The sequence below is a fragment of the Amphiura filiformis genome, unplaced genomic scaffold (assembly GCF_039555335.1).
Source record: "Amphiura filiformis unplaced genomic scaffold, Afil_fr2py scaffold_50, whole genome shotgun sequence".
Taxonomy (NCBI): Eukaryota; Metazoa; Echinodermata; class Ophiuroidea; order Amphilepidida; family Amphiuridae; genus Amphiura; species Amphiura filiformis.
In genome coordinates, this window is record NW_027305514.1 from 123,845 (window position 1) to 268,023 (window position 144,179).

At 36.2% G+C, this 144,179-nt stretch overlaps 4 protein-coding genes and 1 long non-coding RNA gene across 5 annotated transcripts; all 5 read right to left on the reverse strand.

Moving 5' to 3' along the window:
* Window positions 1-4,452: 4,452 nt before the first annotated feature.
* On the reverse strand, window positions 4,453-6,306 carry LOC140144341 (lactosylceramide 1,3-N-acetyl-beta-D-glucosaminyltransferase B-like). Its single transcript, XM_072166166.1, has 2 exons — window positions 4,763-6,306; window positions 4,453-4,732 (listed from the first exon to the last, which is right to left on the reverse strand). Exons 1-2 carry the CDS (start codon window positions 5,728-5,730, stop codon window positions 4,582-4,584), a joined length of 1,119 nt encoding a protein of 372 aa, XP_072022267.1. The 5' UTR covers window positions 5,731-6,306; the 3' UTR covers window positions 4,453-4,581.
* Window positions 6,307-10,637: 4,331 nt separating this feature from the next.
* Window positions 10,638-21,168, reverse strand: LOC140144342 (uncharacterized). Its single transcript, XM_072166167.1, has 7 exons — window positions 20,208-21,168; window positions 18,716-18,784; window positions 17,382-17,677; window positions 15,577-15,693; window positions 13,016-13,203; window positions 11,919-12,143; window positions 10,638-11,298 (listed from the first exon to the last, which is right to left on the reverse strand). The coding sequence occupies exons 1-7, from the start codon at window positions 21,166-21,168 to the stop codon at window positions 11,151-11,153; spliced, it is 2,004 nt and encodes a 667-aa protein (XP_072022268.1). The 3' UTR covers window positions 10,638-11,150.
* Window positions 21,169-28,749: 7,581 nt separating this feature from the next.
* LOC140144343 (beta-1,4-galactosyltransferase 5-like) lies at window positions 28,750-61,410 on the reverse strand. The gene is made up of 8 exons (XM_072166168.1): window positions 60,916-61,410; window positions 60,497-60,506; window positions 36,097-36,168; window positions 35,154-35,449; window positions 33,689-33,805; window positions 31,090-31,277; window positions 30,348-30,572; window positions 28,750-28,906 (listed from the first exon to the last, which is right to left on the reverse strand). The coding sequence occupies exons 1-8, from the start codon at window positions 61,408-61,410 to the stop codon at window positions 28,750-28,752; spliced, it is 1,560 nt and encodes a 519-aa protein (XP_072022269.1).
* A 20,795-nt stretch (window positions 61,411-82,205) lies between these two features.
* On the reverse strand, window positions 82,206-118,725 carry LOC140144344 (beta-2 adrenergic receptor-like). The gene is made up of 2 exons (XM_072166169.1): window positions 118,406-118,725; window positions 82,206-83,340 (listed from the first exon to the last, which is right to left on the reverse strand). The coding sequence occupies exon 2, from the start codon at window positions 83,313-83,315 to the stop codon at window positions 82,206-82,208; it is 1,110 nt and encodes a 369-aa protein (XP_072022270.1). The 5' UTR covers window positions 83,316-83,340; window positions 118,406-118,725.
* Window positions 118,726-131,711: 12,986 nt separating this feature from the next.
* Window positions 131,712-139,498, reverse strand: LOC140144356 (uncharacterized). The gene is made up of 3 exons (XR_011857867.1): window positions 139,427-139,498; window positions 137,682-137,741; window positions 131,712-131,775 (listed from the first exon to the last, which is right to left on the reverse strand). It is a non-coding gene; the product is annotated as an uncharacterized lncRNA (long non-coding RNA).
* Window positions 139,499-144,179: the final 4,681 nt, after the last annotated feature.

Genomic DNA, 144,179 nt, shown 5'->3' on the forward strand with positions numbered 1-144,179 from the left:
CAGCGATAGGGTGTTCATGCCGAAGTCGAGAAAATAATCCATTGAATTGAGTGTTGATATTTCGAATAAAATCAACGTTATCACATAATAAAGTTACTTGGAATCCGGACACTACAGAAACGCTTGGTGCTATAACATATTGACTGATCGCTGTGCATTGAACAAGCATAACAACTGACACAGATACGGAATTGATTTCGCGGGGATGCCATTAAATCAAACGTGATTTCGATTTTTATCGATTTAATGACCGTATTTGACATGTATGACATGAAAAACATGTATATTACTGTTTATCGCTATATATATCGCAACTGTCAACAACATGGCTCAATTATATTGGATATCAAAATACATAATTGACATTTTCAAGTGGTTGTAAAATAACATTCATTCGGCCTGAGCAATTTCATTACATTTTTCGTGAACAAACACACTGAAAATGGATCAAAATTTCGGCGAATTACAAATGAATAATTACTCGTACGAAAATGCCATCAACGAGTCCATCGAAAATAATACGTCAGTTTATGTCCCTTATGACATCCCAGACTGTCCGGCAAAGAGCTCATTAATAATACTGTATGATTTGCCAGAGTATATCATCGAAGGTGTCTTTATGTACACGCCGACGGATAAGGTAATGATAAGCACGGTGTTACCGATTTTACAGTCATCGGGTTGTTGACAAATTTTGCTTTTCTGCTGACCGTAGTTCGAGTCCGTGAAATGCGGACATTGACAAACTTTTATCTTACAAACCTAGCTTGCGCCGATCTGATGTTCATAATCGCCGCAGGTTTCAACATCTTTTATAAATATATATGGAACTCGGAGCTTGATCGGGGTGATCCATGGAAAAGTGCGACGGAATGTGTAATTACATATACATCGCCTTCTATCCCATTCTTTGCATCCACATTGCTGGTTACCTTAATTGGCATAGAGCGATTTCTTGCTATTTGCTTTCCGTTGAAACACAGGATGGTGAACAACAAATCCCGCGCGATTAAATTGGTCATAGTAACGTGGGTTACAGCTTTTGCATTAGGATGTGTTGTAGCACCAGGTGCGGGAAAACACGAACTGTTGTGCGTTATTTGGCCTGAAAAATACCAATATCGCTTACCGACAATTGTAAACTTTTGCAGTCCAGTCTCGTATGAATATCTTGACATTGCGAATAGCTGTCAGTTTGCACCATTCATCGTGGCTCTTGTTCTCAACACTGTATTATACGCTTTGATCATTCGCCGTCTGAGCATGAGAGAGATGAGTAAAACAGGAGATGGTAATGCTAACCAACAGTCTCAGGCACAAAAGGTGCGTAATTCGGTAGCTCGTATGTTGGTCATCAATGGCATAGCTTTCTTTCTATGTCTGATACCATTCCAATTCATACAAATTTACTACGTTTTGGCCCGTAATTTTCAAATATCTTTGGATGACAACTATATGTACATAGTTCAATGGGTTGGTAAATGTTTAAACGTCTTAAATTCGGCCATTAATCCTCTTATTTACAGCGCATGCAACGCGCGATACCGGCAAGCATTCTTTACTGCTATTGGATGCAGCGCGAAAAAGCTACGCCAGTCAACAGAACGGAGTACAGGGGCGAGAAATACGACGACAACAAATACAAAATTGTAAATAGACGATTGTATATTAGTTATGTTATTTAAAAATGTAAATAAGAAAATAATTATGTAAAAATACCAGGATAATATTTCTGGATAAAGAAGTAAATATGTTATAAGATTATGCTTGTAAGCTTAAGGACTATTGAAATATATACATGATATAAGAGGCTCAATTTAATAGATTCTAACCTAATCTGTAGAAAGTATCTATAAATGTAGAAAGTAAACAGGTGCATGTATAGAGGCCCTGCATGTGACGTAGTTCGCCGCAATCATGGCTGAATGTGAATGTACTCTATCTGTTCAGTAGAAGCGTGCTAATATCTCTAACACACACCCCACACCCCACACACTCACTGATGACGTCAAGTGATTGACAGTATGACGCCATAGGATGTTTCGATGTTACGGCGTGGGAAACCTTGAACTAATGTACGGTCTTTGGCCTGAAAAATAATAATATCGCTTACCGGTAATTGAAAACTTTGCACTCTAGTGTCGTGTGAATATCTTGACATTTCCAGTATCTATCAGTTCGCACCATTTTCTTGATCTCAAACTGTACCTCGGCTGTATTGTACGTTTTGTTCGATTATTCGCCGTCTCAGCAAACGAGGCATGAGTAAAACAGGAGATGGTAACACTAAGCAACAATATCTGGCCAGAACTGCCCAAGGAATACGCCAGGAACAGTGGCATAGCCAAGTTTTTCCAGGGGGCAACTTGTAAATGTACCGATGGAAATATTTAGAATCTAAATAGTGGTTGGGTGGTTGGGTGGGGAGTGGGGGTGGCAGAGCATTGTTTGAAATGTCGCAACATAAAAATGAGAAAAGGACTTCAATATCGCAACGTAAACAGGCAAAAATGGAAGAGTCACATCCAAAATTGCAAATATTTTGAGCAACATACTTTTTTTTCACCCTGCACAAACAGAATAAACACTTGTCCATTTGTTAACCAAGGCCCGTGTTTACAGACGGCCTTAGATGAACCATTATCACCTGTTAAATAAATTGCACAAATAAATGGATTATTTGATTATAGTATTCTTTAATTTATTCAATTATTTATTAATTATGATCTTCTGATGTGGCGTTGTCTTTTTAAAGTGGATTTGTCGTAGGAATAGTATGTCATGTTAAAATTGTAATATTGTCATCTTTGTTACTCCTATTTCGCACTGACTTTCAGCCTTAACATTGATTGATTCGCCTGTGATATGTTATCAAAAGCAGGATTATGTTGGTGTATAAACAACGAACCCTATACTAAAGCTTTCACTGTGTTGACACGACTATGTACAATAATATTCCTCAACGAAATTTAAAAAAAACAAACCCATTTAACATGAACAAATCACAATTTACACTTTATTTATTATTGGATATGACTAATGAGTGTAAAAGTGGAAAATGGTGAATTGGTAATTTTTGGCTATCGAGCTTTACATTCTTCTTATGCCTACATTTGCTGTTCTAGTCTGTGTTTTACTTGTTTCCTCACACCAAGCTGCTCTATTTCTTTTCACATACATGTTAATAAAGTCACCTTCATAACTACTTATTCTTGTCGTACATGTAATTTAATGTATAAAGCATTGTTATCTAAATGTTTATATTCATATCTTTTCAGTTGATTAAAAAGTCAATAAATAACACTTAATAATTCTTAGTAATTCTTTATTCTTGTCTTCTTTACCAAATATGCAGTCAATCATAATAAATAACCCTTTTGGGAAAAACAATTCTGAAGAGTTAAGGGATCTGATATCGACGTTTTCACGTATTTTATGTGGGAGCTGAGTACACCAATATCGAATTGCATTCTGAATACGAAGAATGTCCTTCTGATATCAAATAATTTTGATTTTTTGAAATTCGCGATCTACTACAAATGTTATGACAGATTATTAAAATTTGGTATTTTTTAAATTTTTGACATTTAACAGTCCTCGAAGTAAACTTTATAAATCTAATGATTAAAACGCTTAAAAATCTTATATTCTATTGCGTTGAAACCTTCCATCATTCTTTTGACTACGTTTAAAATCTCCACAAAGCCTGCATTATTTCACATTTCAGGTGGGATGTCTGTAATTGAGGTTGGATTGAGTGAAATTGGATTCGTCTATCATATAACATGGATTTCCATTGAAATATCAACTACCCTGATTCCAGAAAAATACAGCACTATTTATTTATTTATTTATTTATTTATTTATTTATTTATTTATTTATTTATTTATTTATTTATGTATTTATTTATTTAAAACCAAACCACAAAATAACTATAAAAAACCAATACTAAAAATACACACATTCCCACCCCACCCACAAAACCTAGAATTAAATTTTAAGTAGATTAGAATGCAGGGTATGCATCCTGTGTGAGTGAGAGGGGGTGTTTGTGGGGGTGTATGCGTGTGAGATGTGCAGTGGATGCATGGGGGTGTGCGGGTGAGATGTGTGTGGGGGTGCTTGGGTGTTTGTATGCATGTATGGGGGCATATGTGCTGGTCAATGCTCATTTTGATATTTGTCGTCATTTCTCGTATTTATTATTTTGATGTTGTTGACTTTGTATGTAAATTTGTTGCAATTCGGTTTTTAATACTGTGATGACAATTTATGAATAAACCTTTTTTTGGCAGAGCGAGGGGTGCAAAATAATACTAAAATTCCTAATACAAATTGAACAGGAGCATTAGCTCTATAATATTATGTTATCAATCCTAACATGATGCAGTGTCATTTACATAAATATTCCACATCTCAAATACATGACGCAAATTTTGAAATCCATGCATTGTCAAAACGCCTCCAACACGTAAAAAACACGTATCTATCTTACCCCATTTTCGAAGTTTAAAGCCCCTATCAAGTTTAAAACCTTTATTATGTAGCAATGTCACGCCTAGTTTTTCCCCTACGATACTTTAATATCCATCACCCACAGCTATAAGTGTAGTGTTCAATGCTTGCTGATATAAATCTGGAATTATGTCTGTGGTCAGGACATAGCTGCCTCCTGAATGATACGGAGGATACACTTCTCCTTTTAAATCTGTTTCAGACACATAAATACCGCTTCAAACGTCTATCTTTGTTATTTCTTCTATCCGTTGTTTATAAGTTATCTGTCCTAGGCATGACTTCTGGATCATTTTATCCTTAGCATTCAAAACACTTATAATTTTCATCAACTCATAGAAGAATACAAATACGTCATCGTCGCCTTTATAGTAATATTTTGCATGACGACAGTTCTCGGAAACCCACTTCCAGCCAGTGATTAATTTTGAAGTTAAATTTCTGAAAGAGTCGCTAAAGCTACCCTGAATTATATCAGTATAGTTTGCATTCTCAATATCTATCTTATGTTGGCTTTTCATATCTTTTGTTAGTCCTAATACAAACAAAAGTTTGATTCTTTCACCCATGATTACTTTTTGTGATCCCCATGTGTTTCGAATAGCAACCCGTCTGTCAAAGTTTTGTGTACCTGAATGTATCAGCGCTATAAAGTAAAGATCCCTAGGCTGGCCAGCTCTGTTGTAACAAGCGCCTGGATGATCATGTACAAGTGTAGTGACTTGCCGAAAGTATTTCTCATTCAAAAGAAGTTTCTGTGTACTCGGATGATGTTTGGCGCAAGATTGAATTGCCGAAGCATTTTTAAAAATTGATTTAGGTCGAAAGGTGATTATATTTGGTACACTACAAAAGTCTGCCTTAAGTTCATTCCCCATAAAGCCATATCTGTGTATCATTGTCCAATTGTAACGCTTCGCGATAATAGCAATGAAGATATCTGGAAAAGGTATTAAAGTCATATTCCAGGAAGCCTGGAAAATACGTTCGGTTGCTTTCCTCGTAAGAACAAACCCAGCTTCTGACGAACAGAGTGGGCCATATGAAATGTTAGAAGATACGGTGATAAGCTTCCCTTGTAGCATTTCAGCGCTTTTAGGTTTCTCTTCGAGAAGCAGTCCAAGGAGCCGATTGTAAGACACAAAAAGTTTGTCATCGCCGAAGAAAATAGACTTTGCGTGGGAGCTCTTAGAGTGTAACCATGTGACACCCATCAGGAATTTTAAAGTTGAATTCAAAGTAGTGTCAAGAAAGTTTCCTTGAATGATATCCCGATATGGCTTTCAAGTTGTACCATGTCCTGTATCGTCTTGACATTTTCACCTTCCGTAGTGGGTAGTCCAAATACAAAAACTAAGCAGACGTTCGAAGTCACATGCCCAGTTCCTTCAGTGTTCAGAGCATTACGAACAGCCATTCTGGATTCAAATGATTCTGGTGATGAAGCAATTACTGACACCAAAACCATCGTGCTTTTTGTACACAGCGGTAACGGTATTACTTCATCTAAAGTCTGTGAGAAAAGACCCTTATTCACGCTATGGAAACTCTTATTACGCTTTGACAGTGGATCTGAAATCGTGCGCTGAGTTTTGATGCCAAATGTAGTTGTCGTCAAAATTAACCCGATGTAAAATTCGAAAATTCTTAATATGGCGATAGCTGCAATCATGATAAGTACAATTTTGGCAAATCGTTTTCTTCTCAACATGTTGACATTAAGGGACGAAGATACAGTCCTAAATAAATGAAATCGAACGTCAACACAGAAAGCTGCACACTCAATTATATTAATTGACGAGCCAAGTAGAGATTGTTTTTTCTAAATCAAATACATTCATTTAATACTATTTTGACTGAAGCATGGTGGTGCTACCATCAGCTGTGATTTTGTCAATATTGTAGACCAAGTATGTACAATTAATAACAAACGAATAGCTGTTATATCGATCCTACTATTCTATAACACCTACAATATGAGCGTTATTGATTGCAATCTCACTAAGCGTACTATTGTGCATTTAATTGCTTTAGACACAGAAATGTTTTTATTCTATGTTTAAGATAATATCGATCAATGTAAAATATCATGAAATTAAATATTGCTCGATACATAATATTGTTAAGGGGGTACTACACCCCTGGCCAATTTTGTGCCTGTTTTGCATTTTTCTCAAAAATTATAGCGCAATGGTGACAAGTATGATATGTAATTTATAGGGGCAAGGACTACAACTACTGCACTTACAATTCAGCAACTCAAGGCAAGTAGTTATTGATTTATTGATCAAATATTGGTTTTCCCTCATTTTTGACTGTAACTCCACAACTGTTGTCTGTGCTGAAATAAAATTTCCAGTGCAGTAGTTGTAGTCCTTGCCCCTATAATATACATATTTTACTTTTCACCAATGTGCTATAATTTTTAAGAAAAATGCAAAAATAGAAACAAAATTGGTCAGGGGTGTAGTACCCCCTTAATGGTTAGAATTATAAAATTCTTAATAAAGATAGCTGCAATTGTGAAGTGCAAATTTGGCAAATCGTTTTCCTTTGTTATATTTTGAATATCCTCTTATTTAATCAAATATTTTGAGACAAAGCAAATGAGTTGTGATTATTTTGTTAATTTCATAATTCTTTGTCAATGACGGGAGTGAAGATTATAATCTTGGATTGCAAGTCATTCATGCATATAAAACATGTATCACTTTTGAATGACAAACCGAGGATGTTTACCAACTATATGCATGCCTAACGCAATGCTGTTGATAATTCGATTCATCCCATTGAACTACGTGTTTCGATCCATTGATGTAAAACTACTGCCATTTTGACAATTTAGACTCTTATTCTGTCATTTTTCACCACATATTCTAAGAAAGATATTTAAATTTGTAACAATATTGGGAATAGCTGCTCTAAACTCCAAGAAATTAAGCTTTCAAATTGGGTAAAGTTCTTTTTGGACCATCGGGTCATCAAGGAAACTCATCGCCGACTGATCTCAGTTCATATTCGCGCACGTGCTTAAAGCCATATTATAACATTTCTGTAAAAATAGATTAGTATTTATTTTCCATAAATGTTAGCTTTTACGTAGTAGATAAAGGGTGAGAAACAGACCATTACCATAGATAATCGGTGTCTTGTTGAGGTATGGTGAGCATGTTAGTCGCTCGGAAGGCGAGACCCCGAAGTGGTCGAGCCTTCCGAGCGACTAACATGCGAACCATACCTCAACAAGACACCGATTATCTATGGTAATGGTCTGTTTTGAACCATTTATCTTACCTATACGGCGAGCCAAAATAAACGAATTTGTTGTTATGGTTTATTCATTTTCCAAAAGACAAAAAGAAAAGCTGATATGATTTTCTTGTGTAAGTTTAGCGTTTTTCCAAAATAAAAACACACTGGGACAGCGTAATATTCTCCTCATGTGTCCTGCGTTCGAGTCTATGAGTCTTATTGTAAGTGATTTAATCAAATCAATACAGCATTGATTTCAATCTATTTAACGCGTTAAACGGGAGATTCTATTCAATTCACTCGATAGCCTTATTAATTCTTTATACATATATTCGTAATATTAATAATGAATATGTAAATAGTTCAAAGGTCAAATTAAAAAGTGGGTGTGTTTTACCTAGATATGACGGTAACTCAGTTAACACCATAGAATATATATTTATCTTTAATATACTTATACAACAAATGTCCTGAACAAAATCAACGCATATTCCTGGGTACCCTCCTCGACCTATTTTGGTTGGGGTTAGGCCGCGGATTGTTGTAGTTACTAGTTTTCTACATCTAGTCTTGTGGCCTGTAATGTACTGCATTTTAGGTGCAAAATATCCTTGGTTGAACTTAATTTGTAAGACCTCATGGCTATGTTTTGCTACCTACTTTGTCGGAATCTGCGTTAGTTGGGAAAGGGGGGGGACAAAGGTAGATTAACATCCCCGTCCTAATTATACAGGCTTTAAGAGATATAATACAAACTAATTTGCATTATTCAATAGAGGTGTTCTTGGTGTCATTCAATACACACAAGTATTGTTTACCATCTTCATTTAAATCTAATATGCATAAACTTGCATAATAATTTATGCTGATCGTGTAAAATATGTAAAAGTCAAAATTAGAGCCCTCTCTTGTTTGATCACGTCATAATGTAATTTTAAGTTTGTTGAAATGTCCAAAAATCAAATAATGTGGCCAGTGTTTCTAAATATGAACATGTAAGTCTCTTGTTCAAAATTTATTGACCTGACCAAGATTATCTTGACCTGACCAAGATTATCTTGACCGGGCCAAGATTATCTTGAACTGTCCAGATTATCTTGACCTGTCCACATTACTTGATATAATCAACAGTTGACCAGACTTTGAACAAAAGAAATACAATAGATAATGGAACAAAAGAAGAGGGCTAGACGTATATTGTCAGATATGTCCCCTTTTAATTTTGAGCCGAACAAGTGAGGTAAAGCATAGAAAATTGGAATTTACTACTAGCGCCCATGTATGTTACTCCTGCGGTTGTAATACGGTACGATCCTCGGGTGGGGTGTGTGTGTGTATCCCGCACGCCGTGTAATAATCGAAATTATAAAACGCCGGTTCCATCGTTTTATTCAAAATCTCGGATTTTGACAAAACTACAGCACATAAAAAGGCTTGCTTTTGAGGGCGTTTTTCTCAGCAAATGTTATAGTATGGCTTTAAGTAAAATAGTCCATTGGATGTGAAGTTCACCATGATATTTTAATTGTATAGATTCCAACACATTACGACCCCCCCATTGGAGCAAACATATTACACATTTCAAAATTGAGGCGTTTGGTAAATGGTATACAACATTGGATAAGGGGAGCTGGGACTGTCATGAACTGTGCACGTGTCCCAGCAATTTTGCACTTGATTGTAGGTCACCCAGCTGAAGACCAAAGGTTTTGGTCGTGGTTAGGCCCGTAGCAAGGATTATTATTATTGTTATCTTTCTGGGGAGGGGGTGCTACATTCTAAATGTTGCTTAAAGCCATATTATAACATTTCTGTAAAAATAGATTAGTATTTATTTTCCATAAAATGTCACCTTTTACTGTCAGATACTTAAATAATGTTGAGCCGAACAAGTGAGGTAAAGCATATCAATTGGAATTTACTACTAGCGCCCATGCATGTTACTCCCGTGGTTGCAATACGGTACGATCCTCTGGGTGTGTGTGTGTATGTGTATCCCGCACGCCGTATACTTAGTGTGCATACGTGTTCGACTATTATTTCCATCGTAATAATAAAACGCCGGTTCCATCGTTTTATTAAAAATCTCGGATTTTGACAAAACTACAGCACCTAAAGTCTTGATTTTTGCAGAGGATCTTTATTGACTAAAGTACATTACAATCGTGTAAAAACCAGAATTAAAAAAAAATGAGGGCGTTCTCCTCAGCAAATGTTATAATATGGCTTTAATGTGCTTTTAAAAAATGACTTATTGGGTATACCGTGTGAAGCCCACATCCTTTGGAGCAAGTCGTCACAGCCTTATGGGGACCTGAGCCTCGGACATTTTGTAATCATAGAGATAGTTCAGAACTTGTAACGTCCCACAAGGTTTACACACTTACACATATTTGGTCCCCCTAAAGATAAGAGTGTCCGTAGGGGTGGTGATATGTAAAAAAATGTGTTTTCTACCATCATTTATTGCTTCCATGTGTGAATGCCTCACCATTTTAAAACGTTTTCTTGCCCTTTATAACCCGATATTTTAATGTTATTAAAACGTTTTTTACCTAAACCAAACCCCAACATATAACTTCTTTAAAACGTTTTTAACACATTTTTGTGTTTCCTGGGTAATATTTTTGAATGACCCTCGTATATCTTGATCCAAAAATGTCCTGCAAAAATCACTGTACAGCGAAGTTCACTGTATATTTGAACTTTGCATCCTCTGTGTATAAAACCCTCGCACAGGCAATTTGAAAAATGGTGCTGCTTTCACCAATCACTCAATTTCTAAAGGAGACAGGCTTTTTCTACACTGATCCACAGTTGGCTACCACAGTATTGTCATATGACAACCTTTACAAACGTGTCATATGTGTTGTTTCATAAACCAGATCCCAGCAAGTCGATAGAAGAATATCAATCCCGTGAGGAAGGGGAGCACTTTAACGTACTCAAAATCTCCTTCGTTGTTGCTGTATTAATGGCACATTATTGGTTATACAAAATGAATAGTTCACATGCACCTTTTTTAGACTGCCAACAATTTAGAGAGCCTAAACCACCACTCTCTTAATACAATCTGAAACGAGAACACTATTGCTTCATAATTAATTCTCTCAGTTACTTTTAAAAACCTCATTACATCTACGGGGATTTTCCTACATCATGCAATGTTCACATTTCGCCTTACGAATAAACTAAGATATGGACTATATTCTATCACAGCCTGAAATTTAAGTTCTGAACAATAACTTTAAATCGTACTTCGGTCGTATAACTATTTTTAGCTATTCTTGTCGCTCTTGCTCCAATCGAAATTATGTCTTGTTGTGGTGTCTGGTTTAACACGTGTTGGTTTTTTATTTTTAACTGGATTTCTTTTCTTTTTTTACGGACGAACGTCAACTTTGAGTTTTTGAATATCAACTGAAATGTTTGTGTAGAGAACGCTGAGTGTAATTGTTGGTTTCCGGTACTGAAGATTATTCAAACCGTCAATATGGAGTCGTTTTTTAAAATGTTTCAACAGGTGAACCCTATAACAAAAACAAATAAATTAATTGATTATTTATAGATAAATGAATAAATCAATTAATCAATAATACAAAGAAATGAAATAAAGATAGAAAGAAACAAACTAAGAAAAAAGAAAGAAGGAAGCAAAAAAAAGAAAGAAAGAAAATAACGAAAGAAAACACGATAGAAAGAAAGAAATTAAATTAGGAAAGAAACTAATAATCAATATTGAATCACATCGTATTACAATATCACACCATATTATACTGATGAATCAGCGCACGTCGTCAACAGCGAGCTCCACTGACTGAGTTTTGGGGTATTTTTCACTGGTTTGCTGTCATTTACTCATCAGGCGGTCCACCGTTATCATAAGGACTATGCTAATGATAAATTTTAAAGACTATGACTAAAATCATAGCTATTATACTTTTTCATATATGACGCTAACTAGTTCATCTCGTATATCTACAACACAGCGCTACTAGTAGGGTTCAATTGCCTATTATGGGTGCCCTTGTGTTGTGTGCATACATGTAGTTAATAATAACTGTATGATGTCAGTAGTGAGTCATTAAAAATGTATAATATATAATTCATCTCATGGCTATGCGCTATTAAGGCAGCAATAATATCTTACCGTTCTGGCATGTGCGGAGCACTATGATGATGATGTTTAATACAATTATAGTATCCTGTTGGTCCTTTAGCCCGTGTGATGTCTAGTTTAGCTTCTTTAACGCGCATACGAATCTCATCGTCTTCACCGCCCCAGCCCCAGTAAACATTAGGAAAACCATTAATCTGGAATACTTGACTCCGTGTTAATCCTGTCATACCACCAAATAAAGTTGAATACAAAATACTAAAACATAAAAAACACACATACAAAAAAAAAGATAATAGTTGATGAAGGAAAATTTTATCACAATTTTGTAATTATATTTGTGATAAATATTTGTAGATTACATTTTTGTTCATTCTCTCACCTCGGTATTATCCCAACAATGTTTTTGTGATTGAATTAGGTTAATTTTTTTTGTTTGTTTCAATGGTCAAGCTATGTGTATACTTTTGTGTGTGATCATGACGTTAAAAAACAGTTTGTGAAATTGCGTTTTGTGAAAACTTCAACAGCAAGGGGATAATATTCACGCAAAATTTGCTTGTTTTTATTGGAGCTAGCAGAATAGGATACTTCTGGGAAAAGTATAGCAGGTTTCTAAATACAACATGTCATATGTTATATCTCGTAGCAATGGGGGTAGAGAGGCGGGAGAGGGGAGGGGGCATTGGAAGTGGACAGGGAGGTGCATTGGTGGTAGGAAAGGAGAGGGACAACTCTTTCATGGGACATTCTCTCCCCTTGCTTGACCCTCCCTTGTGGGATACTGGAAGTAGTGATATTTTATGTTTTAGCCCTTTTTTGACCATTTTTGTCAATAACGATTTCCATTTGAGAGTTGCCTCCACATGCCCTCCTTAAAGAAAAATCCCGACAACACCACTGGGGTGGGGGAAAAGGTGAGAGTGTCCAGGCAGGAGTGGAAGTGGGGTATTATAGGAGGGGGTAAAGTTTGAGAGAGCAAGAATAGATGGAGGGGAGAGGGAAGGGAGCCCGGGAAGGGAGAGAATATGGAGACGGGAGTGGAGGTGAAGCGGGAGGGGGTAGAGCAGGAGGGAAAAAATAATGGGTTTGTCAGCAACGACAACGTGCCTAAGATAATTAACGCTTACGTATAATTCCAGCGATCTGCTCCACTCAAGAAATGCCTAGGCATACCGCTACAGCCATAGTAGTTGTAATCACTAAGAGGGACATGATCCACGTCATGAAAAATAAAACAGTCCCATTTGGAGAAATTCAGTGCCTCCAGAAAACCTACGTTCATTAGCATAGCTCGGTTGAAGTTAAGATCGTTTGCCTGTGACAAAAAAACAAAAGGACAAAGAACAATAAAAATGCATATATTGAATATACGTAGATTATGCGATCTTGTATTATGTGCAGAATTTCATAGAAATACCAGCATTTATATATTTTACCAGTGTGCCATTTACACAGTAAAAAATATTTTAAACAACTGTTTAAAATTTTTAAACAACACTGTTTACGCCGGTCACTCTAACAACTTCTGTTTAAAGTTCAAACAACCTTGGGTTGTTTAAACTTTAAACATCCAATTGTTTACAATTTTTAACAATTTTTTAAACAACAGTTTTTAAACATCTGGGTTGTTTAACTTTAGTTGTTTAAATGTACACAGTTGTTTAAAGTATTTTAAACAAGAAATGTTTAAAACAAACAGTTGTTTAAAGCTGTTGTTTAAAACAATTGTTTAAAACATATATAGTTGTTTAAACTTGTTGTTTAAAAGTTTTAACATTTTTGTTCGTTGAAATCAATTTACTTGAGAGAATGGGCAAGAAGAACTAACTGTAAAACATGCACATCGGCCCCATGCATCTGTGCATGAGCAGTGTGAATGTGATACATTCGGAGGTGAGTGTTTGGTTTAAATATTGTTTGATGTGGTTAAGCTTACACTCACACTGTACTTGTCACGGCTGCATACTACTGTACAGCTTGCATCATTTAGCATGTACAAGTACAACACACCCCTGTGTGTTCATATAATACTCTACCACATCAAACAATATTTAAACCAAACACTTACCCCTATATGTATCAATTAGGTCTGGCATTTCCCACTTTTGGAGCAAGTCAATCACACAGTCATCCGCCATGATGATGAATCTGACCCTGATTTCAAGGAAGGAAACCCCTCTTTTGCAAAATTCGATCTTTTTTAAACAACGTTGTTTAAAAGTTCCTTTTTTGGTATTATTCATGAATTAAACACACACTGTTTAAAATTCAAGGACTGTCTTTTAAACAATGTTGTTCAAAGTTATCGTTTTAAACAGCGACATTTTAAACAGTGTTTTTGCTGTGTAGACCTCACGGCACTTTAGACGCACGGAAGTAATTGTTTTGTCAATCTTTCGTCCAAATGAACAAATTGTGAAGGACGAAGGGACCTGTAGGGAATTCTGCACACCATGAATAAAGTTCGGTAAAAAATTGCTTTCTGTAGGTTGCTTAAAAACTAAATGCAAAACTTTGTCTTTTTTCATGTTTTTAAAGACTATTCCTGTTATAATTGGATTTGGGTTTGTTTTGTGCTAAAGGTGCTAGTCCACGTGTATGGCAAGCCAAGGGGGCCAAAAGCGTGGAACAGCTACGCGTAGCTTCTTTCTCGTTACGAGCAGCTGTTTGACCAATCAAAATAGTCAAATTTAATCACGTGGTTGGGTCGTTAGCTGCGCGTAGTATAGTTATAGGTATCCTCTTTCACAATTATTATCTTGTAATTAATTTACGGAATTGGCATAGATAACGAACGGGTAAAGGAGGCCAAATCACAGCACGTGTCAAGAGAACATGTTGCTAATGCCTGGCTAAAATGACACAAAGCATATTTATTTAGTGTTTCCAAGTTTACACCGTGTTTAATAGCAAGTAACTTTATACTCGGGCTGTATTAGCGGTGCAGGGGATATGAAGGTCAAACAACAACAACTACTGATGTAAAGCGCTGTGTAAAGATATTGCAGGGAAAGCGATATCACATGCCACTGTGTAAATATGGAGAGAGTAAAATGGGTCATCAATTTTTTTTCGGAACGGGGGGGGGTTCCTAAATTTACAAAAAGTCGGCGTCAATAAATTGCGGCCCTCACTATTTCGGCATCAAAATGTTATGACCCCCGACACCCACCACCGATACACCGTACCCCCTAGACAGGCTAAAATTGTATTGAAATCAGTCTTTTTGAATACAATAAACACACTATCTGTAGTCATCTTGTGACTCCCTACATTTTGTCATTATCAATTTATGACCCCCTTCCCCTTATTTTTCTTTCCAAAAAAGTATGACCCCCTATATTTGGGATCCCCTTCCGAAGAAAATGATAGCCCCTAAATATAGAACAATCATCATTCTGTTCAGATATTACTTTAATAGCACCTATACCATTTTTTGCTGATATACTACAGATATTTTCATTTACAAAAATTAACAACGTAATATTTGTGAGAGAGGATGTTTACATCAGCTCCACGTGTTTAAAACCGCGAATCTGATTGGTTAATAAGCTGCACGTAACGAGAAAGAAGCTGCGCGTAGCTAGTCCCACGTTCTGAGCCGCTTAGCTTGCCATACACGTGCACACCGTGTATATTAAGAAATCCACAAGTACGTTTGTACGTATTAATAATTATTATTGCTTACCTGTTCGGCAACATAAAATCCAAACTCGAGCTTCTGATGTTGTAACATGGTTGTCAACTCTCGGATAATGATTGGTAGATGAAATGCACGGTCTCTGTATGGAAACACGATGGCCACCTGTGGAATAATCAGTGCAAAACTGTGGCAATTATTATTATTAAACAAGAACTCAAAGAACACATAAGGACTATTCTCTAAATTTCTTAGTTTTTCATTGTACATGCATAATAAAACGTTTTTGTGTGATTCTCTTAAAATCTGACACTTTTCCCAATTTCTGATTACTCAGTAGCACGGTTAAAGCCAAGAAATGACTGCTGATGATATTCGTGGCAACATAATCAATTTATATATTCTCTAATGCTTACATTTAGTTGTGACATTCGTGTCATCATAAAAATAGATCAAAATATTTGAATATGGTGTGTGCATTAATACCGTAATATCACCGTCGTTCTTAGAAATGTACACATGCCTACTGTGTGTTAACTCTCTTCACGCGAGTGTCGACTGCAGACGACAAGTTTTTAAATTCAAACATTTCAGAAATGTAAATTTCATTACCATATTTGGAATCAGCATGAAAAATGCATTAAAATGAGTACAAACAAGCCTAGTATTGATTCAGTGGTTCTTAAGAGAGCTCTTGATATTTTGAGAAAATATTTCAAAACTTGACACTTTTTCCATTGAAGCGCATGGCTAGCACGCAGAGCAGTTCAGTGATTCCATCTTATTTCCAATATTAAGTAATCTTGTTTAAAGTATTTATTAAAACAAAACAGAAGATAAGATCTATGCTAAATCATGAATTAAGAATAATAATCATGATAATTGTGTTAAAACATGACTTTAACATGTTTAAACATGGACCCTTAGTTATAGTTTCATGGTTTAATGATAGGCATGTGTTCTAAACAATAAATTTGTCTGTTACAAAATTATTAAAATAAGATATGAGCACAGGCTTTCGATTTGAATGATGCAACTTTTACCATGTTAAGTTACTGCCCGCGGTTCGTTGTGAGTGGCCTTATTTTCCGTGTTATTTGTCTTCAATTCTTATACACTTGAGAGAGTTCATGCAATCTTATTGATTCTTAGCTGTGTTATACCACACGATATTGCACGGTTCAGCGAGTATTACAGGTAGCTTTGAATCGCCTTTTGATAGATTCTCTTAAGTGTCCCTTGTACACAGTTGCATATTCATATTCGCCTCATTGTTCTATTTAAAATAACGATGTCGCCCGTGCACACCGACATCGCCTGGCTAATAATTACTTTGTTAGCAGAGATACTAAAATAAATACGAAAATCTTTGGATACCGGGTTAGAAAATGATGAATATCTCCTGTAAATGATTTCGTATAAAGAAACCAGATGTGCTTCCTTGCACTAGAATATATATTTTGAACAGATATGATAGTCGTTAGTTTGCGTCTTGAGAACGAAGCTTGCGTCTTGAGTCAAAAACTGACAATAATTCTGATGTATATGTGCCGAATTATATAGCGCAGTGTATAGGCCAATCGTGGAGGTAGTCTAAAAGCATATGACCTACACTAGCGAGGTCAGTCACCGGGCTAATCGGGGCTATTGTCAGTAGCCTTAGTCAGATGTCCTTCGGCCCATTATGCGACTCAAAACTATTAAACAGGTCGATACAAAATGGCCATGCGTGGTGGTGGATTCAACCTACCATGGCGATTTCTGCCATGAAGATATCGGGGCGATGACACTGTGCCCATCAAAATCCATGTATGTCCTCATTTAAACATAGAAACAAAAACAAATGAACCAACCTTCCATCTCGGAAAACACTCCTTTGGTGTCCAAATCCCACCAGGGGTATACACATAATTGTTTATCACCATTCCACTAGATTCTAACACTTTCTTGTAATATTTGTTCCCGCATTGGTCACTACTCGTAAGATAGTTACACGGCACAAAAGTCTTGTTCGAAGAGACACGATTATTGTTGATGAGATGGGTAGTCTTTTCTGCCAGTCGCTTAGCATCCTTGAGTCTGTCTCCAAATAATATTTGTTCAACTTCGTCCAAGGATACCTCGCTTAAATTGAACTTTCTTTCGCGAACTAAAATTAAGGAGATAAGAGTAATAATAATTATGTCATCAGATTTACAGTTCCTAAAATATTGGCACAAGTATTTCTATAACTACGAGTGCCAAGTAAGATGCGAATTCAAATGCTGCAGACTGCTGCATTGGATGCCCTGTTGATTTGTACACTACACACGTTTGATTTCTTTCCTACCGTGGGTTTTCGAACTCCTTTTTTTTTTAAGTAATTATCAACCGGTTTTAACAATTGAAATCTCATTTCATAATTAAGGGGTATTGGTTTTAATTTGACGCAATTGTCTTTTTTAGGATGTAATGAGTACTTTACTTTATTATTTAGATTTTTGTGTGACAAATCCAATAAAATATACTCACTGACTTGAGCTTTCGCCATCCAGGCTGATGGCTTGATCACAAGTGATCTGGTCCACTGCACTCTCACTCCTCGGGATCAAAGTTTGTTTTAGCAGTGGATCAGCGAAATGAGATTTCAAAGCGTCAACATCAGAACAACATAAGTCAGCGATCACAGATCACGTCGCCCAAGAAAATCATGTTATCAATTGGGAGGGGGCCAGCATACTAGACAAAGACTCAAATGCTGTTTCACGAAGAATCCGAGAATCAATTCAGATCCGCAAGAAGGGGCTAATGCAATCAACCGCGATGACGGCTCTTTTCTCTGAGTCACGTATATGATCCACTGCTAAAACAAACTTTGATCCCGAGGAGTGAGAGTGCATCCAAACACCACGGGAAATGCAGTGGACCAGATCACTTGTGATCAAGCCATCAGCCTTGATGGCGAAAGCTCAAGTCAGTGAGTATATTTTATTGGATTTGTCACACAAAAATCTAAATAATTTGATCTACAATCCTACCGATGCATCTGTTTACGGGAGTACTTTACTTGTTTTGCGGTTGTATAACAGTGCTAGCTCGATGTTACTGTTGCTTTTGTTTTATTTCTCTAGCGCAAACTTGTATGTGGGTTTTGTACCAAATCAACGACTATAATAGTGCTTTAACCACAGTTCAATAAAAGACTCACGTAGACCTGGAATGTCGAATTCAGGACAAGCTGACGTGGCATTAAACCATTCAGTCTTTTTTACCATATCTGCAAATTAATAATAAACGTTCAATTTAGATCTCTTAAAAGGGTTTATAAACTAATTTTTCTCTCTTAACATGCTAAAGGGATCGGATAGCAATGTTTGTACAGTAATTTTTTTGGAACATGAGAGCACATCAGACATATCAAATTGCACTCTGAATACAAGGAATGTCTTTCTGATATCAAATAATTTTAAAATAATAAAATACAACTTATAAAGAGGGGGGCGGCCTATCTGCTATGTCCTAGCAGGACATCAGTCAATACACTCTAAAATTTATTTTACTCAACCTGAGTAAAATCTTGATAGTAAAAAGGTCACAGCTCATTTTTTTTGAGTAACTTGACTCAACGAAGGTTGAATAGCAACTTAAAACTGCCTTTGAGTAAGCAGCTTACTCAGTCAAGGAGTAAATACATGACTCAACATTTGTTGAATTAACCTTTACTCAACCTTACTCAATAGTTGAGCTGTGACCTTTTTGCTAAACCCCAGCTAGATAACAGATCATAATACAAGTCTGCCATGCTTTCAACTCGGCTGGACGCACGTGGATCGACAACGCAACGTTGAGCTAGACTTACAATCTGCTTTACTCAACATGATTTTGACGGCTTTGCTCGGGCGAGGGGTTTTACGGAAGTTCGTGTTTTGCATTTTGTTGACTAAATCTTTACTCAACTTCCTACTCAACACGCTTTACTTCCAGCACTGAGTAAAATATTTTTTACAGTGTACGAGACATGCAAGACATTGAATATTAAATGTGAGGATCGCAGAGGATACATGCCTGAGAAAATGTATAATAAATATAGAAGAGAAGCTCAGGCAAACTAGCACTTTAATAAAGGACATGTAATCAGGCGCGTAGCCCGCATTGTCAGTTCGGGGAGACAAACGTCAGTATCGTCCCTACTTTTACTCCCCCTCTCCTCCTTTTCCCTTTCCCTCCCCTTCCTACCCTTTCCCTTCTCTTTCCTCGCTCTTTCTCTTTCTTCCTCTCCTCCCCTTTCTTGTGTCTTTCTCCTTCTCCTCCCCCTTCTTTCTCTCTTTTCTCCCCTTCTTCTCGTCCCTATTTTCCCGCTTCTTCGTCCCCATTTTAGGTGTCCGAGGGGCAGTCTGTCCCCTGCCACCCCGCTTGCTACGCTAATGCATGTAATCATGAGTGCGCGCTGGTTCGAATCCGAACGGTTCTGATTTTTTTTCGCTCCTTTATTAAAGTGCCAATTTGCCTGAACTTCACTTCTTTATTTACAAATACAACTTAAAGCAATAATAAGAACAGTAACATAAAAATATGTTTATCCATTCTATAAGAAAGCAGAGATAAGAGGATTGCGGTCGATCTTTTGATGAAACATGCATTTTTAATTTATAACAATATTTGGTTAATCTATTTATCAATTAACAACGACTTTTCCATACCTTTAGGATGCGTGGCACAAATAGAATGTATCGTATTATTTTTACCAATCACTCTAGGTCGAAAGGTGATTACGTGTGATACAGTGCAAACGTCACTCTTGAGTTCAATATCGCCCATGAAACCATCTCTATCTAATACTGTCCAATTGTAATGCTGTGCAATAGTACCAATAAAGATATCCGGGAAAGGAATTAATGTCATATTCCAAGAAACTTGGAAAATTCTTTCAGTGGCTTTCTTTGTAAGCACAAGCCCAGCTTCCGACGAACAAAACTGATGGTACGACAGATTGAACATTTGCTGTACAGATTTGGGTACATGGGCAAGCTTTCCTTGCAGGATTACGACATTTTCGGGTTTCACTTTACGTAGCAGCACAAGAAGCCGTTCGTAGAACACATGAAGATCATCATCGCCAAAGAAAATGAACTTGGCTTGTGACGCTCTTGAGTGTACCCACTTCACGCTCATAAGAAATTTGAGTGTTGAATTCAAATTAGTGTCAAGAAATTGTCCTTGAATTACATCTTGATATCTTTGGCTTTCCTTCATTACCATTTCTTGTATCATACTTGCATTTTTGCCTTCGGTAGTAGGTAGTCCAAGAACAAACACCAAGCAAACGCTCGATTTCACAGCCTCAGAGACTCTCCCTTCAGCGATGAGAGCTTTCCGAACAGCCATTCTGGAATCAAATGATTCTGGTGATGAAGCAATAACGGATAATACACTCTCTCCTATGCCTGCTCGACACTCTGGTAATGGTATTACAGCATCTAAAGTCTGCGCAAACAGGATATCGTTGACGTTTTGTAGACTTTTAGTGGATTTTTGCAGCGAATCTTTGATACATGCATGTCTCTTGATTACTGTTTCGAGGTAATACCCGACACCCCTTAATATTGCGACAAGCACTACAATAGCAAGCATATTTTTGACAAATTTTGTTTGTCGAGCCATTTTTTAACCAAGTATAAAATATCGAAGAAATTAAATATTCGTGGCTGCAGTACACAAACCTTTTGTTATAATGCATTGACGGTAAAAACACAAAATGGATTTGTATAATTGTTTTCTATTGTTGTATAGTATCGGTGTTCAATAAAACAATATAGACAGTTAAAATCGAAATTATCCACTTGCATAACACCATCAGGTGTGATATCTGTATTTATGAAATGTCCTGCATGCGCTATCGATCTTGTGATTTTATGTATACGCCTGACACAAAAATAACAGAAATTGCCATCACCATGTTGTTACACTATATATTGGATGGGAAAGCAGACAAACGTATTTGAATCCAAATTATTCATTACGTATCATACTGTAATTTTCATCATATATTTTGATGAGGTACACGGTTGTTTGATGTAATGTAAAACTGTGTTGATCATTTTTAAGTAAAGTTGAACAATGGTGGCGCTATTTATCTTAAATCTTGTTTGCATCTTTACAAGGTGTAGACACTTGTATAATGGTATTGGAACATCAGAAAAATTACTAACAAACTATTTGTCATGAAATGTAAGAAATAAGTCATATCATTTGACTAATTTAATTCAAAAATATATGTAACTAGCGCCCTCAATTTGCACACAAACGTACCGTTAATAGAATAAAAATTACCACAAGCAGAAAAAAAAAATACTTTGATGTAGACACGAAAATCTATATTAGAAATAGCTTTAGAATATATGTGTATTTGTGTAATAGCTGTTGGTATTGTCCAGGTCTAGAATTGAACATCATATAATATTTTTCGTAGAAACATTAATAAATGACCACATGTTTAAATGTTTAAAACTTTTTTGTTTTTGGTCACAACGTTATCAAACGAGTGGTGAGACTGGCATGAAGAAGCGGAGCTGCGACCCTGTGCCCAGCTTGGCGTCCTTTTCAGGACGGGCGGCTATAGCCATCGAAGGCATAGGTTTTAAAGAATTTGATTTTCTTTTGTATGCCCTCTATTTTGATGCAAGGATTCCTCTCTTCATTCTGAGCTATATGAGCCGTTTATTTTTTTTATCTTCAGACGCTGATAATTAGTCGTGTTGGGTTTGCCCATTTTCCATTTGAATTTGGGGTTGGAAGATACCTTCCCCTAAATAACAGCTAATAACAGTATTGCGAACCATCAGCATCCATGGTTCGATGTAGAGAGTCTTTCCTATTCAGAGGAGATATTGCAATTACACACCTTATTGCCTTTTAACAATAACCAATGACACTAGCACGTAATTCCAGTCAAGCACCAATCTTTAATCCTATTATTGAAGAGGATAATAAGCTTATACTTATGTATAGCATTAGTAAAACCTTGAAAGTCTTTGTTTGCTTTGGCTAAATCCTGTTCAAGAGAGGACATTCCTGAACCTCGTTCAGTTGGGGATGATTTGAAGTTACCGCCAATTATGACCATTTGATATTTAATACCAGCAATGTGGAAAAAAGAAATAATGTAGTGCCAAAATAATGTACCCTTTTACGGAAGGAGCAAAGTTTAACAAGTTATAACTCCGCTTCTGCAGTACGAATGTCAGCGGCGAATGTCAAGTTATTATTTCCCAGTCTTTAAAAAAAATGCAGGCAGCGGTGGGAATCGATCTCGGTACCTCGCGGTTAAAAAGCACTGTGCAAGACTACTAAGCCAACTAAATATCTGTTGTGCGATTCTTGACATTAATCTTTGATATTGCTTAATGGAACAAATCGCGGAATTAAATTAGTAATGAAAGAAGTATATAGATTCTTATTTAGCGGTCAAATTGGATAAAAGGGGAAATATTTGTCCCTGCTCTAAAGAAAATATAGGTTAGAAAATTTAAATTAAAAATTGAGATTTTATATTTATTTATTTCACGAGGCGGCATTATCACAGACAAAACTCGAGCCTCATCACTAGATGCTGTCATAGCTCAATGGTAGAGCATCAGACTGCTAATGTCAATATCGTTGCAGCTGTCGTTGGTTCGAGTCCTCCTGCCAGCAATGGTGATATTTATGATTTTAATGCTACGCTACAATTTGTTCTAATTTTTTCGTTTACTAATTTATTTATTTATTTATTTATTTATTTATTTATTTATTTATTTTTGCTTATTTATGTAAATAATTTGATATATTTGAAAGAGGTATTTGAGCAATTGAAATTTTGATTTTATAATCCTATGGGGTCATTTTGAACCCCCACCCCGGGCCCCACCCCTCCCAACTTGCCAAACGCACAACACCTATGAGTTTGCATCATACATGTCATCATCATAAACAAAAATTCTATGTAGGGGCCTACACCACATTTCGCCATAATGCATTCTAGAAACGCTTGCTGTTAGAATAAGAAAAATTTTAATGCTAATTTATTGCACATTCTAGGGAAGCGTGGTTACCTTTTTAAAATAACCGAGTGAGAGGGTTTTCAAGAAAATATTTTTCCTGTCAAAACTGAAGCATCCTCTGTATAAAAGAAAATATGAATATTAACTGCACATCATATTATAACGATTCGTGATACCCAATTGTGGCACATTTGATGTCGTTCATGAGGCAGAGAATTTTATTTCAATTATATACACGCCAAAATATTTTTTTAATTGAGCGAGAATGGCGATAGAAAAAACGTTGAAAATTCCATGTATAAATGACATTAGACCCAACAAATGATTACTGTTTCGTTTTTATGGTAATCTAATCTTTTATTTCCTGAAATAAAATTATGGGTCTAATGTGGGTTAATTGTATAATTGATGAAAACATCGACGTGTATAAAAGAAGCTACAAGAAAAATGGTAGGCCACGCCACATTGATAATCTAGGGCCTATGCTTTTAGTATACAGCGAGTTCGTAGCGCACGTGTGAATCAAAATCGATATAGGCCTACTATTGTCCCGACTATTGTGCGTGTATAGCCTCATTTATAAAACACGTAGTTATCAACAATTGAGCGCTATTAATACACATTAATGTTTTTAAACAAATAAAATTCCAAAATATGTTACGTTTTCTGTCTTTGCTTGTCACTTGCTATGTTGAAGTAATGAAGTTGCGATTATATTTTTAAATTTTCATTATGACACCATCAAGCCTGATAGCCGAGCGGTCTAAGGCGCTGGTGTTATGTCAATATCGTATAGGAGTACATTATAGCTGCGAACCCCGCCGGCGCCTGTGACAAAATAAATTCCATTTATTTTTTTAAATTTCATAATTATTATGTTAGGGAAATGTGGCTGGGAGAATGTATGTATGGCGAAGAGTGGTGTGGTAGGGGCATATACCTGACGCCGCGCCGGCAACTAGACTACTATACAAAAAAATAGTATCACATCTTTCCTGCTCAATCAATATAATACTTGCAAATAGATTACTAATCTAATCCTGTAATATAGACCTGTTATATCACCTGTATTTGCATGTAGAGTCTATACATGGTTTGTTATGGTAGGGATTAGTGTCCGATCTCTGTAATGTAATGTAAATGAAGCATATTGATATGCAGGAAGAATCGATCAGGGCGCTATCTATTAGGGAAAGATAAACACTATTCAAAATATCAATAGACAAGAAGAAAGGGATGTAGAGATTTGTAATTGAGTCATGCATGATTAAACAGAAGGTTCTTTCCCAAACCCAAACCAGTTAGCAGCCTGCACAACCGATTCTTTTGTTTGGCAAGGCTCACTCAGTCATTTAATGAGGCAATACAAACGATCGAATTTGGTGTTGAAATGAGCTAAATTTTTAGTTACACCTTTTCGATGTAAAATTAATTTTCTCGGCCAAATGAAAAGCAATCATTTTCATTTTTTTCAGTAAATGTCAGGAAAAATTGTAGTGCTTGATACTGTATTTTTTTTCAAATTCTAGTGTTAAACTTAGGCGTGAAATTTAGTCATTTAGTGTAAGATTTTCGATTTTGATAGGCTTAAACTCTGTCCGCGAGCCTTTTTTGGATCAACCTTTTAGCTTTTCAAAGTAAGATAGTTCGCTAATGAAGGATTTTTCCCAACTTTCTAACGCACATCACCGTGAGCGATATATCATAGTTTTGTCAGAATTTGCGTTTTCATTTCACTATTTTAACTGCCGGCTGACAATTTTTCAAAATCAACGAGTGAAATCTAAGGCTAATACTAGCATTGTGGATCGATATCCCTGGGTTTAATAGGAATACCGGCAGCATGGCTACAGTGTTGCTAGAACTTCAATATAGCAAAGAAATTCCCAGGCCTATAGCGCTCCTACTGATCATGTTTAACCAGAACACTCAATTGGGGATTTGGGCTACCAAATCGCTGGTCGGGCAATTTGCTTTCAATGGAAAATTGACCTGGATAAACAACAAAGGAAATATCGACTATTTCTGTTGGTTGCTCTCGAGATAAAAGTACCGAGTTAGACATTTTCGGAGTATGAAGGGAAAAAGGGTAAAATAAAAACGGAAATTCTAACAAAACTATAATATATAGACCCACACGATGTGCCTTACAGAGGTGGGAAATATCTTTCTTTAGCAAACTATATTAGTTTGAGACGCTAAAAAATGAATTCCGTAAAAAGCTCGCGTGCGAACTGAAGGCCTATAAAAATCAAAAATACCACACTAAAAGACACAATTTGATGCTTAATTTTAACACCAGGATTTGTAAAAAAAATGTATATCCAAGCACTAAGTTTTTAACTGACATTAAAAAAAAAAAAAAAAATATTGCTTTATATTTGACCGAGAAAATTAATTTCATAGCAAAAAGGTGTATCTCTGAATTGTGCTGATTTTAACATGTATCGATCGACTTTCAGCGCGACTAAGCATTTCTAAAGAATCGGTTGTGCAGGCTGCTAACTGAAACGTAATGCGACTTAATTAACATTCGTATGATCCCAGCAAATACAAATTGTCGGGTTCTATGAATGGTATAAAACGCTTTAATAATGTTCCCAAAAGCATTTAAACATAATGTTATTAAGGGATCTGAAATGAGCGTTTTGAGCATTTCGACAGTATTTTTGTGGGACATGAGAGCACATCAGACATATCGAATTGCATTCTGAATACGAAGAATGTCTTTCTGATATGAAATAATTTTTGAAATTCACGATATAATACAAATTTTATGACAAATTATTAAAATTTGATATTTTCACATTTTAATATATAACAGTCCTCGAAGTAAATTTGATAAATCTAATGATATATTCTTAAAGTGTATGTAGCTGGGAGAAAAAGCCGACGATCAATGGAAAATTTTGACCTTTCATATTGGAAATATGGATTTTTCCCCCAAAAGACCTAAATGTTTTTGTGTTTTGGGAACAAATATCTATATCTTCAATACGAAAGGTCAAAATTTTCAATTGATCGTCGGCTTTTCATCCCACCTACATACACTTTAAGTATAAATCATCACAAATTTTACTTCGAGTACTGTTAAATATCAAAAATATCAATTTTTAATCATATGCCATAAAATGTGTATTACATTGCGAATTTCAAAAAATCTAAATTATTTGATGTCAGAAAGACATTCTTCGTATTCAGAATGCAATTCGATATGTCTGGTGTGCTCTAATGTCCCAAAATAAATACTTTCCAAATGTTCATACCCCATCCCTTAAAGAGTCGATAAAATATTTTGCAAAATGCTTCCCAAAAATATTTTACAATAACATTTTGACAATATTTTTAAAATGTATTTGTAGTGTTATCTTTATATATACGTCTAGCCCTCTTCTTTTGTTCCATTATCTATTGTATTTCTTTTGTTAAAAGTCTGGTCAACTGTCGATTATATCAAGTAATGTTCGCATTTAGAAAACACAGGCCACATTATTTGACTTTTTGGACATTTCAACAAACTTAAATTGCATCAAAGTATATTATGAATTGATCAAACTATAGAGGGCTCTAATTTTGAATTTATATATTTTACACGATCAGCATAAATTATTATGCAAGTTTATGCATATTATATTTAAATGAAGATGGTATATTGAATGACACAAGAACACCTCTATTGAATAATGCAAATTAATTTCTATTATGTCTCTTAACTTAAGCCTGCATAATAAGGACGAGGGTGTCAATCTACCTTTGCCCCCCCTCTCCCAACAAAACGCAGATTCCGACAAATTAGGTTACAAAACAAGAGCCATGAGGTCTTACATCAGTTCAACCAAGGATATTTTGTGCACCTAAAATGCAGTACATTACAGGCCACAAGACTAGATGTAGGAAACCTACAACAATCTGCGGCCTAACCCCAACCAATATAGGTCGAGGAGGGTACCCAGGAAAATGCGTTGACAGGCGGATGTGAGTTCATAAGGGCAATGTCGGGGATTGTAGGTCACAATCGATGGGGAGAGATGAGGTCCGACCAGGTCCGACCGAGTCTCCTACACCCCACACAGGTTACGCTCCCTGTGGAGGGGCGGAACCAAACTGGCTGATGTGGAGACAAGGCCAGTCTGATACTCGTCTTTGACCAAGCGCAGATCTGGCTGGTCAGGAAGATATTTAATATCCCGAATTTATAATATGCCTACCAGTTCCATCTATAACCGATTTGCTAGAGAATATTTGTTACCATGTTTAATAAATTCGTATTAATCGTATAATAAAATGTGGCCAAATGTATATTTGTGTACATAGTGTGTGGATCCACTCTTCTACGGACTTGGCTACTAAGCATGTCGGGAAGGATATGGCGGTATGCTGACCTGGGTCAATATGTTCTGGGCAGATGAGGTCCGACCAATTGCCTACGACCTTGTGTGAGATCATGTGTGACAGGCAATTCCCGATAATAATATATAGCAGTTCCCTGGCGTTGATTTGGTTCGGGACATTTATTCTAAACGTATATTAAAGATAAATATATATTCTATGGTGTTAAAAGAGTTGTCTTGGTAAAACCCACCTGGTAATTTGACCTTTGAACTATTTACATATTCATTATTAATATTATGAATTAATGAGGAATTAATAAGGCTCTCGAGTGGGATAGGACCACAAGTGAATTGAATAGAATCCCCCGTAAAATCAATTGAATCAATTCTGTATTGATTTGATTAAATCACTTGCATTTGTCACATAGACTCGAACGCAGGACACATGGAAGGAATAATACACTGTCTCGGGGTGTTTTTATTTTGGGAAAACCCTAAACTTTTACAAGATAATAGTACATCAGCTTTTCCATTTTATCTTTTGGAATCTATTACAACAAATTCGTTTATTTTGGCTCGCCGTATATGTAAGATAAACGGTTCAAAACAGACCATTACCATAAATAATCGGTGTCTTGTTGAGGTATGGTTCGCATGTTAATCGCTCGGAATGGTCTGTTTCTCACCCTTTATCTACTACGTAAAACGTTTTAAAAACGTTTTCATGGCATAACCTGACATTTAGAAAATGTTATTAGAATATTTTGAATAAAACCAAAACATGTTTATAACGTTTTAAGAACATTTTTATGTTTGCTTGGATATATATTGCTTACCAGTAACATGTTGGTTTTATACTAGTATATGGTTTGTTAATTAGAAACAGTCGAGACGCCATCCGTGAGTTGTTGGATATCAACGGAAATGTTTGTGTAGAGAATGTTCAGCATAGTTTTGGGTTTACTGTACCGTAAATTATTCACGCCGTCTATTTTCAATCGTTGCCTAAAAGTCTGTAAGAGGTGAAACCTGTCGGGGAAAAACAAAATATGACCAAATTAACCTCGTATTTGGCCATTTTAGCCTAAAACGTTAAAACAGAGGTCAAAATTCAAACTGCTCAAATGTTGTTGAAAGCTTCTTCAAATCATTCCTCTTGTCATGGCGATCCACAAAAAGTATACTTTTATACCTATCTGTGTCATTCCCTTCTGGAGTTATAAGCAGAAAGGTCAAATGTTACCATTTGACCTCCACAGGGGTCAAAACTATTAAACAATTTTTAAAAAAATTCAAGAAGTTTAAACTGACTTTCAGCACCAAAATTCACTAACCTTGAATTTTCGATGTGTGATACACATCTTCATCAGAAGATGTTGTGATGGACTTGCCCATTTGTTGACCATTGGCGACTTTTGGTCGAATGAGGGCGTTGTATAAGTCGCCAATGGTCAACAAATGGGCAAGTCCATCACAACATCTTAGGACTTCTTCTGATGAACATGTGTGTCACACATCAAAAAATTCAAGGTTAGTGAATTTTGGCACAGAGATCTAACTAATTTTCGATGTGTGACACACATCTTCATCAGAAGATGTTGTAATGGACTTGCCCTTTTGTTGATGGACTTGCCCTTATATTTGAAGTTGGTTTTCTTGAGAAGCAATATCCATCCAAATCAAAACTATGGACACCAAAACAAGCTTCTGTGGCAAATTTCGTTTGGCAGCCGGAATAATATATAACCTTATACAGGGGTCAATAAAGTATAATAGAGAAAAGAAGCCATTTTTATTTAAGAACCGAGTTGAACCTTTTAGGTTTTAAAACATGTCAGATGTTATAAATGATAATATCAATTAGTGACCTTGTGTGAAAAAATCAAGGAATCAGTATTTAGCGTTTTATATTTATGACACATTTTATAGCAATACACAATTTTAATGTTTGTCCAAGAGACACCTAAAATTTGAATGTCAGCCCATAATTATTGCACAGCCCCTTAACATGCCAAACATTTGAAACATCAACACCATAAAGGTGCCGGCATCAGACATTGTTTTCCGGGGTGGGACATTGGGGAGGCAATTGTTTCTTTGTTTATAGGAGGGAATAGGGAGAAAGATCTTTAAATGCGGGAATGTCCCCCTACCGTCCCTTCCCCGTGGCGGCGCCAATGGCTGTAAGATCTTGATTTTAGTTGTTTCCAGTTAAGTTAATACGAACCCAAATCACGAGCAGAGGACCAGCTTGTACATGTATCTCATATATTAGTGCCAATCCGACTTGAAATGTGTGTGGGGTGGGTGTGTGTGTGTGTGAGGGGGGGGGTGGGACCCAGCCAAAATTGGTAAAAAAGAGGCTGAAAAGAACAAAAAATGGCTAATTTTGCCGAAAGGTTGGGGGACACGTCCCCTCCCGGGATTGACGCCCATGATCTCATACAAGTTGTCACGGGAAATCTCTTACCGTTCTTTATTCTTTGGAGCACTATGATGATGATGTTCAATACAATTATAGTATCCTCTAGGACCTTTAACCCGTGTGATGTCTAGTTTAGCTTCTTTAACGCGCATACGAATCTCATCGTCTTCGCCGCCCCAGCCCCAGTAAACATTAGGAAAACCATTAATCTGGAATACTTGACTCCGTGTTAATCCCGTCACGGCACCAAAAAAATTTGCATACAAGATTCTAAAAAAGGGAAACAATAGGAACGACGAACGTAAATGATATTAAAGATCTGAACCATTACGTTCTTTAACCCCAGAAGTCACATTTACATCAAATTATTATTATAATTGTTATTTATCATTTGTTATTTTCATTTATTTCTTCATTTGTACTTAGTATTCATGTATTAGTTATATTTTAAATCCTGGAAGACCACCCTTTACATACATAATGCATATGTGCTCAGTTAGGACACTTGACTGGAAACATTGAACCTGGCAACTGCTAATGGGACATGTCGTGGTTCGGAACAACCACCCGACAAGTATAACCAAGTCAAGTATAATGTATTCATTTAGTTTGTGATTCACTTCAGGGTGGCCGTCAAAGTTTTGTCTCAATATTCCGAAAGACATGCAACATAAAGAAAAATTATATTTTGTTTATAAAGATAGATATTATATATTTCGTTTTCTTCTTATTATTCAAACCTTTCGATTTATATAAATACGATTGAAACAAGCTGGTAAGAACTCACTTATAATTCCAGCGATCTGCTCCACTCAAGAAATGTCTTGGCATACCGCTACAGCCATAGTAGTTGTAATCACTAAGAGGGACATGATCCACGTCATGAAAAATAAAACAGTCCCATTTGGAGAAATTCAACGCCTCTAGAAAGCCTACGTTCATAAGCATAGCTCGGTTGAAGTTGAGATCGTTTGCCTGCAAAAATGCAATTCAATGAAAAAAAGGTATATAAACCAACACTCAAGGACGAAGGCATTTAAAAATACGTATCGCCCTCATCAATTTTTCTCTTTTGCACGGCTTAATTTCCAAAATAGTTTTTATAAATTTATCATGCAGCCAGGGGAATTATGGGACCTAAATGAAGATTCAGTTAACGATGACGCTGATCAGTCCAGATTCCAGTGACATTCGCCTAAGGAAACTAGTTGTCAATTGCAGACATTTGGTAAATGGTTTCATATACAGGAAGTATTGTTGATCAGAATAATTATGCTAAAGATTTATTTCCACCTTTTTAAAGTAAAAGCATCAGTAAAATTAGACAAATTGTTCAATGGATCTGTAACATTATGTAAATTTCACTGATGGATAAAATGCGGTTCGAGCCAGTATGAGTCAAACATAAATCAATATGTTTTGTCGAAAATCGAGGAAAGAGAAAGGTGCGAAAATATTATAGAGGAGAAAAAACACTCAGGCATGGCACCTAATTTTGACCAAGTGCATTACGTAGCCAAACGAGTTTACAACACAAGTATTATTGTATCTAACCACGTGGGAATTAGCCCCCCCCCCTCCCCCGGACATATAGCCCGCTCCATTACTTGATTTTAACATTTAGGCCAGTCAAAATATAAAATCCACCACTTAATGCAACAGAATCCATTTCACAAGCGTCCATCTCACAAATACTGACACAAAAACATATCAAAAGTCCCCGAAAATCCAAATAGTTGAACAGTGCCTAATTTGCATAAATCCAAAATGGCTGGTTATGCGGGATGCAAATTTCAGAGTTAGTCAAATCTTATTTAAAACTATACCAATGTATTATCCCTGTCATAAGTATTTAGAAAAAGTATAGTTCGACCTATCTTATGTATAGTTCTTGAGTTATAGGGGAAAAGTTAAATATCAAAATTTCTGATTTTGATTTAAAAAAAGTGGTCTCAGATTGCTCCACTTGCAAACACATTTGTAGTTTGCCATATCTCAGGTGGTTTGTTACCATGGTAACTTGGTAACCTTCACCCATTTAATGATGTTACTTATGTAACAAAACATCCCAAACAATGCAATTATTCTCATTTTAATTCATTTTTGCCAAAGGAACAATTTGACCGATTGGATGAAAATGGGAGCATTTTTCAATTGCACACACCCGTGGACCCCAAAATTTGACCTTTGATCTTTTTGCTTACAACTCGAGAATTAAATGTCGGTGGCAGGTCTGAATCCTTATGATCAGAGAAATACATTGGTATGTTTTTTAAATAAGATTTTACCAACTTTTAAATACCACCCATGCATAAGAGGCCATTGTGGATTTATTACGTTCTGTTCCACAACCTGTTTTATTGTCTTTCACTGAAATGAATGGTGATTAAATGGATTCTATTGCGATTGGTGGTGGCTTAACCAGTTATTTTTCTTAATTTAACTGGCATAAGTATTGATAGACTTCTGAGAAACAACCAGAATGGTTTCAGAGTGGGAAGAACAACTGTCAGCCACATACTGGCTCTTAGAAGGATAATAGGAGTGAAGGCCAACAAATCTACCAGCTATAATAACATTCATTGACTTCAGAAAAGCATTCGATACTATTCACAGAGGCAAGATGCTACAGATCCTCATAGCCTATGGGATACCAAAACAGATTGTGGATGCAATTGGAAGGACATACAAGAAAACCAGAGCCAAAGTGATCTCCCCTGATGGAGAAACTGAGCTATTTGGCATCCTAGCCGGAGTTCTTCAAGGTGATACCCTTGCTCCCTATCTGTTTGTGATAGTACTCGACTATGCTTTGAGAATGGCTGTAGATGGCAAGGAAGAAACACTCGGATTCCATCTAGAAAGGAGAAAGAGCAGACGAGTTGGGCCAGAAATGGTAACCGACCCGAACTTCGCGGATGACATCGCCCTCCTGTCAGAGGAAAGTAAACAAGATCAGGAACTGCTGCAAATGGTCGAAACATCAGTCGGAAAAGTCGGCTTAAAGATGAATACCACCAAGACAAAGTTTATGTCTTTTAACCAAGATCAGCAGGTTAACATCAGCACAAATAATGGCACAAAGCTAGATGAAGTGAAAGACTTCAAATATCTCGGAGTATGGATGACTAGTACAGAGCACGATGTCAAAACACGAAAGGCAGCGGCTTGGAGAGCATGTAACAGCCTAAACAAGTTCTGGAAGTCTGCTCTACCAAAGAAATTAAAACTAAAAATATAGTTGTAGTGTGTTTTCATACAAAACGTTTTGAAACGATTTCATGACCTTTATATAACCCGACATTTTAATGTTATTAAAACGTCTTTACCTAAACCAAAACCCAAAATATAACTTATTTAAAACGTTTTTGTGTTTGCTGGGTTACCTGTTCAGCCACATAGAATCCAAACTCCAGCTTTTGACGTTTTAACATAGGCGTCAATATTCGAATAATAATTGGTAGATGAAATGGACGGTCTCTGTATGGAATCACGATGGCTACCTGCATGATGAAGAAAATGACGCAGTATTGACGATGAGAGGGAGATATTTAGCATTTTTGAATATTCATGTTGTAGAAACGTTATTGTACAATGTTTTTGGCAAACATTTTTGCTACATGTAAATAGCATTATTTTAGCACGATTTTTCAAAAACGTTATAATGTTATATGGTCCTGCGTCATAAACTTGGGTACCCAAAATGGTACACAGCATGGATTTCAAAACACTGTCTCATGAGTATTCCGTCACTTAGAAGATTCATTTAGGTCAAAATTGAAGCTAATTCATTCTTTATTACTCATGTAAGATGTTGTTTTAATATAATTTGTAATTATTTTTGATGACGTTTGAAATAAAATGTGCCGAGGGTGGTTGTGGATTAGGGGGAGGCGGATTAGGGAGAAGCCCCCAAATCACCGTGAGAAAGGTGGCCAAGTTTTGCTTACAAATAGGGGGCCTACTATATATAAGATCGACAGTGCCGGGGAAGCCTAATTTAGAGGGAGACGAGCATATTTTGTTTCGATTTTAATAGGCGAAAAAAAAAATCAAAAATGAAGGGGAATTTTGCTATGTAAAGGGGAATTTTTGTTGTTGCAGCTTTACCATATTTTGGTCTAAAACATGGTGTTTTCGGGCTAAAAAAAGAACATGCACAGGGTAATTTGTGGGCCATGGGTCCGGGCCCATCGGGCCCTATGGTAAATCTGGCCTTGTGGAGTTCAATATGAAGGACGGTTTCAATATGTTCGATAAAAACAGACATTAATTCTTTGACCCCTAACACCTGGTCAAAGACAGCACATTTACTAACTGTTCTGGGAGCTACGATATGGCTACTCATGTGTTAAAAGAGGAAATGTGGTGACTTTAAAATAGGGAGATAACACCCAAAAAGCTACCACTGCTGCAATGCTATCACATATTTTCCAGCTCTAGGGGTGGATACTTGGCCAAAAATCACTATAAGCATTATTCCCTAATTTGATATAGACCAACCCCACAGGCTGATGGACTAATTCTAACAGAATGTTACTAAACTGTTGACACAAAACACATATTCATGATCTTTATATAACGGTAACCATGGCAACCCGACGTTTAAATGTTATCAAAATGTTTTGAATATAACATTTTGGGTTTACTGGGTAGTAAGACTTTGAGAATTACCCCTTTCTGAATGGGCAATCGGCATTAAGGTCACGGTTTATCATTTCACACTAAAATGGGTTGAAAATACAGTATGGAAATATTAAATTAAAAGTTGGGCAAGCAAATATCGCCCCACCACCCTATAAGAAATTCTACCATCTCCAAGAGGCAAATAAGTATTGCATGGTCATTTACCTTCCATCTCGGTAGACAATCTTTTGGTGTCCATATCCCACCAGGTGTATACATATAATCGTTTATCAACATCCGACTGGATTTTAACACTTCCTTGTAATAGTTGTTCCCACACTGGTCTATACTCGTAGCATGGTCACATGACACAAACGATGTGCTCGCAGAGACTCGAGTTTGGTTGATGAGATTGTTAGTCTTTATTACCAGTCGTTTAACATCATTGAGTCTGTCTCCAAGTAGCATTAGTTCAACTTCGTCTAAAGAGACTTCGCTTAAGTTTACTTTTCTTTCACGAACTGTCAAATTAGAATATGATGTAACGATTAATAGTTTTTAACTCTATAAAATCATCTGAGACTTCAGATAATTTAATTTAATTATAAATAAATAATCAAGACGAACCACTCGAATGAAACATTATTGATGCCATAATATATAGCCAAAAATACGGTATTGTAGAAATTGGAACCCTTGTGTAATGTTAAAGATTTTTTTATAGAAGTGGATGGTCAGAAATAACACCACAGTATTCATAAGTTATACAGTTTTGACCAGAGCGTAGGGAATTTGGATTTCAAAGATCAGTTGCTGGGATTGGATTCTCCTGCCCAAGTAATATTATGCGACAAAGTGCTCAAATTAATTTCACCGATGATATCATGTGATCGTCAGAAGACACATTCATCGTTAACTGCTGTGATTCGGTTCGAATGTTTTTGTTAAGCCTGCTAAGTATAAAAGTTTCGTAATCTATCCCTCCCAAGCTAATCCGGGCCTTGTCACTCAAATTCAGAATTTTTCATTAGGACAGCATTACAAAGCACCCAACGCCTAAGCAAAATCAGTCATCAGGTTTGGAAGTTAACAATGTGAGTTACTCAGTTACAACATATGGTTATTGTTATAAATTTATATATAATACGAGTTATTTGAACATACCCACCTAAATCCGGAATATCGAATTCTGGACAAACTGTATTTAAGCCTTCAGTATGTTCTGTATCGGGTTGCATATCTGTGAAAATACACAAATTAATTATAAACAACACACAAAAAGAAAGTCCGCACCTCTTTGAGGAGTAATAATTTTGGATACACGATATGAGAATGAGAATGTGGTTATCTAGAGATTAATAGGTTACTCAATACAAATTCAGATTAATACCTCGCTTGATACAAATTGATATACCACTTGATACAGATTGGTACCTCACTATGAACATTCAAAGAAGCATCTTATTTTTAGTTATTTTACTACTGTTAGCTCTTAAATTCAGGATGCAATTATTAAGTGTTGAGTACAAAGTGTCATCCACAATTGTGCGATGCTAAATTTATACTTGCTCTATGCCAAGTTGTAATTTCCCAAAGTCACTCATCCCCGTTCATCATACCAAACAATGGTTTGCTCTACACTTCCATTTATACATACTACATTTAGGGCAGTAGTTATAGTGGGGGTCTAGATACTAGTATGTGATATGAATGTATAGCGAACTGAGAAACCTTGCTAGTCTAGATAGGTGATAGGAATGTATAGCGAGCTGAGAAACCTTGGTAGTCTAGATAGGTGATATGAATGTATAGCGAGCTGAGAAACCTTTGTAGTTTATATAGGTGATAGGAATGTATAGCGAGCTGAGAAACCTTGCTAGTCTAGATAGGTGATAGGAGTGTATAGCGAGCTGAGAAACTTTGGTAGTTTAGATAGGTGATAGGAATGTATATCGAATTGAGAAACCTTTATGATAGTCTAGATAGGTGATAGGAATGTATAGCGAACTGAGAAACCTTGGTGGTCTAAATTGGTGATAGGAATGTACAGCGAACTGAGAAACCTTGGTGGTCTAGATAGGTGATAGGAATGTATATAGCGAAATGAAAGACTTCGGTGGTCTAGATAGGTGATAGGAATGTAAAGCGAACTAAAACACCTTTGTAGTCTAGGTAGGTGATAGGAATGTATAGCGAACTGAGAAACCTTGCTAGTCTAGATAGGTGATATGAATGTATAGCGAGCTGAGAAACCTTTGTAGTTTATATAGGTGATAGGAATGTATAGCGAACTGAGAAACCTTGCTAGTCTAGATAGGTGATAGGAATGTATATCGAACTGAGAAACCTTTATGATAGTCTAGATAGGTGATAGGAATGTATAGCGAACTGAGAAACCTTGGTGGTCTAAATAGGTGATAGGAATGTACAGCGAACTGAGAAACCTTGGTGGTCTAGATAGGTGATAGGAATGTATATAGCGAAATGAAAGACTTCGGTGGTCTAGATAGGTGATAGGAATGTATAGCGAACTGAAACACCTTTGTAGTCTAGGTAGGTGATAGGAATGTATAGCTAACTGAGAAACCTTGCTAGTCTAGATAGGTGATAGGAATGTATAGCGAGCTGAGAAACCTTGGTGGTCTAGATAGGTGATATGAATGGATAGCGAACTGAGAAACCTTGCTAGTCTAGATAGGTGATAGGAATGTATAGCGAGCTGAGAAACCTTGGTGGTCTAGATAGGTGATATGAATGGATAGCGAACTGAGAAACCTTGCTAGTCTAGATAGGTGATAGGAATGAATAGCGAGCTGAGAAACCTTTGTAGTTTATATAGGTGATAGGAATGAATAGCAAACTGAGAAACCTTGCTAGTCTAGATAGGTGATAGGAATGTATAGCGAGCTGAAAAACCGTGGTGGTCTAGATATGTGATATGAATGGATAGCGAACTGAGAAACCTTGCTAGTCTAGATAGGTGATAGGAATGTATAGCGAGCTGAAAAACCTTGGTAGTTTATATAGGTGATAGGAATGTATAGCGAACTGAGAAACCTTGCTAGTCTAGATAGGTGATAGGAATGTATAGCGAACTGAGAAACCTTGGTAGTCTAGATAGGTGATATGAATGGATAGCGAGCTGAAAAACCTTGCTAGTCTAGATAGGTGATAGGAATGTACAGCGAACTGAGAAACCTTGGTAGTCTAGATAGGTGATATGAATGGATAGCGAACTGAGAAACCTTGCTAGTCTAGATAGGTGATAGGAATGAATAGCGAGCTGAGAAACCTTTGTAGTTTATATAGGTGATAGGAATGAATAGCAAACTGAGAAACCTTGCTAGTCTAGATAGGTGATAGGAATGTATAGCGAGCTGAAAAACCTTGGTGGCCTAGATAAGTGATAGGAATGTATATAGCGAAATGAAAGACTTCGGTGGTCTAGATAGGTGATAGGAATGTATAGCGAACTGAAACACCTTTGTAGTCTAGGTAGGTGATAGGAATGTATAGCGAACTTAGAAACCTTGGTAGTCTAGATAGGTGATAGGAATGAATAGCGAGCTGAGAAACCTTGGTAGTTTATATAGGTGATAGGAATGTATAGCTAACTGAGAAACCTTGCTAGTCTAGATAGGTGATAGGAATGTATAGCGAGCTGAGAAACCTTGGTGGTCTAGATAGGTGATATGAATGGATAGCGAACTGAGAAACCTTGCTAGTCTAGATAGGTGATATGAATGTATAGCGAGCTGAGAAACCTTTGTAGTTTATATAGGTGATATGAATGTATAGCGAACTAAGAAACCTTGCTAGTCTAGATAGGTGATAGGAATGTATATCGAACTGAGAAACCTTTATGATAGTCTAGATAGGTGATAGGAATGTATAGCGAACTGAGAAACCTTGGTGGTCTAAATAGGTGATAGGAATGTACAGCGAACTGAGAAACCTTGGTGGTCTAGATAGGTGATAGGAATGTATATAGCGAAATGAAAGACTTCGGTGGTCTAGATAGGTGATAGGAATGTATAGCGAACTGAAACACCTTTGTAGTCTAGGTAGGTGATAGGAATGTATAGCTAACTGAGAAACCTTGCTAGTCTAGATAGGTGATAGGAATGTATAGCGAGCTGAGAAACCTTGGTGGTCTAGATAGGTGATATGAATGGATAGCGAACTGAGAAACCTTGCTAGTCTAGATAGGTGATAGGAATGTATAGCGAGCTGAGAAACCTTGGTGGTCTAGATAGGTGATATGAATGGATAGCGAACTGAGAAACCTTGCTAGTCTAGATAGGTGATAGGAATGAATAGCGAGCTGAGAAACCTTTGTAGTTTATATAGGTGATAGGAATGAATAGCAAACTGAGAAACCTTGCTAGTCTAGATAGGTGATAGGAATGTATAGCGAGCTGAAAAACCGTGGTGGTCTAGATATGTGATATGAATGGATAGCGAACTGAGAAACCTTGCTAGTCTAGATAGGTGATAGGAATGTATAGCGAGCTGAAAAACCTTGGTAGTTTATATAGGTGATAGGAATGTATAGCGAACTGAGAAACCTTGCTAGTCTAGATAGGTGATAGGAATGTATAGCGAACTGAGAAACCTTGGTAGTCTAGATAGGTGATATGAATGGATAGCGAGCTGAAAAACCTTGCTAGTCTAGATAGGTGATAGGAATGTACAGCGAACTGAGAAACCTTGGTAGTCTAGATAGGTGATATGAATGGATAGCGAACTGAGAAACCTTGCTAGTCTAGATAGGTGATAGGAATGAATAGCGAGCTGAGAAACCTTTGTAGTTTATATAGGTGATAGGAATGAATAGCAAACTGAGAAACCTTGCTAGTCTAGATAGGTGATAGGAATGTATAGCGAGCTGAAAAACCTTGGTGGTCTAGATAGGTGATATGAATGGATAGCGAACTGAGAAACCTTGCTAGTCTAGATAGGTGATAGGAATGAATAGCAAACTGAGAAACCTTGCTAGTCTAGATAGGTGATAGGAATGTATAGCGAGCTGAAAAACCTTGGTGGTCTAGATATGTGATATGAATGGATAGCGAACTGAGAAACCTTGCTAGTCTAGATAGGTGATAGGAATGTATAGCGAGCTGAGAAACCTTGGTGGTCTAGATAGGTGATATGAATGGATAGCGAACTGAGAAACCTTGGTAGTCTAGATAGGTGATATGAATGGATAGCGAGCTGAGAAACCTTGGTGGTCTAGATAAGTGATAGGAATGTATAGCGAGCTGAGAAACCTTGCTAGTCTAGATAGGTGATAGGAATGTATAGCGAGCTGAGAAACCTTGCTAGTCTAGATAGGTGATAGGAATGTATAGCGAGCTGAGAAACCTTGCTAGTCTAGATAGGTGATAGGAATGTATAGCGAGCTGAGAAACCTTGGTAGTTTAATAAGATGATAAGAATGTATAGCGAACTGAGAAACATTGGTAGTCTAGATAGGTGATATGAATGTATAGCGAACTGAAAGACTTCGGTGGTCTAGATAGGTGATAGGAATGTATAGCGAGCTGAGAAACCTTGGTGGTCTAGATAGGTGATATCAATGTATAGCGAACTGAAAGACTTCGGTGGTCTAGATAGGTCATAGGAATGTATAGCGAACTGAGAAACCGTGGTAGTCTAAATAGGTGATAGGAATGTATATAGCGAACTGAGAAACCTCGGTAGTCTAGATAGGTGATAGGAATGTATAGCGAACTGAGAAACCTTTCTAGTCTAGCTAGGTGATAGGAATGTATAGCGAGCTGAGAAACCTTGGTAGTCTAGATAGGTGATAGGAATGTATAGCGAGCTGAGAAACCTTGGTAGTCTAGATAGGTGATAGGAATGGATAGCGAACTGAAAGACTTTGGTGGTCTAGATAGGTGATAGGAATGTATAGCGAGCTGAGAAACCTTGCTAGTCTAGATAGGTGATAGTAATGTATAGCGAGCTGAGAAACCTTGGTAGTCTAGATAGGTGATAGGAATGGATAGCGAACTGACAGACTTCGGTGGTCTAGATAGGTGATAGGAATGTATAGCGAACTGAGAAACCTTGGTAGTTTATATAGGTGATAGGAATGAATAGCAAACTGAGAAACCTTGCTAGTCTAGATAGGTGATAGGAATGTATAGCGAGCTGAGAAACCTAGTCTAGTGATAGGAATATATAGCGAGCTGAGAAACCTTGCTAGTCTAGATAGGTGATAGGAATGTATAGCGAGCTGAGAAACCTTGGTAGTCTAGATAGGTGATAGGAATGGATAGCGAACTGAAAGACTTCGGTGGTCTAGATAGGTGATAGGAATGTATAGCGAGCTGAGAAACCTTGGTAGTCTAGATAGGTGATAGGAATGTATAGCGAACTGAAAGACTTCGGTGGTTTAGATAGGTGATAGGAATGTATAGCGAACTGAGAAACCTTGGTAGTTTATATAGGTGATAGGAATGAATAGCAAACTGAGAAACCTTGCTAGTCTAGATAGGTGATAGGAATGTATAGCGAGCTGAGAAACCTTGCTAGTCTAGATAGGTGATAGGAATATATAGCGAGCTGAGAAACCTTGCTAGTCTAGATAGGTGATAGGAATGTATAGCGAGCTGAGAAACCTTGGTAGTCTAGATAGGTGATAGGAATGGATAGCGAACTGAAAGACTTCGGTGGTCTAGATAGGTGATAGGAATGTATAGCGAGCTGAGAAACCTTGGTAGTCTAGATAGGTGATAGGAATGGATAGCGAACTGAAAGACTTCGGTGGTTTAGATAGGTGATAAGAATGTATAGCGAACTGAGAAACCTTGCTAGTCTAGATAGGTGATAGGAATGAATAGCAAACTGAGAAACCTTGCTAGTCTAGATAAGTGATAGGAATGTATAGCGAGCTGAAAAACCTTGCTAGTCTAGATAGGTGATAGGAATGTATAGCGAGCTGAAAAACCTTGGTAGTCTAGATAGGTGATAAGAATGTATAGCGAACTGAGAAACCTTGGTAGTTTAAAAAGATGATAAGAATGTATAGCGAACTGAAAGACTTCGGTAGTCTAGATAGGTGATAGGAATGTATAGCGAGCTGAAAAACCTTGCTAGTCTAGATAGGTGATAGGAATGGATAGCAAACTGAAAGACTTCGGTGGTTTAGATAGGTGATAGGAATGTATAGTGAGCTAAGAAACCTTGGTAGTCTAGATAGGTGATAGGAAGGTATACCGAACTGAAAGACTTCGGTGGACTAGGAATGTATATCGAGCTGAGAAACCTCGGTGGTTTAGATAGGTGATAGGAATGTAAACTGCCCTCAAAAAGAAACTTATGATTTTTTCACAAGGTCGTATCTTAAAATCCTGTCGATTTGAAAATGAACCAAAATTGCACTACAGGATTATTTCAATACTCTACTCTAAACACTGGTCAGTAATCAAAAAGTTATGCAACTGACACAACAGCAAAATGCACTGACATGGAACAGCTTCCTGGACCACATTCACAGCCCAATAATTGGCACCCAACACAAGAAATCTGTGAGTAGTGTGGAACTGGAATAGTATGGAACAAGACCTGTTTCTGGAAGAAAGTGTGTGAAAAGCAGAAGCAGCCCGTTCCACAATATTCCACTTACTCTTTGGAAATAATTACCCCTGTAAGGATCTTGTACGCATTCTCACAGATTTCTTTTGCTGGGTGCCAACTATTCGCCTGTGAATGTGGTCGAGGAAGCTGTTCCGTGTCAGTGCATTTTGCTGTTGTGTCAGTAGGACAACTGTTTTGTTACTGACATGTGTTTAGAGTAGAGTAAGTAATCCTGTGTGAAATTTTTGTTCATTTTTATGAACAGATTTTCAAGTTTCTTTTTGAGGCCAGTTTATACAGCGAACTGAAAGACTTCGGTGGTCTAGATAGGTGATAGGAATGTATATCGAACTGAGAAACCTTGGTAGTCTAGATAGGTGATAGGAATGTATAGCCCCGGGTGTATAGCGAGCTGCGAAACTTTGCTAGTCTAGATAGGTGATAGGAATGTATATAGCGAACAGAAACTTGCAGAGCTGCCAACATTTGAATCTTGAAAAAAGGGAGATTTCCTGTTGCAATCAGGGAGATTTGTCAAAATGTGTACATCTTAATGGATGTAACCGTTTCCTTTTCAGGGAGATGACCAAAAATTAAGGGTTCTGAAGATTAACAAGTAGGGAGTCTCCTGCGAAAAGAGGGAGAGTTGGCAGCTCTGGGAAAGACTTCGGTGGTTTAGATAGGTGATAGGAATGTATAGCGAGCTGAAAGACTTCGGTGGTGTAGATAGGTGATAGGAATGTATAGCGAACAGAGAAACCTTGGTAGTCTAGATAGGTGATAGGTATGTATACCAAACTAAGAAACCGTGGTGGTCTAGATAGGTGATAGGAATGTATACCAAACTGAGAAACCGTGGTGGTCTAGATAGGTGATAGGAATTATGTCTTGCGTGAGCTGAACAACGTGAACGTGTCTGTGTTTCTTCTTTTACAAGTTTTACAAGTCTCCTATTTCTATCATATAACATTTTCTGTCCAGCTATAAATGATGTTGTCGCAATGCATGGAAGACGATGCAAAAGATTAGTGGTTTACATAAAATATTTCTAATTTATGAGTTTAAGAGTAAATTGTTCATACCTTTATGATGTGAAGCACATGTTGGAATTACTGTTGTATTTTTAAAGATGGTTCTAGACCGAAATGTGATTACATTGGGTAAACTACAACGGTCACCCTTGACTTCGTCGCTCGTAAAACTATCTCTATGTATTATCGTCCAATTGTAAAGTTGAGCTATGGTACCAATGAAGATATCTGGGAAAGGAACTACAGTCATATTCCAAGATAATTGACATATTTTGTCAATTGCCTTCCTTGTGAGAACAAAGCCAGCTTCTGATGAACAAAATGGTGCATATGACAGTCTGGTAAATCGCTGTAGAGATTCAGACTCTTTGACAAGATTTCCCAGCATCACTTCATCGTGTTTCCTGTCCACTTCTTGTACCAGCAGAAGAAGCCGTTCGTAGAACACATGAAGTTTGTCATCACCGAAAAAAATAAACTAGGACCTTTTGAGTTGATCCACCTTACGCCCATCAGAAATTTTAAAATTGCATTCAAATTAGTATCCGTAAAGTTACCTTGAATAATATCGCGATATCTTTTACTTTCTTGTATCACCATGTCTTGTATTTTACTTGCATTTTTGCTTTCCGTAGTAGGTAGTCCAAGAAGAAACACCAGGCAAACTTTCGATGCCACAGCCTCAGTAATTCTCCCTTCCGCGATTAGAGCTTTCCGTACAGCCTTTCTGGAATCAAACGATTCTGGTGATGAAGTGATAACTGATAATAAACTCTTGTCGTTATCTCTTTGACACTTTGGTAACGTTTGTACTGTATCGAGGGTGTTTGTGAGAAGATCATTATTCACGTATTGAACACTCTTAGTGAAAGTCTTTCGAACCGGAGATGGAGGCTTGAATTTGGTGTTGACAACGGCATAATTAAAATCAAATTTACTTCTGTTTAGAATTGATACGATGGCGAATTCAAAACTTCTAAAGGTTATGAAAAATAACATAACGAGAAGTACGTTTTTGGTCAATTTTTTCCCTCCAGACATTTTGAGGGACAAGTATGGTACTGAATGAACAAACGAATTCAGTAGTTTAGAGAGCTCCGTTTATCTTCACAGGTGACCAAAAATGTAGGAATATTATCTCACAATAAATAATGCATCCAATCAAACTAGACATTATTATAATGCTTATGTGTTTTATATAATATGATACCAGTATACCGGACAGGTATTTATGTTTTAAGTGTTATTTTGGCTGTAGAATATTACAGTTGTTGTTCGGTCCTGCGGTTAAATGTAAGTATATAAACTATCCATAGAAAGGACAATTTTCACACCAACCTCAGACTACTCCCTATTCCAGAAAAATACAGCATTCATTTTTTGGGATTAAAAAAATATCATCAAGTTCTGTCAAATCAATCCTAATCATGCACCGAGTCGTAACTGGAGATAAAAGAAAAAGAGGCAAAAACATGCATTTTCAGCATGTTTTCTGACAATCGAGTCACAAAAATCAAAGACTTGGAACACGTCTAAGCATTCAAAATCTTGAGTATATGCCGAAAATTTGCTCTAATTTTCATTTTTTGTGTGTTACTTTAATTGAATGCAAAAGAATGAAACACGTAGTTTCCAAAAATGAGAATGCATAAACTGAAATTAGTCTTAGTACAAGTATTTGTGCTTGATTGTCACAGCATGCGAAAAGCACCCTAAAAACGCATGCTTTTAGCCCTTATTTCCAAAAAATTGGCCCAATATTAAAATTTGATTTTTATTGCTACTTAGGACTAACTAAAGAATTAGGATTTAGCTATGTTTCATTTGGCAAAACAGGATAATATTTTTAATCGAAAAAATTGAGTGCTGTATTGTTCTGGAATTAGGTAGTATATACTATGAATCAATACTTTAACACAATACCAGCTGCATGTGATTTGTGAATTTGTAAATATTAATTGATCTCTATAGTGGTGTTGTGATAATAATTAGTTAAAGCATACGTTTTTAAATTTATTGTGCCCGCGATATTAACTTCATAGCAACAAGTGCACGCCACTTTTTGGTTTATAATGTCGGCTGTATTAAGGGAAGGGGTATGAACGTTTGGACAGTATTTACTGTGGGACATTAGAGCACATCAGACATATCGAATTGCATTCTGAATACGAAGAATGTCCTTCTGATATCAAATAATTTTGATTTTTGAAATTCGCAATGTAATACACATTTTATGGCAAATCATTAAAATTGATATTTTAGATATTTAACAGTAATCGAAGTAAACTTTTTAAATCTGATGATTTATACTTAAAGTGTATGTAGGTGGGATGAAAAAAGCCGACGATCAATTGAAAATTTTGACAATTAGTATTAAAGATATGTATTTTTTTACAAAAAAAAAAAAAAAAATAGGTCTTTTGGGGAAAAAATCCATATCTTCAATATGAAAGGTCAAAATTTTCAATTGATCGTCGGCTTTTCCTCCCAGCTACATACACTTTAAGAATATATCATTAGATTTATAAAATTTACTTCGAGGACTGTTATATATCAAAAATTTGAAAAATATCAAATTTTAATAATTTGTCATAAAATTTGTATTACATCGTGAATTTCAAAAAATGAAAATTATTTGATATCAGAAAGACATGCTTCGTATTCAGAATGCAATTCGATACGTCTGAGGTGCTCTCATGTCCCACAAAAAATACTGTCGAAACGCTCAAAACGTCCATTCCAGATCCCTTAACATAATGTCTAAATCTTGATTCGGAACTGAAATCTTTATTCTTCGCCGATTACCCGATTCCTTCACCGAGTAAGATCTTCTCTCATAAAGCTTGTTTCGGTTTGAAATTTTTCATTTCAGAACTCTAAAGCTGGGCATGGGGCAGGTGCATTTAATTCTTATGCCGTGATGTTTATATAAGTAGATTATGTTACAGCTTACTAGGACTGCAACTGCAGCAGCAGATCTAGGCCTTGTCATCAGCGCACCTAAGACAGAATATATGACTGAAGTCTATGGTAGTACCATCAACCATGTCACAGACTTCAAGTGTTTGGGTTACAAGATGGGCTCTAGTGTTGGAGACCTAAAAAGAAGAAAAGCACTAGCCTGGGCAGCTTTCTGGAAACTGTAACGCCTTTGGAGAAGCCCGTCCCTGCCAATCGAAACAAAAATCAAGCTGTTTCAGACAACGTGTGTTACTGTCTTTCTGTACGGGTGCGAGTCATGGGTAATTACCAAGGACATGGAAAACAAGATCAATGCATTTGCAACATCTTGCTACAGAGTCATGTTAAACATCAAGCGTGTGGATCGGATTCCAAATGAAACCATCTACAACCTGACCAACACCACTCCACTGGTTGCCAGAGTCAAGATTCATCAACTCAAATTTCTCGGCCATATACTGCGTCTTGAAGATGGCGAGCCTGTGAAAGAATATGCGCTTTATATTCCACCACATGGGAAGAGGAAACCGGGACGGCCGCGCACACTGTACTTACAGTATGCCCAGCACCTCCTGGGAGATACTGAAGGGATGCTGCAGCCAAACAAAATAGTTTCGCTTGCCCAAGATCGCATTAGTTGGAGAAAGCTTGTAGTCGCCTGCTCCGCAGCCGATTGATGATGATGTTACATTATGTGTCAATAATGAATTTAGACCATATTAAAATATCTGAAATCGACTTCACCGCCTTGTTTAAGGAGCCGGTTAACCACTTTTACGCGGTATTTTTTGGAGCCCGAGAGTACATCAGACACACCAAATTACACTCTGATTACGAGGATATCGAATAATTTATTTAGATTGTTTGAAATTCGCGATATAATACAAGTTTTATGGTAAATAATTAAGAAATGATATTTCCTATATTTTTGACAGCACTCGAAGTTAAATCTAATATCGCTGAGAGGAAAAGCCGTCCATCATATGAAATTTTTACCTTCGAAGATGTACATTTTTTTTTTTTTTTTAACTTAAATGTTTTGGCCTTTTCGGTGAACAATGTATATTTTCAATGCGAAAGGTCATAATTGTTAAGACTAAACTTGGATCCAACAACTATACCGTAAAACTCGATAGTTAGCAATGGTTAGCATATGTGCTTACTATCGAGCACTTTTGAAAACATGAAATTGTACCAACGTCCGTTGCTTTACCAACTGAGCTAATGGGGTTGAGACACACATTGGCATGTTTACTTGTTTGTATATAACTTCAGCATCTCTCAAAAAAAATGTGCAAGTGAAAAGCGCCCTCTTTGGCAATTAGAAAATATCGTTGTGACATGATGCTTACATCAACGTCAAGGGCATAGTCTTAGATCTCAAATGCTGTTTGTTCTGTTCAATTTGCTTATTTTGATCTCAAGATATGTTTAGTTAACAACGAAAGGGTAAAATCGCAATTGTGCCACTTTTACTAGGGAAAAGGGCTGTACATGTAAATCAATGATAGCATCAAGTTTATCAAGAGTTCCTTCGTGAAAATAAAAGAATGCGTCAATTACACACCAATACAAAATTGTTTTTACTATTTATCATGGACAGAACAGGTATAATTCTCTTTTTCCACTTAAAACAGATTAACAAATATATAAATATTTCACATTCTGCTGTAAAATTAAATACATGTGCATGTCAATGATTTTATCATAGTAAATACTGTTTTCTTTGTCACTCAAGACATGTTAAAAGACAAACAAATATTGCACACTTATGAACGCGTATTACTTGTTGGGAGAGAAATTAGACAAAACGCGCGCTGATGTTGATGCGTCTAATGCACGAGACCCGAAGGGGGAGTGCATTAGATACATCAACATCAGTTATCATTGATTTACATGTACAGTCCTCTTCCCTAGTAAAACTGGCACAAATGTGATTTTACCCTTTCGTTGTTAACTAAACATATCTCGAGATTAAAACAAGTAAATTGAACAGGGGTATTTTCTAATTGCCAAAGAGGGTGCTTTTCACTTGCACATTTTTTTTGGAGACAGGTTCTGGACTATGAGTTGCTAGAGACAGGCTCTAGACTATGAGTTGCTAGGGCGCTCCTGATTTCAACTATTTAGTATTAGGCTCCCAGGATATTTTAATATTTTCCTTAAATCCGCGTCTGCTCCCAACTGGAATAGGAAAGTCATTCGTCTTCCAAGCTGCTCCATATTGTTGGGTTTGTTTATTTAATAAATTTTATCCGATTTTGATAACAATGGTGTCAAATATTGGTCTTGCTATAAAAATTCAGAAAAATATATAGTTTTCACTATGTGCGACATTCGTTACCTATAGATAACGCGGGGAAAATGCGCCAATATCAATAATTGGACCTGATCGGTCAATAACTCCTTCCGTCTTGTTACCATGGTAACAAAACAGAGTAGGTAGTACAAACTATTTATTTTCTAAATTATTAAAACAAGACATTATTTGAGATTTTTACCCATTGAAACCCGACGTTTTATCCAAGATTTAGATTTTTGAACGAAAAATTACGGGTTTTTCGTAGTTACAGAAATGTAAGGTTTTTGTTTTTACATAAGATTTTAACTTTCATGTCCCGAGCGTATAGCAAAAGTATTTTGCACCGTAAACACACGCACAGCAAAGACAGAACAGTGGGAAATCAAAAGCTGAATTGCTGTGTATAAGAAGTGTGTAAGTAATTAGGCAGATGCACAAAAGTTTTTCATATGATACATACCATACCCCTTAATGAAAGACCATTATTCAAAAACGGCGTATCTTATAATTTGGGATCCGATATGGATCAAAGCAGACTTTATTACAACCTATTGCAATGGCCCCAATATTGATGTCATAGCGTACATTTAAATGACAGTAACCCAACATTTGAAAGTTGCAAAATCATATTGGCATGTACTCAGCAGTGTCCATGGAAGGAAATATTTTCGGCTCTCCTTGGATTATTCCTTTTGTTCATGAATTTGAAGGCGGTCAAACAGTTTGCTTCGACTATATTTATAAATATGTATTTAGAAATATGTATTTAGAAATACGCACGTGACCCATGGGCACGACATACCAAGACCAGCAAGCGTGACCAAATCTTCATGACATTGACCACTACGCAATAAGGAGACCGGAACTGCCACTTTCCATCATCCTCCATCCTAACAATCAGGCCACAGAAGCCTATCGCCGTGGTGGACCACTTCGCCGCACATATCTAGCTCAGCTCATAGGCGATCTCAAAGCCATTAACTTGACAATCAAGGACGCCTTCAGAGTAGTGCAAAACCGCACAGAATGGCAGAGACTTGCGTGATCTGTTAACTGTATATTATAACTCTTTCAGTCACAACGCCTCATGTTCTTGAACTTGAGTTGCGTCACCTTAGTAGTAGTACTATGTATACAGAAAAGAATAGGAACTCTTTAGATAAGTATCATCAAAGTTATGTATTATAATTATTAATTGAATAGCAAGATTATTACACATGAGGGGATTCCAAATTTTGTAATATGATCAAAAACAACATTTGGAAAGTATTTGCCGACGGAAAAATATTTATTAACGGGAACGTTTACAATATGATCAGAAAGTTGAACAAAAGAGACAATTTTACTGCACAGTACTAGTCTTCTGCTGTTTACCTCTTTGCATTCAAATGTACAGGATGACGTATAGGTCTCTTGAAGCTGTTATGGCGGCGTGGAGATGGTCACGTGCGTATTTCTAAATACGTATTTCTTAATATAGTCGAAGCATACTGTCAAAACATGTGATAATCAATAAAAATTGTCATTATTAACACGTGGTCATTGTTTACTTAATCACATAATTATTGAAACATTGATATTCAATATTTCCTGTGACCAACAAGGTAACAAGAAGTGAAAGACCAAGAGTTACATCTGTTCAGTGGCGTACCGTGGCGCTCCTACCCAGGGGGCTGCAGAAAAGGTAAATTTTGCCGTTCAACAGCCCGAAAAGGTTGGCCCAATAATTTTATCAACAATTTGAAAAAGTGAAGAGCAAAAAATCGCCACTCGCAGGAGACATGATACTTGTATATCATGTAGGGCTATAGTGCTAATTATATTTTTCCTTTGTATTAATTGATCGATAAATTAGATAACTCGGTCGAAGTTTTAAAAAAGACATAAATAATAACGGTCAGTTAATGAAATGAAGAAGAAGTTTATTTAAGCGATGTCTACTTACACTTCAAATCTATTGTATTCCACCATTGTATTCTATACATAAATCGTAAATTTCATAAAATACTAATTTTTTAATATTCTCTACCGCCGGCGTTTTGCAATTATTAACATTAAAAATGTTCCAATTCTCTTACAATTATAGACTTATACGTGCTTTTTAAATATCATTTTAGCAAATTGCGAGTAAGAAAACTATAAACTTATAAATTTAATATAATTACCGTAAAACCTCGTCTACAAGCATATAGAGTGCTTCTGATAAAAGCTAAATTAATCCAGGTGCCATTATGGAATTAGAGCAAATAAATTATAGATCCAAGCACATACAAGCAAGTATTATTGTAAGACCAATCCATTGTATTGGTATATTTACGTAAGTATCGTATTAATTTAACTTTCATCAAAGACACTATATATGCTTGTAGACGGGGTTTTACGGTATATCAACCATCAAAAATATATACGCAAAAACACCCTTTTTATTTATACTTCACAAGTTCTACTTGAATTATTATAATTAGGAAAATATCGACATACCGATAAACAACAACTATGCACTTCAGAAGTGGCCAATATGCTCTAATTGTAACCTTGTTATAAAACTTAAACCTTGCTCTATTAAATGAGGAATTCTTCCGCTGAGAAATTCTTAATTTTATACTGATAGCCCTTATAGTGAAACCTTATCTTGGTTTCTAAAGAGAAGTATTTATAATATAACCAATAGTCACGCTTTTTGGTTAACAATATTCAAAACTGTGAATATCAAAGTAAAAAGATTATACCGATCATATCGGCCTTTTGGTAAAGTTCGGTGGCTCTGAAAAGAGCCGTTCATTCTGCGGTTCGAAACCTTTTCTATCTCTTTTATAGAATCTACTTTCTCGAAACCACTGAACTTGAAAACCGTGCAATGTTTCAAATACGTGATTTTTCCATAATTGAACACGTATACGGTAAAATTGAAAGCTCCTCGTACGGTGCGCCACTTTTCTACTAGCAACGCAACCCTATGACAAATTTCGTTGGTTGAGGAAAGATATTGCGGGTGCCACAAACAAGGTCTCCACTGAACGGAAACTAGTTCTATCATTCTATGATTTGTTTTCGAAAATAAAAGCCTATTCATTTGAGACAGGAATTGATTTTTCTGACAATAGTATCGAAATCGAATTGTCGTCCATAACAAGAAGGCATGCATCACGATTTTATAATATCTATGTAGCTATAATATTTGAGCATGTAGAGCCACATTGTTTCCTCGTGTAATGTATAAAATATTGAATCTACTACAGCAAATCTTAGAATAACAATTACAAGATAATTATATACAAAATTATATGTCATACAATTTCGAATTTTACCAAATTTATACAATTGCATAAAATACAATATTACAAATACAGTATAATCAAAGCAAACACACCAACGTCGTAAAATGTAACCGGCACATAAAAGCGTAATAACCCATCAGCAGAGGAGAGGTTTCCAGCACTTGCACTCAGCAAGATCACCGTATAGCAGCGTTGATGCAACTTTGATCTGGATACGCTATGAATAGCAAGTGCCGCTTCTAGCAGCCTTGAATGATAAAATAGTATGCAGGACTACTCTTTTACAGGGCTGTCAACTTTTTGGAATTGCTTGACGTGAGACAGAGCCGTACCGGGATTTTGTCGACTACAATGATCATTTTGACGCATGATTATTGGAGCCATGGCTTTCGAGGATCTTAAAAAAGGGGTGGGGTGGGGGTAGGGACAACAAATTATTTTGACGATGCGTGAGATTTTACTCACCAGCATTTTGCGTGAGATTTACTACCTAGGAGTGAGATTATACTACCTTGGCGTGAGAAAGTGACCCAATGCGTGAGACTCACGGCCAAAGTCCTATTGTTCGGCGAGATCTGTAGAGCTGGTATGGTTTAAGTTGGCGGGCAGCTCAAAGCATACCTCCACGTGGTAGACGTCATGGGTAACAGCTGATACTGCATATTTTGCTATTCACTTCACTTCAATTCAAACGCATTTCCGTTTAACATTTGAAAAACCAGCCTATTAACGTGCACGTTTCTTCAATCAGTTATTTAAACTTTATAGGAAATAAACAGCGTTAAAGTAAAGGTATATGTGACAATAACAAGTCATAATGTTTCTTTCACAAACAAGAACAAATACAGTAAATCTGTGGGAACTCCCTATTACTTAAATGTCAATGGGGTTAAGAAAATGACAATTTTTTCTAATCTACTTTAAATGAAGTATGCTATATTCAAAATTTATATTCCCCTTTGACAAAAAGCTCATAAAAACAAAACGACGAATTAATTATTATTTTAGCACAATGTCACTACGGCCCTTCGCACTTGCTTTTGATTTTATTATTTCTGCCCACACTCAACATTGAGAATTGCAAAATATCTAATTATTTGATTTTTACTAGACATTTTCTCGGTTAAATAAAATTTTAATTTTATTAAGTTGCCATTTTCTTACTTTGATCATCTTAACTATGATGTTGAACAAACAAAGAACACCCCTGCAATTCTGCATTATTATCAATGTATAAATCAGCCACAATTGCAATATCTTTAATCCGCAGTGCCAAAAACGTGTGCTCTTAATACTGGGCTGTGACCACTAGTTCCAAAATAAAGAAAATAATAAGTAATTAGTAATTAGTAACTAAAAGGTACATCATCCTTTTTTTAAAATACCCAACAGGAAACTCTGAATCAATAAGGTCCGAATGAATGTAGCTCATATATAAAGCATTAAAAAATACAACGATCAACCTGGTACAACCAAAATAAAGATGCCTTCTTTGCCCTATTGCATTTTTGTGACCCACCATGTATATACATACAATTAAACCGTTCCTCTTTCAAGATTTAGCATTTGAATATGTAACTGTACTCACAGTCAGCGCTTTTGACGCAGTACCTTTTTTCATGGTACAACCAAGAACAGTAAAAAGTGCTCGGCGATATCGCGCATTAGTTGCGCTGTAAATAAGTGGATTTATGGCCGAATTCAAGATGTTTAAACATCGCCCAAACCATCCAACTATGTACAAATGTTCGTCATTTAATTTTATACCGAAATTGCGGGCAAAAAAGTAATACATTTGCATGAATTGATATGGCATTAAACATAAGAAGAAAGCTATACCATTGATCACCAACATACGAGCTACCGAATTCCGCACCTTATTTGCCTGAGACTGTTGGTTACTTACGCCATCCCCCTTTTCACCAACGTCTCGTTTGCTGAGACGGTGAATGATCAAAGCATACAAGACGGTATTGAGAACGAGAGCCACGATGAATGGTGCAAACTGAAAGATGCTTGCTATATCAGTAAACTCAGGAGAGACTGGTTCGCAAAAGTTTACAAGAGTCGGTAAACGATGTTGATATTTTATAGGCCAAACAACGCAATACAGGGAATGGTCTCCCCATGCTGGTGATACAGCAGACGTTAACAGCAGAGCCGTAAGCCACATTACTGTGACCAATGTGGTCGTTCGCGATTTGTTGTTTACCATTCGATGTTTCAACGGGAAACAAATCGCAAGAAATCGCTCAATGCTGATCAAAGTAACCAAGCTAATGGAGGCGAAGTAAGGGAGGAGAGGTGAAGCTGATGAAATGGCACATTCTATTGTATTTTTCCACGGAACACCCCGGTCAAACTCTGAGTTCCAGATGAATTTATAGAAAATAATTAAAGGTGTGGCCATGATGAACATCAAATCAGCGCAAGCAAGGTTTGCGAGATAAAAGTTTGTCAACGTTCGCATTTCACGAACTCGAACGATGGTCAGCAGAAAGGCTATATTTGTTAACAATCCGATGACCGTAAATATCGGCAAAACCATGCGTATCAAGGCTTTATCCGTCGGTTTATACATAAAGAAACCTTCGATGAAATCATCTGGCCAATAGTACAGAATAGTTAATTCACTTTGTGCCGGACAGTCTGGAATGTCATATGGAACTTGAGTTGATGTATTCAATTCAATTGACTCGTTGACGAATTCGTCGTAAGAAGTGTTACTTAAATGTGAATCAAACGCTTCACGATTTTGATCCATTTTCTTTGCGTTAATGAATAATGCGAATGATACAAACTCGTAAAATGTAACCTACTTTAAAAAAATTAAATATAGAGGAAATGTTTCGATATAATAATTATAAAATAAATGACATAAATTTTCTATTAATTGGTACTGTTTATATGATTAACTCTTAAGCGGTTCGATCCAATGCAATTAAACAGCAATTTCAACGCAAATATACCATATACACAAAATAGAGTATATGCATACACCTTTGGAAATTATTTACATATAACATTATTGTATATATATATATATATAATAAATGAAAATCAAGTAAATGGATACAAAACCAACCAAGATACAACTTAGATTTAAAAACTCAGAACACCCGTACTATCAGTGTTACCCGTGTCACTTAAAGAGAAAGCCCCACTTTTGGTTCAAGTTCCTTGGGGAATTAGTACAGGTTAAAATGTATCCATGTAAATTCTGTTTTGTCTGTCATCAAAGTAACATGTGTAAGTCAGTTCTTCTGTGGAGAACTGGCCAGACGGGCTTCCTGTTTAAGGTTTAAGTGAAGAAACAACGCTATCGTTCAATCGTTCACGAAGTGTTCAAGTATATCGTTTCCTCTTTATTTGCAGGTTGCATCCGAATGTTCAGTTTTGCGATAAACGATCAACACATTCATTCTGATACCTCGCTATATTCTATAAATCCGAGTCCACGAATTAATTTATTTGATACGCGTCAGTCACGTCTGGGGTTTTCCGACAAATAAAATAATACCACATGAAAGAACAGATAAAATAACTGAAAAATGCTGATAATAGTTGGCACACATCAGCAGATTTCAATGTGCAGATGTTGCTTACTCAATCTGAAATTCCATTATGCATGTTATAAAGTGTTTCCAACATGAAACATATCCTGTTCTTTTGCAAGTGAGTACTAAATCCTTACAATACTAATGCAGGAGTCAAATCAGAGTTAGTTAGGTAGTTTGATAGGTTCCAGATAATTCACTGAAAGTTAAACGTCAATATATAGCCTCCTTTAACGCATCAGTCCGTAGTGCAAATGACTCAGAAAATTACAAATATTGCTGCTATTCCTTTTTGCATGATCAGTGCCAATCTGATTGGTTGGTTGTGCTCATTGTGGTATTCTTATGATAATATATATATGAAAATCACAATGTTCTATTTCTTCATCTCAGTGATATTGATCACGATGTTGTTTTAGTATTACACATAGTGAATAGAAGAACTCAAACTACATTTTCATGAATAGCGCCTTGTTTTTGACATAGATTGGCACGATTGTAGTTCATTTAAAAGAACAATATGACTTTGTTTTTCCAAGTTGTGTGTCTAAAGTCTTCTAACATTGTTCTCCGGTTGATATCAATCACGGTGTTGCTTTACTATCACACATAGTGAATAGAACCATTCAAAGTATATTTTCATGAAAAGCGTCTTCTTTGCATCATATATTTGCAGCAACATTTACTTTATTTTTCCAAGGTTTGACGTCTACAGTCTTTTAAAATTGCTTTCCGATAATTCATTTCATTGAGAAAGATTCAGTAGAATGATACTAACCAAGATATATTTTAATTCGTGTCAAGAATCTTGTTCGCTCTGGTGCTGGTGTTCCTAGATGTTTTTTAGAACTGGCAATACTTTCGTAAATGCGGCAACAAGAAAGTTTGGTGACGTCATCAAAACCATACAAAAAAGTGTTGCCGGCTCTAAAAACATCTAAAAACAGCAGTACCTGGATAAACAATATCCTGACAGGAATTGAAATATACGTATATGTGTCAGTATCATTTTATTGGATCTGAATAAAATAATGCTTTCCGATTTTTTTTTCAAAATTAATGTATAAAATTCATCGCTAGCTTTAGTTTCCTGCTCTGAAGTAAGCTTATTTTGACTCTTCTCTAAATACTTGTTTTTAAATCAAATAATGTGTATGATGTTATAATCATATAAACACAATTAAATATTTGGCTTGCAACAACATACTAGTATTGTTTTTATGCAGCTTCGTGTCAATAACACCGTTGATTAAAGTACACTCACTAGGACAACAAATAATCATTGGTAGTAAAATGAAACCTCATAAAAGAACATTTGCTCCTTTGAAAGTGTGCACTTGTCCATCTTGATCAGTTGAAAATCATTCATTTTTTTATATTCAATTCCGTTTATATCTGCAATATCACAAAAAAATGCATATTTTAACGTTACCATGGTTACTCGTGATTAAATGTAGTATACAAATAACCTGCATTCTCACAATTCCTTGTAGTAAACGTCTACAACAATACCATAAATTGATAATAAAATTCCACTAGCTCTTATAACTGTCACGGACTTAAATCAAATAATAGCCGAAGCCTTTTTTATGGACTAAATTATGCATGGACTCAACTTTCAATTAAGCACGCTGCTAAGCAAGAAGTAGTTCAAGTTCAGCTGTAATGTCATATTTTGCTGTTTCATAGAGTTTGCGAAATGCAGTTTGCGCTTCACTGCCCTGCTACTTTATCACGAACTGCTACTACACCAACAGTTTCTTGAAACGATATTGTATACTGGGTTCGATTGTCTACACTCTACAGAACTACCAAGCTTTCGCCGGAGTAGCTCTGACTTCTTCAGGGAAGAAGTCAGAGCTACTCCGGACGAAAGCTTGACAGTTCTACTTGTCCGACGGCGAACCCGCTAAAAACCCACTAATTGTTATGAATTCCCGTCATAAAAGCCTGTCCCACAATTTAATATTTTAACATCTAAAGCAAACATAGCCATGACGCTATCAGCTATCACATATCTTTTGAATTTTTAAAATTGACCACTCCAAAATAATTTTACGAAACTATATGTACCTCATTTTCAATCCATTCAACAGAGTCAAATATCTATCAATGGCAATAGACGCCTCATGCGCGGTGATTAGCACTCCGAATAAAGATCATTGATTAATATTTGAATTTGTGGAAAGATTTGAAAATGTAGAGTGTTTCGTAAAATTCTTATATTTTAAGAACGGTGTGGTCAATTCAAATAGTATGTGATAGCTCATTTATTCATTAACCACATCAGTTATTTAGTTATGTTTAGTTTTGGCGATAAAATACCCCGACGATACAAGTCGTTCAGAGACACCCTGTGTATTTAAAAACAACAACAGAATTTTCAGGTTTTTATCATGGAGATTATTGCTATTGTGCATTTGTGTGAATTTGGGTAAAAGGTGATTTTGGTCTTGAGTCATTCGGCTCGTAACAGTGTATTTTCAAATGCGAAACTAATCAGTGCAATATCCCTCGTCATACCTTGATATTTCCCGTTATGTCTTGTGATGTTTTACCTATTTAGGGGTAGTGAATCCTTATGAGGAGAGTAATACATTGGTATGGTTGTTAACAAGATTGGACCAACTTTGAAATTTCACCCCTGCATAAGCGGCCATTTTGGATTTATGCAAATTAGGCACTGTTCCACTATGGGGATTTTCAGGGACTTTTGATGTGTTATTTAATATGCTTTTCTGAAATGAATGGTGATTAAATGGATTCGGTTGCAATTCGTGGTGGGTTAATCCCTTGTTTTTCTTAATTTGATTGGCCTGCAGAAATGATCAGATATAACATAAATTCGCCGTAGAAGTGGTGTAATAACCGGATTAACTACACTCTTATTTCAGAAGTTAAGATTGCACTGTTTAAGAAAGATAGTTTACGATTTTAAGCAATATCTGTTTAAAGGCACACATTTTCTTTTAAACAATTTGGTTTAACAGGTTTAAACAGAAAAAGAGTTAAAGCCTTTAAGCAAGTGGTATATTCTTGAAGAAATTCATCAGGTTTGTGTGATACAATTAAGAGAATGTTTTTCTTGTCAAAACCAATTTAATTTTACTGACCTGACAGTTTCGGCCATCTTGGTCGAAGGCCATCATCGGAGTGATGGTACTTGATCCTTCCTTCTGGTTGATTGGTCACCAACAGTGGGCGCACTAGCGCCCAGAAGTGGATCGTATACGTGACTGAGAAAATGGCCCCTCATCTCTGTTCATGGTGTTTGGAGCCAATTGTGACACTACTTATGTGGGTGAGACAGGTCGTCGTTTTGAAACCAGATTGGGTGAACATATATAAGAAGGAATCGGACAAAGTAGCAAAAAGTAAAGGTATCTTTACTAGAAAAACCAGAAAACAATCTTAAAGCGAACAATCCAAATCAGCAATCGCAGACCACGAAGTTCAGCATAATCATGTGATCAACTGGGACGGCGCCAAAATCCTCAACAAAGAATGTGATTCGGGGGCACGCCGCATCAAAGAATCCATGTGGGTAATCCGAGCGCAAGAAGGCTGTAAGTCCAAAAATGATAAATCGATCAATATCGATCAATATTACAGATATTTACTTGGTTGATATACAAAATGATTCTTGTTGCCTATACCCATTTTATTTATTTATTTATTTACAACATGTTTACCCAGGGTAGCCCGATTCAGCCGAAGCTGGTCTAACACGGGGCCCTGCAAAATACATAAAAGGAATATAATTATAGAGAATTACAAAGAATATAATTATACAATTTACAACTCAAGCCATTATTAAAAGATACATTAAAAGAATATAAATCTCAAATACATTTGTACAGTTTGCAATAATTATTAAAACTCACATGCCATTATTAAATGAACATTGATCCATAAAAACATCATATAAAACACATAATAACTCAGTAACATATATATTTCAAGATGTTATTTACATTATACACTATTTAATTAAAACTGGTGAAAATATACATTTTTGTAATACCGTTTAAAAGTTTGCACATTTATTGAGTTTCTAATATCATTTTCAATGTTGTTCCATAATTTTACACCACTGTAACTGAACGATGATTTAAAACATTCTAAGTCATATCCATGAATTGAAGGTGGCAAAGCCAACTGACCAGCAGCAGCCTGTCGTGTGTTAACATTGTGAGTTGTACATACATGGTTAAACATTTTGCAAGATAATGTGGCGCCAGGCCATCAAGAGATTTATAAACCATTAGTGCTTTAAAATAATCATTACGAGTGTGAAGCCGTTCCCAACCAAGAATTCTAAACATGAAATCAGATGAAGTTAAGTTGTTCACGCTCAAAATCACTCTTGCACAGCGTTTATGAAGAACATTAAGTTTGGAACTGTCATCTTTAAAACGACCATACCATGAGATATTGCAATAGTCAAATATAGGCTGAACAAACGATTTAAAAATAACATTTAATGTATCAATTTCAAGGAAAGGTTTCAGACGTCTTAATAGCCCAATCTTACAGAAAACCTTTTGAATAATACTATTAACTGATCATCAACAACAACACCTAGGCATTTTGCCTTTCTTACTCTTTCCAGTTGTTTACCATTAACAAATACAGAAAAATCTTTCTCATTAACATTCCTTAACTTACTCGCAGTTCCAATCAACATAACATTTGTCTTATCAGTGTTCAAAAACAATTTATTAACATTCAACCCATTCATTATTGAATCAAGATCAGAAGACAATTGAGCAGATATATCTTGGGCGTCCTTACCACTGACGGAGAGTGTTGTGTCGTCAGCATACATAGATATTTGACCATGGGAAATTACTTTGTTCATACTGTTGAAAAATATAAGGAAAAACAATGGACCTAGTATACTGCCCTGGGGACACCTGTTGAAACAGGGCGTGAGTTTGACATAGTATCTTTAAAACACACTCTCTGGGTGCGGCACGATAAATATGAACTGAACCACTCATGTGCAGTGGCAGAAGCACCCAAATTTTTAAGTTTACTGAGCAATATGTCGTGATTGACGGTGTCGAATGCTTTGCGCAAATCTATAAACGAAACACCAATTATTTTACCAGAATTTATACTATTAGTCCAATCATTAACCATATTTAACAAACATGTTTCAGTAGAATGAAAAGGCCTAAAACCTGACTGATTTTCATTAATCAGCTTGTTTTCACTTAAATAATGATACAAATGTTTATGAACAGCCTTTTCAATGATTTTGCTCACAACAGGAAGGATGGCAATTGGCCTGAAGTTGTTAATTGACATATCACCACCTTTGTGAAGAGGAACTACTTTAGCTTCTTTCCATAAATCGGGAAACACACCTGTTCTCAAAGACAAATTCATAATGTACACAAGGCTGCTCAAAATAGCAGGTTTGGCCAATTTTAAAATTTTGCTACCAATGTCATCAAGACCAGTGGCCTTTTTCTCACTCATGAGGTCAATTTCTCTACAAATAAATTCACTTGAAATAGATGGTAAATCAAGTACGGGATTAGAGCAATCGCCAGTTGGTTTATCTTCAACATAAACAGATTCATCATTACAAATAGTACCATTGCTATCAACAAGTTTAGCAGCAACACCTGTAAAGTACTTATTAAAACCATTAGCAATATCATTAACACTTGTACACACCTCGTCATCAATAGTGATTGATGAGGGACTAGGAGAAGCTTTGTGAGGCAAAATATCGTTAAGCGCTTTCCACATCATCTTAGAATCACCAGCATTTTGGGACACACTTTGCTTACAATAAGTTTCTTTTTTTGCTTTACGAATCATTAACCATGTACCTTTTGGGTTTTGAATAATCGTGTCTTTATTAACAAATGAGGTCTGCTGGTTCCGATTATAACATATCTGTTTTTGTTTAGGATATAGGCACAGGGGTGAAATAACTCGTGCTTTAAATGTTTTGCGATTTGTATATTTATTACAAGAAGAATAAGGTTTTATATTGTTTTTAATGATAAACGAGTGTTATTAGCTCCCGTGTCGGCATATGTGAATATTTACATCTCAGTGGTAAAAATCTTTGTTATACAGACTTGACATTTAGTATGGAATATTTTTTCGAAAAATATCAAGACTGGTCTGGAAGGGTCTGCATAACCCGATTGAGCTAAATATTAATTGGGGTGTGTCGGGATATGGTGTAAAATAATTGTTTGAAGGAAAATGTGCTTTCCATGAGTTTACATTATGGTTCTCATAATGTAGCGAATCTGCCTAAAATAGCGGATTTAGGGAGGCTGAATTTGAGCTTTGTGGGGGACACAATTTCGGACTTTATGCAACATTGTTCTGTTATTATCAAATTTATAGGGGTTTGAGGTGATATTTTTTTAACTTCGTCACCAACTGGCGTTCATCACAGCTGAATTACACTAACAATGTACCGATTTTTTTAACATGGGAGGAGCTTAATATATGGCTTTTAAAAGTGGTACGTACTCTTGAAACTTTGATGGCCTCCCTGAGGTCAAATGTTATAAACTTAAGGAACAAAACAACTGCGCGGATTCTTGGTTGTCCAATGAACTCACGCTGTTTCTTTGTGTACAGTAAGTTTATAACATTTGGCCCCAGGGGGCCATTAAAAATTTCCGAGTGCGTACCACTTTTCAGAGCCATATTTTTAAAGCTCCTCCCACTTACAAAACTTGTAGGTTACAAGTGCATTTCATGTCTGACGAACACTTATTGGTATTTAGGTTCAGTAAATATCACCTCAAACCTCAATAAATTAGATAATATCAGAATAATGTTGCTCAAATTCAGAAATTTTAACCCCCACAAAAATCAAATTCAGTCTCCCTAAATCCGCCATTTTAGGCTAATTCACTAAATTATGAGAACCATAATTTAAACTAATGGAAAGCACATTTTCTGTCAAAAAAATACTTTACACCATCTCCCGACACACTCCAATTAATATTTATCCCGTAATATTTATGCAGACCCCTTCCAGACCAGTCTTGGAATTTTGTGAAAAAATATTCCATACTAAATGTCAAGTCTGTAGTCTGTATTCATGTTTTACAGGTGTTATATATAAGCAATCAATATCTATTGATTATTGAGTTCTCATGTTGTTTTTTAAATGAACATCAATAAGACGAATGTTATTGGCTCCCGTGTCGGCATGTTTATAATGTTTACATTTCGGTAGTATAAATAATATTTTGTTATTATACCATATCCATGTTATTTATGTAATATATTTTTATACCACTAGTCGAAAATTAAAAATTAGAACTCTATCAAAAACCCTGTGTGACCGACCGAGGCATACTTTAATTATGATAATATTTAGGAGTATCGAATTTTTAACTTGGGGGAATATAATGAGATCCATTTTCTCTGTTGACACTGCATTTCAAGGTAATGGTTATGTTTACAACCATCATATAGCGGCATGAAACAAAATATTTACAATATGCTATTCTGTCAGGCCTGTACTTTTTAAGGTTCGTGATATTCATTTAAGGGATCTAAAATGAGCGTTTATTGCGTTTCGACAGTATTTTTTGTGGGACATGAGAGCACCTCGGACCTATCGAATTGCATTCTGAATACGAAGCATGTCTTTCTGATATCAAATAATTTTCATTTTTTGAAAATCACAATATAATACAAATTTTATGACAAATTATAAAAATTTGATATTTTTCAAATTTTTGATATATAACAGTCCTCGAAGTAAATTATATAAATCTAATGATATATTCTTAAAGTGTATGTAGCAGGGAGGAAAAGCCGACGGTCAATTGAAAATGTTGCCCTTTCATATTGAAGATATGGATTTTTTCCCAAAAAGACCTAATTTTTTTGGTGTTTTGGGAAAAAAATCCATATCTTCAATACGAAAGGTCAAAATTTTCAATTGATCGTCGGCTTTTCATCCCACCTACATACACTTTAAGTATAAATCATCAGATTTATAAAGCTTACTTCAAATACTGTTAAATATCAAAATATCAATTTTAATGATTTGCCATAAAATGTGTATTAAATTGCGAATTTCAAAAATCAAAATTATTTGATATCAGAATGACATTCTTCGTATTCAGAATGCAATTCGATATGTCTGATGTGCTCTGATGTCCCAAAATAAATACTGTCCAAACGTTCATACCCCAGCCCTTAAGTTAAAATCTAATCAGTAGTCTAAATATTGAACACAATATGGAAGTATGAACAAGATTTTTGTTTGTTTACATGGTCAAGGGCGGATCCGAGCTTCTAGAAAACGGGGACATTCAGACTCAAAGCAAGCCAGAATAGTACAGAAGAATAGGCTATAGCTCCCCATTCCACAAACTTGATCCGTCTCTGCTTTTAGACTTTGGCCAACTCAAATAAACCTTCGTGCAATTTAATGTTTCTGCTCTCTCTTCTCTCCTTTCCCAGTTTCTCCTCTTTGTTCTCAAAATAAGACAACGACTCGACTCGAATTAAAGCCTTAATGTACGATCTTTTTTCAGAATAATTATACCTTTATTTTTTTCATATTTGTAATATACTTACACATGTTCCAACTTAAATCTATGAGCAAACTGTCAAATTCGCCCTATTTGTAGTAAAACGGGATGATTTTTTTGTTGGTCCGACATATTATCATCATTTTTAAATTATGATAATATGTCGACCACGATCGCAAATCGTAGTCTCCTACAAATCCAGTTTGAATACGCTCCCTCCACATGTGGAGGGAGCGTATTCAAACTGGTCGTGTAGGGGCCGTGTAGGAGACTAACTCTGAGGCCGCACTCGCTGTCCTAATCCAAATAGTGCGAGATATTTCGAGTGATAGAGGTGAAGTTTATGATGTTGTTTCTTTGCATATTCCCAATGTTTTTCGCCTCCAAATGTATTTGGAACTTTCATAATGATTGCATATTATCATTTTGGAAGAAAAAAAGAAAAATCTAAAAATTTAAAAAGATCGACACAACTTGACTTGCAGATCCAAAGACTCGACGTGAGACTGGAGGCATCTTCTCGACTCGAGTTTAGATAACTCGACTATTGTGTCCAAATAAAACCCAAGTGCAACTTATCCTTCCCGAGTTATGAGCAAAAATGTATAATATCACTTGGTGTAGATTATTCATCCAGTTGATAAATCAAAAGTACAGAAATTAAATCAAATACTGAAACTTACGTTCCGTTAACATGATGTTTCGGCCGACAGTCACCATAGGCTATTTAATAAAAGGCACTAAATTGAATGCCCACGTGACCCATGGGCGCCGCCATACCAATAACACCAAGTGGTCAGTAGATGTGATACAATTTTCAGACGATTATCATCAAAATTGCTGAAAATGTATAAGGCAACTTAATTACACTTTGTGGGATTCTGCTTTTTTAGTATGTTTTCAAGAACTAAAATCGACGGGAACTCTTACAATAATAGTACAACGTTGAAAAAAATGACAAATTTGCTAGAAAATTTGGACATGCATCCCGTGTTTCAAATTGAAACACACAGAAAAACCACCCACTGTGCCAAAGGTCACTTTTCCAGACTTCCTAACTAGAAGCTGTAATGTCAGCGCCCATCTGGTCACGTGGGTATTAAATTAAATGCCTTTATTTAAATTCCCTAGACGACTGTCCGAAACTACTCATCTTTTGGCCAAACGACAAGTGTTTCTGGAATGCTGCTAAAATAAGAAAACTTTAATGCTAATTTATTGCACATTCTAGGCAAGCGTGGTTACCTTTTTTTAAATAGCCGAGTGAGAGGGTTTTCAATGAAATATTTTGTGTGTCAAAATTGAAGCATCCTATGTATAAAAGAATTACTGCACATCATATATAACGATTCGTGATACCCAATTGTGGCACTTTTGATGTCGTTTAAGAAGCAGATAATTTTATTTCAATCTTATATACGCCAAAATATTTTTTTAATTGAGCAAGAATAAGGATAGAAAAAACGTTGAAAATTCTATGTAAAAATTACATTAAACACCGCCAAAGATTACTGTTTCGTTTTTATGGTAATCTAATCTTTTATTTCCTGAAAAAAAAATTGAGGTCTAATGTGGAATTTTTATATAAATGATAAAAACATCGAACGTGTAAACAAGAAAAATGGTAGGATCCACTATAGTATTATACATATGATGTACGAGCGCACGTGTCCGGCGAGTCAAAATCGATATAATGTATTGTCCATGTAGATGCCCATTTATTGGTGGATTTCTGTATGTAGAACACGCCGTTAACAACAATTGAGCGCTATTAATACACATTAATGTTTTAGGCAAATAAAATTCCAAAATATGGTACATTTCTGCCTTTGCTTGTCACGTGGGAGGCCTATGTTGAAGTTGCGATTATATGTTCAAATAAGTTTCAAATGGATACCAACAAGACAAATGGCCGAGCGGTCTAAAAAAAGCGCTAGGCTCATAGAGTATCCAAAGCGGTGCGCCGTGAGTTCGCACCCCGCCTCTGCCAAATTTAATTTTACTTTTTTTAAATTTCATATTGGGGAAATGTGACTGGGAGAATTGATGTATGGCGTGGAGTGGTGTGGTATTCCTCATTCAAATCAATTCAATACACGACCTCGGAGTTACCTGCATGACTTTGGCGGGCTATTTTGAAACAGTCATGGTTGCACATGCAGGTATTTCTTTTGAAAGTCCTAAACAAGGTATGGCAGTCGCTGATAGGATATGCAGCTTATAGAACACGGATAACCTCTATTAACCCTCCTCGTCCTTGCATCTTCTCTAGGCGCTAGGCGGTTTTTATTCGCACAGCGGTCAAAACACCATGCAGTTTGGTGCAGTAATGGCCGACCAAATCCTGACCATGACTTGGCTCATGAGATTCGTTTATACCACCGGACGCCGCTATACAAGTAGAGAGAGACAATTTAGACAAGCATTCCAATCTTAGCAATCGCATTGACCTTACTGTGGAACAGATTGTGGAATTAGTTACGCTTTGTCTCAAAACCACGTATCACACAATGGCCAATTTGCATGTGCAGTGGGATCAAGTGTTAGTCCAATTGTTGTGAATCTGTAGTATATGCATAGAAGCATTTGAACAAGGGGTTCTGAAAAAATACCTCGGTAACCCCAGCTGTGGTTGAGATACGTGTACGATACCTTTGTGGTGATGATCAAAAGTGAGTCTGAACAGTCTTAAGTACATCAACAGCATTGATCCTAACATTTAGTTCACAGAGGAAGAGTGTGAGAATATCAAGTTGCCCTTTCTTGACCGTGGTTCACCGCAACACCGTTGGCAGCCTAACCTCTACACCCGCCTCTACAGTATACAGAAAGCCTACTCACACGGACCATTATCTTCAATTTGGCTCCAACCATCTCCTTATTCACAAACTAGGGGTTATAAGAACCTTACAGTATCGCCTAGACACCCTCATTAGCGACAAGGAACTAAAGCTAAGGAACTCAATTACGTACAAAAATCACTTAGCACCTGCGGTTACCCAAATTGGGCTTTCCAGAAAGCTATATAAGACAAAGAAAGATCAGACCTTGGCAAGTAGCGCACAGAACACCAATCAATTCACTAATAACTCAACACACGTTACCATACCTTTATGTTGCAGCCTGGCCTTTCAGAGAGGGTTAAGAAGACTTTGAAGACCTTTGGCATCTACACATCTTTCAAGCCCACTAAGACCCTCCGTGACAAATTAGTCAAGGTCAAAGACAAACCTCAAAAGGACAAACGTAGCAACATTGTGTATGGTATTTCATGTCCGGAAAAGGAAAGGAAACAGACTCCTCTTATATTGGAGAAACTAAACAGTCACTCAACCCTAGAACTACTGAACCATATTTTGTAACACGGACTACGAAGAGGGGGGTTATTCCCGCCCCCCTAATTTTCAATTATAAACATCATATACCGTTATATTTGGTACCAATGTAAAGCTATGGGTCTCTTATATCCAGTGATACCAAAATAAGTACAAACATTCCCCACATAAATGTCGATATGACGTCATAATGCGATGGCACCCATGCAAATTTGGGAAATTCTGGCTATGTATAAAAGTATAGGCAAAATCGATTTTTGGCTAAAAATTCTACAAAAATGCGATTTTCACCAAATTTTGTCCTCAATATAAAAGGAATTGACTATTTCTGCCTAACTAACAAGTATAAAGTCAGTAGCTCTTGGAATAAATTTACACAAGCGAAATGAAAATCATTGATTTTACTGTAGAAACCAATGGTGGGCCTTACCAACCCCCTCTATGGTCATCTTTGACGGCTGGTCCTACCCCCGGGTAAGGTACTGGAGTAACAATTTGATCACTAAAATAAGCGCAAAGATAGATCTACGATTAGCTTAGGTCGTTTGGGCGTAAACGTGTGCGCTTTTTATGAAGGATAAAAATATTTGGGGGTGCACCGCGTAGTTCAGAGATTCAAGAAAGAAAGCAGATCAAACTCATGTAGAATTTGCTAGAGTAAAAGAACAAATGTTTGACAGGTGGCTTGGTTCAAAAGAATTCAAAAATGATTTCGGCCAACTTAGGCAGTTGGTTCATATAGAAGAGTTCAAGAAATGTGTCCACGATGACATTAAAACCCATTTGGATGAAAATGACGCTAGCAAAATTAAAATGCTGAATGAATGAGGCGGCGACGATGGCTGACGACTATGGCTTAGCTCACAAATTGAATACGAGTAAATTTAGTCATAACAGAGGTTATTGAAACAGGTTCAGCCGTAATCAACCTAGAGCAAATCAGGGTGGCACACAAGAAGGGAAACCTCCGTCTAATTCACAGCATAGTGCTGGAGGTAGAGGGACGCCATGGAGTTCAGATATTAAACCAAAAGGTGGAACTGGATTCAAAACCAAACTAGTGGCAAATGGTGGTCATAGACCACAAACCTAGCTGGGCGTGTTGGTGTTGTGGAGGTATCTGACCTCTGCAAAATGTTCCAAAAATGTTTCCCTGGTTATGAGGTTTGTTGTCACCAAGTTTGAGTCCCGTACTCCTTACAGATGTCCAGAAAATGCATTTCTAAGATTTGACCCCAGATGACCTTTGACCTGACCCCTGCGTGATGTTCCATAACGTTCCCCAGGTCATGAGGTTTGTTGCCACTGAGTTTGAGCCCCATACCTCTTACAGATGTCCAGATAATGCAATTCTAAAATTTGGCCCCAGGTGACCTTTGACCTGACCCCTGCAAAGTGTTCCAAAATGTTCCCCTTGGCATTAGGCCCCGTACCCATTACAGATGTCCAGAAAAATACATTTCTAAAATTTGACCTCTGCATGACCTTTGACCTGACCCCTGCAAAATGTTCCACTGGTCATGATATTTGTTGTAACTGAGTTTGAGCCCCATACCCCTTACAGATGTCCAGATAATATAATTATAAGATTTGACCCCAGATAACCTTTGACCTGACCCCTGCAAAATGTTCCAAAATGTTCCCCTGGTTATGAAGTTTGTTGTCAGCGAGTTTGAACCCCGTACCCATTACAGATGTCCAGAAAATGAATTTCTGAAATTTGACCTCTGCATGACCTTTGACATGACCCCTGCAAAATGTTCCACTGGTCATGATATTTGTTGTAACTGAGTTTGAGCCCCATACCCCTTACAGATGTCCAGATAATATAATTGTAAGATTTTACCCCCTTAATGACCTTTGACCCCAATTCTGTGTGCAAGGTATGGGCACTGGGTAAAGCCGATGCACATGTGTAAGTGACGTCATTATGCTATGTAATATGTGGCAGAAGAAGCATTTTGAAGATATTTGGTTATATACCGAAGAACGGCGCAAGGAGTTTTAAACGTGTTTGGAGAACGACGCAAGGAGTTAAGTATTTGGAAGAAAGCAGCACCATTTTCGTGTGGGGATTTTATACGCAATGGTTTATAAATGCAAGTGTACAATGGACTTCGCTGATTTTCGCAGGAAGTAGATAAGGATTATACATCAGCTGTCCATCCAGAACATTACAAGAACTCTATTACCATTAGTTAAAAGAGTGATTATACTTGATTATTTTGTCTATGCATTTGTTGTCATTGTGCCAATTATATTTTACTTTCGATTAAAGACTTAGATTTTTTGTTAGCTTAATCAAATCAGTGTATTTGTGTTGTGCATTCGTGTGAGTTCGGGTAAAAGGTGATTTTGGCCTTGAGTCAAGTACGACTCGTAACAATCTATGCCTCAACCATATGCATACTGAAAAACATGACCATTGAGTTTTTTGTTTCTTGGGATCAGGCGAACAATATTGAAGACTGCCCTAAAAGGCTAATGATATCTATCCTCGACTATAATGATAATCAGGCAACAATAATGTCACAAGATGAATCGTTTGAAGCTAAAGTTGATCAATTTTTGAGATATGGAACATCCACGTTTATTTCAAAGCATGTTTAAAATACACAACTCTATACTGACGTTTTAAAATGCGTAAAATGGTACAAACATACATCAGTTAAGGACCTAAACAAATCTGACGTCCGTCGCTTTAAAGAGGAAGCCCCGCCAGAGCAGTTCTTCTGGGGTGAACCAAACCTGCCTGGTTATCAAATTAATCAGTGACAAGGTTATCTCTGAATTTGACAGGTGTTAATTGATGTAATAACATTAAAACATCAAATAGCACCTGTGATAATGATATGTACAGGCAACAATAATGTCACAAGTAAGATGAATCGGTTGAAGCTAAAGTTGATCAATTTTTGAGATATGGAACATCCACGTTTATTTCAAAGCATGTTTAAAATACACAACTCTATACTGACGTTTTAAAATGCGTAAAATGGTACAAACATACATCAGTCAAGGACCTAAACAAATCTGACGTCCGTCGCTTTAAAGAGGAAGCCCCGCCAGAGCAGCTCTTCTGGGGTGAACCAAACCTGCCTGGTTATCAAATAAATCAGTGACAAGGTTATCTCTGAATTTGACAGGTGTTAATTGATGTAGTAACATTAAAACGTCAAATAGCACCTGTGATAATGATATGTACAGGCAACAATAATGTCACAAGTAAGATGAATCGGTTGAAGCTAAAGTTGATCAATTTTTGAGATATGGAACATCCACGTTTATTTTAAAGCATGTTTAAAATACACAACTCTATAGTGACGTTTTAAAATGCGTAAAATGGTACAAACATACATCAGTTAAGGACCTAAACAAATCTGACGTCCGTCGCTTTAAAGAGGAAGCCCCGCCAGAGCAGTTCTTCTGGGGTGAACCAAACCTGCCTGGTTATCAAATTAATCAGTGACAAGGTTATCTCTGAATTTGACAGGTGTTAATTGATGTAATAACATTAAAACGTCAAATAGCACCTGTCAAATTTAGAGATAACCTTGTCACTGATTAATTTGATAACCAGGCTGGTTTGGTTCACTCCAGAAGAACTGCTCTGGCGCCCGGCTCTGGCGGAGCTTCCTCTTTAAAATGATGGATAAAACAGGGAAATGCCCTTAAATCGTTTACTTTTCAGAAATATAGACAAAATATGAAGAAAAAAAAACACCTGAAAGTGTACGTCCAACTATGGATCGCATCGCTATTGGATTTGCCGATAAATTCATTGTAGGGATTGGCAACTTAAAGCCATATTATAACATTTGCTGAGGAGGACGCCCTCACTGATTTTTTTTTTTTACACGATTATATTGTACTTTATTAAACCAATATACCCGGCAAAAAACAAGACTCTAGGTGCTGTAGTTTTGTCAAAATCCGAGATTTTGAATAAAACGATGGAACCGGCGTTTTATACGATGGAATTATTAGTCGAACGTATACATTATGTTCATAACACACAGTACGTACACGACGTGCGGGACGGTGATATACACAACAAAGGGTCGTACCATAACATGACCGAAGGAGTGGTACGTATTGGCGACATGTGCGCTGGTAGTAAATTCCAATTTTCTTTGCTTTGCCGTAGTTGTTTGGCTCAAAAATAAAAGGGGATAAATCTGACAGTAAAAGCTAACATTTTATGGCAAAGAAATGCTAATCTATTTTGTTTGAAAATGTTATAATATGGCTTTAGTTAGCATATATACTTTGATCAGCTCGTAATCAGCGGGAAATGTTAGGCTTTTTACCACTACGCCGAAAAATAGATCCACATTAAGCGTGATATAGTTGACATGTCTGGTATATATTGTGTGTGTTTAATAAAATAGGCAAAGTATAGGACTTTAATTGATAATTTGTGATACTTCTGACGAGTTGTCACAAGGCAATTCTCAAAAGAAAATATATTGATATTAATCCGCGATGTTATAAGGCCCGCCGATTAAGAGCTGATCAAACTGTAATAGTGCTCAACAATAACACGTGTGCGGTAATTTGGTGGTTTTTTTAATCTCTCAATGGCCCTTTAAAACCTGTTAAATGGCCGTTTAAAACTCTTTCTTCGATAAAAAAAAAAACACGTGGGAATGCCGCCGAAACTTCGCCGAAACATTCCGTTAAAATCCCAGAAAAATGACTTATACCAGCAATATAAATTTACCGGTTTAACAAATATGTTTCGAATTGGAAATTTAAACTTATGATCTCAACACAAAATTAAGACGTACCTCAAATTTTCGGTCACAACTTTGACCTTCATCTGGAGACTGGCAACCCAAGTTTGGGATCAGTGACCTTTTGGACACTTGACCCCAAAACCCGGTCGTACCCCGATACAAGTTACCCAGAGTGTACGACCGGGTTTTGGGGTCAAGTGTCCAAAAGGTCACTAATCCCAAACTTGGGTTGCCAGTCTCCAGATGAAGGTCAAAGTTGTGACCGAAAATTTGAGGTACGTCTTAATTTTGTGTTGAGATCATAAGTTTAAATTTCCAATTATGAAGTCTACCAACACAGATGAACTTTCATGCTAAATATGTTTCTAATTCTAATATTGTGTGCATGTGTGTTCTTAAAAAAATGGTTTTAAAACAGGGTCGTTCATACCATTCACGCATTAATATACAAATGCCTAAAATTTTATAAAAGAATGAACTCAAAGGATGATTTAAGGAAGCCCCATCATGCACTGCAAAAGTGTTATCACTAGAGTTTAAACTGTCACTTCACTTCTCAAATCCCATTGAACTCTGTGCAAAAGATGTTGTTTTAGAATTGTGCGTGTGTCATTATTACTTGGTCGATTTCAGAACAAAAGTAATGTATGTTTAAAGGATAATTCACACCTTCTGTAGATAACATAAAATGTGAAATCGACTAGCATCTTCACAGCGTTTTTTTATGTAAATATAACTCTACAAATTCAAATTAAACCATGCACGTGCAGTACGTCTATATGCAGTGGGCATGTAGTGGTGTCATGTTCGCTCACACAGCTATGCTAACCGCAAGTAACATAATGGAATGTTGGGGAGTGCTTCATCATCCTCTGGAATGAACTTAATAAAGAAAGATCTTGCTAAAACAATGTTTAACTTCATTACGCAACCCATAACAGAAATAAAAGTTGAGCAAATGCACTATGTATAGGGGACGTGATCAGGCAAAATCAGTCACAAGTCGGAAATAATGATTTTGAGATATAGCCAAACAAAAGAAGTATTTCCTTTCGTTTCCTATTGTTTTAGAAACTCTAAAACTGCTCATATCTTTTGAACTGGTCGACCAAATTCAATAGGGTTGTCTGCTAAATGTAGCTTTGCAAATGTTGTTAACAAACCTATAAGAAACTGAAATTGATTATGTTCGACTTCAGACTGATTTTGCTTGATCACAACACAATGACATGTTTGAGTTGATATAATAATTATAATTGATAAAACCTTATGTCATAACATAAACACATCAAAAGAAATAAGTCCCCCTCTGAAAATTTCGTCATAACATCGTAAAGTAAAACTTTGTACCAATAAAACTTACTTAGAAATAATTATATGATTGCTTACTAAGTGTTTTGTGAAAATGAAAGATGTCCATGACTTCATGGCTGAATGAACCCAAATTGAAGACAAAAACTGCCCTTTCCAAAAGTCACAAAGTAGGCCTATGCTTGTTAACTGGGACAAGGAATGGAACTGGCCATCTTACAACTCACCGTGCTGAACTCTGCACCAAGGGGATTTGCATGGCTGAATGATCAAGAATCGATACACATTACAGTAAATGTTCACTTGGTGAGGATTTTAAACTGCACTCAAATACATGGGGTTTTCCATTAGTAACAAGCCATGAATCAACTTTTGTGACAAGCATAGGCCTACTTTGTGACTTTTGAAAAGGGCAGTTTATGCATTCAATTTAGGCTCATTCAGCCCTGAAGTCATGGAAATCTCTCATTTTCACACAGCACTTAGTAAACAGTCATATAATTATTTCAAAGTTAGTTTTATTGGTACAAAACGAAACCTTACAATGTTATGACGACATGTTCAGAGGGCCAGGGCAGGCCCGTACGCAGGGGGGGGTGCGGGGGGGTGCACCTCCCAAAATTTGGAAAAGTATACAAAAAGTCTGAAAATTTCAGAATTTGCGAGCGTATCGAGCAAAAAAATCGGGTTTTTAACGCTTTTTTGGTCAAAAAAGGTCCAAATTTGGGGAAGAAAGTCCACTTTTCACAAAATCGCCCCCCCCCCTTGGAAAAAAAGTCCACTTTTTCAAAATCAGAAGCCCCCCCAAAAAATCCTGCGTACGGGCCTGTGTGAGGGGGACTTATTTCTTTTGATGTGTTTATTACGGGGTGTAGATTTCAAGTGGAATCATTTGAAATTCACTCTCCCTGTGTGGAGATTTAAAGGGTCATGTCGTCCACAGTGTATGTATTTCAACTGGAAAATCCCATTTACACTGTAAAAACGCAGGGGAAACGTCGAACAAATCAACTGTGGGTAATATATTTTATGTAATTTTCAATAGAATGTTTTACCGTAATATAGCCGACTCGCAGAGAAGATATCTTACCCTTCACAGAATCATTTGCAACATGACGCATCGATATCATTTCATCAAATGACTCACACTCTAATGACTTTGTACATGTTCTCTTTGTTTTCATGTTGAGAATAGACTGGTTAAACATGGTCTATAGTCAAGAAATAAACGTATTTTGCAAGATCTGGATGTGCTCTGTTCAATGAGCTACTTTTCGTCCCATATATTGGCTCATGTTGCACTACATGTAGATAGCAAATCAGTACAGAAAATTGAAATTGAAGAAATGAATTGTGGGAAGTGTAAAATATCTTCTCTGGCTGACCCAACGATGGGTAAAATAATACCCAACGCTCTAACAGTGTATCATTTGATGTAACATGTAACAGTCCACATAATGCGGACTTAAATGAAAGACTTTCGGTCCTGAACGACCATCATATCACAAATGGTTGGTAAAATAAACAACCTCACAAAAACAAAGCGTAAGAACGAATGCCTCTTAGACCTGATTTAATATTACATAGAAGGTCATAGAGCCCTAGCGTGGGACACATTAATCACCGTTAAGGGTAGACGAGGTATTGTTGGTCGAAGCAACCTAAAAATCGGTTTTCATTATCTAGATCAATATATTATTGAAAATTAACACATTGATGCTTTGCAAAAGTTCATTCTACAAATCGTATATTTTGCAAACTTGCTTAATTTATTGTTGTTAATGAGTTATGTACGTTTTACAAAAGTGTTGTTGTTTCAGACCTCTTTACAACGTAACGCAAGAACCGCAGCACCTATAAAAGTATATCTGTGATATTTTAATTCTTCTACACGCTCGCTATGAATTGAGCAATGCAGTTTTTGCCAAAGCTCACTACCATTCGTAAGATGCTGTGAACTACCAAATCACAACAGTTTAAAATAATTAATAACCTTAATAACATTTGCTGTTATTTTGTGCATCCACATATCCCGGGGGGGCACTTCAATTTGAAATGGATATAGGTGTAGGGCTGGCGCTTTCGCACTAAGGGGCATTCGGTGAGAGCAACATGTAAAAAATATGGGGTCATTGGGTGAGAGCATGATTTTTGGCATTCGGTGAGAGCAAAATGTAAAAAATATGGGGTCATTGGGTGAGAATATGACCTTTTTTTTAATGGAATCTTTGGGTGAGAACCAAAACAGCGCCACAAAACCTCGAAAATCGAATTTCTAGTTCTAAATGGCTTCAAATTTCTTTATTTTTTCAAAATAAGTAACAAAATCAGTGATAAATGAAAGTTGCTGTTCAAATTGAACTTGTAAGGGTCTTTGGGTGACAGATCAAATGGAAAAATAGGGGTCTTCGGGTGACAGAGCGCGGAGCGAGCATGTGATCGTAAAAAATATGGGGTCTTTGGGGGACAGCGATGCTGAAAAGGGGGGTGTTAACAGCCCTACATACGCGTCCCCTCCAAAGTTGGAGTGCCCCCCCCCCCCGGGCCACATATATTACAATACATCCATACATGTATGCATACAATGTAGTACTACATAAACTTCACGTTAATTGAGTAGATAAAAAAAAAGTACAATTTCACTTACGTCAACAGCTAAAATATCGACGGTTGAGAACCAGCAAGTCTTACTTCACAACAATGCGAGTTAAGTCTTTCTGGTTCCCAAACCTCGATATATTATTAATTACATTGACTGTTCTATTTATATTTTCATATGCTTAAAAACATTTTAAAAAAAAAAAAAAACAAGTATGTAATGTCAATTATATATAGCACCGTTAAACATTAACATATATAGGCCTATTACCATAAATTATTCAGCGTTGACACATGAAAAGTCCTATCGTCAAATAAAAGCAAAAACTCGTCCATTAGGCTGAGTTCACATATAGAAGTAGGCCTATACGGTATACGGTATTCGCTATACGAAATACGCTCATTCGATCAGGCTGAGTTCATATAGGAGTATACTAGGCCCCTATGTGAACTCAGTCTGATCGAATGAGCGTATTTCGTATAGCGGATAGCGAGTATGTCAGTTTACCCATTTTCTTCGTCTTATCAAATGCTTGTAACTTTTACTTCTTGAGGTCACATTGCATTCAATGAGGTGTCATAATGTGCAGAATTAGATAGTGCATGTATTAAAAAAATGAATTTACCCACATATGGTTTAGGTTTTTAAAATTAGGACGGTATACGCTGCACTAAAATCGAACACGCACGATTCCCACTATACTAAACTATACGCAGGTATACGGCCTTTTCGAATAGCTCTTATGTGACCCGGTAGGCCTACTATGAAATTACCTTGCTCGAAAAGCTATACGCGTGCACCGGCAAAACGTGCATCGTATACCCGAATAGTATACTTCTATGCGATCGTAGCCTTATGTGACCCGGTACTATGAAATTGCCTTGCTCGATTTGAGCTATACGCGTGCACCTGCAAAACGTGCACCGTATACCCGAATAGTATACTTCTATGTGATCGCAGCCTTACGGGGTGAAATCAAAACTCGAACCGCTTTCCATTCTTTTAAATAATGAAAACCGGCTCCAACCGCCCGGAACTGGCCGTCGAGTTTTGTTCCATCCCTTAGTGTAGAACTGACAGGCTCAAACCATTTAAAGACTATACATTTTCCCAAACCCCGGCCCCCAACCCGTGAAAGACCGTCGACCGGCAACCTTCTTCCGTAACTATTTTCCTGATATCTTGCGGAAACAAATTAAACCACATTATGGCGACCATTCTAAAGGCATTTGGACATTTTGTGGACTAATGTTTCTTCGTCTCTGGTTCAAACGGATGTAGGACTATAATATTCTGCGCATTGAATAGCACACTGCAACTAACAAATTTCTCCATAATTCATAACAATTTTATACATTGTGGTTACTGGTTTTAAGGGGCACCCCGGGGGCACCTTTAATATTGTTCATATAACTGTGTCAGCAAAATGTATAAGAGGCACTAATTATTGTTCAATTTTAAATCAAATGCATGTCGTAAGAACGAAATGCCTCTTAGACCTGAGTTAATATTACATAGAGCCCTAGCTTGCGACACATTAATCACCACGTTCAATTTAGTCCTATAGAACTATCGGTGCCCGGTTAGGTACCGATAACTCTTAACATCGCTCCCTGGAGATATATTAAATTGTATCAAGCATAATAATTAAGAGTTGCATAGTGTTATTGTTTTTCATTTAAATAAAAAACAAATGCACTGTACAAATATTCAGGGTACGATAAAAAGTGTCATCGGTACCTCTTCGGGCACCGATAGCGCTATAGGACCAAAATAAAAGTTGTGCCTAACATTTGTTGTTGTTTTGTGCATCTACATGTATACGGTGTGCAAAAAGTTCGTTCCGCCCTTATGTCCGGTTTGCTCTAAGCATATTATCACTATAGTTAGAGCACCATCAGCTTTTACCCTCAGGGTTACTTGCTATGAATGTTGGGCATACACGCTGTAAAAATTCTCCAGCCATTTTAATTTTTTTGTAGTGTGGACAGACGTTTGTCTTGAGGAATTTAAAGAACCACAAACCTCGGAGCATTTAAAGAAAGGAGTCCAAAAAAACCCGACAATGGCTTGTTCAAGGAGAGAGAAATTGCTAGAGAATGGAGGAAGAAGGTCTTAATCCAATAGAGAAATATTGTGGTCTATTCTAGAAGAAAGTTTTTTGAAACTCCTTATTGCAAAATCATAACACCACTTACAGATAGAGTCCAGAGTGTATGGCAAAGTCTAGACAAGAATGATGAACTTCTTTTGCCATTAGTGGACAGTAAGGCAAGCATGGTTTGGAGGTATCATGGTGATAGACCACCAAGGATCCTATGAATTCAAATAAATTTGTTTAACATCTCTACTAATGTAACAACATAACAAATAACAAGTAGCCTTGAAATGCATTGTGTGAGTTTCATTCTAAACATGTTATAAATACTTTTGGGGAGGGGCGGAACGAACTTATTGCACACGGTATATATTACAATACATCCATACATGTATGCATACAAAGTAGTACTACATAAACTTCACGTTAATTGAGTTGAAAAAAAAGTATAATTTCAACGTCAACAGCTAAAATATCGACAGCTAAAAGTCTTACTTCACAACAATGCGAGTTAAGTGTTTCTGGTTCCCAACCCTCGATATAATTAATTACATTGACTGTTCTATTTATATTTTCATATGCTTAAAAACATTTAAAAAAACAAGTAGGTAATGTCAATTATATATAGCACCGTTAAACATTAACATATATAAAGTCTGCACAAAAAGTGACTCAGCTGTTATAAATACGCCTATAGATTCAGAACTAATAATTGTTTTCACAATATTTCAACATAAAAAGAAGGATGATATATTTACGCGCATTTTGATACCCCATTTGTCCAATTTTGTTCAATATTGACAATACAGCAGTGTTTTGAAAGAAACATATCCCAATTTAAAAGTTGCAGTTATTTGTATTGATTTGAAGTAAGCGCGAAGATAATGGCGGGCTTTACGTGTTTACAGTGCTGGCATTATAACCATTGATCGCTGTAAACTGCAACTTTTAAATCCGGGTATTTTTCTGTAAAAGCACTACTGTGTTGTTAATATTGAACGACATTTGACGAATGGGGTATCAAAATGCGTGTAAGTAAATCATCCTTCTCGCTATGTTGAAATATTGTGAAAACAATTATTAGTTCTGAATCTATAGGCGCATTTATAACAGCTGAGTTACTTTTTGTGCAGACTTTATTACCATAAATCATTGCGTTGACACAGGGAAAGTCCTATCGTCAAATCCATTTAAGCAAAAACTCGTCCATTACGGGGTGAAATCAAAACTCGAACCGCGTTCCATTCTTTTGAACAATGAAAACCGGCTCCAACCGCCCGGAACTGGCCGTCGAGTTTTGATTTCATCCCTTAGTGTAGAACTGACAGGCTCAAACCATTTAAAGACTATACATTTTCCCAAACCCTGGCCCCCAACCCGTGAAAGACCGTCGACCGGCAACCTTCTTCCGTAACTATTTTCCTGATATCTTGCGGAAACAAATTAAACCACATTATGGCGACCATTCTAAAGGCATTTGGACATTTTGTGGACTAAAGTTTCTTCGTCTCTGGTTCAAACGGATGTATGACTACATTATTCTGCATATAGAAAGCACTGGAATGCGCGCATGGTGTCAAAATATTATGGACCCTTCATCCCGTTGATAGTAAGATCTTACTTATTTTACGCAGCGAACATTGCCATGACCATTGTGATGACTTATAGTATATGAACTCGACAGGATATTGGATGAATGCTCTACTCGGCCTAATTCTTGTTTAGGCTATGATGTTACAACACTTTGGCCAGTGTATGTTCATTCTGTTCGTATCGTATCAACACATAATTATGTGATGTGATCAAGGAAAATCAGTCGAAAGTCGGGAACATTGATTTCATTGGGGTTTTCTGCAAAATATAGATGAGTCGACTTCTGACGTCAATGCCGGGCAGTATTCGCACGCATCATCACAATTTCCATTGTGTTTTGCCTGGCAGTATGCGCGCGCATCATATTTTGTTCAGGGCTCGTGTTTTTAAAACTCCCGCCACATCACAATAAGCCTATCGAACAGTGTAGTGGTTGCACGGGTTTAACTCAAGCATATCGGCATACCAGTCCCTTGCCTTTGTTGATAAACATTGAGGTCAACTCATCTATAGCTTTAGAAAATCCTTTGACGATTCTGAAAATTGAATATGTCCGACTTCAGAATGATTTTGCCTAGGCTGATCACCCCACATATTTTGAAGGGCCACTTTGTTGACTAATTACTTTGAGGAAATTACTTATTGACACTAAGTCAAGTTATTACCAAAGCTGATCACATAATCTTTCTCGGTTTCATACGCACAAAGTTGTTATTATAATGTAAAACTATTGTATAACAATAGTGTTGTTTTAAATCAACCGTCACCTGTAGAAATTCAAAATGAGAATTCGTTCAAAAGCGATGAGAATTGGACAAAACGATGAGAATTGTAAATTTTCTCGTATCTATCCTGCATGTCCTGTTGGACTGATCGGGGCATACTTTCACATACAAATGGATGAAAATACTAATAGTACAGTTACATATGTATTCTCGCTGGATTTGCGTGCCAAAATGGATTTTATTGGCTAACTTGGTCAATTTTGGGGTGCAGATTTCAAAAAAATAAGGTACCATTTTTTTCAATGGCGTCTTCGGTCGCCATTTTGATTTTCAAAATGGCCGCCATTATTATTATATTTTGTCCTATATCTCAGCTTCTGCGCAACATAGAAGAATAAAAATGGTGGCAATACCCATGTTTGTGATACCAGGGATTCCATTAAAACCATTGTCTTACTTGTAGCTAATTTGGTTTGGCTGCCATCTTGAATTTCAAAATGGCCGCCATTTTTCATTATCATTTGTCCCATATCTCAGCTTCTGAGCAACATAGGAGAATAAAAATGATGGCAATACCCATGTTTGTGATACCAGGGATTCCATTAAAAGCATTGTCTTAATTGTAGCTAATTTGGTTTCGCTGCCATCTTGAATTTCAAAATAATATGATAATATAATATGTATATTGTATATATCGTGTTAGCAACATGTCACGGCGCCGGTTCGCTATCTCTATAGACCGCTATCTCTAAGGTTTGCTATCACTTATTACAAAAAAATGTCCACTATACCTAAGGTTCGATATCACTAATTTTAAATAAGGTTCAGTATTTGTAAGGTTCGATAACACTAATTTTAAATAAGGTTCGTTCGACGCTATCACTAATTTTAAATAAGGCCCGTTATCACTAATTTATTGAAGGTTCGCTATATCTGAGGTTCGCTACCACTAATTTTAAATAAAGCCAGCAATTTCTAATTTTAACAAACCCGCTATCCCTGAGGTTCGTGATATTAGTAAATGTCGAACCTTAGAAGTAGCGGACCCTTTTTTTAGGTATAGCGAACCCTTTTCTCTATTAGAGATTCTCATCTCCATTGACTTTACACATTAGTGATAGCGAACCTTAGAGATAGCGAACCTTAGAGATAGTGGTCCTTAGAGATAGAGGGATGTTGCGCCTGTCACATTGCTTTTGTAGGTTTCATAGAAATGAGAATTTTTTCAAGTCTCATCGTTTTGTCCAATTCTCATCACTTTTGAAAGAATCCTCATTATAAATGTCCACCAGTGCGTATGTCCCATAGTTCACTTCCGGTTCCCTTCTAGACTGATGATCATTCGGTGTCTACAACAGAGCAGTTACTTGTGCTACACGTGTGATCCCAAAGCGTTGACCAACGAGGGCATCAGTCTAATCTTCTTCTACTATCGATGACTTGCGATCTATCAAATCATTGAAAACATTTTTAAAGTTGAGCTCATCCGATATGCTCCCCGGTAGCTTGATTGAAACCTGTGACATTGAATTAGGCGTCACGCGACCACTTGGTCTTCTACTGGACATGATAGACTCTGTGTCTGAATAATATATCTCTGGATGGGAGTCACTTGTTTCTACCTTCATGGATTGGAGTCCGACAGAAGGCGTCGACATTCTGTACTGTTGCGATATTGACGGAGCGGCACTTGCTCTCTCACACTCGCCTTGGGAGCTCCAGAGTAACCTTCGTCTAAGTTTTTACAACACAGCGTTCTGCAAAAAGCTTCTCTGAATTCTTCGCGATTGATGGCATAAATGATTGGATTACAACACGGATTAACAAAAGCGAGCCATGAAGCTAGAGTATTCACGCCAGGTGGAACCGATTCATTATCAGAATATATAACTTTGATCAGTTTTGTTAGTGAGAACGGTGTGTTACATAATAGGTAAGCGATGATCATGATTAATATAGTCTTGATGGCTTTTGCGTTGTATTTACTGACTGATCTTACGCCACTGGAGACTGATTGTCGTCCGCGTTGACAGTCTACATCCTGGCTACGATGTGACCTAGCTGATTGTAAGCGATGGGCGATCCTATTTGAATGACTTCTTGCTACCTTATATATGCGATAATAAGCAAAACACATCACCATAATTGGAATCATGAAGCAGATCACAAAAGCTGTCACGGTATACGTAACCACTGAATATGTCTCATTCTCCCAGTCAATAGCACAGATAATTTCACTGTTATCATACCATACCCAGTTAGCTACTGCAGGAGCTACCCCGAACGCGATTCCAAACAACCAACCTAAACAGCAGGCAGCGATTGCCCTGGGTTTGGTGACGAGCTTTTCATAACGAAGCGGATGAACCACAAAGATGTACCGATCTAATGATATTAAAGCAAGAGTTGCCATGGAAACTATGATGAAGCAATAGTTGAAGAAACACACACCATCGCACCAAAAATCACCGAAGATCCAAGTATTCTGCCATACAGATGTTAGAGCAAACGGCATAACAAGAAGGGCGCAGCCAACGTCGGTTATTGCTAAATTCAGCAGGAAAATAGATGAGAGTTGCCTGCGTAACTTGGACGAACGTAGAACTGTGATAAACACTAGTGTGTTGCCAAAAATTGCGAGGATGATTATTACCGCGAGGGTGATGGTTAAGGTAATCTGGACCTCCAATGGCCGACCGGGGGCGCTGTCAATAACGGACTCGTTCACTGGCATTGTTGTGAAGTAAGGTGTAGTGAATCTGAAAGAAAAAAAAAAGAAATAAAACGAATAATTATGAAGAATAAAATTAGTGGCTCAGTGAGCCATTACCCTAACACCTATCTCGGAATTTACCTCTTCTATTCACTCTAATGCCATTGTCAAACTTTCATGTCGCTTGCCGCTGTGATCAGTTAATGATAAACCTTGATCATTACGTGTTGTTACCTGGGGAGATTTGATCATGTCTCACCTCCTTTTTCAACCAAATCGACGGTAATATAACTCTTGTAGTGAGGGATCAACATTTAACCACAAATTGCCTCAGGCAAAACTCACTTCCTGGGAACCAAATACCACACAAGGTCATTTTTATGTAACTCATTGACCCATTTGTGTTATAAACTGCCTCTAGCTATTATAATGACATCCTTATGATCTGGTCAACTCATTGACAGATACGAACCTCAGGAGGGAATTCAATCAATTTTTGATCAATTCTCTCCAGGTAGTGAAACGTAATGTTGTGTCCGTTCGTCTGTAGGCCTAATACGCGTGTAAGTCACGCCGTTGAGTGCCGGCGCGCCGGCACTCAACGGCAAGGCGTTAAGCGTCAGGACAGTATAAAACCAGTATTACCTTACCTGAACACGTCCACATACCGGTACCTCATCAATTCCGAATTAAGAACCCCTAACATAAAGCCGTGAACGTATTTACCAAGCGACAGCAGACCCCTGGGTGTCGACTCTCATGTAGGCCTAAAATAGCCTGAATCCGATGTGGAAGTAAAAGTGAAACCGATTTCCAATTCCCAATAGGGCCTATATGCTGTCGTTATCTAATGTTATCTACTCACTTAATCTTTACGAGACGTAGTATGCCATGTTTTTATTTTTCTTTAATGCAAAGTTTGTAATTACAGGAACAGAAGTGAAACCACATTTAAAACCCCTAGACGGAATTATATTACCATTCCAAGACTGTTAGCATTTTTAGAATACATGGTATATCGTCATAATAAAAAAAAAACTTAAAAAAAAAAAAAGTGTACATGGTTGGGTATGTTTAGTGAAACGAAATCGTGATATTTTCAGTATATAGCACTATAAAAGCCCTATCTTTAGTTCATACAAGCGGCTCTGTATGTATACATTGATCACAGCCCAATCTTCAGTAGACTAGATAGCACTCTGCTTAAACACGTCACAGCCTATAGTAGATGGCACTATGCATTCACTCATCACACTCCTATCTTCGGTAGATAGCACTCTGCATACACACATCACAACCCAATCTTCAGTACTATATAGTACTACTACTAGGCCTAGTACATGGTGTTAGGTAGAATTACCATAAGTCAGTGCAAAATTTGCTACACTAGTGGAACCAATGCTTTTTAGCTTCTGAATACCCGTACGAACAAAATCTGAGTTAGTTCCATTTTTTTCGAGTGTGTCTTCGGCGGCCATTTTGAAATTTTAAATGGCCACTATATTTAGCCTTTTTTAAGCCGTATTTGTCCCGAAAGCGCACAAAGTCATATTTTTCTTAACGATAATTTTTACTTTTGATTGTCACAATCCACTAAGAACATAATAAGGATCATTTTCTAGAATCCAAGATGGCTGCCAAATCCAAAATGGTCGCCAATTTGTCTAAAATGGTCTTCCATCTATAAGGACATTGATTTCTTTCCTTTTTTCCTGATTATTTCACTACTTGTGTTTCTGAGAATCCACTGAGAACTAAAACTTAATTTGGTCCTTTTTCTCCAATCCAAGATGGCCTCTAAATCCAAAATGGCCGCCTTTTATTAAAATATGGCATACCTCTTTAGGCAATTACTATCATTGAGAGTAAAATACATGTATCTCGTTTCTGTCAGATATGGGTAAGAAAATGATTCTAAACATCTTACTAGAGCAACAACATTGTTTATGGAGAATATAGGTGTATTTCACCTTTCACTGGCCGCCAAGTTGTTTCGAAATTGGCTAAGATTAATTTTTTTTCAGCATTTATGCAATGAAATGCAGAAAATCATGCCTTTAAAAGTTGAAATTTCAATATTGTAATTCAAAAAAACGGAACCAACTCAGGTTTTGTTCGTAGGGGTATTCAGAAGCTAAAAATCATTGGTTCCACTAGTGTAGCAAATTTTGCACTGGGTTACATAACACCATGTACTATACTACTAATACACAGATCACAGCACTATCTTCGGTGGATAGCACTCGGCATGTGCCCCCCCCCCCCACTATCTTCAGAAGATAGCATTATGCATGTCACATCACAGCCCTATCTTCGGTAGATAGCACTCTGCATACATACATACATCATAGCACTATCTTCGTTAGATAGAACTCTGCATACAATATACATCTCACATCACAGTGGAATAAAATTGAAATAAAAATAATTTTGACCCTGTGCGATCTTGTAGGGCTATTTGGTTTTGGGGTGGTTTTTTTTCAGGGTAAAGTGACAGTCTCAAAATGCTCGGCAGACACCGGGGGCAGACACCAGTTCAACATGTAGGCCTACACTACGTAAACTTGACGATTGGAACGCGAGTTTTTGAAAAAAGAACCAGTCTAGTGTTTTACTAGTAGATTCGATTTGATAGATGTAATATGACTCAGAAATGAGGTGAAGATCCACTCGCCAGTTATCTGATTACTAGAAATTAAAACAAATACATGGCCAATGGATCTTCCATCTGAGACGGGGAAAGACTCAAACAGAAACAAACGGAGAGCAAAATGTAACTTCACAAATAAACTTTAATTTCTCATCAACAAAGTGATCACAACATATTATAGATGAGTAAATATTCTTAGCTCCTTCCTCGGCTGCGGCTGGCTGAAAACTACCACGAATAATAGGCCGGGGTAATTGATGACACGAAGCCGCGGAGCGATATATTTAAATTAGCTATGGAAAGCAAATAGCGTCATGAACACATACAGGGTGTCCCAGAAAATATTACCGAGTAAATATAATTGAACGTAAGTCGAGAAAGACATCCGAATCAAAAAAAATTAAAATGTGGCGCATATCCTATTTTATTGTGCATCACATACGAAAATATTATTTGATTCAGTTGACTGGTTGCAAAAAAATTAACGATTATATAATGCGTGCAACAATGCAGTTCATTCCAAGTTTGATCAACAGGCGCTTTTTTTTTAATACTCGGTCACCGCTTCCTAAAGTTTGTGTATCTCATTAAATTTAGTCAGCATTATCTATTTTACAACCCGACGGTGCTATGTTATTCATGCTTTCACTGAAGATGAACAACAGCTTGTCCGAGAAGACTTTGAATTCTGCAATTGTAAGCTTTCCAACTTTAATTCTTTAGGTTGTGCAAATATGTTATTATTTTAACTTTCCAAAGAACATTTGAGCCAAGAATTACAATGATCAAGTGCTTACAGCAATTACGTGTGATTTTTGATACCGTGCAAAATTTATGTTGAGGTTTTAAAAGATTTAAACTTTGCATTACAATTTCTTAATGTTTGTGAGAATTTTAAAGCCAGCTGGAATTCTTTATGCAATAATTCTTTATGCAACATTTTTATCAACATTAACGAAAAAAGATATTTACAAGTACCGAGCATCATCTTACATGCAAGCTTTCATTTTCAATATAGTGCAGGTTATTATTGTTTTGCAAGAAACAGATTGTTAAAAAAAAACTAATACGCATTGTATTGAATGATCTTCTTTCAAACTTGGAATGAAGTGAATTGACGCGTGTGTTATGTACCGCAATCAGTCAACCGATTCCAGTAAAATTAGCGTATAAGATGCAGAATAAGATGGCCTACACGTTGATTTATTTTCATTTTTTGTTTTTGATTTCGATGTCTATTCCTCGACTTAAGTCCAAATTTATTCGCCCGGTAATTTTTTCTGGGACACCCTGTATTCCATGTTCCTTGTCCTTTAGACATTGATCAAGCATTGATTATACAAAGATCTTGCGATCTTGACCGATACGCAATAAATATACAAGCTGCCGTCATATAATTATATCCCTGACAATAGGCTTAAAAATAACACGTTTCCTAGTGTTCATAGGTTTCCAATATCAAACAACAAGTTATGATCCCAAATCCAAAACATAGTCAAACCAGTCCTTAAACTATAGGTAAACTGCGATGATACGGTGATTTACAATGCGCTACTACAAAATTTAAATAAAATAAATACAGTACATGAGTACAAATATTAAATAAAATAAATGTCTATATTTCCAGGTTTGCTTCACAGAAACGTCTAGAATTGTTGGAAAATGCCATAAAATGTAAAAAAATCATAAAAAAATCACGTGATTGTCCTCAAATTTAGGATTTTCGATCCGGAAATCCAAACTCCTCTATATGGGGTGTGCATCTATTTTCATCAAGTTTGTTATTGTTGTTGTTGTTTTCCATTTAGCTGTAATTTACAACTTTACAGAAATAATTCCCACACATCTCCTAATTATACGGTATCAGTGAGTAAGATTTATGCAATTTAAAGACGATTTAAAACAAAATGCCTCATTAGTATCTCATTGTTTCTGCGACAGATGTTTGGGATGGAAACAAATTGAGCTCCAATGAATTATGAATGACGTCTTACATACTAATTATATATCGTTATTACAGTGCTCATCACTTGATTGATGATTCTTTCAATTCATTTTATGTTTATACCAACCTTCAAGATTCCTTGACTCATAGCCTATGCTGGTACTGCATGGCGCAACAAATAATATCACAACCACACCTTTAAAAGATGTATACATAACAATATGCCAGAGACAATATGCATTGTGAAGTATCACAGCCTTATCTTCAGTAGATAACACTAATATGCATACACGTATCACAACAGTTCAGTAGATAGCACTCTGCATACATACAACACTGAGTGCTATTGTCAGTAAATAGCACTATGCATACATATACAACACTGACCTATCTTCAATACATGTAAATACAAAAAATGTAGGCTACTAGATAGCAGTAGCCTATGCGTATAGCCTACACATCACATCTGCAGCTTATCTTCAGTAGATAGCACTATGCGTGCACAAATCACACCACTATGTTCAGTAGATGGCACTACCCAGCAAACACAAAAACGTTTTAAATAAGTTATATTTTGGCTTTTGGTTTAGGTTAAAACGTTTTAATAACATTAAAATGTCGGGTTATATAAAGGTCATGATAACGTTTTAAAACGTTTTGTATGAAAACACAATACAACAACATTTTTAAATGTTTTCAAAAAATGTTATTATAAACTATTGTTGCAAACATTTTCCCCAAATATTGTGTCAATACTTAAATAACATTATGTTAAAATATTTGAACCCAGCAAACACAAAAATGTTCTTTTTTCAAAACCTTTTAATAACATTAAATGTCGGGTTATATAAAGGTCATGAAAACGTTTTTTAAACGTTATTGAAAATATTTTGGGCAAACATTTTTCGCAAAATATTTTTTCAACTACAAAATAACATTCTGTTTAGAATGTTTTGTATCAAGTTTTCAAGAATGTTTTTGGAATGTTATTAAAACGTTTTTATACCCTATATATAACCCGACATTTAAACGTTTTCTGTAAAACATTTTTGTTTGCTGAGCAGTAGATTATCAAAAAATGTTTTTTAAGGTTATGAAAACGTTTTATACTCTTAATATACCCTTTATATTACCCGACATTTAAACGTTTTCTGACAACCTTTTATAACCTTTTGCGAATGATGTCGAAAACGTTTTGTGTTTGCTGGGTATGCATACACACATTACAGTAGATAGTACTGTACATTCACTCATCAGTCATATCTTCAGTATATAGCACTATGAACCCAGCAAACACAAAAACGTTTTAAGAATTCGTTTTAAACAAATCATATTTTGGGTTTTGGTTTTGGTAAAAATATTTTAATAACATTAAATGTAGGGTTATATAAAGGTCATGAAAACGTTTAAAACGTTTTATATGAAAACACACTGCAACAATATTTCTAAAATATTTTTAAAATGTTTGCGAAATATTATTGTTAACTATTTTTTGCAAACATTTTTTTACCAAATGTGCCTGGACACCTCGAATAAGCCGTAAAGTCCCCCTCTAGTCATTTTTACCTTTTTACATATTTGTAAAGAGCATGTTTCAGGGATTAAAATGACACCTCAATGAACTTCATATGACAATCAGAAGCGAAGTTATGGCTTGTTAAAGGTTGCCATGAATCAAAACGCGAAACCGAGAAAAACGCGTTCAAAGTTAGGGAAGTAAAATGACCATTTTTGAAATGAAAACCAGCATATTTCCATAGTAACCAGTATGTTCCTTACATCCTAATTGCTTGAAAATTTACACAGACACGTTATGGGTATTATTACAATAATAAAACAAGATTGAGACTGATATTTTATTGTTTTGCATATTTATTGAGCTGTTAATTAAGCACTGTTGTATGTTTGTTTTATCTATTTTGGATTTTTTTTCCATCAGATGGGCCTCAGAAAATGTAGATTATTTCATATTTCCACTTATTTCTTTAAAATAAAACTTTGTATGTGTTTAGAAGAAAGCTTAAACATTTCAAATCTGCAAAAATCTCAACTTCGCCAAAATATGAGATTTGCATATATTTTCAACTGTAGCTAGAAATGAAGTTTGCCGAGTTTACGGCTCATTCGCCGCGTCCAGCCACAAATATTTTGTCAACACTTAAAATCCATTAAGTTAAAATATTTGCAGTAGGTTATCAAACAAATGTTTTTACACCCTTTATATGCCCTTTAAATAATCCGACATTTAAACGTTTTCCGACAACCTTTTATTACCTTTTGCGAATGATGTCGAAAACGTTTTGTGTTTGCTGGGTATCTTCAGTAGATAGCACTATGCAGTACACACATCACAGCACTGAGCAATAAGTCATATCTTAAGTACATGTAGATATTAGATATCAGACGCGTACACACATCACATCCCTATCTTCAGTAGATAGTACTACATTGTATGTATACAAACAGCATCTTCAGCAGATAGCACCATGCATACACACATCATCTTCAGTAGATAGCACCATGCATACACACATTACAACACCTAAGTTCAGTAGATAGCACAATGCATAATCATAGCACTATCTTCAGTCATGTCAGTAGATAACATTCTGTATACATACATCACCATCCTATTTTCGGTAGATTTCACTATGCATACACATATCACATCCCTATCTTCAGTAGATATCACTCTGCATATACACATCACACCCCTATCTTCAGTAGATAGCACTCTGCATACAAACATCACAGCCCTATCTTCGGTAGATAACACTATGCATACAAATATCACAACCCTATATCTTCGGTATAGATAACACTATGCATACAAATATCACAACCCTATCTTTATAATATATCACTCTGCATACACATCACAGCCCTATCTTCGGTAGATTGCACTATGCTGCACACATTACATCCCTACCTTCAGTATATATCACTCTGCATATACACATCACGCCCCTATCTTCAGTAGATAGCACTCTGCATACAAACATCACAGTCCTATCTTCGGTAGATAACACTATGCATACAAATATCACGCCCCTATCTTCAGTAGATATCATTCTGCATACACACATCACACCCCTGTTTTCAGTAGATAGCACTCTGCATACATATACATCACAGCCCTATCTTCGGTAGATAACACTATGCATACAAATATCACACCCCTATCTTCAGTAGATATCATTCTGCATTACACACATCACAGTCCTATCTTCGGTAGATAACACTATGCATACATATACATCACAGCCCTATCTTCGGTAGATAACACTATGCATACAAATATCACGCCCCTGTTTTCAGTAGATAGCACTCTGCATACATATACATCACAGCCCTATCTTCGGTAGATAACACTATGCATACAAATATCACAACCCTATCTTCAGTAGATATCATTCTGCATACACACATCACAGTCCTATCTTCGGTAGATAACACTATGCATACATACATCATTGTGCAGCACTATCTTCGGTAGATAGCACTATGCATGTATACATACATCACACATCACAGTAGAACTAGTAAAATTGGAATACAAATAAATTTGCCCCTTTGCGATCCTGTATAGGGCTATTTGGGGGGGGGGGGGTCAGGGTAACGTGACGGTCTCAAAATACTGCTCGGCAAGCACCAGTTCAGCATATACTACGTAAACTTGCAGATTGGTACGCGAGTTTTTGAAAATAGAACCAGTCTAATGTTTTAATAGTAGATTCGATTTGGTAGATTTTATGAACACATATTCCATGTTCCTCGTCCTTTCTAAAGACATTGATTATACAAAGACCTTGCGATCTTGACCGATACGCAATCATACAAGCTGCCGTCATATGTATCCCTGACATGCTATATTTATCACACACAAGGCCGAGTAAAAGTAAAAACATGTTTCTCGCCCGGGTTTTTGAAAAAAAGGAGGAGTAGGGTTTTTTTATTTTGTATTTCTTATCGAAAGATAGGTGTAAATACCCATATTTGGCCCTGTAGAGACCTTTTTTATTTTATTGTTCTGGATAGGTAGGTCCATCTAACGATCACAGAACCTTCTTGAAGTGTTTCTTGTATACAACCAAGGGTATATAAAGCATCTCAACTTTCTACACCTTTATCTAAAAAATTGTTTTCATAAAAAGTAAAAAATAAAGATAAAATTGAAGCGGCTTCAAAAAAAAAGAAGGGGGAGGACACATCCGGTATCAGTGAGTAAGATTTATGCAAATTAAAGGCGATTTAAAACAAAATGCCTCATTATTATCTCATTATTTCTGCGACAGATGTTTGGCCTGAAAACAAATTGAGCTCCAATGAATTATGAATGACGTCTTACATGCATATATCATTAATACATCACAGTGCTCATCAACTTGATTGATGATTCTTTCAATTCATTTTTTTTAAATTATTATTATTATACCAAACTTCAAGATTCCTAATTATCTTTAATATACTGGTAATGCACGCCGCAACAAATAATATCACAACCACACCTTTCACTAATAATACGAGGGCTGGTCAATAAGTTCCCGCAACTATGGTGTATCTGATAGATAGATATTTTATTTTCCATGCCAATACATACATATTATTACACACATTTCATTGGTTAACATGTCACTAATTAGGCATGGCGGAGCTGTCCAAAAGGCCAAAGGAGGCCAGAGGTGGACAACACCTTCCATCTTACATTACATTACATTACACCTATGTTAAAGCAAAGTACGAGGGAACACAAGGACAGAACACATAAAATTATGCCGACAAACAATTGAAATTACCATCACATAACTTAAAACATGCCATAATAATAGTGTATTGATAAGTTTTTTGAATAAATATATGAAGTATATGAAGTAGTTTTAAATGATTTGAAAATTTGTACCTTAGGCCTACTCATAGAGACTTATTAAATCTGATTTAAGTTTGGATTTAAATATGTTAGTAGAATTAGAATTTTGTGTCTCATGAGATATTTTATTCCATAAAATGGGACCCGATGATCTTATTCCTCTGGATGAGAAAGCCGTCTTATTTCTAACCAACTGGTAATCGTTCTTTCGTCTTGTGTTTATGGTATGGACATTTTTTCTTTTCATATAATAACATTCAAATAATTTTGGTAATAAATTAACAGAATGCTTGTACATAAAGATTCCAAGATAATATTTATACATGTCAGAGACAGTGAGAATCTTAAGACTCTTGAATAGTGGGGCTGAATGAGCCCTAAAATCACTCTTAGAAATGTTTTTTACGACTCTTTTCTGTAATTTGAGTAATTTGTCTAAATAAATCATATGTGTATTTCCCCATATCAGAATACCATAGCTCAAATACGGCATTATCAATGAAGAATATATACAATACATTATTCTTTTAGGAATAAAATATTTTAACTTATGCATAATACCTACATTTTTAGAGATATTGTTAGATATTGCTTCAATGTGATATTTAAAAGAAAAATTTTCATCCATTATAATGCCCAATAATTTCGTTCTATTTACTCTTGGAAGAATACTTCCATCGAACATTACGTTTGTATTGCTTTTGAAATGAAATGTTTTTTGAGGTGTACCCATAATCATAAAGTTTGTTTTTTGAACATTTATTGATAGCTTATTCGCTCTAAACCAGTTTGTAACTTTTCTTAGTTCGATATTAATCATTTCTATTTTGTCTGTAAGATTTTTGTGAGAATATAGGATGGTAGTGTCATCCGCAAACAGAACGAATTTCAGAGTCGATGATGTAATAATAATATCATTTACATATAATATAAACAACAGAGGCCCAAGAATTGAACCTTGAGGAACCCCACATGTGATATTTTTCAATTTAGAATTACATGAATTATAACACATATACTGAGACCTATCACATAGGTAATTTTAAACCATTCTAAGCATGTTCCTCTAAAGCCATAATATTCAAGTTTGCATAATATGATATCATGTTGAATAGTATCAAATGCCTTAGATAAATCCAAATAGATACCCAGAGTGGTTTCATTTTGATCAATGGCGTTATAAATATTGTCAATTAAATCAGTTATTGCCATTTCAGTAGAGTAACCTTGCCTAAAGCCAAATTGTCTATCGTTTAAAATTTTGTATTTATTCATAAACGACAGGCATCTATTGAAAACTAGCCTCTCTAAGATTTTTGTAAAGCAAGGTAATATTGAGACTGGTCTGTAGTTTGAATATAATTGGGAATCGTCTTTTTTATAAATTGGAACGACTTTAGCCTTTTTAAGGTCTTTTGGAACAATACCACGTGATATTGATGAGTTAAATATCATAGCAAGTGGGAACATACTTCTTTGGCCATTTTCTTGATTAGCACATTTCTAATTCCATCATGACCTGGACCTTTATTACAATCAAGCTTGTCAATGACTTTTATCACTTCATGTTCTGATATAGGCGACATAAACATACTATTCTGAAGAGGATGTAGTAAATACTCATGATAGTCTTTATTACCATTTCCAATTTTTTTCGGCTAATTTCGGACCAATGTGTACAAAGAATTCATTGAACTGGTCAGAAATTAATTGAGGATCACTTATGAGATTACCTGAATCGTCTTTAAATTGAGTTTGATTATTTTTACTGCTGTTCTTACGTTTAAGTAAATTATTGATGTTTCTCCATGTTTGTTTCATATCATTTTTAGATTTGTTAAACTTAGTTTCATAATAATGACGTTTTGCCTTTCTGATGAGGCTATGTAGTTTATTTCTATAAAATTTAAATTTATTAAGGTTGTTTTCTGTGGGTGAGTTTTTATACTTTTTATAAAGTTTATTTTTGTTATTTATACTTTTCAGCAAACCACCAGTAATCCAAGGCAATGACGGATTTTGTTTCCTATTATTGGTGCATTTCCTCAATGGAATACATTCATTTATTAGATCTTGAAGCCTAGATATAAACATGTTATAATCTTTGTTGGCATCATCACCTTGTAAAATTTCTGTCCAGTTAATTCTTGATAACTTTTCCTTTAGGTGATTAACATTACTGGTAGTTAGGTTTCTTTTTACAACATGTGTCCTTATTACTTGCTTGATTCTTCCTTACTTTAATGCTAGTTGAAATAATAGTCAGAAAGTGATCACTTATGTCAGTAATCAATATCGCAGAATTAATGTCATAATTGTCAGTCAAGATATTGTCAATTAGCGTTGCACTATGTTCCGTAATTCTAGTTGGTTTTGTAATAGCTGGTAACAGTGAATATGACAGAATCATGTTCAAATAATCATGAGTTGGTCTATGTATCTCCTCTTTTAATAAATCAATGTTAAAATCTCCCATAATATATGTAATTTTATTTTCGTTTGTGATTTTTACGAGAATCGGATTTATTTCTTCAATAAAACTGTCAATACATGTATGAGCCCTATAAATGACGCCAACCAACACATTTTTTTGGTTTGATTGATCAATTTCTATAAAACAAGATTCATAATGTTGTGTTGCTTTATTTAAGTCATGTCTCACTTTATATTTAACATTTTTTGATACGTATATACCGGCTCCTCCTTTCACGATTGAATCTATTTGTAAATTCAAATTCATAATCAGGCAAATTATAGTAATTATGCGGTTTACTTTTTAAATGTGTTTCGGTCAATCCGATGACAGTAAAATTATGATCAATTTCTTTTAGACAATTATTCAACTTATGAAAGTTTTTCTTTAAACTTCTGATGTTCACATTCAGTGCAGAAAATGTATGATCATGAAGAATACTATTATTCCGTAGTTCACTTGGGGTCATGTACTTACAGTTATTAGCATTATATTGTTCGTACACATCCTCATTTATATACTTGTTATATATCTCAAAGGGTTGAAAACCATATTATCATATTTTGAGAAGGTACAATTTAAATCATCTGCTATTGGTAGCGATGCCATCATACAATTACATCATAATATATTTGACTTACTTATACAGTTATATACATCCTGCATGACTATATGAAACATTTTTGTTTGACGACACATAAACAAAACAAGAAAACAACAACAAAATTACCAAATTATATAATTGAGCACCAACCATAGATGAAGCGCGCGTCCCGCCTCCCTAAAAGTACATAATATCTGTTATTTCCTTTCGTTATTATTATTATGACTAGGATTTTGATTACATTTCGACATATCTTTTCATCTTGCCAAACTTTGAATTTAATTCGAAGGAGCTATATTTAGTACTCGCACCAATCGATGACATGAACGATATACAATAGTATACAAAAAAACAACACTTATTTTTAACCTGTTTACTCCAACATCAGGTCATAATAAATCAACCTTCAATTATGCAACTGTATTTATTTTTTTGCATGACTATAATACTTCAATGATAATACTTCAATGATAATACTTCAATGATGGATAATGCTTTTATGCATTATATAATGTCAGAGAATCTCATCTTCTTTGTTTTGTTTGGCGACCATTGATGTGGGATAAACACATCAATGACCACCAATCATATATGTGGGATAAACACATCAATGACCACCAATCATATATAAAATCTTATTGCCAACCTTTCTACTTTCACATTGATGTGGAATAAACACATCAATGACACTAAATCATTATATAAAATCCTATTGCCAACCTTTCTACTTTTACTCCCATCTTCCAAATACAATATCATCATTTCATTATACATGGGTATAAGAAAATATTATTAGATACAACATCCAGTCATTTTTAAGGTAATTTCCAAATTTACCATTTTTATCCTTCAGCGTTAAGCTTCGTCTCAATATGTGCATACGTACATACTTCCACGCTTCCATCAAAAGTGAATTGACAATCATTTAATATTTTATATAATATAAGCAGTATACTTCTTTAGGTACAAATAATTGTTTAATAAATACAAACAAAAGTGTTTTCACTTCCGTAAAAGCGACAGAAGGATAAAAACACGAACTGAAAACAAATACATATGATTTTTCTATTGAATTTCACTTTCTTCTTCTTTTTTTTTTTTTTTTTTTTTTTTTAAATGAGAAGGAAATCAATTATCTAAATTTCATAGAAAATTTTTGTTTTTGATTAACTAGATTGTCAAGTCAAGTTGATTTTTTTACACAGATCTTGGCCACAAAGCTAATTGAATTCACCGGGAAACTGACATTCTTATAACAAACTAACACAATATCCTGATACATATGTTAATGTGACTTGTAGGAATCAAAATATGAATTTATTAATTTTGCATGATTTCTAAATATTTTGTTCCGTATAGTCAATATACAAGAGCATAAAGCATGTGTTGGGGTCCTGATTTAAATCTTGAAAATATATGCAATATTGAATCAATGGGTTTTTATAATGGTTTTAAATGCGAAAACCGAATCACAGTCCTGGAGTTATAGAGTTTTCCGTTTTCAAGTAAAGTCAGTTGTGCAAAGAGATGGACCTAATTAATGTAAATCAGAACCTATGGTGGTATTGCTGACGTGCTTAACAGACTTGGAGAGTCTTCGTCTGGTTCTCTTGTTCTTGTACGTTTTTCTGGTGGAGGACTCGGTGTTGCCATTGACGACTCATTCTCTGTATCTGATCCCCCAGTTACACTTGAGGCTGTGGACCGTTGACTCTGATTCATTTCAGGCATGGAATTGGCGACATCTGCAAATCTCAAATGGGTTGGAATTGGACGTGTACCAGGGATCTGATCTCCGGGGCGAACTCTTTGTTTCTTAATGAACAATGCCAGCTCTGTGCCGATAACTCGGAAGGTCCTGGGTAATTTAGCTTGACCAGCCTTCTTGAAGAGAGGCATAAGTCCTCTTTTTGTTCCTGTAGTTCCATTGGATAGTGTTGTTGCACGAAATACTGTTGCCTGTCTCCTGTTCTTGTCTTTACTTTGTAATCCTTCAAATTCTTTGCGTATAGCTCAAAACGAAATCCCGGTCACCCATTTGTGCAAATTTGGCTATGATGTTGGTAGGTCTGCCTTGCTGCTCTTGTAGTCGGTGGCAGTCAAGTAATATGATGGAGTGGGCCCAATTTTCGGGTACCCCCATACACTGAATCCAGAACTCACGCAGGGCATTCTCATCACAGTTTCCCATTTCTCTTTCTCCATTCCCTGTATACCACAAAATATCAAATTGTGTTTATAACTGTCAATTCTATGCTTTAGGTTTTCCCTGTACATGTCATCCCTCAGTGTGGCAAAATCATCATATCTGGCATACTTGGTCTTATTTAACGCTTCAAGTTTCGCTTTCAATTCTTTAATTTCCTCATGTGCATGTTGCAAACTCTCATCAATCCCGTCCTTCCATTCTTTCACTTCAAATCGTGTTATTACCTCGTTCAGTTTCTGTGGTATGTCCTTCAAATCATTTAGCTGCTTTATTATTATGTCCAGCTTATCCTCACCCATGACTATATATTTGGTATTCAGGCGTATATACTCACGACGGCAGTCAGCTTATATACCAGGACGATAGTATGCCCGGGGATAGTATGCTTTAAAGTATAAGATACGAATCCAGTATACTAGTACATTATCGTTGTGTATAAATCAATCGTGTATAAATCAATTGGAGGCAGGAGCACCGCTATCACACGTCTACTCCATCTAGTGTCAGTGTTGTATCTCCGCTCATGCATGACTTGGATGGCTGTTACTTACGCTAAATTCAAGTTTGTACTTTTGTCTTAGCGATGCTGAATGCTTAATTACGTAATGACATTAGCATAAACACAATCAGGGGCGGATCCAGGAATTTTCAATAGAGGGGGCGCCGAGCCACCACCGCCGCTGCTGCGGCTCGGCGCCCACACAAAGTCAGGCGCCGCTCTGCAAAAATACACAGAGTCAGGCGCCGATCTGCAAAAAATAGAGGGGGCGCGCGCCGGGTGCGCCCCTCTAAATCCGCCACTGACAATAGCGTATGGGCACTGCCTGATTTATGGTGAAAAGTACCGGTAGTCAAGAAAATCTCGCGCCAAATTGAGGTATTGTTACATAATTCCAAATATCTCGAGAATAAAAGTATAGAATCTGGCACGGTTTTTGCAGCTTTATAGACCGATAACATAGGCATGATGCTGGACTCTTTTTAGACATATACCATCTTTATCAAAGAAAAGAAATCGTGTTGAATATCTCCAATTTTGAGTAGGCTTTATCACCCATTGTTCTTTACATAATAAGAGATAGAAAGATTAATCGATGACAAAATTTAACCAATGGTACCTGGTTTGATTGGGTATCTACTGATTATAAAAAGGGAGGTCCCAGTGGTGAAACCATAAACATTTCTTTCTTAATGAACCCTTAATTTCAAAAGGTCTTGTTTTTGTAATTAAAGTAGCACACCATAGAGAGGCTCTGGATTGAATAAGAAATTTGATTTTCAAAAGGTATGTCTAATTCTAGCATAAGACTCGGTATAGCAATTCACTCACACAGCTACTGTTCCGCAAACCTTGTATTAGTCATATTTTTAGCGCGTTTTTGATGAATTTTTACTTTTTTCATACATTTTTGGTACTTTCAATCATGCATAGGGGGCCTACCATCAACGCATGCGCATATTTCTATTTTTGTTGCAACAATTCTATTGTCCTGACTATGATCTCTAATACCATACCAATAATCATATTTGTTTTTGTTTCATTTTGGAGATAATTTGGATTCTTTTTCGCGATTTTCACACCATTTGTGCTTGTTGTTATAGGCCTAAGTTCAAAGACGGTCCCTTTCCTCATCTGTTGACGGATACATTTCTTCTTTCACAATTATCAATTGAATATAGACGAATCCAAATACACGCATTCCTACACCTGACTAGCAGCCTTTAGTTGGGTAGCCGTCGGCTACAATGCACTCAAAATGTGAAATGATTCGGCCTTGGCGGAAATTTTAAACTGCATTCCATCACCCGTTTTACACCTTCCGTGAAAACACAGGCAGACAAAAGAATAACACAATACAGGTCCCTTCGACAAAACACACAGCATGGTCTATTCGCTGTTGAAGTGACATAATAATCGGATTAATACACGCGGTATCTATGCATTGATGTACTTGCGAACAAAAGGGCTATATGTATGAATAGATGCGACGGGATTACCTGCGGAATTATCTCCATTATATATATTATTAGCTATTATTCTATTAACCCTCCTCGTCCTTGCATCTTCTCTAGGTGTTAGCAGGGATCGATATAATGGGATAGGCATCGTAGTATTACGTAACACACCGAAAGATGTAGTTTAACTCTAGACAATAGGCGCCATATTGCAGGAGGGTTAGAGTTCATAGAGGAAACGTTAAAGGTTAGTAGATTAGGTCACCCAGGCACATCACTAATGTGTTTCACGAGTTGTAATACCGACAGGTAAAAACATTGATTTTGTAAAATTATCCCGATTTTTTAAAATTACTAAATAAGATTAGTACTTCAAACCATTCTTTGATGAATCTATGCAATATGACGGTAATTTTTGAAACATCTAAGAATCAATCTTAAACATCTTCATGATATTCATTTTTTGCGCATGGTCAAAGCATGCTCTTGCGCTATCCACAGACTATCCGGTGGAAACTTCAAAGCAACGATCATGCGTTAATATTTACAAAATGGCGAATGATGTAGTTTAAGTCGAACAATAGCGTGACCGGCGTGACGTAGTTTTTGGCATTGTTCCTATATGTACTTTCACCCTCCTGGTGTTAGGTGGCTTTTATTTGCACAATTGGACGCTCAAAGCACCACGTTGGTGCTAGCGGCTACCCAAAGATGTCCGACCAAATCCTGACCATGACTTGGCTACTTGGATTCGTCTATACTCAGATTATATACCTCATACCAAAAATAAGGCTTGTAAACTGCTTTGGTCCTTACATCTGCTTCTTTTTATTACACGTTCCTCAAAGCCAATTCAAATTTCTCGCCAATGTTGACAATTGTCAGTGTACATATAGCAATGACTTTATGCAAATGAGATTACATAATTAAAGGTACTCTGATACTAATTATTGTGCGTTTTCAAAGACAAAGGTACAAACTTTATTGATCGTAAGTAACAGTCATCTAAGTCATGCATGAGCGGAGATAAATAATGGTTGCGGGATATTATTGACCAACGTATATTGTAGGCAACGCTCTGCAGGGTCTATTGTTCTATTGTTTCCGATTAGAGTGCTGACATATTGGAAAATGTTGCCAATCAATATTCATGAGAGTGTACATTCAACGTCCAGTTTGCGAAATTGGGTGAGTTGTGTTTGGTAGGTGTGAAATACATCTGACTGGGCGTTTTAATTACGTAACGAATAAAGGCATATTGACATCGAATGGCTGCCCAGTGCTGTTATGTGTTTAGTTATTATATAGGCCTAATAATTATTATTAAATGTATTCATCATTCCTTTCTTTTCCCTTCTCTGTACTTATTCTTTCCTAGGCCTACACTTTATCACTCCCTCGCTCTCATTGTCCCCTCTCACCCTCCCTCTCTCATTCCCATCATTTTCCTTATATTTCTATTTATCTACTTGTCTTTTTTATATCTTTTTATTTCTCCCTTCCTCCAGCCCTCTCTCATTCTCCATATCCCCTCCTCCCTCTTCCTCCCTCCTCCCCTCCCAAGACCTCTCACAGAGGTGAATCTGCCCCTCCCCAACCCCCTTCCCTCTTTCGGTACGCCACTATTTCTATACCAATCTCCTTCTTAAAATAAAATAAAATGGAAATTTCTTAAAAACAACCTTTATAGGCCTATACTTATACTTACATGTATACGTATAGCTATTACCATTATAGTGTAATATAGATATATGGACTGGACATGGCAGCATTCATACATTCTAATGTGTAATCGATCAGCGAGAGCATTCAATTTATTTAAATGAAACGCCTAACGTCAGGTGGGTGGTAAAGATGATTGCATCGACAGCTAAAGCCTCCTTATATACTTCAGACCCACACAAGCACACATTTGGGATACGTGAGTACAATGGTACCACTTTACACATGACTGCCCTTACACATGACTGTAGTGTGGTCACTTATTGATACTCGCCTGTTGTGTAGAGCGTTAATATGATGCCGGATCAGTGACCAATTTAATGGCGGAACCCTTTATTCGAAACAATGGTACCACTTTTATGAATAGCCTGTCGCAACTTCTAATCGGCATCAAACGAACAAAAGATTATATAATCTATTGCGACTCTATTTCTATTTAAAACCTCTTTGATTGTAGGCCTATACTGTATAGGCAGTATGCATTGCGAAGTATCACAGCCCAATCTTCCATAGATAGCACCAAGGATTATTAAATCAGGATGTGACACTTCGTAATTTGCATGTGTCCAATTCATATGTTAATAGCACATTGTTATTAAAATGATGGTCTGACCTGGCCAGAGGGCGTTAATATAATAGACGTTTGATCAAGGGACAGAGTAGTTTCCGTTTGTATCGGCTACCGAACGAAACATAATTATTATGCACATTTCGACCAGACTAGCTTTGCCAGGCAGAGTAGGGCATGACGTGTAGGCCATGTACCGAACGCACATTTTAACAAAAACAATATTATTTAAAGTTTTAATCTAAAAAAAATACACTATTTTATTAAATTACCATGTAAATTAACCGGTAATTTGCCGACTCATAACACTGACATGAATACCAGTTTTATTATTATTTAATAATATTATTTCCTCTATCGTTTGATGTACAATGGTACAGGGGGGGGGGCAAAAGAGTTTTGTACTTTTAAATATTAAAATATGAGGGTGGGGGTCATAACAGTTTTAGGTCCATTAACTTGCGAGACCGGGGGTCAACAAAGTTTTTGGTTCACGAAGAGGGGATGGGGGGTTAAAAATTTGTAACACGAAAAAATATATTGTCACCCCACCAAAGTAGGCCTATTTCTGAACACTCCCTAAACTTAATTGATTATTCAGCAAATGTTATTTTTCAGTGAGTTTTGCTTTTATTCTGTGTTAAATTATGGCAAACGGAAACAATCAAAATATGATGTAGCTAGGAAACAATATTATAATCGCTCCTGGGTGTCACCACCCATGCATACTTTTTAATGTAGGCCTACCGGTAGGGGCCATTGCGAAACACAAAGTTTGAAATTGTAATTGTTTAATGTAGGCTACTCCCTAAAAGAATACGTTTATACGCACGCTGGCGAAGTGACGTACTTAAATCGGATTAACACCATAACAATAGATGAATACAATTTTGACTATATCGCCCGCACTCACGTTCATGCAGAAGAACCTACCGATGCATTGAACCATAGATGTCAAAGAAATGCTTATCACTTGCACCTGTAAGATTAGTCTCTTTGAAAAGAACGGTATTGTATTCAATCTATTATATGATTGAAGACAGGTGTAGGGTCTACAGACGGCTTGACGTGAGCCTATGATTTTGTTTCTGGGGTCTTGTGGTGTACGCTGGTTATCATCGATTTTGAAGTGCCTATAATAGTTCAATATAAGAAAATGAGCCAATAGACGTGATGAATAAAGATCGGATTTTTGGATTATAGTGGCGGTATACAATTAAATGTCAAAATTACGGTGCTATTTTACTTTTCAACAATAATTCATACTGGCAGGCTACACCAATAAGTGTATTAGTGCAGATTGATATTTTTCGGGATACTTTTCCACAGGGAGGAAGCACATGGCAAAAACTATTGCCGCGGGTGCCATTTTGGAAGGGCACGTGATGTGTCAAATGATTTTTTGACTTCAAATACTCACTGTATTTCATATCTTATGCTTGTCGTATGTTTCCTTTCTATTATCGATAGTTAGTTTCAATTTCGACATTACTATATCAACAAGACATTCCCTTATCAAATTAAAAGACTTTCTTGCAGAAACAAATCACTGTGGCCTGATGGGATCATAGTAGTTGACCCACTTCCGCCCGGTCTAACCTTGCTTGGGGGCGCTTTTTACTATCTTCAACAGGTTCGATTCGCTAAACTTACGACACCTTTATGTGGTGACCTCAATCACATGGGCTGAGTAAGAGTTGATGTGAATTATTCATAACCGATCGATACCTTGCCTCACTTTGTGAGAGCAAGCCAACAAAATTTGCCATAGGTTTGCGTGGCTAAACAAAAGCCGTGAATTTAGTGTCACCCCCCCTGATAGCACTCATGCATACACGCATCACAACACTAAGTTCAGTAGATAGCACTATGCATACATACAACATAGCGCTATATCTTCAGTAGATATCACCGTGCATATACAACACTGACCTATCTTTTAGCACTATGCATACATACAACATAGCGCTATATCTTCAGTAGATATCACCGTGCATACATACAACACTGACCTATCTTCAGTACATGATATGTAGATACAAAAAATGTACTAGATAGCAGTAGGCTATGTATCTTCCGTAGATAGCACGATGCGTAAACATAATACATGTAATACAGCCCTATCTTCAGTAGATAGCAAGAAATTATGTTATGTCTATATCACACATACCACAGTCGATAGCACTATATAAAATCATATACATGTAAATGTAGATAATATCCTTATTGCACTATCGTGAGTATATCCTATGAGATAGCCCATCTCTTTACAATCTAGGACTACTTGTACAATGTTGTATATGTGCTAAGACAGTTATGTATTTGACGTCGACGAATGAATGATACATAGGCCTAGGTTAATAACTGCGTATATTGCCTGTTGGGAATTGAGGCTAAATTTAAAATTTATATTAAAAGTTTGTTTTTTGATGGATCACAGTTGTTTTTTTCATTACGCTACATTAATGTTTACTCCAAAACTTCTTTGATTTCTTTTAAGTTTTTTTTTTTATTATGATAAAGTGAATCCCCTGGCCCTCTAAACTGTGCGCACTAAAATGGAAACCTTAAGGACCGGTCTACATGGTCTAACAGGTCCTTGCCACTTTGAATTTTTCGAGAAATATTTAACGGTTTGCCAGATATCATAAAGGGTTAAAGAGTTTATACGGATACTGTAATACATCAGCACGGTTCAATAGGTTCATAATTAAACTTGTCTCAGCTCAGATGAATTACCCATCTGCTGTCGTTTACTCCCGATCCCATAAAATGTACCGAATTAAAAAAGAGACTCAAATCACTAAAAATGATAATGACATGGACATTGGACAATGTAGACCAATTGTTGAAGCCAATATACTGTATATACTCCGCCAAAAAAAGTATGCGAACATTTGAAAAAAATCCTAATTTTAAACCTAAACTATATTTGAGTAAACGTCACACTCTAAATTACAAGGATTTAAAAATAAATCCTTAAGACTGTAGTTAGGGACCAATCAATTTTAGATTTAAAATTAATCTTATAGATTTGAATTTTAAATCTTAAAGATTTAATTTTAAATCTAGCACTTGATTGGTCCCTAATCACAGTCCCTTGGGATTTATTTTAAATCCTTGAAATTTAGAGTGATGTTTCAATAGATCCATTTCCTTATCCTGCGCATTTTGAAGCCTCTTTGCATCTGCTGCGGCATCTACAAGCAAAGTTACAAGCATTTGAATGGCTTAAGGTCTCATTTAAAAGTGACAGACAAGGTGGCCTGTACAACATGTACAAGGTGAAAAGATTGTAACAAACAAATCAAACTTATAGCAAATTAGCCATGCATCCACCACTCTCAAAACCAGAAGTCCAGTCCGTGGATTTTTGAATATAGGCCAGTTTATCACTTTTAAAAGTGGACTTTCGTCTAATCAAATGCTTGATACTTTACTTCTTGAAGTCACATTGGATTCAATAGGGTGTCATAATGTACAGGATTAAATAATGCACCCAATATGGTATATTTTAAGTATATTTGACCAAAATAGAGCTCCGTAAGACCCTTGATTTTGAAATTCCAGATCTAAAAGACCCCAATATTGCTCATTCCTCATGTTTCTGTTTTTTAGGCGATTTTCAATCAAATAGCAAAGAAAGACCCTTGATTTTGATGGTTAGCAGCTCCAAAAGTCCCCATTTTACACGTTCGCAGCTCCAAAAGACCCCCTTTTACCGGTACGCAGTCAGCTCCCAAAGACCTACCACCTCAAAATTCCTGGGGAACATACCCACCAATTTTTTTATGTGCTCCCCCACCCCCCGGATACCGGTAGATTTTGTGCGCAATATACAATCATGTTATCATTGGTTAATATGTGTACACAAATGTATAGGACTGTTTCCATAGTGACCCATACCTAATTTAATCCTATTGTTTTCTCCATGATGATAACAAAATGCATCCTGCGTATGTGTTTGATGTAATCACGGGTTTACTTGAACTCGAAATCTCCAGGGTTTCCTTTCTCAACGCCACACCAAAGATACGATTAAGATTTTTTTTTTTTAAACCCTTGAATTGTGAAATTAAGCAGCTTGTTTTGACGTCATTGCATTCGTCCGTTTCAAACGAAAAACATTAACATTAGTACGAGGTTATTGTCTTTTCTGTTTAATCAGATTTTATTGAATAGAAGAGAAATACTATACAACAACCTTGGCAACCGAATGGATTCTGCTAAAAATAATTAATATCACTTAAAGCCATAATTTCCTTAAAATTTTTTATAAAATCCTCAAAATGCTGAAATAATTTTTGGGAAGGGTGTTTCTGTCCATTTTGAGCTGAAATAACAAGATTAAGTGAAAGAACCCTACTGGCTACTTTAACCGTTTAACACGTTGTTCTCTAGGAGGACATAAAGTCATAATTTCATGAATTCTGACTTTATGTCGAACTTTGCTTTGTTGACCAACAAACACAACAATTTTAGCTGAGTCAATTTAGATGCAACAAATATGCCAAAAAATCAGGTTTGAAAAAAAAAAACCAATTTCATAAGATCCTACATTTATGACGGTCTTCGAATTTAATCATCAAGTCATAAGATCTGTATTAATTGATTTCATGTTTTTGTATAAATGGTATTTGTTGATTATTTTGCATTTTGACGAAAACAAAAAAGTACATAATACAATCAATCAATTAGTCAGTCAATCAATCAACCAATCAATAATTGCTATTTTAGCGCCTAAACCAATACGCATGCACTAATGCAATTCCATAGGCCTATAGGCCTACTCTATGAGTGTGTTACTGTTTATAGTGAGCCAGATTATCCGTTAATTATCGTATATTAGCGTACAAGTATAATCTTTCCGAATGAGCCCACAGTCACTACAAACACGCTCTACGTGTAACACTATACAGTGTATATCCAACATTTGATTTGATTTGAGTTTATTCATGCATATCATTCAACATACAGAGTTCACATTAAAAAAATAGAATATAAAAAAGACATTAAAGGAGTATTTCGTGATCCTAGCATCCTCTATTTATGTCATTTTTCGTTAGATATCCACGAAAAAAACCTATTCCCAAAATTTAAGTTGATTCCGATTTTGCGTTCGCAAGTTACGCATGATTATGTGTATTACACTGCTCCATAGACAATGCGTTGTAATTTCGTTCTGGTGCACCAGAACGAAATTCAAATTTCACGATATCTTTGCTAAACGAATTAATCTGCAAGAAATATTTTATACATAAACATTATGTAGTCAGAGGTTTCCAGTGATATAAAAATCTCAACTTTTTTTGAGAAAAGTGGGGGGATGAGGCTGTGGATCACGAAATGCCCTTTAAATATAGGCCTACAATACAATTGCAGATATGCATAGGATAACCCTTTAAGCCCTAAGAAGGGCTTATTTCCAAAGGGGTCCTTTCAAACATTCTTTGTCAATATATTTTGTTTTGTCAAAATATTTTCTTTTTCATGTTGAATAATATTTTAGACATCTAACCTTAAATCTAATTTGAAGAAATGCGTCTTTTCATAATTGCATTCCGACTTACCTATAACAACAGTAAACTAATAATATCCAGTGGTTATTGCACACAGTAAATGTCCGAACTGCGTCTTTTGCATAATGCAACGAAAAACACCAATGCATGGAAATCCAACAAATCGGCTTCTATGGTAACACGATGAGATTAAAACAACATGTCACAAGACAACCAAACCACGAATGGACGGTAGGACGGGGTCTTCGCCCTTTACATGTGTTTTCGTTACAATAAATAATGCTTCACTTGATAGGCCTACACGTGTCTTGTGCTATCTACTGAAGATAACATTTTGTCAGTCAACCGTGTGAAGTTAATGTAATACTCACGGCGCATGCGTGGATGGAGTGTGACTACATTTTTAAGTTTGCTTTTTCAATGTAGGGCAATAAGAAGAATTTGTTTCCAAAAGGGGCTAATCCCAATAGATGCCTTGTGTCACATTTTTCTAGTATATTTTAATATTTTTAAGGGTTTTTTAAATGACATTTAACGATTGAAATGGATATGTTTGTAACTCTAGCTTATTTTTTAAAACTATTTTCAACATCATTACGTCTCCCCGCCCCGGGTACCGGTACGTCCCCTAAAAATTCTCCAATGCAAAGTTTTAAAATGGCTGCCATAGCTCCTTTGGTTATATTTATTTCCTCCTTCGCACGTGGGAGGTTAAAGAGATTTGCAGTCATTTTTAAAGATAACCAAAACAATTGTTATAACTATTCTACATGTATACTCTCTATTCCAGAAAAATACAGAACTAATTTTTTTTAATAAAAAAAATATTATCCAGTTTTGCCAAATGAAACATAGCTAAATCCTAACTAGCAATAAAAGTCAAATTTTAATATTTAGCCAATTTTTGGAAATAAGGGCAAAAATATGCGTTTTAGGGTGCTTTTCATATGTAGTGACAATCAAGCCCAAAGACTTGTACTAAGACTAATTTCAGTTTATGCATTCTAAATTTTTTGAAAAGACATGTATCATTCTTATAACTAACCATATCATTTAAGTAAGGCCAAGTAAAAATAAAAATATGTTTCTCGTCCGGGTTTTTGAAAATTAGGAGGATGAGGGGCTTTTTATTTTCTATTTTTTATTGGAAAATGACGCTAAATACCTGTATTTGGACCATATTTTGGGTATTCGACATACAGATTTATATCTGAGAAAAAGGAGGAGGGCCTTTTTATTCTATTGTTTTGAGAGGTAGGCCCCTCTAGTGATCACAAAACTCTTCTGAAATGATGTATTATGCATTTACAAAGCCGTAAAATAAGTTTCAACTTCTGAAACATCTTTTTCAACCATTTATAACTAACTGAAAGTTTACCAAATAAAAAGAAATTTGAAAAATCTTCAAAAAAGGAGGAGGGCATGGACGAGAAACATGCATTTTTTTTACTCGGCCTAACACAAAAAAGTGAAAATTAGAGCAAACTTTCGGCATATATACTCAAGATTTTGAATGCTTAGACTTGTTCCAAGTCTGTGACTTTTGTGACTCAATTGTCAGAAAACGTGCCAAAAATGCATGTTTTTAGCTCTTTTTTCAAGAAATCAGTGAAATAGTGAACTTTTTTTGGCTCTTTTTTTCCAGAAATCAGTAAAATAGTGAACTTTTTCTTTTATCTCCAGTTAGGACTAAATGAATGATTAGGATTGAGCTCGGACTATGTTTCATTTGGCAGAACTTGATAATATTTTTTTTTAATCCCAAAAAATTAGTGCTGTATTTTTCTGGAATTAGGAGTAGTAATGTTAGGGCCTATTCACTGCTACTCTTTAGTTTAGTCCCTGGGGTTCAGTTCTGTTCACTTTAACAAAGCCTTCATTATTAATTAGAAAATGATGATCATTGATAAATGAAGCACGAGATAACTTCATTTTGTACTTCAGCAAATGCCTACAATGTCCCCCATGTTTTCAGATGGGAGAGACAAGTGCCACACCACCCCAGTAGCGTAGCCAGCGGCGGGGGGCAGGGGGCAGAGTGCCCCCTGACAAAAAATGAAAGACAAAAAGTGCCCCTCTGACAAAAAAAAAAAGAGAAAATCAGGAGGGCAAAGGAAAAGAAAAGGACAAGGAGCCCCTTTTCTAGCAAAATTCAGGGCCAAAATAGTGTAAAATATACAATTTTTCCGCGCTACGCGCGCACATTGTAACAGTAAAGCCGGATAATGGGCGAACATAGTGTAAAATACCATTTTTTTCGCGCTACGCATCATCCCAATAAGGCCCTTTTCGGGATCTCGAAGACATACAGTCTCTATGTATTGTAGGCCTATGATGCAACTGCAATTTTTTTCGTCTGTGCCCCCAAAATTTTATTTTGCCCCCCCCCCCCTGACCAAGAAAGCTTGCTACGCCCCTGCCCCACCCCCCATTTTGACAACTTTAATCATGAAGTAACACGTGTTGTTGGATTTAGAATAATTTTTTTTTTTTTTTAGATGAGATCAAACATTCTAAACGCTCAACTTCATCTGTCGTCAAGTAAGGCCAAAAAAAAAAAAAAGGTTTGTCTCACGAACCCGCGCGCATAAGTATGTGAAAGCGATACAGCGCGTTTGTCTACGCGCTGACCGCCTTTTTAAAGGTTTTTTTTTCCCCGATTTTTCCGGTTCCCGATAGTTCGACCAACGTAGTAAAAATGAATTCCTCAATGTCAGAAAACCATCGAAAATGTCAGGCAGCGCGTATGCCATTAGTGTTGCAGATAGCCCGTAACCCACACCGTAGCCTCAGTCTCGCTAGTTTCACGCCATCCTTGCAACGGCACGGAGCGTAAAGCCGACGAAGCAAAGTGGATGCAATATAAAAGGACTTAGCCTACGGAGAACTCTGCGATCGAGTGAAGCCATGTTGTTTTCATAAATATTTGTATTTTTTGTAGCTGTTTTTAACGAATTTTTACCGTTTATTTCAACATGATTGTTCGTATTCGTATAGTTAAAACAGGGGGGACTGTGCTGAGGAATTGGGCACTGCATCGGTGCGCCGATTCGGTTACTCTGAATGCCCTAAAAATGAGTTGGTGTCGGGGCGAAGCTGTAGGCCTAACCCGTATTTTCCGGCAAGAATACTCACTTGATACTTTACTTGATTACAGAATATTAACATTGTAAATTTGTTGCTTCTCTTTCATTGTAAGACCACTTGTAGTTTTCCAATACCTGTCTTGTGATTTTCATTTGTCTCAGGCTAAAAAAAACCAAAAAAAAAACAAAAACCGCATTAGCATAGCTTCTAGGCTAAACCAAAAAAAAAAAAAAAAAAAAAGCATAGCACTTAGCTTTTTTTGGCAAATGTTCGTGAGACAAACCTTTTTTTTTTTTTTTTGGCCTAAATGAATTTTTATAGCAAACCTGACATTGAAATTGATCAATAGGCCTACATTATTGATTTTATAACGTGAAAATAACAATACATTGGTCTTGGGTTTTTGCTGAACATGGCGGTTGAGTTTGTTACTTGAGCATAAACCTTTGGCTCCCAGGGGCACCCAATTTAAATTTGAGTAGGGATGGTGTCGAACTTTGGGAACTATTAAATTGATTTTGGAGCAAAATATGGCCTTGATGAACTGAAATTGTACCTTTTTTTTTTTTTTTTGGGGGGGCAGGTCTAGTGAACTAAAATTGGACCATATTATAGGCTGTGTAGCTAAAATAAATCCCAATTTGAGCTCAAGAACTACAACTTTCACAGTCTCAGGCTCAACGAATTGGAGCATGATCCAAATGTGCGTCTTATTTATGCCTGAGAATCTGAAAAGGGACCCGTGACCATCACATACACGTACCACCACACCAATAAAGATACTCTGCAAAAATCAAGACTTTAGGTGCTGTAGTTTTGTAAAAATCCGAGATTAAGGAATAAAACGATGGAACCGGCGTTTTATTATTACGATGGAAATATTAGTCGAACACGTGTGCACACAGTACGTACACGGCGTGCGGGATACACATACACCCCCCCCCAGGATCGTACCGTATTACAACCGCGGGAGTAGCATGCATGGCCGCTTAGTAGTAAATTCCAATTTTCTATGCTTTACCTCACGGCTCAAAATTAAAGGGACATATCTGACAGTAAAAGCTAACATTTTATGGAAAATAAATACTAATCTATTTTTACAGAAATGTTATAATATGGCTTTAATAACTTGAAAACGCGACATCTTCTGATTAAATTCACCCATTTTCAAAATTCTAAAAATAGGCCTACTACTGTTTTCTATGATAGATTTATTTTCTTTTGTATACGCGGTGTGACATTTTTTTTAACGTGAAAAATCCCGGCTTGAAATGAGTAGGCCTACACATGATAATAAATACGGATGTCATTTGTAGCCTAAATGTTGGGGGTTATATACGATCATGTTAATCAAGAACATTTTCAAAGGTGCCCAAAAAGTTTGCAACTTATCATGGTGTTTTATTTAAACGTTTGCAACATTTTCTTGAAAAAGTTTAATAAAAATATTTTTTACAGTATGATTTTCTTCATTTATCATGTAAATATAATGGTGAAGTTGAAAATTATTTTGAAAAAAGGGGGGTGTATCTATAATAGGCCTACGTGTACAATGTACCGTACTTCAATACATATGTCATATTCTTCATGTTATTAAATCTTATATTATATAATTAACATGCAAGTATTATTATAATATTATTGTGCAAGACTTTAGTTTAGTTCAGGGGAACTGCAGATCTGGCTACATGCGACCGGATCGCGGAATATACATCGATCGATTACTGATAGATTTATTTTTAGCTACATCGCCACAAGATGCACTTGATCCCCATGACATATTTCTATAGAAAATATTTTAATCTTCATATTAATCCTATTGTGATGATTGGCAATGGTATCATTATGCTTACAACATACATTGTATGCTATCGACAGTAAACATGGCAAATCTATATTCAAAATATTGTATCTACTATTTCCATGCTATTTCCATGGTCGAACCTATTTTTAACATGTTTAAGGGGGTACTACACCCATTGATTTTTTTTTTTCATTTTTTTGCATTTTGTGAAGAAATTACAAAAAAATTGGACAAAAGTGGTATGCAAAATGAAGGGGCAAATCTTCTCGTTTTATTGGTGGCATCGGTATCAATGTAGCTTACATGCTTTTGAAGATCGAAGCCAAAAGGAGGTACATCACTGATGATTTAAATTCACTTCATTTTGGAAAGCTTACTATCAACGGATTTCGTTAAAATTTTGGATATGTGTTGCTAACACATTAGGGAAATAATGTTGATATGTAAAATGGGAATAAGTGGTCCCTGATTTCTTTTATGACTTCATGAACTTGGTGCTCCACAACTATCAAAAAACGAACCGGTTAAAATGCTTCTATTTTCAATGTCGAGCTATATTTTGTATTTTGAACTTGCAACACTATGTCACTGAAACTTAATTAAGCCATAGGTAACAGGTTACCACAACCACACTACAGCAATGTTGAAAAAGATTGTATTTTTGTCACCTATACCACCATATTAGGTAGTTTTCCGTAAGCTTCATTTTTGTGATTTTGGTAACTATTTTATATTTATTTGCCCAATCCAACTCAACTAGGCAATCTAAATTGTACTCACCATTTACATCCCTACACTGCAAAAACAAGTGTTTATATTTAAACACCATATTGTGTTTATCAGAGCAACACTTAATAAACACATAATTCATGTTAATGGTCTAACACTAATGTTCATAAATTAACACTTGGTGTTATATTACAAACACTAATGTTTGTAATATAACACCAAGTGTTAATTTATTAACATTAAGTGTTAGACCATTAACATGAATTATGTGTTTATTAAGTGTTGCTCTGATAAACACAATATGGTGTTTAAATATAAACACTTGTTTTTGCAGTGTAGGTATTTTAGTATATCCGCCTCACACATTTCCATTATATATCCAGTAACAGACAAAATATCAAAATTGATGCCTCATTATGACATGTATGATATCACAGACTATCACATGTATTCAAAATTGATGCCTGAATTTGACCTGAACCAATTGACCTAGAACCTGACCTTTGATGACCTTATAGCCTTTTTTAATCTCTTTTCCTAACAACATATTTAGATACATACATGGTGTAGTATTAAATTGTGTATGTGGAAGAGATTAAAACCTATTTAATTTATTCAGTGTTATAATCAGTGAGTATATTTCTATAGATAGTATAACAAAGGATTTAATGTATTCTATTCATGTATTCTACTTGGACATGTTCAATAGAATAAATTATGGTTTGTTATGAAACACACATCTCAGTTACCAGGATAAAAAAAAAAAAAAAAATATATAGGGCTAAAATGATTTTCTAAAATGGTTTAAAACCACTTTTTATGTAGAGATATTTTATAAGTTCAGGACATGAGATGATGAACATATTTATATACTTTATAAATTTGCAAAAAAAAAGAAGATGGGTACTGATGAAAATCAGGGTATTAAATCGCCTTAAATATATAGTAAATTGGCCCTACCCCAAAAAAGCTGGCGGTGTGACATTAAGGGATGGGGTATGAACGTTTGGACAGTATTTATTGTGGGACATTAGAGCACATCAGACATATCGAATTGCATTCTGAATACGAAGAATGACCTGATGATATCAAATAATTTTGATTTCTTGAAATTCGCAATGTAATACACATTTTATGGCAAATTATTAAAAAATGATATTTTTCACATTTTTGATATATAACAGTCCTCGAAGTAAATTTTATAAATCTAATGACATATTCTTAAAGTATATGTAGCTGGGAGGAAAAGCCGACGATCAATTGAAAATTTTGACATTTCATATTGAAGATATGGATTTTATTCCCAAAAAGACCTAATTTTTGTTGGTGTTTTGGGAAGAAAAATCCATATCTTCAATACGAAATGTCAAAATTTTCAATTGATCGTCGGCTTTTCATCCCACCTACATACACTTTAAGTATAAATCATCAGATTTATAAAGTTTATTTCGAGTACTGTTAAATATCAAAAATATCAATAAAATGTGTATTACATTGCGAATTTCAAAAATCAAAATTATTTGATATCAGAAGGACATTCTTCGTATTCAGAATGCAATTCGATATGTCTGATGTGCTCTAATGTCCCACAATAAATACTGTCCAAACGTTCATACCACCCACCCTTAATCAAGAACATTTTCAAAGGTGCCCAAAAAGTTTGCAACTTAAGTGTTTTATTTAAACGTTTGCAACATTTTCTTGAAAAAGTTTAATAAAATTTTTTTTTACAGTACGATTTTCTTCATTTATCATGTAAATAGAATGGTGAAGTTGAAAATGATTTTGAAAAAAAAAGGGGGGTGTATCTATAATAGGCCTACGTGTACAATGTACCGTACTTCAATACATATGTCATATTCTTCATATTATTAAATCTTCTATTATATAATATAATTAACATGCAAGTATTATTATAATATTATTGTGCAAGGGGAACTGCAGATCTGGCTACATGCGGCCGGATCGCGGAAATACATCGATCGATTACTGATAGATTTATTTTTAGCTACATCGTCACAAGATGCACTTGATCCCCATGACATATTTCTATAGAAAATATTTTAATCTTCATATTAATCCTATTGTGATGATTGGCAATTGTATCATTATGCTTACAACATACATTGTTGTCATTGTATGCTATCGACAGTAAACATGGCAAATCTATATTCAAAATATTGTATATTATGCTAAATAGATTCTGATATCTGCCCACGGGGTGTGTCTAAAATTATAAATCTAACAAAAATATATTTTTAAAACAATACCCAGACCTGAAACTGACCATTTGTGAAAAAGAGGAAAATAGCGCAAAATCATGCTAAAAAGCTCATATTGGGCTGAAAATAACAAAATAATGCGTAACTTTCAGGAATATTTTTTTAAATCAAGATGAAGTCCCGGGAGAAGAAACGCTCAAGTGTCCTGTAAAAACTACATTTCACGCAGATACGTGACACCAGAATCGCGAACTCTCCAGTCGGTCAACCTATTTTTAACATGTTTAAATATATAGTAAATACCCAAAAAAAAGCTGGCGGTGTGACATTAAGGGATGGGGTATGAACGTTTGGACAGTATTGATTGTGGGACATTAGAGCACATCAGACATATCGAATTGCATTCTGAATACGAAGAATAACCTGATGATATCAAATAATTTTGATTTCTTGAAATTCGCAATGTAATGCACATTTTATGGCAAATTATTAAAAATTGATATTTTTGATATTTAACAGTACTCGAAGTAAACTTTACAAATCTGCTGATTTATACTTAAAGTGTAGGCCTATGTAGGTGGGATGAAAAGCCGACGATCAATTGAAAATTTTGACCTTTCGTATATGGATTTTTTTTTGATATCATCAGGTCATTCTTCGTATTCGGAATGCAATTCGATATGTCTGATGTGCTCTCATGTCCCACAAAAAATACTGTCGAAACGCTCATTCCAGATCCCTTAACTTGAAAAAAGTAATAATAGTTGTAACTATTATACTGATGTCATTTGTAATATGTAATGTTGGAGTTATACAATCATGTTAATCAAGAACATTATTTTTCAAAGGTGACCAAAAAGTTTGCAACTTGTCATGGTGTTTTATTTAAACGTTTGAAAAAGTTTAACAAAACAATTTTTACAGTACGATTTTCTTCATTTATCATGTTAATTTTAACATTAAGGTATAGTGTTTTTTTAATACAAACTATATTTTAAAATGTTTTTATAAGCTTTACAGTATTAACAGCCAAGAAGACCCTTGATTTTTACTGTTCGCAGCTCCAAAAGTCCCCCCATTTTACTTGTTCGCAGCTCCGAAAGACCCCCTTTTACCGGTACGACGTCAGCTCCCAAAGACCTACCATCGGGAAATTCCGGGGGAACATACCCACCAAATTTTTTTGATGTGCCCCCCGGCATATACCGGTACCGGGAACATATATACAAACTTCTATAATACCCCCTCCTACCTCACCACACCAGTGTTGTAGTCAAGACCTCTATGTCCGAGACCGAGACCGAGACCAAGACCTGCCCGTCCGAGATCGAGACCGAGACCGAGACCAAACCTTCCGAGACCAAGACCACCCCTTCCGAGACCGAGACCTCTAAGTTCCGAGACCAAGACCGAGACCTGAGACCTTGGTTTAATCCCCTGGGATACTCAAGTTTGGTTTGGGTAGGGGTGTGCCGCTGAGAATTTAAAAGGGAACCCATCATTGTACCAACTATTCAAGAAATTTGGACCTGCAGTTAACACTTTTGTCTTAATTTTTGCAATTTTTTCTCCAAATTTTGGGAAAATTTCAAAAATGTTGGCGATAGTGGAGGCAAAATTAGGCTAGTGTGTGAAGGGCTGGAACAACAGTGCGCGAAGCGCACAAAATTGAGCAATTTTACCATATTTGGGCCAAAAACACACTTGTTTTTCGTGCTGAAAAGAAGATGCACACTGCACAGGGCAACTATTTGTTCATCTATTTTGCTTTTGTGGAGAATGTTCCCCTTGCAAAAGTTAAGTGGGATCCTCACTTCCACCACCTGCCCACCTATGTTTAATCATGAACTGAAATTGGAAGCTCACATCCGAACAAGCTCACTTATGATTCATTTATAACTTTTATAACCTTATAAAATGATTTCTGTATCTTTATTCTTAACAATTTCTTCAACATTCATTGAAATTTAGGGTAAGGAATAAATAATGAACAAAAACAGAAAATCATATCTTTTCTTCAGGTCTCGACAGGTCTCGAACAAAAAAACGTTCGAGACCGAGACTTTTGAGGTCCGAGACCGAGACTTTTGAGTTCCGAGACCGAGACCTTGACATCCGAGACCGAGACACTACAAAAAAGGTCTCGAGATGGTCTCGAGACCGAGACCTGGTCTCGAGACCTACAACACTGCACCACACACCCCACCCTGAGGGCCCTGCCCCTGCATGTAAAACCTTAGCTGAGAACCTCCAAAACTGAATAAACACGTGGCAATTAGGGCACTCTAAAAACCTGAACAGTGGCATCTGAATACGAAACTGAAGCAAATTATGGTACATGTAGTTCTACAACTTAAAACATAAGCCTTGTTTAAGGTGGTACTACACCCCTTGATAAATTTGTGACTATTTTTGCATTGTTCTCAAAAATAATTACACATTGGTAACAAATGTTATGTATATGCATGGACAAGAATCCAGTTACTACACGTACTACACATTTCAGTGACTCAATACAAGCGGTACGTTATTTATGATAAGAAAAGAGGTACCGCTAGAATGTAGGCCTACCTCATTTCTTAACATGAACCACTTGTCTTGAATCACTGAAATTTCAGTGAAGTAACTGGATTCCTTGCCCCTATAATATACGTAACTTTGGTTGCCAGTGTGAAGTTATTTTTTGAGAAAAATGCGAAATTAGTCACAAAATTTATCAGGGGGTGTAGTACCACCTTAAACGTATCACAACTCACCATTTATGGTATATTTCCTGCTGAAGTTCAGATATGCAACGACGTAAAAATACAATTTATACATTGAAGAAGAGTTGATGTTCATTGGCAATTTGCATGCAGTTCAGTTTTCTATAGTCTGGTCCAAGAAAGTCCTTTTCCGGTAGACCTCATTTCTTTCTGTTGAACTATTTCAGGCTATTTTCAAATCCATGATGAGAGTAGGCCTATGTTAGCGGTATAAATAGGCCAAGTGTAATTTTGCGTTACATCTCCTCATAAATGTCCCATATTTGGCCTACAGTATTTGATGCAATGGGTCATCAGTGCTCAACTGCTGTCTGTCTCTCTGACTCTCTGTTCATCTCTTGATACTCGTCATAGTCAATTAGGCCTATGTCAAAGGTCAAGTACAGGGGGAGTTGATGAGTCACAGGCACGTCAATTGTTACGTAATGGTAAGGCTATAAATAATTATAATGGTTCAAAAATCAATTCTGTATCAATCGATTTCATACAATACAACGAAACGCCCCCGGAAACGGGTCAATGCACACAGTACACTCTCCTTATTCCAAGAATTTTTTTTTTCTGTTTTATGTCCTATTATCGGCCTATGGTATATTTGCCGGGGGTACCACACAATTGTACAGTGTTGAGTGGTAGTAAACCTTCAAAAACATTTTAATCGGATCCGTCAGTAATTACACTTGAGTAAATTTATATAACAAAATTTAAACAGGTTTGACAATATAATTATGTAGGCCTATATGATCAAAATAATATCAAAATAAAGTAATTAAGGGATGGGGTATGAGCGTTTGGACAGTATTTATTGTGGGACATTAGAGCACATCAGACATATCGAATTGCATTCTGAATACGAAGAATGTCCTTCTGATATCCAATAATTTAGATTTCTTGAAATTTTCTGGCAAATGATTAAAAATTGATATTTTGATATTTAACAGTACTCGAAGTAAACTTTATAAATCTGATGATATGTACTTAAAGTGTATGTAGGTGGGATGAAAAGCCGACGATCATTGAAAATTTTGACCTTTCGTATTGAACATATGGATTTTTTTCCCCAAACACACAAAAAAAAAAAAATAGGTCTTTTTGGGAAAAAAATCCATATCTTCAAAAAAAGACTTCAATATGAAAGGTCGGAATGTTCAATTGATCGTCGGCTCTTCCTCTCAGCTACATACACTTTAAGAAGACGGTATACATGTATCATTAGATTCATAAAATTTACTTCGAGGACTGTTATATATCAAAAATGTGAAAAATATCAAATTTTTATAATTTTTAGAATTTGTATTATATTTAAAAAAATTAAAAAAAACCAATCTTCGTATTCAGAATGCAATTCGATATGTCTGATGTGCTCTCATGTCCCACAAAAATACTGTCGAAACGCTCATTCCAGATCCCTTAAGGCTGCGGAGACACCACAAAAAGAGCAGAGTTTAAAAGGACAGCCTCTTCCGTACAAAGTATTTAGTGTTTTGCATAATTAAATTAATTTAAATTGCTTTGATTATCAAGAAGTATATTGGGCGTTGGGCTCTATAAATATAATAAAAACGTTTTAAAATAATTTGTATTAAAAGCACTACCAAAATGTTTTTATAAAATTAACATCACGATAAAATATTAATGATGAAAATCGTACTGTAGAAAAATATTTTTTGCAAACAAACTTAACGTTTTTAAAGAAAATGTTTTGCTATATATTATCTATTTTGATTGAGATGAAACCAAATAAAACTGAATTAAATTATGACTTTCCACCACTAATTTGTAGTAGACCTATCTATTATTTATTAAATTATTTTGGAGCCAAATTTTATATCTTGTATATTTTGTATGATGGTTTATATGAGACATGTGACACTTTTTTCATATTTCGTCTGCAGACTACATTTAAAAGGATCCACGCCCAAATACCGATGATAAACGTGAACAGTCCCGACGTTCAGTGTTGTAACGTAACCCCCGGGTAACTTGTATAACTTGTATAAGCGATCGATTGCTCCATTTATTTTTAGCAACCTCAAAATGACGAGCTTAGTCCAAGCATAGAGGTAGTAGAAATCTCTACTATCCATGGTCCAAGCTAAGCAGTAGCGTAGCCCGGGAAGGGGGGGGGGGGGTGCCCCGACAAAAAATGAAAGAAAAAAGTGCCCCTCTGACAAAAAAGAGAAGGTCAGTAGGGCATAGGGCAAAGGAAAAGAAAAGGGGCAGGGAGCCCCCCTTTACCAAAATTCAACCCGATCATGGGCCAAAATAGTGCAGTGTAAAATACAAAAATTTTGCACGCGCCCACATTGTAAAGATAAAGCCATTTCCATCCTGATAATGCGCGAAAATAGTGTAATACATTGTACCATTTTCTTTTTCATTTCTTCGGTAAATGTCAGAAGAAAACTATAATGCTTGGTACTGTATTTTTTTCATTAAAAAACCCTGATGTTAAATTTAGGTGTTAAATTTAGGCTTCTAGTGTATAGTATACGATTTTCGCTTTTCACAGACTTCAACTTGATCCGCGAGCTTTTTTTTTGTCAACGTTTTTGCTTTTCAAAGTAACATAATTCGCTAACGCAAGATATTTCCCAACTTTCTAAAGCACATGCATATTATAGGGCTGTGTGTCATGGTTTTGTCAGAATTTCGGTTTTGATTGCACCATTTTTAAATTTTTACCAATTTTTGTCAAAATCAACTCGCGGATGTAGGCTCCCTATCCATGGATGGATGATTTTGCAAGCCACAATAGAAATATCGATTATTTCTGCTGGTTATATTAGAAATGAAGTACTGCTTTGGTTATATACTGCGCCAAAAAAGCATCCTTACACTTGGAAAAATAATCACAATTTAAAAACTGAACAATATTGGAATAAATTTGTTTTTTGAATAGATGCGCTATCTAAACATGCACATTATGACACCACATTGAATCCAATGTGACCTCGAGAAGTAAAGTTACAAGCAATTGAATAGACGAAGGTCCAGTTTTAAAAGTGACAAACTGGCCTATACATGGCGCAAAAAGATGCCAACAAGCGCAACAAAGAGACAACACAGTTTCTTCAATGAAGCTTTATTTAAAGCAGTTTTTATTTCAGTGTTAACTTCTCTGTACTTTTCATAACTTTCATTTTATCTGTCAGTTCTTTTGTTTTTAATTTTTCCTTTGTTCCTTTTGTTTTAAATTAAAGACACGCACAAATTAGCCATTCACCACTCTAAAACCAGATGTCTAGTCAGTGGAGTTTTGAATAGTGTCACTTTTAAAACTGGACATTCGTCTAATCAAATGTTTGTAACTTTGCTTCTCGATGTCACATTGGATTCAATGTGGTGTCATAATGTGCCGGATTAAATAGTGCATCTATTAAAAAAACAAATTTATTCCAATATGGTTCAGTTTTGAAATTGTGATTATTTTTCCAAGTGTAAGGTTACTTTTTTGGCGCAGTATATTGGAAATGAAGTACTGCTTGGACATTTTGACACCAGTCGCAAGTGAAAAAAGGTGAAATCAAAACGGACAATTCTGACAAAACTATAAGATATAAACCCACACGATGTGACTTACAGAGGTGAGAAATATCTTTCTTTAGCGAACTATATTAGTTTGAAACTTAAACAAATTAATTCCAAAAAAAGCTCACGGGCGAAGTTGAGGCCTGCAAAAATCAAAAATCTTACACTAATAAGCCAAATCGGCATTAGAAGTTTGCAATGCATTGTGGGACAGTTTTTGCATTTTTAGGACACTTTGTCCTTTGACCTTTCACGGAAATTGTTTTTTGTACATACAAAATATAATCAAAAAAGTTTTACTTGAATAAAAACAAATCCAAAAAATATATTTATTATATAAGTTAATTATTTAAATATTTTTAATTGTAACATTATTAGAATAATAAAAAAATAAATAATAATTAGAGTAATTTTCCCGAAATGTCAGAGGTCAAAGTGTCCTAAAAGTGCTCTCAAAAACCGGAAGTCACAATGGCGATTGGGCTTATTTTAACACCAAGATTTTTTTTTGTGGCGCCCTCTACGGAGGCGCGCCACAATATAGGCATGACTTTGTGAAAAGCTTCTAATTTCACTCTTGCTAGATTGACTTCGCAATTGTTTTGCTAAAATTATGCCCAGCTCAGAAATAAAACCACAATTTGCTTGGATTTTATTTTATTATTGTTTTCTGATATGCACGGGATAAAATGGTGAGCGTATATTCTTTGTTTAAAATACAAAATTAGGATTTATAAAAACACCAAATAAATCCTGACCTTTGTATGCGTTCAACCAGTTTACCGTGTGCCTTAGAACCCGATAGACGGTGACATTTGACCATACACTAGGATCCACAACATGCTCATCTATCATGGGAACAGTTCTTAAACCCTAATACATTTGTACATTCATCCTTTGAAAATTTGGGAACACAAACTCATACTCTGCAACTTGAGGTCAAATTTTGCACTATGATTATGTAATTGAGGTTATTGGACTGTGCCATTGGGATGAGACCCTTGTGGTCCATAGTGATATAACGAGGCCTCTTAAACTGATGGCTTTTGTTTGCTAATTACCATAGAATCTATATAGCGGTTATTGCCAAAGTTGCAATATGGTGGCACAATTGGGCGGCAAACAGACAGAAATTTAGAGTTGTAAATTTGAGAGTTTACAGGAAGTTGTAAGAGTTAAATTGTTATGGATATGATTGGTGTAAGCGCGAAATTGTTACAGGTCATTTGAGGTGGACTAAGTTTATATTTGGACAAGCCTTGAAATAAGGATTTCGGAACCAGGAGCAATTGTACTATAATTTAACAATAAATTGCTCCTGTTCTATGTCTTTGTGTGTAATTTTCTAACAGAAGCAGGAGCATTTTGCCAATCACCAGGCGCAAATTTGCGCTTTTGCTCCCCTTATTTCAAGGCCTGTATTTGGATTGTCAGAACACCTTCCCCAATCAAACACATTCCTCTTGCATTTGATCATCTTCTACTCTTCCCTAGAAAAATCATTATAATACCAAATCTACACACCATGGAATTCACCATATCACGTCCAAGTTCACATTGGGCGCCACATTCCTTTTTTAAAGGAATTTTTATTTAAATGTATTGCCAAGCACTATGTTTTTAACTGACATTTATTGAAGAAAAACAATATTGCTCTATATTTGACCAAGAAAATAAATTTCAGAGCAAAACGGTGTATCTCTGAATTGTGCTGATTTCAATATGTATCGATCGACTAATTTTAGCGGGACTACCGTATGCATTGCAAGAGGCCGGTCGAGTGCAGAACCGTCAGAAGACGCTTTTCAATACGGAATAAATGCTAACCTCATCGTGACATCATCCAAGCAGCAAAGTTCATTTCCCATTGAAAAAGTGTTATCCGACAGATCTGCAGTCGACCATTCTGACAACATAGAGGCTGGTCAGTGGCGTACTGAGTATTCAGACGGACTGAACATTTTTAATTTTCAGCCTGTCCGAAAGACGCTGCCCAATTTTTTTTTGTTTACATTTTAAGTTTTGTTATTAAAATATTTAAATAGTATGCCTTTTGAACTAGATAACATGGATTTTGACGATGAAAAGAATTTGGAATAAAAATGTTATTCCAAATAAAAAACCCACTTCCCCGAAATTAAAAATCCACATTTTTCTAATCTAGAAACCAGGGTTTTCAATTTGAAAAGTATTGAAAAACCTGAACTTGGCCATGGTGGATTCAAATTGAGTGCATCGTTGTTGTATTCATTCCTCTAATTTGAGATGATTTATCGAACGGCAAGCCTAGATTCTCGATAATCTTGGTTTCTAAATTTTAATAGCCAAGTTTTGAGAGAACCTCTTTTCTCCTTGAACATTGAAGGTGTAAAAATTGCAGATTGATAGACTACTCCCTCACGGAAATACAGATTTTGACTGAGACTAGTATTCTATAAGGATTTTGGTATCGGGTGAAAAGCCTCGTTTCTCATAACCCAGTGCAATTTTAGGTCAGAAATATGTTTCGTTTTTAAAAGTGGTGCAAACAAAAAATATGGTAGTTTTGTAACCATCAATCCACAAGTTGAGGCCTATTCCTGTTCTATGGATCACTGACACACACTTTTGTTTGCTTCATGACTCCGAAACTTCAGTAGCAGTTCGGAGTCCTAGAAGCAAACAAAAGTTTTCAAATTACACCCCCATGTTTTCTTCAAAATATAAACAAATTAGATATATAATTTTTTTTTGTTTTCCTCAAAGCTTCTCTCGAAGTTATGCAAAACTGTGATTTCGTATTGAAACCCACAGTAAAGTACAATACTGAATTTTGCATACTGACTATTAAGTGCTAAGTTCAGTATTGTGGTTTACTGCACATGCTTCAATGGAAAATCACATTTTTGCCTAACTTTGAGAGAAGCTTGTATGAAAACAAAACATATTATACCTCCAATTTTTTTATATTTTGTAGGTGTAATTTGAACACTTTTGTTTCGGGGTCACATGATCCACAAGGTCAAATTCAATGTTAAAATAAAGGGCAAAAGGTTATACAATTTTAACATGCTCATATGTGACACGATCTGGTCCATGGGGGCCAAAGGCGGCAAATTTGAAACTGAGATAAAGGTAAAAATATGGAGTAAAAAACAATAAAATACATAAGAAAATAGACCTCAAAAACCTTCAAAACTTTAGAACCAAGCATGCTAGACCTTTGGTGTTTTCAGTATATGATAGCCTATTATATGTATAATGTAATAATCATAGTAACTCGATTTTCAAAATTGCCTCCTTTGACTCCCATGGACCAGATCACGTCACATATTTATTAAATAATGACAGATTCGGATTCTTTATGGCATTAGCTTACCAATGACACCAATTTCAGCTCATTTGGACAAACGGTTACGGCCGTTGAAAACTCTGCCACCGTGCCATTTTTCGCAGAAATCGCAAAAATTGGGCCGGTAGTAGCGGGATAACCTTAAGTCCGATTGAGCTCAAACTTGAAATATCAGCTTTGGCAGCCAAAACCAACCTATACCAAATTGGAACAAATTTGAAGGAGGTCAGGTTTAACTCACTGGGTGAATTGACGTGGATTGACCCTAGAGAGAAAACACAATCTCGCTTTTTAGTGCTTTTCTCGCTTTTAAAAGATTCATTTCTACCACGCAAAACCTATTCCTCGCCCAATGTATGCAGAATTCTACATCCATTACAACTGAATTCGCTAAAAGGTAAACACTGATTTCCAATACCCGGAAGGAGGTTTAGGTTAGGGTTCATGAAATGACATAAATACCTCCTTCCGCATATTGGCAAACAATGACTACCGTTACAAAAATTCACTTCTGAAACTATTCCAATCATATTGACCTTAAAGAAAAAAATGGATCATACTTCATGTCCTCAAAGCTAACGAGTATGCAGTTTTTTTAAATTTTATTTCATTATTTATAAATCGAACAGTGCCAATTTTGGGTATTTTGAAAACACTGACCTTGTTGGAAGTATTCAGGATTGGTTTAGCTGCAATACAGGCTAAATCTAGAATTTAATTTTTGGAGTTCCCGTGCAATCAGAAACAAAACTGAAATTGAACATTGATTTTACAGCCAAATTTTGTTCAAATAATTATATAAAAAAATTCAAAATAAAATTAAACTTCTGCAATTTTGCCAGAGCAAACACACAGCATAAATCAAATGCACGCTGTGAACATGAGGCAAATCTATTTTTTTATTGGCCTAAGCTGATTTACGAGGAAAATATTTGTGTATTTTTGGTCAGTCCGGCTCAATGCTTTGCTTTAATATTGAATCCATAGACTTAGAGGGCAGTTTTGTTTTTCTTCACCAATTTTGGGGCACATATCTTGCTTTTTCTCACATTTTGATAAATTGTGTTTTTTCTCTACACCATACATAAGACCAACAAAATGACCTTTCGGTGTCGTTCCAAGACATACAATAAAACATCTGGATTACCGTAATTCACTTTTTCATTTTTTTTTATTGCAATATTACAACTGCCTTTTTATATATATAACATACAAGTGAGTTCTTTGATCTAATCATTAAGAAACTGGTATCATTCCATTCACTTGATCTCCTTGACTTGTAAACCTGTAAAATTGAAAACAAAGAAAAGAAAAGAAAAAAATATATTGAGTTACTCAACATGCAAGATTATGTTTGCTCATGAAAATCTGTAAAGGGTCGCATGTCACAAATAGGTCACCCAAAAATGGAGGAGCCGTAACATGAAAATCCTTTCTTCACACTTCAAGTTTGATTTATTCTAAAAGTATAATACCTATTGTGGAAAGTTTGGTGTCATTTTGTAGATAATTATGTTCTTTGTCAAATACAAAAACCCCAAGTCAATTGGACAACTACTTTGAGATTTATACTTCAATATGTAAGATGTCTCAATGGGGGAGCCGGGGCGGGGGAGCCCCATAGAGTTGTACACAAAATTGTGAAAATATGGCAAACTTCAAACCTTTGTATCTTAAAAAGTACAACTAGCATGGACCACAAATTGCACATATATCATCCTGGATTGTAGATCTACCTCATAATAGATCAACTGTAACAAAAGATGTAACTAATTAATTGCCTAATTAAATGCTAATTAAGACAGTTTTTCCTATATGTTACTGTACAAAGTGTACACGTAATGCTCTGACATTTCTAAATGGCCCATCTTTGGCCTGAGTCATCCTGCTTATTCAAAAGTAGACATATTTTTAAGGAAATTTGATGAGGAATTCAATTATGCTATTAGTTTTAGTACCAGAAATGGAGGAAAAAAGTTTTGGTTGATAAATGTCATAAAAATTGTAAAATTATTTTACAATTTTTGACCACACTGTATGTTTAACACAAGGGATACCAAACTCTTTCTTCCTAATTTGTTTGAAGGGCCCATGAAATGTCTTTCTGAATCCATATTTATTTTGAGCTACATAGCTTTCAGAAAAGAAAAATATGGGGTTCACTGTGACAAGAAATATGCTGATTTTGTTGATGTTCCACCCTGTATATTTCTTACCCACCCTGTATTATGATGTTAAATTTTGTTGATTTGGCATCCTTGTAATATAAGCTTTCCAAAAATATAAACTTATAATGGTCTAAAATGTATTTATTAAAAGTTGTGTTGAAGTGAATCACAATTGGTGATATTTTCCTCATTTTACATTATGCTACACAAAAGATGACCAATTCATGACATGCGACCAAAGGTCTTAAACAAATACAGGTTATTTTAACTTTGAGGGTGTTTACACTTCATGGACCCACTATTTATGCAGCCCATAAACATTCAATTTTCAATATCAACGACCCAAAATACAAAATCTACCATTGTGCACTATTAATGACAGTGTGTCTCTGTACAGTGCAGTGCACAATGGAAGATTTTGTACTCTATGTATCTAGAGTCTTTAATATGGGCTGCATTAGAATGAACTTGGACACGGTCACTGTTCCAGAGGTTTATGTCTCATGTATATTAAATTATGGATCAATGAGAATTACTTGTTTGGAATGACTTGTGATTTGTCAAAAATAACCAAACATTAAACTCAACACACATCAATATTGGACATTTAACCCTAAAGCTCTAAGTGTTTTTTGGCTATCAGAAAGGAACAAAAAAGGAGAGAAGATGAAAAAAGAAGTTACTTGGTACCCCCAGGGACTCACCCCAGGACCCCTCGCGTGCCATGGTGTTTCGCTAGCCAGCCCATGCGTATATGACCAGTGATTGCTTCATCCCATTATGTGGGATGCATGCATGTGCAGTGGTTTTGCTTAGTTAGATTTGGCATGGTTAGGAATAATAAGCCGTTCCAGTGGTTTTAAGCCTTCAATATGAAAATGTACAGCAGGACGGTCCATTTGGCTTTCTTGAGATAGTAGCGTCCTAGTACCAGTGGCGTAACCAGTGGGGGCCGGGGGGCAAGCTGCCCCCCCCGGACACAAAAAAACTGGGAAGAGCGAAAAATTGGGAAGGGGGAAAGGGGGAAGGAGAGAAAAAGAGGGAAGAAAAAAGAGGGAAGAGAAAGGGGAAAGAAAAGAAAAAAGAGGGAAGAAAAAGGGGAGGAGAAGAGAAAAGGAAAGAAAGAGGAAGAAGAAGAAAGGGAAAGAAGAAAAGAAAAAAGGTGGAAGGAGAAGAGAAAGGTGGAAGGAGAAGAGAAAAGGGAAGGAGAAGAAAAGGGAAAGAAAGAGGGAAGATCTATACTACTTTCATTGTGACCCCCCAGGCTTTGCCCCTGGACCCCACCCGTTTAACGCTTCGCGGCAATTTTGCTCGCACATAAGTACCAGGCTTGGGACTACGCATTCATGAAAAAGTCTGGAAAAGCCCGTAAAATTGGACAAAAACACCTGAAAATGGGCTGAAAATAAATAAAACTGCGGGAATTTTGACATCAAAAAAGACTGGTTCCAGTGTTTCCACTGGAAAATCCCATGCCTGAAGTACTAAAACTTTTGATCAGATATTGGTAAATTTTTCAATCTTGTCTCCCCGGAAGGTCAGGTCTGGTTACGCCCGTGCCTAGTACGATACACCCGCCATCAAAAGTAGTGCACCTGTAGCGTGTGATGTGGTACAAATTGAGCACACAGCACATCTCCTATTGATGGGGCATGTATTATTATTGCACATCTATGCCAGCATGCTACTGTCTTGAGGAAGCCAAACAGACCATGTAGTGATTTTGTACTGTTTCCTGCTTGCGTCATCTCGTAAAGGGACGTTAAGTAATTTACAAAAGGTGATGTAAACTGGCAAGTGTATACCCCAAAATTCACATTTTTTGTCTGATTAACCCCATCCCGACTAAACTGACTAAAGCTCACTATGAAAATCACTGCGCATGGATGCATTCCATGTGAAACCCCATGGCTATACTCGAAGACTGAATTAAAAGACAAAGTTTGCATCTGACGTCAGGGTAAAGGCGCTGCGTGATTGGTTGCTGACCTGCGCAATACGGCATTGGTCTGGTTGTCAGGATGTCATACGCAAACTAGTTTTTTTAATTTGGTCTTCAGTTATAATGGTGACCTTCCACAGGGTTCAAATTCGTTTAAAAATTTTGCGTAGCAGTTTTTGGCTAATTCCTCATAATCAAGATACTTCCATATTACTAAAGCACTAGTAAAAAGTGCTATACAAATGCAAAATTAGGTAGCAGTTACTTCAAAATATGGAGCAAACTGCTATGCGATACAGCCGAATTCGAACCCTGATCTTCCATGTGGCATGTTTCTTGTTTCCCTTCCAATAGCCAAAAAAACCCAAAAAAAACAAACAAACAATGGGTTGGGGTTATTGGTTTTGTAGTTATAACATAGTTACATGACATTCTCACCTGGAGGTAATGATTGCTTTAGCTTCTCTGCCTTCTCTGTGTCTTTGATGACAAGTGTGTACAGGTAGCGGCTACATCGCACTTTGAATTTCCAGTTCTCCCTGTTCTTCTTGATTTTTACAGCTGGATAGGAAAGTAAAACAAGAAACAAGTCATTGATTTTGGCATCCGTCAACGCTAAACAAGTTGTGTGTTGACTGTTGACGTGTGCATGTGCGCAAACATGTATGAAAAGGAGGACTCGTTTATTTGTGTGACTTTTGAGAAAATTGTTGCTATGCAGTGTTGACTTCACTACGCACCACAAAGTCAGGGCTATAGTTAAAGGTCCTTGATCCGATCGACAACCTCAATAGAACAGTATTGATTTACCAGTCTCTATTGTACCAAAAGACTAACTTTTGAGACGGTTTGTATGATTGACGGCGATTAACTAACCCTATATGGCCAATTCCACCGTTACGGACGTTACAGATACATGCAACTTGCAACTTTTAAGTGAATAGCACACATGTTTGCTGTTAGGATAACACTTTATTTCTTTGTATGCTACTAGTACACACTCTAATGTTCAATATAATGAAGCAATTTTGTTTTGGCTTTCTTAGTTAATTAGCTACAGAAATTAGAAACAAGCGTTACGGACGTTACGCGAAAGTGCCTGCCATTTTGACAGATGGTACATATCCTTAAATCTCCATTCACTTCTGTGTTTTATTTTTTTCTGTTAACTATATTGAGCAAGCCCTGACTCCATTCTATGTAAACATGAAAAGCAAGTTTGAAATTAATACTCCTGTATCGTCCTACACTGTTAATTTAGTGTTACGGACGTTACATTTTATCTCAAATGTAACGTCCGTAACGCTTTTCATAATGAAAAAAACTGTCAAGGTGCTTCCTCAAATTTTTTTCTTTACTATCTTGAAGTAGGTCTGACATCAATCTATGGAGGCATCATTAGCAAATTTGAAATAAATGCTCCTGTTTTGAGCAATAATGTTCCAAAATTTTGTTACGGACGTTACAAAAGGCACTTTTGGCATGGAATTGGCCATAGCCTCGTCCACGCTGTTTTCCAGTGCGTTCAGGAATTTCAGTATCTAGTATCTTTAATTCGGACTTTGATTATAGCAAAAAGTAGACTGGGCTAATATAATTAATTATAACCTGTGATGTGCGCTGTAGCCGCAATTCATTGCGAGTAGGCAATGACAATGAAAAACCAGTTTACACCGCAAAAAAGTTGATAACTTCTGAAGTTCTCTATCTCTCTCGTCTTTATATTATAAAGCGGCTAGTTTATAGTTCTAGTATCAAGGACTTGCAGTTGTGTGGGGGTGGGGGTACTCAAGTGCGGTTTTGATAGGGATGTGCCGCTGAGAATTTGAAAGTGGACCCATCAAGTACATCAATTTTTCAAGAAATTTGGACCCATTGATATACCAATTTTTAAAATTCAAAATTTTCGGCCGAATTTGAATAAGTGTTTTCCCATTGATACCAAAAGTCAAAATTTGGCTATTTTCCAAAAAAATCTGGAAAATACCAAAATTTGTCTGGAAAAAGGGGTAATTGAAGTACCAAAAGGCTGAAAATGCTACCCATCTCTGCAACAGGTCAGGCCTTGTCTTTTGAGGCGAGTGAGAGCGATCACTCGCCTAAAATGAAGTTGAGGAGAGCTTTTTGTCACTCGCCTACATTTGGTGTAATAATAATACAAGTGATTAAAATCACTCACCTACAGCTCACCTGACAAATTTTGAGGAGAGTGATTTGTCACTCACCAGGAATTTTCAAAAGACAAGGCCTGGCACGTCCCCGTATGGTCATTTGTACGGAGTACCCCCTGGTCTTGCAGTATGCAGGGATGTCAATATTCATACTCACATTTGGCATCTTTCCTCCTGGCTGTGAGGAGGAAGTCCTTGATCTCCATGATTTCTTTAGGCTGTAAATAAAATCAACAGTCAAATAATTATTTTTATAAACAAAAACCATTGCGCACAATTCATATATGGGCTATTTCATTATAAATGACACGTTCACAAAAATGGCTTTTATCATATCTGGTTGATATAATTAGGGTGATAATGCAGTGTTATTAACTTAATTCTAAGTATGCCACAAACTACAAGCTACATGAGCATTTTTACAGAATTCTGTCTATTTTTTGTATAAAAAAATTGCCAAAAGGTACATTTTTAACCCAATTTTGGAGTCCCATTTCATTTTGCCCATGTATTCTGAATAAATTCTTTGAAAAATTAGGTACATTCTATGGCAATGTGCTTGTTGCAATGAAAATATGATATGTGTGGAACATCATGCAAGTTGAATGGTGAAAATTGGTGCAAAAATGTTAAAATTCCGTAGATTCTTGCAAAATTGGCATTTTGCGTTAAATAAAAAAATGAGTGTCCTCTCCAATTCATGCCTCCATTTTTGTTAACATTAAAGAGGAAATATAAACCCTTACCCTACCTGTATAATCTGTGTTATATTACCAATTGATGGGACAGGGCACTGATTGAGGAATTCATTTATTTTACATACAGTAGACCACTTGTTCTTGATACCACAGTTCCGCGTTAAAAATTTGTCCTCTCCAGAACTGAAGTTAATTACTAATTGTTGAAATAAGAAGGATTATATCATAGAATGTGAAATTTGTAGAGGAAGAGTGGTCTTCCTTCTACCAAGGTGGCACATGATTTGGTATTTGTTGCATTTTTGCAAGCCTGTATCCACGATTCTGTTTGCAATTTAACAAATGTCCTCTCCAGCACAATTATGTCATTTCCATGAATTGGTAAACAAACTAAAAATAAAAAATTTCAAAGAGCCAAACCCACAAGAAATTTTTGCATTTTATTGCAAATTATGCTTACAAACCACTTTAGTGTTCAAATGATTGTCCAGTTGTTGAGAACACATATGATATTATTCTGCATTGAACTTCGGTTAGCTAACAATTGCAATATTCCTAATTTAACCAGAATATTAACCCTGTTTGTAGTGGATTTTAAATGCTGGGGATCTTTTATGCAATAATATTGATGCAATAATATTGATTCAGCTATTTCTAAAGTTAAAGTATGCTTTATTATGTGTTAAAAAATGTGTCCTATCCAGAACAAATGCCACAGGAGGGGTCTTTTATTTTAGGTTTTCCATGACTAGTACAACAGATTGACGCAGAATACTCACTTATGCATCAGTGTAGCTATTGGGCAGGACAAAATGACTATTTCATGAATTTTTCATGTGAAGATAAAGTTTATCCTTAAAATATGTTGTAATTTTGCACCATTTATCTGGATTAGTATCAATTTACTAATTGTTTTATATTGAAACTGGCATATTTAAGACACTGAAGTGTAAAGGAACATACAACAATTATTACAGACTAAATATGAATAAGTATGAACCCAATGTTGGTTACATATACTCTTTCAAAGTTGTGTATTAAATTGTTTAAAAAATGTCCCTCCAGACGGCAGCTATGTTTTACACAGCAAAAATTCAATTTAATTTTTTTAATGGTTCCTGAGGGTTTGACGCTCTAATATTTTGAGAATTATTGACACACCATCTGAACTTTGAAATGATAATGAATTTGCATGAAATAAATGAGTTTGAATTTTGACCCCTTTTGGGACTCAATGTTGTCATTTATAATGAAATAGCCCATATGGTCGTGTGTCTTGAGCTCGCCACCAAAAAAAGGTGGCGACGTTACATTTTGCCAAAGTCGACTCAAAACAAATGATGATATCTCTGTGAAAGCAAGAAGGTATTGTCATGCTTGTGGTCTCATTTTATTGCTAAATAAAATTCACTTTCAACCCTGTAAAAAAGAAATACTTGAACTTTTTTAATACTGACACTGTGCTTCATAGAATTCAGAATGGGCAGGGTGGCGGTGGTGGGGGATGTGGTGGTGGGGGATGTGGTACACACAAACTCTATGGGATTGGTATTTTAGTGCGTAATCTGCTTCTGTAAAGGCTGTAAATTGGATTTGGACTCTATTTAGCATCTCAAACATTCATGGCCTTACAGCTAAACAATTCTACTAATTGTTTTTAATAATATATGATTGGTTTAGTCTAGAAAATACAAACTTTTCCATACAAAACTACCCGTAGTCATATTAAACACTGTAGTAAGTAATGCGGATGTCTTCAAAATCTAAAAGTTACTGTAAAATTTTAATTACTTATCCTATCATAGTCAAAGTATAGATTTTCTGAAGGGAAATTTGACGAGGAATCTAACAAGGCGGTTCTCGAACCACGAGTCTCGCCTGCTTTCGCAACCGCCTGCTTTTGTGATAACTTTTGGTCGAGGTAAATGAATTTGGCGGTTATCGGCTAGGCACGATTATCTGGCTGATGGTGACTGTGCCCACCAAGTTTCATGCCCATGCAACAGTTTTTACTAATTTGACCCCTGGTGACCCTGAAATGACCTTCCAAAACGTTGGCTCTAAATGTTGACTGTAGCCACTAAGTTTCATACCCACACAACAGTTTTTACTAATTTGACCTCAGATGACCCCTGGTGGCCTCGAAATGATCTTCCAAAAATTTGGCTTTAAATGTTGACGGTACCCACCAAGTTTCATGTCCATCGACAGTTTTTACTAATTTGACCTCAGATGACCCCTGGTGACCTCGAAATGACCTTCCAAAAATTTGGCTTTAAATGTTGACTGTACCCACCAAGTTTCATGCACATCCGATAGTTTTACTAATTTGACCTCAGATGACCCTGGTGACTCTGAAATTACATTCCCAAAATTTGACTCTAAAAAGTGACTATACCTACCAAGTTTCATGACAGTTTATACTAATTTGACCTCAGATGACCCTGGTGACCTTGAAATGACCTTCAAAAATTTGGCTTGAAATGTTGACTGTACCTACCAAGTTTCATGCCCATACGACAGTTTTTACTAATTTGACCTCAGATGACCTCTAGAGGTCGTCAGTGACCTTGACCCACTAACCAATACAAACAGGTTTTGTCTCGGGTCAAGATGCCCCCACCCACCAAGCTTGAGAAACGTGCGACTCCTAGTCTCCGAGAAAAAGCAAAACTTTAATCAAATTTGTCACACACGCACACACACACGCACACACATACATACGGAAAAGTGATTATATAGTCTCCTGCCTTATCAGGCGAGACAAAAATGGACATATTTTTTCTGTATGGGTTAGGGGAAAATGTTTAGGTTCAAAATATGTTGAATTGTAAAAAAATCCAACATACTTTGGAACACCCTATATTCCGAGATTACCAAACAGCTGTGAATTTGCTTTCTTCCAAAGTCAGTTGGCTCTCCATATCCTCTAACCAAATGAATGTTGTTTACTTCCAGTTTATTACTGTAAGTTGGTAATAAGCAATGCATTGAGTGACCCATTTTTTATCAAAATATTTTTTATTCCACCCTGTATAACTTGCAGGTCACCCTGTATAATGAGTTGAAATGTATATATTTGAATTGCTTATGCCTTCAGCTTTCCAAAAATGTATACTTTTGCAAGTTTAGAGTTGATGATTGTCGAGATAATCTAATTAGAAACCCGGTTGGTGTAAACATTCATAATATTTGTCATGTAACGCTAAGGGTGGCGAGTTCAGGACACACGGCCATATTCCACATTTTCTCACAGTGGAAGATTGTGACCCAGATCTTGTCATGCTATGCAATTGATTTTAATATTATACTCTATATCACCATGGTCTCTTGTACTTTATGTAACCAATCATTGTCAACCAAATTTTTAAAAAGCCATATTGTAAAATTTGCTGCGACTGGATGGTCACAACATATCAAAGGACCAACCTCAGCATACATCGACAGAGTGACACTCATTGGTGACGTTGGCGCTGGAATTGAATTACCGTTGGGTGGGCACTTATATTTTACCTGGTTTACTTAACTTTTTCATAAGGGGCGTTTATTAGAGACAAATTTACGTACATTATAAATGGGTCCTGGGACTATTGTCTGTCCAATTAACTTAGACACCCAGTTTTTGTTACTTATTTGAAAAAATATCCACTTTCAAAGAAAGTCATGAAAGAAAAGTGTTAACATTCGCTGAGACCTGATGGGATTTTTGTGTTTCCAAAGCATTGAGAGAGAGTTTACCAGAAATTCTATTGAAATTGGAAGGTTTTTCTCAACACTTTAAAAATAATCCGGTAGAAGTTGGGTACCACTATTTTGGAAGGTCTCATTATACAGATTTGTAGTAGGCACCGGAGTTTTGCGCGGTTCGCGTAAAAGCGCACATTTTCGCGCATTTGGGTGTCCAAAGCGCATTTTGGGTTCCATCGAGAATGTTCACGATTTTGACCCATCGATAAGCTTAAAGTTAAAACTTACGATTTTATGCCCCAAATTGGCAGCATTTACAAGAAAATTCACGCAATATTGGTTCTAACTTCACTTATGTACATCAAAATACAAATAATGATCATTAAACCAAGCATAATGTGGGGAAATTTACCCTTGCTTTCGACATTTCGATCGACGATTTGTGATGGTCGCCATCATCTTTATTTTTTATTTTTCCAGAAACTGAAATGAACCCGAAATGAACCGGAAGTCGGTCGTAATTGATTGACATGCCATCGTTTTACCGATGTTTTTTCGTGTTTTGCATTGATAACAGGGGATCACGCATTTTAGCGCATTTTGACCTATTTTTTGGCGCACTTTTGAAAAGTGGCCAGCGCATTTTGCTGTTTTTAAATCGCGCAAAACTCCGGTGCCTAGATTTGTAGGTATTGTGATTTTGGATAGTGAATGGATGAATAGTAAATTAATTATACTCCTCACCAAAAACATTTTATAAAAATGAAAAATATAATTCAGTTCATAAAATGCAGACAGTGTTTCTAATTGGCATATTTATTCTTAGTGTATTTGAATCTTGTTCTGTGCATGCTTTTGGCTTGGCCCAATTCCAAGAAAATACAAATTGTATATACCCTATGAATGTTCTGATGTTATTGGTGAGGAGTATAATTCACAATACACTCCAGACGCATAGTAACTTGCCCTATCATTTGTTATAATGCACCAACTGAAATTATTGATTGGCTCCAAACAAAGGAATTTGAACCAGTGTCCTTCACCGAAATCATGGCACAGTGCAGTCCATTTAATCAAATATTGTCATCAACTTATTTAATCGTAGTGTATTTGTTATGCGTGTGAGACGACCTCTCGCGGTAGATTGCAAACATGCTTTTGTTGAATGCATTTGAGTAGACCGCCATTATTGTGAATTAGTAAAAGGATCAAAGAAAAAAGGGTGGCATCACTGATCAATATGCATGATTACAATGTTCAAACACCCCTTACTGTAAATAGATTATCCCATCAAAAGTTTCAAGTCATTAGGAATATTCGGCTGGACCCAGATATCTTGCTGTAAATCGGTAAGTTTGCTGTCATCAGTTGTTCGATTCAAATAAAAAGGGGGTCATATCTGACATTAAAAACTAACATCTTGAGAAAAAGAGGTCAAATCTAAAAATCTATTTTTAATGTTACAATATGGCTTTACATCGATACCAGGGGTAGCACTAGAGCAAAACACTCCAAAGTCCGCAGGGACACCCGAACTTGCAGAAAATAATAAAGTAAGGGACCCATAGTAGAGTTTTGTGAGTCAGAGTTGCACAAATGCAGCATATATAGTATGTCTGCGGCAGCGCTAGATTGAAAAACTGCAGGAACCCCTAGCTTGCCCAAATGCGGCCTAGTGCTACCCCTAGTTTATACGACATTCTTTCCTTGGCCGTCGCCAATTTAACTTCAGGACTTACCATTTTGGCAGTTTGTCCACTCTCTCAAGTGTTAACTAAACCAACGAGTTGCACGTCGACCTGAAAAAAGTAGATACAAATATGATAGAAATTCTATTTAAGAAAAGGTGGAAAATACTGATGTTGGAGGGAAATTTGTCTACATTCCTGAGAAATGAACAGGCCTGTGATGGAATTCACTTGCATAAATTATATAGATGAAAATATGACAGATTGTAGGGGGGGGGGGCATTTATTATAATGATGTCATGGTTGCTTTTAAAGGTCCGTAACCCGATCGACAGCATCATCCCCGATTTTTTTCATTGTTGATGAGGTTTTGGTATCACATAATAGATACTATTTTTTTTTTTTCTTTCCTGAAATTTGGCGCTCTAAGTCGATGTATTTCCTGAGAAATCATGAATCACAGCGGTTTTTACAGGTATACCAGTTTGTAAACAATGGTAAATACTTTGGATTTCTGGGAGGGAATTATGAACGAAATATCAGTCACCGCAACAGCTACTTTGGTTTCGCGTCATACAAAAAAAAAAAAAAAGCGAACCACACTAACTGCTGAGGAGACGGTGCGCCGTATATAGTTATGAAAACGGCAATAGTTATCGTGGCGTGCTAAATAGCTCAATTGACTAGCGCGTTTGTTTTTACCCGACAGGTACCCGGTTCAAAACCCGGTATCGGAAGGTTTTTTGCTCTCCATTTTACCCAAACTTTTTTGTATTTTTTTGAAATGTACATATTGCAAGGGGAAATATATTTTGTTTCCTTTTTTTCTGAAACGGTACGAAAAAAAAAAACATTTTCCGTTCAATACGGGCCGGGCATTGTACAGCATGTCAGCATTCGTCATTGCCTGCCCAGAATGCAATTCACGTATACCAAGGTATTGGATTGCAAATTTGGCTATTTATTCACATTTACGCTGAAAATGCTCTTGTTTTTTCACAAAGCAGCATAAAGGAGGCGATATTTGATATTATTATGTAATTTTAAAGACAATCCATATCCAAAACCAATAGGGTTACCCCCCTTTAATAAGTAACATATACAAAACTGTGTATCGTACTGAATTTCCACAAACATAAATTATTTGATCATATCCAAATAAGGTCGATCGCTAACCAAATAAGGCAGATCAAAACAGCGCCACTCATTAATCGCATTATGACTTCATTGATTTATATGTGAGGTTTGGGGCAAAATCCAGCATGCTGGACAAATCAATTGAGCTCCCGATAGGTGAACATTGACTTCCCATTGCAAACCGATGACGATATCCTTCCGGTGTCGTCGTATCTTGTACATGTGAGCCCAGGTCTATTTTTTTGTCAGCAGAATAGTTTTTACCCCTGCGAATTTGGATTTGCTTGAAAAATTCTCATGTCACGCAATCGGTACCCAGTATAAAAAAACATGACCAAAAGTAAAAATTTAGTCATTATATAGTGACGGTGGTGCGTGGTCTAAAAGGCAGGATAGCCCCAATTGTTAAAGCTTACATAACTTCACAGCGATCAGCCTGATCCATGCATTGCAAGTGCATGTATCACAAGCATCGCCAATAACTATTACATTTACAATCAATGAATTAAATTTCTTCTCGAACCATTATCGTATTAAACATAATACCAACGTGCAGAATATGTTTTTAACATACTGATCATGTGTTTGATTTTAACGGATTATTTGTAATATTATGGGATTTAAGTCGATTTAACAACACGTCATAGGACTCAACATACAGCTTTTGGTCTCCGTGAAAAAAGGACCATTCTTGGGCTTGGGTCAAAGTTCAAAAAATGTGCAAGTTGAACATTGTGATGGCGCTATATAATAAATGCAAAATTATTATACCAGAGGGATACCTGCACGAAGCTTAGAAGTAATAATTGATGATGCTTTTTGATATTTTCTTTTAATGACAGTGCATATTAGGCCTTGCTGAATGTTAGGCTAGAAATGAAATGATTAGTTTCCCGTCACATTTTTTTCAGTGAAATATGAGGTCATGATTTCATTACTCATTCATGTCAAAACTTTCATTTATTTAGCTATTAGGCGGCCTATAAAACCTACACACTTAAAAATAGGTAGTCAAAAATGACCCAGAGGATGTTTAAAGACATTCCCACAACCCAATGGGGTTTCTGACCTTGTATGTCTGGCTTTTGTACACATGTGGTACAGTTGATCATACCTTGCATTGGGATTGTGTGCAAATATCTGGTGTTTTCATCCTATTATTTAACATTCAAAACATCGAGACTTATGAATAAAATTAATGCAGTGGGACAATATGAATGTTTCCTGTAAGAAAATCAAATATCATTCCTAAGTCTCAACTATTAGCTCGTTGGCTGCAGTTTTAAAATTACCATTTTGTGTGTGTGGCAATGGGGACTTTGCCTTTAAAATTAGGTTATATTGATCAAATTTCCCACACATACCGTAGTGCATTGTAGGAATGCCTTAAGCCTCCTCTGAAAATGACCCTAAAGTAGTCATTTTTGACCCCATGGCAGGGTCGGCTATGCACCGAACCCATTGAAGTCATTTTTGACCCGGAGATGAAGTCAAATGATTTGACCCAAATTCAGTTAAAAATGACTAGGGAGCCTACATTTAGGGTCAAAAAATGATTTGACCCTCAACAGAGTCAGTTGAAAAATACTGAACCCTATTAGTGTCAAAAAATGACTATATCCGGGGGTCATAATTAGAAAATTACCCATAACGTAGTTGAAATGACTATATTCAGGGGTCCCGGTTTGAAAATGCCCCCGGAACGTGGGTCAAAAAATTACTATATTTGGGGTCATTTAAATATGACCCTTTTAGGGGTCCGAATTTAATATGATGTCAAGGGGGCGCAACACTAAATCACTACGCATTTTATGTAAGAACGAAATTCGGCTAATATAGTCCATAGTGAGTATGAGATTGTAGCGACCATATCTACCGACATGTTCACTTAATCACTCAATATCAGCTCATACGAATTCGACAAGTGTCTTCAATGATAACATGCAAAAAAAAACGGACATTTTATCTCAAAAGCAATTCTCTGTGGCGGATGAAGACAACTTCCGATTTTGAAATGTGAGTGGTGAATTTAGTATATTTTTAGGCCATATTTTTTGCACCGCGAAATAGCGAAAAAAAGTCAACGGTCATCGATATATGCCGACAAAAGTTTTGGAATCTACAGAAACAGAGCTTTAATTTGATACCAAATTTATTTTGCCAAGTATTGCAGGGACGCCAGGAATGGCGCTCGAAGTAGGCCAAAACCACACGTTATCCTATGGGACACTTATTTAGTGTTGCGCCCCCTCAACAACTGAAAATGACCCCTATGGTATAGTCAAATTTGACTTCATCGCGGGGTTATTTCAAATTGACCCCCTAAATTAGTCAACATTTTGACTAGGCCTACCTATTTTTAAGTGTGTATATTGTTGATGAAAGACCATCATCATAGAGACATTTTACAACAGATTGAGAAAAGATTTGAATAATATTTTGTTTTTATTAAGGGACCTAAAATGAGCGTTTATTGCGTTTCGACAGTATTTTTTGTGGGACATGAGAGCACCTCGGACCTATCGAATTGCATTCTGAATACGAAGCATGTCTTTCTGATATCAAATAATTTTCATTTTTGAAAATCACAATATAATACAAATTTTATGACAAATTATAAAAATTTGATATTTTTCAAATTTTGATATATAACAGTCCTCGAAGTAAATTATATAAATCTAATGTTATATTCTTAAAGTGTATGTAGCAGGAGGAAAAGCCGACGGTCAATTGAAAATTTTGACCTTTCATATTGAAGATATGGATTTTTTCCCAAAAAGACCTTTTTGTTTTGGTGTTTTGGGGAAAAAATCCATATCTTCAATACGAAAGGTCAAAATTTCAATTGATCGTCGGCTTTTCATCCCACCTACATACACTTTAAGTATAAATCATCAGATTTATAAAGTTTACTTCAAGTACTGTTAAATATCAAAATATCAATTTTAATGATTTGCCATAAAATGTGTATTAAATTGCGAATTTCGAAAAATCAAAATTATTTGATATCAGAATGACATTCTTCGTATTCAGAATGCAATTCGATATGTCTGATGTGTTCTAATGTCCCACAATAAATACTGTCCAAACGTTCATACCCCAGCCCTTAAAATGAAAAGAAATTTACAATTTTTGTAATCACTAGAAACATAATGAGGTACTAGTAATCATCACTTAAATTTCCATTATTTACCACAACTAAAAACTGCTGATTGTGATCAGCAGGGGATGTCAGACATTTTGAGAGTTTAAATTTTGATTATTTCCATCTCAATTTTCAGATAATTGACTTTTTTTTTATGAAAATAATGAAAGCCGGTCATGGAAAAGGTGATGCGGGCGGGTGACGGGAAACTAATAAGGGGTGGTGCAATATGTGTAACCATGCGCGTATTTAGGGGGGCTTTGGGGCGCCAGCTACCCGGGGTAAAAGCAGGGGGCGGCCAAAACGAAGGGGCGGCGGAAGAAGTGGCGGCAAACGAAGGGGCGACAAAGAGAATTAGTAAAGATAAAAGGGCGGAAAAAAATTGAAAAGTATAACAAATTGTGAAAAGACTGTACTATAGGCCTACATCAAAATGTGTTGGTTTTAGGGCGCTAGCGTTTATAATCCCGGGGTGCCGGTGGGGAATTATAGGGGGGCAAAGATTTTCTTGGCAGGCCAAAAGCGGAGGCAAACATTTTGACAGGTCGAAAGGGGGGCAAACAATTTTTGGCACAGATATTTTGGGCACCGGAGTATGTACGCCCTGAAAGGTGTAGGAAAACGTAGGAACGATGATCGATCGAACATGTTCAAATATGCAAAATTTCCTGCTCGCTACGCTCGCATTATATATATGATAAAACAATTTATGGTTTTAAATTCAGGTTCCCAAAAATCTTGCATAGGGGAGGGGGCAAAGATTTTTGGCACGTCAAAAGGGGGATGTTTTTGGCACGTCAAAAGGGGGGCAAAGATTTTTTGGCACGGAAAAGGGGGGGGCACGGCAAGCGATTTTGGCAGACCATTTGAGAATTCACCACCCCCGGGGGTACACATAATTATTGCACCACCCGGTATAATTTCATTACAAAGGCCTATCAGCTACAGTCTATATGTCCAAGTTGTGTACTATGTTGTCGAAAAGTCAAGTGAACTCCCTGAGAATTCGACGTTTTTAAGGGGGTACTACACCCATTGCATTTTTTTTACATTTTTTTTGCATTTTGTGAAGAAATGAGAAAATAAAATTGGACAAAGTAGTATGCAAAATGCAAAATGAAGGGGCAAATCTTCTCGTTCTATTGGTGGCATCGGTATCAATGTAGCTTACATGCATTTAAAGGTAGAAGCCAAAAGGTGATACATCACCGATGTTTTAAATTCACTTCATTTTGGAAAGCTTACTATAAACGGATTTCGTTAAAATTTTGGATACATGTTGCTAACGCATTAGAGAAATAATGTTGATATGTAAAATGGAAATAAGTGGTTCTTGATGACTTCATGAACTTGGTGATTTTTAGTGCTCCACACCTATCAACAAACGAACTGGTTAAAATGCTTCTATTTTCAATGTTAAGCTATATTTTGTATTTTTAACTAGCGACATTATTTCACTGAAACCTAATTAAGCCATAGGTAAAAAGTTTCCACAACCAAACTACAGTTATGTTGAAAAAAATTGCATTTCTCTTCACCTATACCATCAGATTGGGTAGTTTTTTGTAAGCTTCATTTTTGTGATTTTGGTACCAAAAATGGATTGGTTTGTCCAATCCATTTCAACTAGACAATCTAAATTGTACTCACCATTTACATCCATTCCCAAGAAATGTTATTCTGTCCATCATAGCATTATATATCTAGTAAAAAGACAAACTAGACCAAAATTAATATCAAAATTGATGCCTCATTACAGCTATGTTGATATATCACATGTATTTCAAAATGGATGCCTAAATTTGACCCCAACCAGGTGATTATAACCTGACCTATGATAACATATAACCTTATAGAAATCTCTTTTCCAAACAACACATGATAGAGGCTATATAGTATTAAATTTGCTATACCATTCATTGAGGAAGAGATATAGCATGCCTTGATCACAGTCTGAAGATGGTATAACAAAGGATATAATTTATTCTATTCAAGTACTACTTGAATAGAATAAATTATGTTTTGTTATGAGTGATGCACACATACTGAGTTACTATAATCCCATAGTAACAGGTAAACAAAAAAGTATATAGGGCAAAAATGATATACTAAAATGGTTTAAAAACACTTTGTAGGTAGAGATATTTTATAAGTTCAGGACATGAGATGATGAACATATAAATGTACTTCATAAATTTGCAAGAAAAAAAAGAAGAGGGGTACTGATGAAAATCAGGGTATTATACCACCTTAAAAGTAAAATATAT

Coding starts and splice junctions, on each gene's coding strand:
- LOC140144341 (XM_072166166.1), bottom strand. CDS start 5,730: ATGGGTGTCACATGGTTACACTCTAAGAGCTCCCACGCAAAGTCTATT. Junction 4,733..4,762: donor ATAACTTATAAACAACGGAT/AGAAGAAATAAC, acceptor AGACGTTTGAAG/CGGTATTTATGTGTCTGAAA.
- LOC140144342 (XM_072166167.1), bottom strand. CDS start 21,168: ATGGCTCGACAAACAAAATTTGTCAAAAATATGCTTGCTATTGTAGTG. Junction 15,694..17,381: donor AGTGTTTTCCGAGATGGAAG/GTTGGTTCATTT, acceptor ATTATTCCACAG/GTGGCCATCGTGTTTCCATA. Junction 13,204..15,576: donor GATTTTATGTTGCCGAACAG/GTAAGCAATAAT, acceptor TTTTTGTCACAG/GCAAACGATCTTAACTTCAA.
- LOC140144343 (XM_072166168.1), bottom strand. CDS start 61,410: ATGATGTGGAAAGCGCTTAACGATATTTTGCCTCACAAAGCTTCTCCT. Junction 35,450..36,096: donor ATTCGATATTCCGGATTTAG/GTGGGTATGTTC, acceptor CTAATTTGACAG/TTCGTGAAAGAAAAGTAAAC. Junction 31,278..33,688: donor GATTCTATGTGGCTGAACAG/GTAACCCAGCAA, acceptor GCATTTTTGCAG/GCAAACGATCTCAACTTCAA.
- LOC140144344 (XM_072166169.1), bottom strand. CDS start 83,315: ATGCCAGTGAACGAGTCCGTTATTGACAGCGCCCCCGGTCGGCCATTG.